Source organism: Heloderma suspectum, chromosome 2 (assembly GCF_057233095.1).
Source record: "Heloderma suspectum isolate Gila_16-S chromosome 2, 16-S_ref, whole genome shotgun sequence".
Lineage (NCBI taxonomy): Eukaryota > Metazoa > Chordata > Lepidosauria > Squamata > Helodermatidae > Heloderma > Heloderma suspectum.
In genome coordinates, this window is record NC_139459.1 from 41,758,648 (window position 1) to 41,902,826 (window position 144,179).

General features: G+C 45.5%; 1 long non-coding RNA gene across 1 annotated transcript; it reads right to left on the minus strand.

Moving 5' to 3' along the window:
- Positions 1-30,599: 30,599 nt before the first annotated feature.
- LOC146352128 (uncharacterized) lies at positions 30,600-68,099 on the minus strand. Its single transcript, XR_014787341.1, has 3 exons — positions 67,855-68,099; positions 66,255-66,363; positions 30,600-32,237 (listed from the first exon to the last, which is right to left on the minus strand). It is a non-coding gene; the product is annotated as an uncharacterized LOC146352128 (long non-coding RNA).
- Between the last annotated feature and the right edge of the window lie 76,080 nt (positions 68,100-144,179).

Below are 144,179 nucleotides of genomic sequence, written 5' to 3' on the forward strand. Positions count from 1 at the left end.
CAGCTGGAGAGAGGGGAGAGGAGCAGTGTGTGCCGCACCTGTGGCACCCATGGTCACACTGGACTTCTGGGACTACTTGCCATCTCTTCTCTTGCAGGAGACACATGCAACACACCAGAAGTCCAGTATGACAAAGTTTTTGCCACCAGGGAGGCCTCCCCATGAATAGTGCAGGATCTTGCAATACTAACTGGTGAAACTTTCAGGGGGAGAATGACATTTCCATGAGGTCATATTTGCCCAGAGGGTGCAGCTAAGTGAGGAGACGGGAGAGGGTCTCTTTGACTATAGGGGCACTTTTGTGGAGTTATCTCACGAGGGAGGGTCAGCTGATGCCAAAACTCTTACCTTTTCATGGTCAGGTGAAAACCTTTTTATTCCCCCAGGCCTTTAAAACTGTGTTTATGCTAACATGTTTTAATCATTGTTTTAAGATAATGATATATGTTTATGATATTATTTCATTGTTTATAGGTACTTTTGTAAACTGCCCTGGAAATACTGTTGAAGGGCAGTATAGAAACTAATACATAAATAAATAAATGTGCTGTTTTCCATTTTGTTCTAAGTATATTGAATGGATGCACCATGTACTCTATCTAGTTAAGACACAGGGTTGGATCCCACATTGCCTTCCATCATTGGGAGTGTCCCTTGAGCAGAGTCCCATTCATAGGACACTCCCGCCGACAGAAGGGGGAGAGGAGACATTTACCGATTTTCCCCTTGCGCCAGTGGGGGGGGGCAGGGGAGGAGGAGGCTGCAGGGGAAATCAGCAAGAACCGCATCCCGTGTTCTGCCAGTGGGATCCTTTGCTGGATTGCAAGCCTATCCATGAACAGAAGGAGCCTTTGGTTTGCGAAAGGGAACTCAGGACCCAAGCCAATACGCCTGTTTAGCCTTCTATCATTATAATTCTTGAAAACACAATTCAGTATACAGTCAGGACCATTTGTACCGAATGTACAAAATCTGGGATGAAAAATCTACCTGGTGAAGAGTATAAGCTGGAATTCTAGAAAATTCTAGAAAACGCCAATAAAAAGTGGCTGCTGTGTAGTCATGTTATGCAATGCAGATCATCTGAACAGTCTGAAGCAGCTACAGGTGGTGGGAAGTGCTGGAAATTGTCCCAGCAAGAGGATCTTACAGTCTTAACAGCCACAACATGATAATGAGGTTGCCCTCAAACTATGGAATGCTCTCCATCAAGAATGAAGACTGGCCCCCACTCTCTTGGGTTTTAGAAAGGGTGTGAAGATGCACCTCTGCAATTTAGCCTTTAAAATGTGTAGTCTTTAATGTTTTTATAATTACTGTTGTAAGGTGTTATTGTTTTAATTGGTTGTACATTGCCTTGATGGCTTTTTAGCAGATAAGACTGTATATAAACGCAAATTAAAAAAAATGGCTGCATCATCCAGGCTGCTCCTTAAATATGAGTGAACTGTCTCATTTGGAAGCACTCTAAAAGTACACACACACATCTAGAAGGCTCAACTCAGCTGCCTGCATTTTGAACTCTCCTTGGGGGTGTGGCTATGGGGATTGTCATGATGAGTGCCTGCCTAATATTAGGGAGCATTATTAAAGAGGAGGACTTCATTTTTCTCACTGTCTCCATACCATGCATAATTTTTTAAATGGTTATCATGTTTGCCACCCTTCACCTTTTTTCTAAACTAAAACAGCCCCAAACGTTGTCACCTTTCCTCATAGGGGAGTTGCTCCAGCCCCCTGATCATTTTCATAGAATCATAGAATGGGTTGGAAGGGGCCTACAAGGCCATCGAGTCCAACCCCCTGCTCAGTGCAGGAATCCAAGTCAGAGCATCCCTGACAGATGGCTGTCCAGCCTCGTCTTGAATGCCTCCAGTGTGGGAGAGCCCACTACCTCCCTAGGTAACTGGTTCCATTGTCGTATTACTATTTTTGATTGCCCTTTTCTCCACCTTTCCCATTAGAAGCACCATTAGGTCCTTGACACCATTATAAGGAACAGCATTATCAACTGGTGTCTCCAAGCCTTTGGGAAACGTGCCAAGGGTATGGGCACGAAGAGGGGGATGTTGCACCATTGAGGAGCCACAACTGAAAAGGCCCTGTCTGTCTCAGCCACCCACCCTGATCCAGAAGATGTGTGGTGGGGAAGGGAAAACACTCTGAGCAGAGAAGATCTGAATTATTAAGAGTTATCTTAATAATCAGGAAGGTCCAGTTTGGCCCATGTTTGCAGCTTTGACTTCTGGGTTTCTCTAACATCAGCAATGGCTAAACAGGACTTATCAAATTAAGGGAGTAATCCTATGGCTGCTAGTCAGTGGCTAGACGGCCATAGGATATCTGGTTTTCTGGGAACTGACCTTGGAGACCTCTGGTTTCCTGGAGAACCAACCTTGCCCCCGTTCCACGCTGCCTCGCAGGACAGTGTGGGACAGCCCTGTCCTCCGCGTTCGCAAGAGGAGTGCAGAACAGCCAAAACAGGGCATTCCAGGGGGCATTCCAGGGCAGGGAGGGTGGAAATGCCAGGATGAGAAGTCCTATGTGTCATCCGGCAGCCTCCTTCCCCGCTCTACCTTCCTGCAGCTAGACAGCTGAAATCGGCTGTCTAGCTGAAAATGCAGGGCAGGAGAAGCACGGAGGGAACAATTCCCTCCATGGTTCTCCTTCCCTGCACTGGATAGGCAGTTGTCTCCAAGTCTGGAGGCAGCTGCCTATCTGCATAGGGTTGCGCCCTAAGTCACTGTTGTCCTATAAAAAGGAAGCTGCAGCTACAATCCCCAACACACTAACCTGGGCATAAGACCCAGTGAACTCAGTGGGACTTACTTCTGAGTAGACTCAAATTTGGCAGCTCTGCCAGGGCTCTGAGAGCTCAGGACAGCACAAATGCGCTTCCTGTGTATGATCCACTTTTGCTGCTCTGACTTCTGCTGGGTTTGTGTGTGTGACATCACAGTACTGGCTCAGCCAGGGGCAACCACAGAAGGAAATGATTCTGGTGGGAGTGAGGGACAGGCAAGCCCTGTTCATTGTAAGTACACATCCCTGGCCTGACTCTCTGCAGTCTTGCATTGTTGACGCCCAGCCATTCCACTACATGATGGTGCTAAAGAGAAAACCGCCTTTGATAGACAGATGTTCTTGGGCCCCACTGAAACACGACCTGTATGAACGACTCGACTAAGAGCTTTTCTACATGAGGCTGTTAATTGCTCTGTCTACTTACGGTTTCATTGCAGAATTTAGATTCTAGTTCTACATGAAGAATGTTTCCTTTATTGCTTTTCTACTACATTAACGTCTAGGTGGAGCTGTGCTGTAGCAGAATAGTAGAAACAACCCGTTCAGAAATAATACCCCATTTCCCCATTTTACCCCCCCCCCCAAGAAAGTGCTTTGAAAAAACAGATGCAGAAAAGAAGGACCACAATGTTGTCTAAAGAACCGGTTAACAGCAATGAGTATGGAATCACGAGCACTCAATAAAGGCCTTGTGTAGAAAAGCTTGAAGCACCTGCAACTAAAACAACTGCATTATTCCTTCCCTGTTTCCCACTGCCTAACCTTCCTCCATAGATTCCCCTGTAACAAATGTTATTTGTTTATTACATTTCTATACTGTCCATTAACTGAAGCTCTCTGGGCAGTTCAGAAAACAAACTTAAAACCATGAAATAGAATAACATAATATAAAATCCATAAGTCTGAAACAAAATAAAACTAGAGTAGGAAGCAAGATGAATGCCTGAAGTAATGTAAATATCTAAAAATGCACTAACATGTTTTTGTATTATTATTATTTTAACCGAAGGCCTAAAAAGCCTGGGAAAATAAAAAGGTCTTCACCTGACATAGAAAAGACTACAATGTAGGTGCTGGATGAGCCTTTTTGGAAAGGGCATTCCACAACAGGGTATTACAATTTTAGATGGTAGCAGCATTGGGGCAAGGGCCCATCCTCTTGTCCTCTGTGAAGCACTATGCACACTGATGGGGCAAAATTAATTAAATAATATGAACAAACCCAAATATGTCACATACATACAAAACAACACATGTTTATTATTATTTTATTTATTATTACATTTATATCCTGCCTTTTTTCCTCTTTCAAGGAACCCAAGGCATTTTATATAGTCCCCCTCCTCTCCATTTTATTCTCACAATAACCCTGTGGGGTAGGTTAGGCTGAGAGTCAGTGACTGGCCCAAAGTCATCCAGTGAGCTTCATGGCCAAGTGGGAAATAGAACCCAGATCTCCCAAATCCCAGTCCAACACCCCAACCACTACACCACCTTGACTCTCTCTTCTTGGAATGGGAATGGGATGCTATCTTGTCCATTGCAGAAAGAAGCAAAATGGCATGGGCTACTCTGAAATTGGAATGAGTTCAGAGAGGGGCAACAAAGATGCTCAAGGACAAGAAACTCAGTCCTACAAGGAAAAATTGAATTGGGCATGTTCAGCCTTGAGAAGACTGAGGTGGGATATGACAGCACTTCTCAAGTACCTTACAGGTTGTCACACAAAAGTGGGACACAACCTGTTCGCTATCAGTCAAGGTTGTAGGTCACTAAATAATGGGTTTAAGTTACAGAAAGGCAGATTTAGGTTGAACATCAGAAAAAACATCCTAATGGCCAAAGCAGTCAGACACTGGAACGGAAGGCCTGCGAAGATAGTGGGCTGTCCATCCCTGGAGGTCTTCAAGCAGAGATTGGACATCCATCTGTCAGGGATGCTTTAAACTGGATTCCTGCACTGAACAGGGCATTGGACTCGATGGCCTAAATGCCCCCTTCCAACTCTGATTCTATGATTCTAACTATTTCTAAGATGAGAATTAAGCAACTTTGTTCTTTATTTCCACATAAAATCAGTATAGCGCTGATTCAGCTACAGTTACTCATGGCTACATCCCAATGAAAACAATAGGATTTAAATAAATCCTAACTAAACTGCCCCATTGGTTTCAGCTGAACATGTTACAATTGCCATTGGTTGGACTGGAGCTGATCTATCTGGTAGAAGGCCACTGATTTCAGTTTTAAGAACTGGAAAGCTTGGAAGTCATTAACAATCACATTTTAAGAATTTTAATATTTTAATGATGGAAATTTAATCAGTGCATATTTTAGGTGGAAGATTATCACTACTTTATGTAGTTTATGCTACATATAACTTATTATAGTTATTGCAAATGGTAATGTAAGAAGTTATATGCTTTTGTTTCTTTTCTAGTGGATTCTTTTTGCTTTTGTACTAAATATATTTTAGTCTTATGAATTAAAGATGTAACCATATTTAGGTCAGATCCATTGAAATCAACTGTTAAAGAAGGGTATGCACTACATAAACCTCACTGCATTTTTAGACTCTTTTGTGGGGCCCAGCTATGGGGCTGTCATAATGAGTTCCTGCAATTCACAATTTACAACTACAACACTCACAAAAACTGAGCAGAGCTCACACATGTACATCCCCCACCCCCCAAGATCACAGGTAATGTCTTCAGAAAAGACATTAGTGTTAAATATACATTTGTGGGACATGGGATCAAATCCCTTCTTGGCTTTGAAGCTCATTTGGTGTATCTGAGTCTCAGGTTCAACAAAGGTGGGGAGCATTCAAAGACAGAAACCTGTGGATGTTGGCATGTGGAACTTTCAACATAATCCACTTACTTTGTTCATGTTTGCCTTCCAGGGAACTGTGAAGCACCCACACTGCTCTTGAGGTGACCCCTGCAAGTGATGAAGAGAACGACAGGGCTTAATCAAGGTGAGAACAGTTCCCCTTCTTCCCCTCCCTGGGTCCCCCTCTTCCTGTCCCATTTTGGCTACTGGCCTGCAGAAGATCATGCATTAGCACAAAAGGGCTGGGACATTCCACAGAACTCTTGGTCTCTTCATGAGCCACAGGTTCCTAAGAAGATGGTGCCATGGGAACCTGTACATCTTGAGTGTGTTGATCCTCAGCCGCTGGGTTGGGATAGAACTGGCTCCTGAGTTCTTGAAGAGCCCATCTGGAGCCATATTGATGTACAAGTGCAACCCTTGTCTCCCAGACAGACCAAGTAAAGCACACAGACCAACGTGGATGCCAGGTGGAGGAGATGTGTTGGCAGATGGATGGAGGCAATATAGCAGAGCAAAGCAGGTCGCTTAGGGGATGCGGTGAGAAGGCAGGTTCACTCACAAAAGCAGGTGGACTTGCTAAGTGGAATGCAAGTTTGAGACCTGAAGATGGCAGGTTCTCCATGGCCAGAAGCTGGCTGATGTCAGGCTGACTAAACCATTTGGGAGAAGGAGCTGCTGGCTATCGAGGTAGTCTTTGAAACCTGGCATCATTATTTCAAGGGAGCCTGATACCCCATGACAGTTTGGGCTGATCATTGCAATCTTAAGCACTTTCAAAAAGCTAAAGAGCTCAACTGGCACCCTCTCTGGTGGTCTCTGTTTTTTTAGTCAGATGGGATCAACTTTCAGATTGTGTACATTGCACCCCGCCCAATTGCCGAGCTGATGCTGTTTCCCAGAAACCCAAGTATTTGCAGAAAACCAAGGACATACCTCAGGTATGCCTCTTGTATCCACAGAATTTTGCAGCTGCAGCAGTCCAGGACTCTGACTTGCTAAACTTGTCCACCAACAGAAACACTAAGATGCTTACACCCAAGCACAGATTCAAGCACTGGCAGAAGACAACAATCCTCCTGTTTGCAATGTTGTATCTGATGGACTTCTGTATATGCATTCTTGCTTGTATATCCCTGGTTGTCTCACTCATTTCCAGACTTTTGCCTATGTTATGGCAGCCTCCCGGTGGGCCGCTAAAGACTCCTTAAAACACTCCATCAAATAACTAGGGATTTCTGGTGGCCATGCATGAGGGAAGGCACATAACGTTATGTTACTTCCTGTGAAATGTGTGCCTGTGTGAAGGATCACTCTGGGCAACCAGAGGGCCTATTTCATCCCTTGCCTACTCCAGATGGACCCTGGAAAACCATAACCCTTGGACATGATTCCAGAGCTACCTCTGTCCCTGTAATTACAAGGTCACCCTAGTGGTAGTTGATGCCTTTCCCCAAATGGCTCATTTTGAACCATTCACATGCTCATCTATTCCAGGTAGGGATGGTGGAGAAATCTGCCACGGACTCCAATGAGGCCAGATCCTTTAGAATCTGGTCCCCTGAAGTCCATGACGGAACAGACTACCCCCCCTGGATGGACCCTACCTGGTCATCAGCAGGTCCAGTCCGTCTAGCTGCCCTCCGCCGCTGCTTCTCTTCAGACGCAAATGGCATCTGGCATAGTGGACGCCATTTGCATCCCTGCCTTTTGCCGTGATAGGCTACATAAAGATTTATGTAGCCTATCATGGCAAAGGCAGGGGATGCAAATGGTGTCCACTACGCCGGATGCCATTTTCATCCGAAGACTGGCTGCGGCCAAAAGTCAGGGAGCAGCAGCCGGCCCCAGCCGGCAGCTCCGCTGACTTGCCACAGAGTAGAGCCGGCCGGGGAGGATTCCGGGGGGAGGGACGGATCACCTCCCCCCCACTGCGGACGCCCCCATCCAGAATGAGGTAAGGGATTCATACATCTCTAATACCAGGGGGGTAAGTGCAACTTTACTTCCAATGTATATTCTAACTACAAGTTCTCCTGGACCAGCTCATCTCTGACTGAGGACTCCAAGGTTTGGGCAAATTTTGGAAAGCGCTATTTCAGGCATTGGATGTAGGAGTATACCTCTACTCTGTTCAAAATCAAATTCTGGAACAGTATCTGCTTTGGTATACAGCCTATCAACAACATAACTGGGCCTCACTGTTACCCTTGGCTGAGTTTGCCCAATGACAAAGTTCATGCATCTAGGCAATACAGCTCATTCTTCCCAAATTATGGTTTCCTGTCCTGGTACTTCCCTAATCCCTGCTGCCCACATAGTGCTGTACTAGCAGCTGACTAATTCCTAGAAGACTTGTGTGTTGCATGGAAGGACCTTAGAGAAGTATTGGGACAAGCAAAAAGTTGAATAAGGCCAGGGCTGATAAGGAGTGATGACAAAGACAGCCTCCAAAATAGGAGATAAAGTTTGGCTGCCCACCAAGTACCTCAAAACTGTGTACCCCTGTTGAAAGCTGCATTATTGATTCCTGGGACTTTTTTCCATAAAAAAGTCAACTCCAATATCAAGTTGATTGGAAAGGTTATGGCCCAGAAGAGTGTTTGTGAGAGCCCACCATCCATGTCCAGGCACTTCAACTCATGAATCCTATGGCTTTCCATCTCTGCCTTCCAAGCTCCATGAAAATTCATCCAGTGTTCCATTAGTCCCCTTCCCAGATGACTGAGACCCACATCTGTATCAATCACCCCCATCCCTAATACAAATAGGTGGAGAAGAGGAGTTTGAGGTGCAGGATATTCTGGACATCTGTGTAATGAGGGGGAGACTCAAGTATCAAGTCGATTGGAAAGGTTATGGCTCAGAAGAGTGTTTGTGAGAGCTCACCATCCATGTCCAGGCACTTCAAATCATCCAGAAATTTCACAAATGATACCTGTCAAAGTGTGGACCAAGTCAGCTGAGGAGAGGCAAGCCTGGGGAGGGGGATGGTGTCATATCTCCTACTTTTAGGGCTCTACAGTACCCTGAGGACAATTCAGATTCAGACAATTTGCAGGTAATCCCACTTCAGGGGAAGTCCTCAGCATCCTTCTATAGCTGCAGTTTCCCCTGTTCCTCATCCACCAGGAGATGAGACTACAGAAATTGACACCAGCCCTTAAAAAACTGCAGTCAATAACCAGCTTGGATGGAACCACTGAAACACCAAGCTTTGCCGGCTTCTTGAGGCCTCAACTGCCTGCAGTCCTTTGCTGGAACAAGAGCACCTTAGAAACTTCCAGTCAGCCCATCATGCACAGCACTCTCCAAGGCCTACCTTGCCTGAAGTCTTCTCTCCAGCCTTGCCTTCAGCCTTGTCTGATGTGGATATTGCCTTTTATGACCCAGAACAAAAGTGAGCACTGTGCAGACCTCTTCCTTTGGGCCTCACACTGATCCAGGAAACCCTATTCCTAAAGCTTTTAGGGGAAGGATTCAAAGCAAATGCCCCTCCTCTGATCCAGTTCATGGGAACATCTCCATCGTCCCCCCTCAACTCTGTCCCAATGTGGCACAAAGAAAGGTGCTTGTACTTGGAATTTGGTGAGCCTGGAATGGGAGATGGAGTGCTGAGGTCAAGTGAGTATTGAAAAAGGATACCTCATATCAAACTCGAAGCCCCACCCCTTATTCAAATGTGACACGTGTTTTAGCCCTACAACTGCCAGAAGTCCCACGCCGTCCCTGGAAGTCCCACCTCTGGAAGTCCTGCCCCAGATGGAGGCATCATCTTATGGGGGTCATGTGACTCCTCTATGAATTCTTCAGTTTAGCCCCCTCCATACCTGTGGAAGACTGGAAGCAGGTGGATACAAGGGTTCAGGCTAAGGTAGGAATGGTCGACATAGCAGTCAGAGGACAAAACAGAGTCAGGCAGTCACGTACATTACACAGTCCAGAAGCAGAGTCACGAAGGAGTCCAAGGGTAGGGATGTCGCAAACGCCTGATTTAGTATGGAAGGCCAGCAAAATCCCCTGTGCCTCCCAGACTCTGCTTGCCAAGCTCCAGGGCATTGATGGACCCAGGCAGCTGATGAGAGCCCTGGAGCTTGGCAAGCTGCCAGGAACAGCCCGGACTTGTTGCTAGGGATGCACGAAAGTCACTTACCTGGTCTCGCAGCTTGCTTTGCGGTGGGGGGGAGGCGCTTCGCTGCTCCCCCCAAAGTTCAGGCCGGGGGGGGGGAGGCTTCCCGCCTCGCCCCGGCCAAAATTCAGGCCGGGGAGAAGCGCCCTGCCTCCCCGGCCGCGAACTTCAAAAGAAAAAAACACACACAAAAACGCCCCTGTGATAGGCTACGTAACGATTAACGTAGCCTATCACGGCTAGATCTGCAAAGTCAGCCGTGATAGGCTACGTTAATCGTCACGTTGCCTATCACGGGTGACTTTGAAAAAAAAAAAAAAGTGCGTACACAAATGGCGGCCCCCATAGGGAGCCGCCATTTGCGTTCCTTATTTGGTCCCTGTAGTCTACGTAAAGATTTACGTAGACTACGGCGAAAATAAGGGCAACGCTATTTGCGTTGTCCTTATTTTCGCCGTAGTCTACGTAAATCTTTACGTAGACTACAGGGACCAAATAAGGAATGCGAATGGTGGCTCCCTATGGGGGCCGCCATTAGCCGTATGCGCTTTTTTTTTAAAAAAAGTCACCCGTGATAGGCTACGTGACGATTAACGTAGCCTATCATGGCTGACTTTGCAAATCTAGCCATGATGGGCTACGTTAATCGTTACGTAGCCTATCACAGGGGCGTTTTTTTTTTTTTACTTTTCTTGTAATGGCGGTGGCGGCGGCAGCCGGTCAAAAGACCGGCTGCCACCCCCACCCCTGACAAAGACCTGCTGAACCGCCTCTGGGACCCGCCGCTGGGGAGGGACATTCGTGAAAGGTAAGTCCCATCCGGGGGGGGCAGGGGGGGGCGGAGAATTTCTCCTCGAACAACCTTCGGAGGACCAAATGCTTTGGCACTCAGCCCCCCGAAGTTTCGGGGAGAAATTCTCCCCCATCCCTACTTGTTGCCACCTGCACCCCAATGGCAAGAGCAACTGGGGTGTGCGTGGTGCCTCCTCCTCCTCCTGCCCAGTTGACTGTCAAGGAAGGGATCACTGGACAGGGGTCATGTGACTCCTCTATGAACTCATCATGCCCCCATGGACCAACAGAATGAGGGTCTAGACCCCTGCCATATATGTGGGGGAATGGAAGTGACCACGTAGGGGTCATTTCTAGGGCTGTGCACAGACCCCATGCTTTGCTTCTGATGCCACTTTAGACCCTCCAAATCAGCCCCACTTCAACTCGGACTGATTTGGACCCCCTCCACTTCGACTTGGTTCTGGATCCGAAGTGAGATTCGGATATCTGGATCACTCGATTTGGGCATTTCCCCGTTGATTTGCATGAGAAAACACAAATGGCCATAACTTTTCAGTTTTCATGATAAATACATGAAACGTGGGGTCTTCTTTGTCAACTTGGTGGGGATCCCACCTGCTGAATTTCAGGCAGTTTGGCCTAGTACATTTTGTGCTAGGTGCAGCTGAAATTTGACTTTTTCCCCACAAAAACTCTCAAAGCAAAGAGCTATCCCTCTCAGCCCCATGCCGCCTCTAGAGGTGTACGAAACCCCGCTTACCTGGCTCCGCTGGGGTCCACAGGTGAGGGGAGGCAATCCGTTCCTCCCCCCGGAATCCTGCCCGGCCGGCTCCACTCCGTGGCCAGTCTGCGGAGCCGCCAGCCGGGCCAACCCGCAGTGGGGCCTCCAGCCGCTGCCAGGCTGATGCGGATGCAAATGGCGTCCTGCGTAGGGGACACCATTTGCGTTCCTATGCCAGCCCATGATAGGCTACATATATATTTACGTAGCCTATCACGGCTAAAGCAGGGACGCAAATGGCCTGGGTGATTCACAGTGCTTTTTGCTTATAAGTCTAGGTGCACACAGAGGATTGTGGCCGAGGTGGAGGGACTGGTGAGCAGGACAGAGCTTGGGGGGTGGGCACATCCAGGGAACCCGCATGGGATGGGTTCTCACATCCCTAAGTAACACCAGCAGAATGATCTCTGTCTCTGAAATGCAGTGTTTTTCTCCAGTCTCTCCCCCCACCACACACACACACACTACTGTCACTGATTGGAGATTGCTCAGTTACGTTCAGCCCTGATTTGGCAACTAGAGTTTCCATTCGCCAAAGCTCCCTCCTCCTCCTCCTCCCTTCCCTCTCCCTCCTCCTCAACCCCTCACTGAACTTTCTCAAGTTGATACTTTTGGCTCCAGGCTATCTGGGTTGCTCAGAACGAATCACCATGTCGGACAAGGCGGTTCATATACAAGCTGCTTTGCTTCGGTGTGCCTTGTTGCTATTCTGCTCCACCTTGTATCACACGGAGGAACCTCCGAAGCAGGTTCCACTTCGACTCATTATTCGGGCTTCAGACCAAGACAGGGCACAGCCCTAGTAATTTCCAACCCCATGCCTAGAAGACCTACCCTGGAAGGAAAGATCACCTGATGAGGTCATGTGACCTGTCTACAAACTCATCATGCCACCTCTTCCTATTCAGCCATGATTACAGGGATCACATGATCCCATCAGGTGAACCCTTCATCCAGGGCACGACATCTGGACCCGGAACTTCAAGGGATGGGGTTGGAAATGATCCAATGTCTGCCACCTTGCATCTCGGATCTTGCCCTGTGATTGATGCTCTGTTCTACTGACCCTTCGATAGGCATGGACAGACCCATCTCCATCTGGGGCACAGGGGACCTTGGGGAGCTCTCCTCCCCATTTGCATGGCCTGGACCAGCTCAGCAGCCTCCCTGCTTGCCCCACCCACCCGCCAAGCCACGCGAGCCACCCCTCCTCTCCATGCCAAGGACTCCAGCAGTCAACCTTTGTGCTATATGTGCAGAAGGGCTGACTGCTGGAGTCCTTGGCAAGGTGCCAAGTGCTCTTGCTCTGGCATCTTCACAAACAGGAGATGTCTGGCGGCCAGGGTGCTGGCCAAGGCCTTGGCCTGCCTCTGCCAGCTGTCATGGAAACCCTTGACAACTGGCACAGGCAGGAAGGGCCTCAGTGTCATCCCAGCACTCTCGCCCTAGGAACTGAGGGTTTTGTGATCGGCCATGCCCACCATGGCAGCCATTTTATGAATAGACAAAGTGCCCTTGTGGCAGCAATTTTGTGAGAGAGCTCATGACACTCAAAGTCCCAAATGTGCCCACTGACCCAAAAGGATTGGGGACCACTGGCTATTGCTATGGCTTTTTCTTGGTCTTTTCTCAGCCTCCTCAGGACTGTCTTTTCTGTCACTCTCTCCCTTGTCTATTTCCTCAGGACATTTCTTCACCATCTCGGTCTCCCATTTTCTCCTCAGAACCTCCCTTCCTCCTGTAGCCTTTCAGGGTCAAAAAGGGATCAAACTCTAGATATTTTCCCCTGAGGGCTACATATTGCTAAGGGTTACGGAAATTTTGTCCAGGCTGTATTATACTGTTCGGGTCTCTGAATAATTTGGTGCACCCAGACCAGATTTAGATCTGATATCTCTTAACATCTACCAAGATTTCAATGGCCTGGAAATGGCACAATCTTCCATAATACTAAATGAATGTTTGCAGAAAACTTGGTTTAGGTAGCATTTAAGGGCAAAAGTGACTGGTTTTATGTCTCTACAAGAGGCCAAATTACAGCATTCATTATCCAAAAATACTTTGGGGCATGGGCAGTGTAATGGAAGGCCACCTGGGCATGGCCCCTGTATCTTCTGAGCTGTGCCCCAGATCTTTAGAACTGCCCCTATTGCTATCATGAGCCTTAATACAAGCCTGCTTCTTCCCTTTGAACTCAGTAGCTTTGCAGTGGCTAGGAGACCTCAGGACTCACTCCCTTAGCAGGCTAATAGGGAGTGTAGCACCAAGGCACCAGCCCTTGAAACTGGAGGGAAGGCTGCCACCTTTCCTTCCACAGTCTGCTCATTAAGCAAGCCACGACAACCGATTACATGGTATAAGAACTGCTCTACCTGCTATGAACCATGAACAACCAATTAGTATCTGGCTCCATTCATTCAGCAGGGCGCCCTTTGCATCTGGTTTCTGTGTAGGGTGCGATGATAGTGATTTAGGGGTAGAGGAACTTTCTATACTTCTGTTGTCATGGTCAGTGAGCACTCTTCCCCCTGTGTGGGTGAATCCCACCGCATCTCATCTCCACTACTATCTCCCTCCAATCAGAGATCAGAGATAAAATTGCAAGTGAGTCCCAGTGCCCAGGCCACCCCACATCTCCACTGCAGTAGCAGGGGGTGGAGGTGGCCTGGGCTTTCTCTGTGGTGGGAGGAGGCACAGTTCTGTGTCTCCTTCCAGCACAAAGAAAAGAAGAAAAGAGGGTGATGCCAGAGGATGGGGCCACACCCCTAATGTATGTTAATGGGCACAGCCATGCTCCCTAATGTCATCTAGCCTGCTGGGTGTAGGGTGCTGTGCAATCTAGCCCCCCACTCCAAAACAGTTCTGCACCACTGCCATAGTCTGGTGGGTGTAACTTTGGCCTTTGCTTGTCCAGTTATAATGGATACTTTTCAATCTGTACAACCTGAGGATGTGGACAAGTTCCTTGGAGAGGTGAGGCCTACCATTTGTGTGATGTACGCTTGCCCTTCCTGGCTTATGAAAGCAGCTGGGTGGGCTGGGGGAACTGGCTGAGGAGGTAAGGGCAGTGGTGAATGCCTTTTTATTAGGGATGTACGAAAGTCACTTACCTTTTTGATGGGGTGATTCGCGGTGGGGGGAAGGCGCTCTGCACCTTCCCCCGAAATCCTAACCCAGCCGGCTCTGCTCCATGGGAACTCTGTGGAGCCACCGGCCGGGTGCATTTGCAGGCACGTGTGGAGCCTGCAGACGCAAGTGGCGGCAGCCACGGCGGCTGCCATTTGCGTTCCTGTTTTTTGGCTGTAGCCTATCTTTACGTAGCCTATATTTACATAGCCTATCATGGCAAAAAAACAGGGGCACAAATGGTGTAGCGGCCGCCATTTGTGCCCCTGTCTTTCGCTGTGATAGGTTACATAAATATTTATGTAGCCTATCAAGGCCTCTGCAGGGATGCAAAATGGTGTAACTGTGTTAGCCGTGATAGGCTACGTAAGTATTTACGTATTCAAGTATTTACGTAGCCTATCATGGCAAAAATAGGGAAGCGAATGGCAGCTGCAGATGTGGCCGCCATTCGCAAAGCAGCACGAATGGCACCAGGTAAGTGTCCCGTTTTGCACGCCTTTCGCGGGGTGGGGGGTGGGGGGCTTCGTTCCGCCACAGATTTTGGGTGGCTGAATGCACTGGCATTTGGCCTCACCGAGATCCATGGTGGAATTCTCTGACATCCCTACTTTTTATGGCAAGGTGTGATTCTGTCTTGCCTAAAAGAGGCAGAGGTAAGAACTTTGTGTTGTTGTTGTTGTTGTTTAAAAAAATGTCTCGATCTGGAGGCCTGGTCTACTCAGATTCTTAAATTACCAAGATGAAACAAGACCACTTGTGTAAAAGAATGACATAGGGTTTATTGAATGTATGGTGGTAATATGGATCCAGAATATAAACAATAAAGGAAAGTTAGCTCACATACTCCCCCTTCAATTGATAGACCAAGGTCCTCACAATCGGTGTTACTCTGGTTCCCTTAAAGCAACAGAGAGTCGTTCCACACTGGCCATTAAAAACTCTGGGCAGGTGAGCACTCTTCCTCCCTCCAGAGCAAGAACAAAGAGCAAAGCCAGTGAGTGGGATTGTATAAGTGTCTCTCCCTAGTTCAGGAGCTGACAGGCTGACACACACACTTCTCCCCGTTCAGGAGAACTGGGGGCTTTCCTTCCCACAGGGAGCAAAACTTATGTCATCTCACAGGATGATATCATACAGCTGGCCAAAACAGCTTCAAGGTGAAGCTGTGAATTACCAGCCTGTGTGAGAGGCCTTCCTAATTAACTAAAAAGCTGCTGGTTAGGCCAAATTACACAGATCTCTATGCACTCAACATGCGGCATAGGACAGAACTGTGGGAACTCATTTCTTATTTTATTTTATTTTATTAGGCAACCAAGTACTGGTTATAGCCAAAGAACCAACAACAAGCAACCAAACAATACAATGCAAAAATATTGATACTAAAACTTTCTATCACACAGTTAAAATTCAATGTACAATATACAAATATTTAGTACCTTACAAGAATATGTAAATGCAGAGACTGCAATTCTTAGACAAAAAAAATTACCCTCTTGGGCAACTGTGGGAATTCACTAGACTCCTTCCCTTGCTTCCAGTGTCAAACCCACTACACTCCCTGAATCCCATTGTAATTTCTGGCCAGTGTCCAATATTCCGTTCTTGGACAAGGTGCTGAAATGTGTGGTCACTTCTCAGCTCCAGGAATTTCTAGATGAGGCAATTATCTAGATCCATTTCAATCTGGCTTCAGGCCTGGTTATGGAAGAGATTGCTTTGGTCACCTTGGTGGATGATCAGCACTGGGAACTGGATAGGGGGAGTGTGTCCCTGTTGGTTCTGCTGGATCTCTTAGCATCCTTCAATATCAGTGACAATGGTATCTATCAGAGGGGTCTGTCTGAGATGGACTGGGAGGCACTGTTATATGGTGGCTGTAGTCCTACCTGGAGGGGTGATCTCAGAAGGTGGTGCTGGGGGATTCCTGTTCATTGGCCTGTAGTGTTTCTCAGTTCCATCTTATTCTACATGCTATTTAATATATACATGAAAATGCTAGGAGAGGTTGTCCAGAGTTTGGGGGTTTGGTGCAACCAGTATACTGACGACACCCAACTCTATCTCTCCTTTCCATCTAAATCAAAGGAAGACCTCCCAAATTGGTGTCTGATGTTGTTAATGGACTGGATGAGGGTGAACAAACTGGAGCTTAATCTAGACAAGACAGAGGTGCTCCTGGTTAGACAAAAGGCAGATCCAGGAATAGGGGCTCAACTGGATGGGGTTACACTCTCCCTGGGGACTCAGGCTTGCAGTTTGGATGTACTCCTAGATTCAGCCCTGAACTTGGATGACCAGTTTTTGGCAGTGGCCAGGGGTCTGTTTGCACAGCTGAGGCACTGTGCCTATACGTATGTCTGATCCAGTCACAGTCACACATGCCTTAGTTACATCTCATTTGGACTACTATAAAACGCTGGTTATGACCTATAAAGCCCTATACAGCTTGTTGTTGTTGTTCAGTCGTTCAGTTGTGTCTGACTCTTCGTGACCCCATGGACCATGGCACGTCAGGCCTTCCTGTCCTGCGCTCTCTCCCGGAGCGTGCTCAAGTCCATATTCATTGCATCAGTGATGCTATCTAGCCATCTCATCCTCTGCTGTCCCCTTCTCCTTTTGCCTTCAGTCTTTCCCAGCATCAGGGTCTTTTCCAGAGAGTTTTCTCTTCGCATTAGTTGGCCAAAATATTTGAGCTTCAGCTTCAGTATCTGTCCTTCCAATGAGCACTCAGGGTTGATTTCCTTTAGGATTGACTGATTTGACCTCCTTGCAGTCCAGGGGACTCGTAAGAGTCTTCTCCAGCACCACAGTTCGAAAGCATCAATTCTTCGGCGCTCAGCCTTCCTTATAGTCCAGCTCTCACAGCCATACGTTACTACTGGGAAAACCATAGCTTTGATTATATGGAGCTTTGTCAGCAAGGTGATGTCTCTTCTTCTTACTATGCTGTCTAGGTTTGCTATAGCTTTCCTCCCAAGGAGCAAGCATCTTTTAATTTCATGGCTACACTCACCGTCTGTGGTGATCTTGGAGTCCAAGAAAATAAAATCTGTCACTGCTTCCATTTCTTCCCCTTCCATATGCCAGGAAGTGATGGGGCCAGATGCCATGATCTTCGTTTTTTGAATGTTGAGTTTCAAACCAGCTTTTGCACTCTCCACTTTCACCCTCAACAAGAGGCTCTTGAGATCCTCTTCATTTTCTGCCATTAGGGTGGTATCATCTGCGTATCTGAGGTTGTTGATAATTCTCCTGGCGATCTTAATTCCAACCTGTGATTCATCCAACCCAGTGTTTCTCATGATGTACTCTGCATATAAGTTAAATAAGCAGGGTGACAATATGCAGCCTTGTCGTACTCCTTTCCCAATTTTGAACCACTCGGTTGTTCCATGTCTGGTTCTTACTGTTGCTTCTTGACCCCCGTAAAGGTTTCTCAGGAGACAGGTGAGGTGGTCTGGTACCCCCATCTCTTTCAGAATTTGCCACAGTTTGTTGTGATCCACACAATCAAAGGCTTTAGGGTAGTCAATGAAGCAGAAAGAGACGTTTTTCTGGAATTCTCTTGCTTTCTCCATGATCCAGCGAAAGTTGGTGATTTGATCTCGAGTTCCTCTGCCTCTTCGAAACCCTGCTTGTACTTCCGGTAGTTCTCGGTTAGCATACTGCTGAAGCCTAGCTTGTAGGATTTGGATCATAACCTTGCTGGCATGTGAAATGAGTGCAATTGTGGGGTAGTTTGAACACTCTTTGGCATTGCCCTTCTTTGGAATTGGAATGTAAACTGACCTTTTCAGTCTTGTGGCCACTGTTGAGTATTCCAAATTTGTTGGCATATTGAGTGCAGCACTTTAACAGCATTATCTTTTAAGATTTTAAATAGCTCAGCTGGAATACTGTCATCTCCGCTAGCTTTGTTGTTAGTAATGCTTCCTAAGGCCCACTTGACTTCACTCTCGAAGATGTCCGGCTCAAGTTCAGTGACTGCACTATCATGGCTATCAGGGACATTCAGATCTTTCCTGTATGGTTGTTCTGTGTATTCTTTCCACCTCTTCTTAATCTCATCTGCTTCTGTTAGGTCCCTGCCTTCTTTGTCCTTTATCATGCCTGTCTTTGCACAAAACGTTCCCTTGAGAGCTCCGATTTTCTTGAAGAGATCTCTAGTCTTTCCCATTCTGTTGTTTTCCTCGATTTCTTGGCATTGTTCATGTAAGAAGGCCTTCTTGTCTCTCCTTGCTATTCTCTGGAACTCTGCATTCAGTTGGGTATATCTTCCCCTTTCTCCCTTGCTTTTTGCTTCCCTTCTTTCCTCAGCTACTTGTAAAGCCTCATCAGACAGCCACTTTGCTTATTTGCATTTCTTTTTCTTTGGGATGGATTGAGTTGCTGCCTCCTGAACAATGTTACGGACCTCCGTCCATAGTTCCTCAGGCACTGTGTCTATCAGGTCTAATCCCTGAAATCTATTCCTCACCTCCACTGTATATTCATAAGGGATATGATTGAGGTCATACCTGAATGGTTTAGTGGTTTTCCCTACGTTCTTCAATTTAAGCCGAAATGTTGCAATAAAAAGCTCATGATCTGAGCCACAGTCAGCTCCAGGACTTGTTTTTACTGACTGTATAGAGCTTCTCCATCTTTGGCTGCAAAGGACATCATCGATCTGATTTCGATATTAGGGTTGGAGGAGAATTTCTCGCCGAAACTTCGGGGGGCCGAGCGCCAACGTGTTCGGCCCCCCGAACAAGTTTCGGGGAGAAATCCTCCGAACCCCCCCCGCCCCCCCCGGGACGGGACTTACCTTTGCCGAATGTCCCTCCCGGCGGCGGGTCCGGCCGGCGGTTCGGCGGGTGTTCGAGCGGGGCGGGAGCAGCAGCCGGTCTTTTGACCGGCTGCCGCCGCCGCCATTGCAATAAAAGAAAACAAAAAACAAAAACGCCCTCTGATAGGCTACGTGACGATTAACGTAGCCTATCACGGCTAGATTTGCAAAGTCAGCCGTGATAGGCTACGTCAATCGTCACGTAGCCTATCACGGGTGACTTAAAAAAAAAAAAAAAAAGTGTGTACGGATAATGGCGGCCCCCATAGGAAACCTCCATTCCCGTTCCTTATTTGGTCGCTGTAGTCTACGTAAATGTTTACGTAGACTATGGCGAAAAAAAGGGCAACGCTGTTTGCGTTGCCCTTATTTTCGCCATAGTCTACGTAAACATTTACGTAGACTACAGCGACTAAATAAGGAACGCGAATGGCGGCTCCCTATGGGGGCCGCCATTAGCGTACGTGCTTTTTTTTTTTTTAAGTCACCCGTGATAGGCTATGTGACGATTGACGTAGCCTATCACGGCTGACTTTGCAGATCTAGCCGTGATAGGCTACGTGAATCGTCACGTAGCCTATCAGGGGGCGTTTTTTTTTTAACTTTCGCGTTCGCGGCCGGGTGAGGCGGGAAGCCTCCTCCCCGGTCTGAATTTCGGCCGGGGCGAGGCGGGAAGCCTCCCCCCGGCCTGAATTTCAGCCGGGACGAGGCAGGAAGCCTCCCCCCCGGCCTGAACTTCGCGGGGGGAGCAGCGAAGCACCTCCCCCCCACCACGAACGTCCTTCGAGGACAGGTAAGGGACTTTCGTCCACCCCTATTCAATATTGACCATCTGGTGATGTCCATGTGTAGAGTCGCCTCTTGTGCAATTGGAAAAGAGTGTTTGCTATGATCAGCGTGTTCTCTTGGTAAAACTCTATTAGCCTTTGCCCTGCTTCATTTTGTACGCCAAGGCCATGCTTGCCTGTTATACCAGTGATTTCTTGACTTCCTACTTTAGCATTCCAATCCCCTATGACGAAGATTACATCTTTTTTTGGTGTTAGTTCTAGAAGGTGTTGTAGGTCTTCATAGAACCGATCAACCTCAGCTTCTTTGGCCTCAGTGGTTCGGGCATAGACTTGAATTACTGTGATGTGGAATGGTTTGCCTTGGATTCGTTCTGAGATCGTTCTATCATTTTTAAGATTGTACCCCAGTACTGCTTTTCCCACCCTTTTGTTGACTATGAGGGCTACTCCATTTCTTCTAAGGGATTCTTGCCCACAGTCGTAGATATGATGGTCACCTGAATTAAATTCGCCCATGCCTGTCCATTTGAGTTCGCTAATTCCCAAGATGTCGATGTTCAATCTTGCCATCTCATGTTTGACCACCTCCAGCTTACCTTGATTCATTGATCTTACATTCCAGGTTCCTAAACAATATTGTTCTTTGCAGCGTCGGATTTTCTTTTCACCACCAGACACATCCACAGCTGAGTGTCCTTTCGGCTTTGGCCCAGCCGCTTCACTCTTTCTGGCGCTACTTGGAAATTCCCTCTGCTCTTCTTCCCCAGTAGTATATTGGACACCTTCCGACCTGAGGGGGTCATCTTCCGGCGTCATCTCTTTTAGCCTTGTGATACGTTCCATGGGGTTTTCTTGGCAAGAATACTGGAGTGGGTTGCCATTTCCTTCTCCAGTGGACCACATTTTGTCAGAACTCTCCACCATGACCTGTCCATCTTGGGTGGCCCTGCACGGCATAGCTTATGGCTTCACTGAGTTACGCAAGCCCCTTCACCACAACAAGGCAGTGATCCAAGGAGGGGCCTATATAGCTTAGGACCAGGCTATCTGAAAGTCTACCTCCTCCCATATGAGCCTGTCTGGGTCTTAAAATCTTCGGGAAAGGCCCTTCTTCTGAGACCACCACCTTCAGAGACACATTTGGTGGCGATGCAAAAAAGGGCCTTCTCAGTGGCTGCTCCCAAGTTGTGGAACACCCTGTTGAGGGAGGCTCGGCTGGCTTTTTTCACACTATCTTTCTGCTGGCAGGCAAATACATTTTTATTCAAGCAGGTCTTTGGTGTATAAGCTGGTCTGTTGGGTTAGGTGCTGTTTTTGTTTTAATGTTGTGATTATTATTATTATTTATTACATTTCTAATCTGCCCAATAACTAATGTTCTCCAGGCACATTACAAACAGTTAAGAAACAAAAATGCCACAGAACAGTTAAAATATAAAATACAATAAAAATGTTTAAAAGAATAAAAGACAATATAATGCAAAACAATAAACAGCACAGGAATGGATAGAACAGCCATAAAAATCTAGAAGTAGGTCTCTAAAATGCCTGGAAAAAATAGAGAAATTTGCCTGGTGCTGAAAAGATAACAAAGTAGATGCCAGGTGAACCTCTTTGGGGAGTTTATTCCAGAAGTGGGGTGCCACCACTGAGAAGGCCCTCTCTCCTGTAGCCGTCTGGTTTCTTTCAGTGGGTCACCCAGAAGAAGGCCTCTGAAGATGACCTAAGAGTTCAAGTAGGTACCTGTGGGAAGAGATGTTCCTTTAAATACTCTGTTCCCAAGCTGTTTAGGACATTAAAAGTCAACACCAACACTTTGAATTGGGCTCAGAAATGGATTGGAAGCCAGTGCAGCTGCTGAAGCACTGGCATCACATGATCACATTTGCCAGTCCCAGTCAGTAACCTAGCAGCTCTATTTTGAACTAAGTTTCTGAACCATCTTCCAACATAGCCCCATGTACAGGACAATGCGGAAATCCAACCAGGAGGCTACCAGAGCATGCATAACTGTCACGAGGTTATCTCTGTCCAGATAGTGTTGCAGCTACTATATCAACCTAAGCTGATACAAGGTGTTCCTGGCCACCAAGGCTACCTGGGCCTAAGTGCCAGCAGAATGCCTGATCTTTCAGGGGGAGTACAACCTACTCCAGGGTGGTTGAATGCCACTCAACCAGGCAGACGAACCACCTGCTAACAGTACCTCCATCTTGTCTGGATTGAGCTTCAGTTTGTTGGCCCTCATCCAGTCCATTACCCTGCTCAGGCAACAGTTTCAGGACATTATTGTGTTCTTAATGTATATCTTTTATTATTGTTTTATTCAAGTTTTATTTTTAGTTCCTATGATTGTAAGCCACCTGGAGTGGCATTTTCTTGGTGGAAAGGCAAGGTACAAATCAAATCAAATCAAATCAAATCAATAATATGAAGTGAATATATTGGTCTTGTGTATTAAATGAGCTTCGCTTTCAGGCATATTCACCACTATGAGGTGCTTTTGTAGTATGCAGTCCTGTCCTGAAGCCAGCCAGTTATCAAACAAAATATTTGTGTGCATTTGGACTTCAGACAAAGTGACTCACAAAAAACATCCCATGCGTGGAAAAAATAAACATGGGAGACAGCCTTCAGTTAGACAGATTGGTCTTGGTGCCTGCCTTTGGTTTTCTGCTTTGAAAGGTTTCCTGAAAGGGGAGCCCTGGGTGGCAACACAAAAATATAGCACATACTGTAATATATTTAAATGGAAGGTGTGTGAATTGCTCACATCAGCACATTCTGTGTTTATCATTGTCGTGCCCACAGCAGAGCTGTTGTTAAGGTTGAGTTGACTCTTCCATTTAAAAGTCTGATGTGCAGCATGTATTATCTAAAGCATTTCAAACTGTCAGGCAGAAACTTGGAAAACAACTTAGAAACTTTCTGGAAAGGGGTATACTTTTAAAGTGACAAAGGAGTACAATGATGAACTGCATCAACACCTGGGTTGGCCTATAATTTACTCTTTGCTGATTTCTAGTTTTGTTGAAACACACAAAGATGCACATACACAAATTCACAGACAACACTTTCTTACTGGTGTTAAACATTTTGGGTTGGATACAGGATTGTTGTACCATCAAATCTCCTCCAGAGAGTCCCATGACCCTCCGGAGCAGATGTGGAAGGCGCATGGGGGTGGGGGTGATGCAGGGGGTAGGAGAGGATGTGGAGGCAGGTCCCGTTTCATCAGTGGTATCCTTCAGCTGGTGGAACAAAGATGCTGGATCCAAACCTTTGAACTGAAGCATAAAAGGACCTCATCCATTTTTCACTTCCTATTTGAGAAGTGCAGAACAAGTAAGGCTTGGAGCCCTATGTACACTTATTTGGGAGTAAGACCCACTGAACTCAATGGGGCTCGCTCCTGAGTCAAGTTGTGCAGAATTACACTGAATTGTGGTATGGAAATCTTAATGGACAGTTTCCAATGGTCTTGCAAAGAATGGATACCAGGAATGAATCTGGAGAGGAGTAGGGTAAGGTATATTACCTTTCCAAATATTGCAGTGGTTCTTGGAGTACTGCAGCAGTCTGCTCTAAAATGCATACTGTAAAAATAGGACCAGTGAAGAAAGGAAACAGCCTTTTCTTTCTGTATTTCTTCATTAGCTGCTTAGATGAGTACAAAAGGACCTTGGATGCCTGGCCTGCTATTAAATACTGTCCTTAATTGCTGCACAGGGCATGAAGTTCATCCAAACAATTCTGCCAAAATCAGTTGATGGATGGCATTCTTTAAAGCGGTGCAAACTGAATGGATGGAGATAAATGGCCATAATCCAACAGAAATTTGAACACCCATGACCCCACTGATATAAATAGGCTTAAGCACATCTCTGTGTTAAATTGTAGCCAGTCACTTTCTTTTCTAGGCACCATGTGTGAACTATGTCAAAAGAAAATAAATTGGGGTGGCAGTGGTTTGTATGTGCACACCGCCTAAAAATATACTCAGTAAAGTACTTTTTGCAAGATAAACATGCTGATGAGTGGTTCAATATATCTCACTTAGTTTTCAGTCAACCATCTTTGAAATGGCTCACAGCATACAATTAATAAGTTCATATCTCATCTATCTGAACCTTATTTTGCATGCTTTTTTATTTAAAAAGCCTAGCATTTATTTCTGGTTCTTTCATCTTAAATATTCCCAATCCTCAATGTAACTGTTATGGTGCTCCTTAGGTAGTTATTAATTTACATTTTTGAAAGTGAGTGCTCAGCATTTGCTACTGTGTTACTAAGTGACAGAAATGCGATCAATGTATAAAATAGCTTCACATCACTTGAGGCTCTGAAATGTCAGAGAACTGAATTGGGTCAAGGGTTTGTACCCTTAAAAATCTGAGGTGTGAAAGTTCATGCACTAACTTTGCTCTGTGGAAAATTGTTCTTGTTTAGAAAATGTATATTTTGCCCTTTCCAGGGCGCTTTACAGAAATGCAAAACAGTAAAAATAAAACAATAAAACCAAAGCTTAGACACAATGGGCAGGAAGGAATATAAAGGGTAGGGCTGTCCACTGCTTAGGAGCAGAATCTGAAATCCGAGGTGGATCAGGGTGATTTGGACTGCTTTGGTTCAACTCCAATGCGGGTCAGGACTGCTCTGAAGTAGGGATGTACGAAAGTTCCGCCACGGATCTCAGGGAGGTCGAATGCCAGCGCATTCGGCCCCCCGAAATCGGTGGCGGAATGGGCCCCCGCTCCCCTCCTGCCCGGGACGGGACTTACCTTAGGCAGATCTTCCTGGTGGCGGCGGTGGCGGCAGCGGCAGCGGCGGCGGCTCCGGCCACGGTTCGGCGGCGGTGGCTGCGGTGGCTGGTCTTCCGATCGGCTGCCGCCGCCGCCATTTCCAGGTAAAAAACCCCCAAAACCAAAAAAAGTGATAGCCTACGTAAAGATTTACATAGCCTATCATGGCTAGATTAAAAAAAAAACACAACGCGCATATACAAAGTATATGCGTAGTGTGTATGCTATTTGCGTTCCCCTTATTTTCACCGTCTTAGTCTACGTAAATGTTTACGTAGACTAAGACGCGCCAAAATAAGGAACGCAAATTTGCGTACGCACGTTTTTTGTTTTTTGTTTAAATCAGCCGTGATCGGCTATGTAAACATTTACGTAGCCTATCACGGTGTTTTTTAAAAATCTAGCCGTGATAGGCTACGTAAATGTTTACGTAGCCTATCACGGCTGATTAAAATACCAAAACAAAACACGTGTACGCAAATGGCGGCGCCCATGGGCGCCGCCATTTGCGTTCCTTATTTTGGCACATCTTAGTCTACGTAAACATTTACGTAGGCTAAGACGGTGAAAATAAGCGGAACGTGAATAGCATAGCGTCTACGCTATTTGCGTTCCCCTTATTTTCGCCGTCTTAGTCTATGTAAATGTTTATGTAGACTAAGACGTGCCAAAATAAGGAACGCAAATGGCGGTGCCCATGGGCGCCGCCATTTGCGTAAGTGCGTTTTGTTTTGTGTTTTTTTAATCAGCCATGATAGGTTATGTAAACATTTACGTAGCCTATCAGGGCTGACTGCAGGGACGCAAACGGCGGCGGCTACAGCCGCCGCCATTTGCGTCCCTGCTAGCCAGCGGCCGGATGTCTGGCTGTTGGCGGAGCCGGCTGGCGGCTCCACAGAATCGATGTGGAGCGGAGCCGGCCGGCCAGGATTCCAGGGGGGAGGAACGGAACGCCTCCCCCCCAGCATCAGCATAATCCGCGGAAAGGTAAGATCATTCTGCTTTGGATTACCACTGTGAGAGTTAGTAGCTAGGATGAGAGTTCCATTGGAGTTGTCTTAGTGCAGCTTCGCTTGTTCTTCTTCCTTCCCACCCAGCCCTTCTCAATTCAATTCCAATCCTTATTAGTCCTCTCTCTCTCTCTCTCTCTCTCTCTCACACACACACACACACACACACTTTATTTGCCTTGTTCTTTGGCTCCTCCCCCACCCGCCCTTCTCAATTCCTGTTTCTTCCCTTCCTGTTTTTCAGCTCTTCATCTCTATTCTTATAAAAAACAAAACACAAAAAAACTAAAAACCGGTTTCTCTTCTGTCAGGCTTTATTGATAGTTTTAGTTACTCCCCTTCCCCCCCCCCTTAGCTTGTAGGTACTTTTTCTTTCCTTATCCGCTTTTCTTTTGCTCATGTGCGTGTGTATGCATTGTGCTCAGCCAAATACTATGTGGCCAAATACTGTGGGGCAAAGCACTACACACATGACAATATAATCTATACCGTGGGGCAAAGCACTACACACAAAATATACTGTGGGGCAAAGCACAATATGACACACCTTAGGGGTCTTCACAAGGGCAGAAGTGGGTGAGGTGCTGGTTAGGCAGGGCCATTTTGTTTCCTCCTAGCATGGATGTGCCTGCCTGGCAGGGCTGATTTCGGTTTGTTACCTGCTTGAGTCAGGACATCTGCTTGTTATATCATTATTATTTATTCTCATCACCATCAGTATTATTATCATCACCATCATCATCATTATGGTTATACTCCATCTGCACTTGGAATGTGGCACCTCAGCTTTGAAGTGAACTGAAGGGATGCCCTGTCTTTGCCTGCCTGGCAGGGCCAAATTGTTTCCTCCTAGCACGGATGTGCCTGTCTGGCAGGGCTGATTTGCTTCCTGCTTGAGTCAGGACATTTATTAATCATTGTCATATCATTAGTTACTGGTAACCTCTGCCACCCGTGCTGTACTACACCGTCCCTCCACTGCCAGGAGGACTGTGCCAACCTTGAACATGCCCACCTGAGTGGTGGCTGGCTGGCACTGCTGGTGGCTATGACTGAGCTCCCTGTAAGATGGCCCTCTTTTTTCTTTTCTTTTTTTAAAGAAACACTGGGGAAACTTTCACTTGTGGCAAAACCCTGTCACTTCAATGTTTGGGCTATTAGAAGAAAGGCATACAAGGGGGACGGTTTATAAAATTATATGGAGTAGTGAAAGTGCAATATAAATATAAGCTTCTATGAGTGCAGTGTAACTTCCCTGGTAGTGTGTATTCAGCCACAGAGAGGTTTAACCTTAATGAGAAGAGCCTGAGGTCATCCAGTGTGAAGTTGAATAGGAAAGTGCTAGGGGAGAGAGGTTATTTTGCTCTTCAAAAAACCTGCACCTGAGATTAGGGATAGTGACCTCTCTTAATCATCACCTTAAACACCTGATTATCCCCTGTGTTGCTTGACATTGTATATTACCTTTGGTTTGCGTTTCTAGAAAAGGAAACTTTATGCATGGCTAGCAGAAAAGCTGCCTGACCTTACTGTCTGAAATTTGGCAGGTTCGATCACCTCCATAGGAGCTGCCAGGTCCCCAAATTTCATGTACTTATGTGGAAGCACAAAAAAATTATAGCTCTTTGCTTTGGCAGATTTTCTTGAAAAAAGCTAATTTTACCTGTGGCTACCACAAAAACTACTGGGCCAAACTGTCTAAATTTGGCAGGTTTAACACCTCCACAGGGGCTGCCAGGTCTCCAAATGTCATGTATTTATCATAAACACTAAAAAAGTTATGGTCGTTTCTGTTTTCCAATGCAAGTCAATGGGAGAAAGTTAAATCCAAAAAATTAAGTTAAATTTGGATGTCCATTCGGATCCAGATCCAAAGCAAGTCAGAGAAGGTCCAAATTGGTCTGAAGCAGGTCAGGGCCAATTCAGAAGCTCCAAATTGGCCTCTAAAGCAGGTTGTACGGTCCGCGCACAGCCCTAATAAAGAGCTTCCTGTTCCAGTTCAGCCTTGCTCAACCAATACAGTCTTCCTGAGCTCTGTTGTGTTCCCATAACCTTGGTTCTTCTTTTGTCCTGAATTCCAGTTTGCTACTCAGTCCTACTTCATGGTAGGACTTCCAGTTCTCACTTGCTCTTTGGGAAGGGCTGTAGCTCAGTGGTAGAACACCTGCTTTGCATGCAGAATGTCCCAGGTTCAAGTCCCAGCATCTCCAGGCTGTGCTGGAAACACTCCTTTCTGAAGAGCCATTGCCAGTCAGTGGGCCAGTTCGCATGTCACAAGCCACCATAGCTTAATTCACCCAGGGGGCTCTAAGATGTGTGCTGGCTGCCATTTTGAATATGCAAGCCATGGCGGGGGCATGCCACAGCTTGTTGTGTCATGCAAAGCTGGGTGTGTGGGTTATTTGATGGTTAAATAACCCACAATGCCCAGGTTCGCATGACACAACAAGTCACGGTGTACCCCTGCCATGGCCTGCAAAATGGCGGCTGGCACGCATCTCGGAGCCCCATGGGTGAATTAACCCACAGTGGCTTATCATGATATGAAAACTGGGTCAGTGTCAACAATACTGGACTAGATGCACCAATGGTCTGACTCAGTATAAGGCAGCTTCCTATGCTCCTGACCTCTGGCTTGCTCCTTGGTCCTCTCTCTGGTTTGCTTCTTAATCCTGGCTCTTGATTTGCCCTTTGGTGCTAACGTGGTTTTTTGGTCCTGCCTGCTGGCTTGCCCATGGTTCCTGGTTCCCGGCTCCTGGCTCACCTCAGACTGCTGCCCGTGGCCCAGCCCTGACAGCATGCGAGCAAAAGGCACAATGGACAGTACACAGAAAGAAATGAGAAAAAAATATTTCCCACTGGTCCAAGTACATCAGCACATGAATTGGGAAAGAAAACAAAGAAACCAGCATGAACTTTTCCCCAAACCATAAGTAGCAATACCCAGTCATGGGTGAAATATGAGAGTTTAGCAAAAGACTCAATCCACAGAGAATGCATTGCCTTTCCCATCTCCTTCCCAGTGCTACCTAGCACCAAAGCTGTACTTTATCAGAAATAGACGTTTTACTTGTCCTTTATCCATAGGATAGAGACCTGCATGGCTAGTGAGATGGGCTCCCTCCTGCCTCCCCCCACCCCCCAATCCCCATCCTTTTGCAAGCAAAGATAATGAGTTTGAGCTTTTCCCCTCCTTACCTTACTTTTTGGAGAAGAGTGGAAACATTTTTTTTGTGTGTGTAAACATACCTTGTAAACATACCTTCGAATGGGGGTGAGGAGGGGAGATGTTTGGCTATCCTTAACCCTAACATTCTTTGTGCAATACAAATATAATGAAATAGATGTCTTCTGCATCTGATATTTATTTATTTATTTATTGCATTTATACCCTGCCTTTTTTCCTCTTGCAAGGAACCCAAGGCGGCTTACATTATCCTCCTCCTCCTCTCCATTTTATCCTCACAACAACAACCCTGTGAGGTGGGTTGGGCTGAGAGTCTGTGACTGGCCCAAGGTCACCCAGTGAGCTTCCATGACCAAGTGGGGACTAGAACCCAGATCTCCCAGCTCCTAGTCCAACACCCTTGCCGTTGATATGCAGTTTGGGTACAATCCATCAGGAATTCTCCTGCCCTGGTGAATTGTGCTCCTTGGTACTGACATCAGTGGGGTTGGCTTAGGAACAGGATGGTCAGAAATATAGCTAAGTGACATATAATATTTCTGAAAAAAGCAGAAGGTACTGTGAAGGATTTATTTGCTCAATATGAGAATTAATACTGTTTAATTATGATAATGAGGAGAAAATTATACTCCGCACTGCTCGATATGCCAGCTAAGAACTTGAAACTAAAATGAGAATATATGGGTGTGATGAATTACAGTTAAAGTCAAAGTAGGTATGACAGAAAGCTACATTATCTAAATGAAAGATTTGCGCTTTTGTAAATTGATTTATAAACCCATCCTGGTTTTAATTAAATTTTAGACAGCAAAAGTGAAATATCTTCACCTTACTTTCTTCAGTACAGTCTGGATTCTGTACTTCATTATCTTCCCACTTGCTCAAAGCGATGAGAATGACAAGACAAGGTAACTTTTATTACCACCAAGAGAATGACACAGGTAATAATAGTCAGGCAGTAAAAGTGCAAATGCAATGAAGGTCCATGGAACTGTAGCATATAACTAGTGGAAATGAAGTGGATAGATGTTTCAACCACATTTCGGTATGTCACTGCACTTTTTCCTGTGCACACAAAATAAGTGTGTATATCTGGTTGTTCATCAACATTGATGATCAACTGTAATTGTATGTCTGTCACATATCTCGAAATATATTCCTTTTTGTACCAAAGAGGGGAGGTCACCCTATCACAACTCTATCCTGATAAAGGCTGTGGGGATTCGTTTCAGTTTTGCCAGATTTGTTCAGCTTATCTGTACTGCCGATTGCATTTTTTGTAAGGACTGGGGAATCAAGGAATTCAGTCTTTGTAAATTTTGATATGAATTGACCTGACCCTCATCTCCCAAACTAATGTTCTCCTGGATTGATGACAATTATCTACCAGCTTTCACACACCCTGAATGTTTGGATGCAATTCTCAGCTCCAAAAAATGTATCAAAATGTGTATTTTCAGAATATCTATATCTATATAGTTTGAGAGAAAATACATCTTAAAATACATATTGAAATGTTTATTGAAATGCATATTTTTGTGCGGATCCTTTTAAAAATTGCAGATCAATTTTGAAAACAGAACAGACTTATGAGTGGACACATCTGAAAATGACAAACTGGAAATAGATTGATTCATCCAACCCTATTTAGGACTGCAACACACATTACTTTTTGCAGACATAGAAGAACTGCTGCTGCAAAAAATAATTTTCTTTCAGAGTCCCACTTTACAATTATCCCTCTGGGCTGTTCTGAGCGATTTAATAGGCAAAGTTGTCACGATATCTTGAGTACAATGCCTTTTAATTAATTAGTGGTTATGTTCTTGTCTTATGAGTATTCATTCCCTACCAAAGACCTGTGTACATGACACAATAGCAGTGGTCCATAGCGATGCTCCAAGCCCCAAGACAGCCAGCTACACTACACTGGAAAAAGAGAGGGCCCATCCTCACCTTCTTCTTTCACTTGCTGGTTGTCAGGACTTGAGCTGGCTTCCAGTCTTGAATTGGTGACCTAAAAGACGTTGCCACCTTTTGTCTCTAGCCAAAGAAGAGAACTGCAGAGAGACCAGCCAAAGATGCTCCCTTGCACCAATTAGGGTGGCCACATGTCTTCTTTTACAGTCTTCTGTTTACAGAGTCCTCTGTTTGAAGGGCTAACAGAAGACTGTGCTCTGTTCAAAAGAGTCCTCTATTTGAAGGGCTGTTCTCCTCAATTCCAGTTTAAGGATAAGCCCTGCTCAGACATTCCTTCACTGGTTAGGCTAAACACATGAAGAGAAGAAGTGCACTAGCTCCGCTCCCTTCCTCACATATTTGTCTCCCCCTACATGTGGAGGGTGATGTTCTGAAAAGGAGAGTGTCCTCTACCCATGGGGGTTCTCCCGGTAATCTGGAGCCCTGAAAATCAATGGGTCATACAAGGGAGAAGAGTGGCATCATTCTAAAAACAAACAGTGGGTAGAATCCAACTAAAGTCTCACTTAGAGTAGACCCATTGAAATGATTGGGACTTAACTTAGTCAAGGCTAATTCAAGTCTCATTCATTTCCATGGGTCTAGTCTAAGTAGGTGAATTCTACCCAAAGAACCCTCCCCAAGCCAGCCACATTAGTCTGGGGATTATCAAAGGAAAGTGAATTTTGTGTCAGCAACTTCAAATGAACAAAGTCATGTTATGTCATGCATTGTAACACTGAGTGGGATGGCTGAAATCTGTTAATTTGATACTCCTAAGTAAATTGACAGCAGATTTTCAGGGTGAAATTTGGCTTGCTATTGCATTGTTGGTAAAGTACCTTAATTTTGCATTAATGGATCCATCCTTCAAAGCAAATTAAAATATTTTTTAGCAATTATTGCTCCCACAAACTGGGGTGGGTGGGCATGGGTTGCATGCAGTATGGTCCCAGGTGCTCTCTGGCTCATTGCTGCATACATAAATGCACAATTTTAAAGAAATAATCAAAGAGTAATGTCTCTGTTGACCTATTGAAAATAGGTCTCAGAAGGGAAATGGAGTTTTACATAAGAAGGACTGTTACAATTAGCAGAAGCTCTGTATGGGAGGGACTTCATCTTTTGAACTTCTTTTCCGCTCTGGAAAGGAGTCAGCATAAGTTTGTGGTGAACTCTCATTCTGGAAAGAAAAGAAAAAAACAACACTCCATTTTAAATTGCTCTTCATTAGTTGGCAACTTTGCTCTGTATTAATGGAATAAAACTCTGAAAGAGCCAGAGTTTGCCGACCTTCAGTGCATGCTATATGGCTTACTTATTCATTTAGAATAATGACATTCTGCATCTACTCAAGTTAACTAGGAAAACTACCTTTTGATTTCAGTGGAGCTATACTGTCAGCTTCAGTCCTTTGGAATTGGGGAAAACACACTGAAACTCAGTGATATTGGATACATAGATTATGATTTTCTGCTGGTTTATTACCTAGTAGAAGGTAATCTGTTCAAATGCTCTTGTTGAGTTATGAGCAATGGATATAAGAGGTAAAATCCCATGCTTAATTTCTAGACAAAGAGATGACTGGATCTGTCTAGGTACCACATCCTCTGAAGGTGGAACTAGTTACAGCAAGAGAGACAAAACTGTTTCCACTCTGAGTCTCTTTCTTTCTTTCTTTCTTTCTTTCTTTCTTTCTTCTTCCTTGTACCATCTAGTAGAATTCCACCTGTGACATGGTATCATCAAACTGTGAATGTCCTAACTGACATTAGCTGATAACATGAGGTAAGGATGGGGAACCACACACCACAAAAACATTAGTTCTAGCTTCCATTGCAATCATATGGCAGTATGCAATACCATCACAGTACTAGCATCAGTGATGTTACATTAGCGTAATGCTAGCCCAATGTGATTAGCGCTTGCTAAGCAAAGGGAAAAAGTGGCAATTTACTGCCAAAATCCAATGGCAAATCACTTCCTCCCCCTTTGCCTAGCAAGTGCTAATGACTTTGTGCTGGCATTGGTTTACATTAGCACAACATCCTTAGTGCTAGCACTGTGAAAGCACTGGACACTGCCCAAAGACTCCTAGAGGTTACATTTTGTTGGGCCATCTTATCCAAATCTTTACCACAAATCTTTACCTTCTGTCCAGCACCCTTGTCCCAAAATGACTGAAAATAGTTCTTTTATGCCTTTCACAACTCATTCACAATTCACAATGAATTTCACAATTCATTCATTACAATAGTTATTTGTGCAAAAGGCAATGTGGGTTGTACCAGGGCTTCAGTTGTGCCAGGGCTCAGCCACAGCATCTGTTTTCATTTCTAGAACTGACCTTTGGAACATATAATGTAAGAACAGATAAAAGTATCCCCAATACAGGGCAGAGTACATTTCCATCATTATTAGTAATTGTCAGTATTCCCAATATACCACAGATCTGGGGAAAGTACTTGCATATCAGTATAGAACTGAATGCTGGATGGAGCTGCCTGCTACTGCTCCCTGTCTGTGGACCTGGAAAGGAGTTGCATAGTTTGAAAATATTTGACTGTTTTAAAGTAATATCCTGCCACATAATGAATTTGGATACTTATATCTTACAACTTGTCAACTCTGTTAGATATCTGTTCATGTGACGGGCACCAGCTCTGATGGACTTTCAACACCTGTTAAAAATATACCTGTTTAACCAGGTATTTGCTGGTTTTTAGTACTTCATTTTGTAGATTTTCTCTTTTAATTTTGCTTGTGTTTAACTTAATCGTTTTAATGAATTCTGTATACCACCCTAAGAATTTGTAGTGAAGGGTGGTATATAAATATTTACATTAATTAAAATACATTATTTATATAAGGAGTCATTCTTTGTATCACTGCCAGACCATGGGTGTTTAGGTCACTTTTCTCCCTCTCTACCTTAGTTGGCTTCTGCTGGAAGCATAATGACAAGTCACATAGAATCAGGGCCAGCTCAAGACATTTGGCTTCTGAGACAGACAAGATGGCGTCTCTCCCATTCCATGTACAAAAGCCAATTGGACTGGCAGTTTAATCTTTCTTCAACACTGGCAGTAGGTCAGCATCCTCCACCACACCTGAAGGTTGTAGGCTAGCTTGGGGGGCACAGGGCAGGCTGCGTGGCCACAGCTCTGTCCTCCAGAACCTTGTTGCTGCCTCCCAGTTTCTGCCACCGGAAGCGACTGCCTCACTCTGCTTAATCGTAGGGCCAGTCCTGCAGAGAGTTTATTCTCATGGGGTGGCCATTTGTCCTCTTTTACAGAGGACAATTCTCTGTCTGAAGAGATGTCCAGTAGTCCAAGTCCAGGTTAAATATAAAGAAACATCAGAAGGAAGAGCTGGGCCATCAACCACACCTGGGCAGCAGACTGAGCAAGGCACACAGATCATCTGGTCACAGTGTTCCACACTATGGTGAGATGTAATGTATTTCTATTTAAAGTATAATAATTATTTCTGAATTTGCATCTATATATATAAATTAGCATATGCAAATTTTAAACAAATCAGCATCCTCTTTTGGGGTAATGCATTTCCTGTTTGGGGGCTATTCATAAGTGGCCACCCTAGTCCTCCACAAGGGAACTCTTGTCATCTTATGGTATTAATTGAACCTGGGATTTCCCTTATATTATATAAGATATAATGACATTAAAGAACTGGAGGATTTGGGAGTAGGGACAGATATCGATGTGTGTGTGTGTGTGTGTCTATGTGTATGTATGTCTATATCTACTGCTTTTCCCTTGCATTAAAAAAATGTTGGTGGTGGTTTGGTGGTTATAGCAAGAGGAAGTTATGCTTTTGTAATGGAAGTGATGGTTGTTTTTTCAATCTATAGCAAAGAGAGAGAGAGGAAAAGAAAACAAAACAACAAAAGTAGTGAGTCATAGCTGGCACAGCTCCTGCCAAGCATTATACTGCAAAATATTTACACAAGTGTTAATGTTTCTTAAGTCCAAAATATTCTCCACTAGGTTATAGTTGTTCATAAAATCTAGCAAGTGGTCTCAGTACTGTCAGCTCCTGAAGAGACCATCAATGGCCAGAGAGTCAATCCAGAGAAACCCCCTACCTCTCAGATGTTGCTTAAAGACCTGTGTGTACCCTTTAGGGAGAGTAAACTTGCAAACGTCCAATGAAAAGAGTGGTTTATTTTTTGTGTCTTCTTTGCTGTATCTTAAAAAAAAACAAAACTTAAATCCTGTATACAGTAATACAGATTAATCAAAAAGTGCAAACTTTCCTTTACTTTGTGTGATTATATCTGGTTTTGCATTGGTAATAAATTTTAAGCCACCTTCAGTGCAAAGGTGGAAAGACAGTGTTGAGAAAGGCCTGAGATGTACTGGTCACATTAGCCTAGCTTCCCTGTTAGTTAGCAACTTACCTGCTATGTTTCAAGAATCCTTCATGCACACAGACTGGAATTCAATTCCACCCCACCCCACCCCACCCCCTACCTGACCCTATGGTTCTGTTGACCAGAAGAAGATTAGGAATCTCTCTCTCTCCCCCACCCCACCCCCAATTCTCACATTTTATTTTCACCTTCCTGGGCTGTTGGAATGTGCCAGTGGCCCATGTCTGTGTGTAGATGTGTTGGACATGCTATGTCCAAAGTGCCAAAACTCTTCCCCTAGAGGCAGGCCCAAGCCCACATGGTCACACTTGATTGGAGGATCTCCCTCTCCTGTCAGCCATCTCCCCTGATTCCACAGGGTTAAACATTGCCAATTGTTCTCTATGATTTTTTTTCATCTACTGAACATCATGGGTGAACTTTGTTCCCCACAAGTAACACTGAGATTCCTCTTTAAGATTGTCTAGCTTGGGTTACTTAGAGAATAAATTTTTATTTCTTTTTACTCTAGGTAGCTGTCTCTCCCCCACAACCCCGCCCCCCGGCCTCCTTTACAGTATAGTTCCATCCCTGATCTTAATAAAGCTTCTTAATTTGAAACTTGGAGTTTATACTTTTGACATTCCAGTCTTTTCTCTGCATTCCGAATCACATTTTTATGCTACATGCTCTGAGCAAAGGGGAGATAAGTGGGAACAGGCTGAACTCACTGGTGACAATAGGGGAAAGTCTAGCCTATTGCTAGGGTGGCCAGTTATGCATCAGCAAAAAAGGGGAAATATATACCAAAAAAGAGATTTGCATACAATGTATATGTGCTGATTTATATTTATTCATTTATAACTTTTTTACCCAATCTTCATTTGAAAAAGGCTCTCGGTGGAGCTAAATGCATAGATGCAAATTTGGAAATAATAACTAATTTAAATAGAAATACAGTATATCTCACCATGCATAGTGGGAAGACTGTGATCAGGTGACGTGTATACCTGCTTAGTCTTCTCTCCAGGTGCTAACTGCTGATGTGCAACTTCAAGGCCCTTGTGCTCCCTTCTTAGGGTTTTAAAAAATCTTTAAACTGGGCTTGGACTGGGCAGACTTTTAAGGAGAGGACTGTTTCAAATAGAGGACTGTCCTCTGTAAAGTAGGACACATGCCCACCATAGGTATTGTAGGATGGCCTTATCTTCAAGGATACTGAGCACCTCCACAGACACCAGATCTAGTAGAAAAACAGAATGTTGCAAATATAAAGACAAGGATGCAGAGTGGTGTTGGACCTCTTCTGTGCCTTGCCATGGAATGAAGATTTCTGACAGGATGCTGAGAAAATTCCATCTGAAGAGCCACTCTACTTTTCCCCACTCATCTTTTCAAAATGCTTCTAAGGAATGTGTCAGAAAATGTCTGAAGGGAATTACATAGGGAAGTAATAGTGTGGCAGGATGAGGACAAATATTTCTTTAAAAAAAATGGATGAAAAGAAAGAAGCAGGCTGCTTTTTCTTTGTGAATCCTATCACCAATGTGTGCATCTTGCTCCATTTATATTTTTACATATAGTTTTACATATAATTACATATAATGAACAATAATTTAGGGCGCAATCCTATGGCCACTAGTCAGCAGCTAGATGGCCATAGGATAGGTTGGTTCCCGGGAACTGACCTCCATCTCCTCCCACACTGCCTCGTAGGCAGTGCGGAACGGCCTCACACTCTGTGCTCGGAAGAGGAGCGCGGAATGGCAAAAATGGGGTGTTCCTGCGGGCATGCTGGGGCAGGGAGGCGGAAGTGTCATTCCAACGTTTCCTATGCATCAGCTGGCATCTGTCCCCACCGCTCTGTCTTCCTGCAGCTAGATGGCCGAAATTGGCTGTCTTGCCGCGAATGCAGTGCAGCTGAAGTGCGGAGGGGATGATACCCTCTGTGCTTCTCCTTCCCTGCATTGGATAGGTGGTCGCCTCCAAGTTCGGAGGCGGCCACCTATTCCGATAGGATTGCGCCCTTAGAGTCTTGACAAGCTAGATGGTTGGCCCAAGCCGTTTTACTGCCTAAGGAGGAACAGTAAATGGCACACTCACACAAACCCTTGTCACGGCGCATTGTACAAACGAGTGGTCAAATAAATTATTTTGGCACGGGAGGCAGAAAATCCCAGAAGTGCCTCTCCCTCTCCTTGGCAGAAGAAGTACAATAATAATAAATTACATTACTGACATTTGGTGCCTTTCCATGGCACCCGAGATCAGCTTCCTGTTATGGCTGCCTCACTCTGCTTAATGGTAGAGCCAGCCTTTATTCTTGGAGGCAGCCCAGCTGCCTCGTTCAGTTTCAGTGGTGAAAAATTAGATCCACCTCTGGCCTGGGGAAGAGGAAGCCATTTAATTTAAAAACACAAAATTTGAACCTCTTGGGATGGAAGGGGCTTGTTAAAAAAGTCTACTGAAAGAAATAAAGCTTCCCCAGTTTTTTGTTTTAAAGCCACTGATTCTGGGGCAGAGCATCAAAACAGATATTGCTTTAACTTCATATCTACCAGCTACATATTTTTCATGTTTACTCTACAGTAGGCACAGGGGACCCAATCCAGATTGGGACTCCAGCATGGGGTTTAGGGGGGCTTTTAAGTTTTGGATGGGGGGGCACATACCTACTCTGGAATACAGATGAAAAAAAGGTGCAGCTGCCAGATACAGGTTGAAACTGTACTGTCTGTTTTGGCCTAGAGGCTTTGGATCTTTAGTTCTCACTGTGGTAAATCTGTATCTGGGCCATACCACTTCAGACTGTAGGTGAGGCAGGTGTCATATATAATTGAATGTTCCTCCATAGAAAAAACAAATGAAGACAAATCCCTGCACATAGAAAACTATCTATATAATTTAGGCTAGAATCTCTCCCTTTCTATGTGAAGGGATGTTTTAATGGAAGAGGATACACACATAGGCTCCTGACGCCTGTTAGCTCCTGCCATGATATGGAGCCATCATCATGCAGGGAGTAATAGGTCACTCTTTACAAAATGGCTTCTGAATTTCATCCATTTCTGCATATCTAAGGCTAGATACTATTGTTCCAACGTTCAATTACCCCGAGAAGAAAGAGACGTGCCAAGAACTGCCAATTATTCTGGAGCTCTTTGCCTGGCTTTAAATCGGTCATTTTAACTGTGGGCGACCTGTTACACTCATATGTGTGAGCAGGCTGGCTAGGCCCATTGAAAATTCTGAAGGCTCCCTCACCTACAGCTAAAGGGAATGGGGGGATGTTCACAATCAGGCACTGAGAGCAGGAGAAGCCGCTTGCACTGGTCCTCTCTCTCCCCAGTGGCTCATTTTAGTTATTATTTATTTATTAAATTTATTAATCGCCCATCTGGCTGGTCACCGAGCCACTCTGGGCGATGTACAACAATAAAAACAGTTTAAAACAATAAAATTCTACATTGAAAACATCATATTTCTAAAATTACCCTAACCCACCCCAAATGCCTGCCTGAACAACCACGTTCTTAATGCGTGGCGGAAGATCATTAAAGAGGGGGCATGGCAGAGTTCCCTAGGGAGGGAGTTCCACAGGGTGGGGGCCACCACAGAGAAGGCCCTCCCCCTTGTCCTCATTTGTCCTTCTCCCCACCCACAACTCATAGGGAAAATGAGAAGAAATAGACAATGGACAGAAGAAGGTGGGCAGTAGCTCCTACTTCCCCCTGTTACAAAGGAAGAATGTAATGTGTATTGTTGACAAGGATTCATTGCATTTTATAGGAGTGTTATTCATTATAATCTGAGTGTGCTAATGGTAAGTGCAGGGTCATTGTTTCTGTATATGGTAACTTTAAGTGCAAGATGTGTTCTTAGATCAGGGGCAAGGGATCTTGCCACAGACGGGTTGGTTAGTTCTTGGAAATGAGAAGCTTCTTAACTCAGGAGGCTAGGGACCTTTACAAGGGCACTTCAGATGTTAGTGTAAGCCTGGCTGTGTTGGGGAAAGGCTGTCTTGAGTTGAAGTTGAGTGCAGGAGCTACGACTAGGTCTGAAGTAGGGATATCGGAAAAATCCACAATGGATTCAAATCAGTTTGGATTTCTATGAAAATGATCTACGGATTCTGCAGCAGATTGTTTTTTTCTGAGCTGAGTGGATTCCACAGATTTGTGGATCAGTTTTTACTGGGGGGGGGTGTTGCAAAAATTCACACTTGTGCGAATGTGCATTTGTGCAAATGTCCAAAATTCTTGTACATCCCTTTTTTTTTTAATATCTGATTCCGTCAATGAAAGGAGGATGGAACAAAAGAAGCCTGACAATCCATGAAACACAGACATAATGGAATTAACAAAATCTGTACATCCCTAGTCTGAAGCTCCTGTTTGAGTCAAGCTGCATAGATGTTTAGATAAGGAACTAGGAATAATGTTAGAATAATATTAATACTGAGATTTTAACACAGATGAGCACAGAGATCCTGGGAGAATGAGAAGCCTACCAAACATGATTACCTATGCTTTGTCAACAAAGCATGCCAGATAGGTAAATATAAGATCTCAATGCCGACTGTTCTGTTGGACGAGAGGAATAAGAACTTAAACCTTAAGTTTAATAAGAATATGCTACTCACTATTTCTGTTATGCTTGTAATCATCCTAATTGTGCTGTATATGGCGATGTATATTGCTAGTTTCATAATTGCAAAGTTTTGTTATTCTCTAATACTGTTTGAGCAACACATATATATTTTATGGTAACACATTGTGTTATCTGGCTTGAGAGATACTTCAGGGACCACAACCCATAAAATATAACAATTCTTGAAGTCCAGAACACTCAGCTGGAATTTATAAATCTGTTCCTGAGTGTGGGCCTATTCATATAGCCGCAGTTTCTCTCTTGGCCAGGTGAGTCACAGACACACCTGTTCAGATAAGGGAAATAAGCTAGTCGGATGGAGTGGGAATGATTCATTATGAATATGATCAGAATTCTTAACAGGCAAAAAGGTGAGATGCTCTAACATGGTGAACATAATGTAAATGCTCAGTTAAGTAGTGTTTCAGGAATGGTCCACATATGTTCCAAAGGTCCCTTCAATGCACCTAATTTTCGCTGTCTTCCTCTCCCTACTTCCAGCAGCCAAAGAAAATGGCAACATGACCCTAGCCTAAGGTTAGGAAAAATAAATTGTCATAGGTATTATGCACTTCTATGCTAGGAACATAACAATCTATAGATTATTAAAAAAAGACAAGGGGAAAAATACCAGTGTGTGCACCACATTGCAACACACGGGCTGGGGCGAGAACCTTATGAAATTAGCACTTGGCATGGTTCTACATGTTATCTATAGAAGGCAGTTTATAGAAATAAGTGCAATGTCTATAACTGGAATTTATGTACCGCATGGCTGATCTTTCTCCCTCCTGTAGGAGTAAGTCACTAAGAAATAGAATAAAAGAGGTAGGACCTGCAACTCAATGATGGGAGTGTCCTGTTCAGTGCTCCAACCAGCCATGCCTTTTTCCAGGATACTCCATTCCATTTTCCCTCCCCCATTTCGTTAATCTCCCTCAACAGAACTCAACGTTATCTCTCAGGGCATGGTCTGAAGGCACATCAGGCAGCCACTTTGCTGTACTTAAGCAGGTCTGGGGCTGGTCATTGCTTGGAGGGGAGACCACTTGGGAATCACATGTAGCCGCCTTGAGTTCCACATGGAAGAAGGGTGGGAGATAAATGTAATAAATAAATAAATAAATAAATAAATAAATAAATAAATAAGACTACTGTTCATTCTCAGTCATAATTTGGGCTGGGGGTTTCTTGTGTGTGTGTGTGTGTGGGGGGGGAGGCATACCCCCACAGGTTTTTTCCTAAAAAAAAATTGTACTTCCGCAAGCCTTCATATTCCCTGCACATGCTGTTATGTTCCTCCCATTTCTCAGTGGACATGTTTTTGGCTATAACCCAGTTGACTTTGCAATTACTATATACAATTGAGAGGTCATACGTAACTCAGTGGCGGAGCACCTGCTTTGCATACAGAAGGTCCCAGGTTCAATCCCTGTCATCTTCTCCCTTCTCACCACCGTTGTCACCAGCTGCTATTGCTCCTCAATGTCTGTGTCATCATTGGTATTATTATTATTATTATTATTATTATATCCCGTCTTTTTCCCAATACTGGGACACAAGGCGGCTTTACAGTATTAAAACTTGTACGATTAAAACCAATAAATAGAAGTATAAATAGAAGTATACAAAAGAGAGCCAGTGAACAAGGAGGCAGTGGCATGTACTGCTCACAAGCATCATGTCTTGGCCAGGGTGAGAGGCAGGTGAGCAAGCAGGTTGCAAAGGTGAAGAGGTGAGGCAACTCCCAGGGATGTAGGCAGTGGGTGTGGGTTAGTCAGTCAGTCAGCCTGTTGGGATGTGGGCCCTTGGCAGGTGCCCAACCTTGCCTACAGTTGATGCCAGCCCTGCTTTCTTCCAAAAGCATATTTGGTCTGCATTTATGTTTATTCATTTCAGAAGGCAGTTGCTAAGGAAAGGAACAAGGAATTCATAAGCCACTCAGGCTAAATCAGAAAACCAAGACCAATAGGACAGCTCATTTTACACATAATATACCTAGACACTGGGGAGAATTGGAGAAAAGGATTCTGCAATAGCACTGCTAGAAGAAATGTCAGAAGTATCTTCTTAGCTCTTCTGAAGGTGCCAGAAAAAGAAATTACGGTTGTCAACTTTGAGCATCTCTACACTAGCCTAAAATTCTGCATTTAAAATGGGGCTTTCTGCTTCCATTTTAAACGCAGGATCAAGACTCCCTTTTTCACCCACTCCCTCCCCCCCTCTTCTCCCCTCCTTCTCCCTGTATCGGAGTCTTCCACATCTTTCAGTGATCTTGCTTCTCTTCTTGCCGCTTTTCCTCTTTTCATGGAGGGAACTCTAGTGGAACACAACGGGGTAATTTGATAGCTCATTATCTGTGATCTATTTAAAAATGGAACAAAGGGCATTTAGTGCAAGCAATGCCCTGGAGGCTCGGAGCATCATCTAAAGAGCCTGCAAACTTCCGTGAAGGAGCAATCTCAATAGCAGGATAAAAGCTCCATGTGAAGGAGCCCTTTGCCACCTCATTTTGCTGTCACCACACTTATCTACTTTCTAATGGGAGATAAGAGGCTTGAGCTCCTGGTTTCTTTGGGACTCTTACTACGAGTACCTTTGAAAACTAGCTCTATCTCTGGGACCAGAAGACACCAGGGATCTCATGATTATCCTTTTCAGTCTTCTCAGGGGTCCCAGGGGGCAACCTTTCAGATCCCAAGCAGCTGCTTTTCAGTTTCTTCTCAGCAGTGTCTGAAAAAGGATTTTTTTTTTTTTTGGCCAATTCCCTATTCAAGTCACAGGGCTATGGAGAACCTCAATATATTCCTTCAGCCTGCTTAGCTGTGTCAATGATAGCAAAAGAATTTATCCTTTGGCTTCATATTAGATAAGCCTTTAAATGTGTAAGGTGAATTTAACAATGCAAGATGATTGCTTTGGCTCTTATTGCCTGAAACCTATAGCACAGTGTCATTGATCTGGATCACCAAAGGAACCAACAAAAATCTTTGCAGACAAATAAATGCTGGTAAATGTGAGTCTCCTGCTAGCAGTGTGCAGCATGCTTCTGAAGACCTTTCTGTTATCCTATTTCTCCACTGAGGAGGATCTCAGTCAAAGAGGAGCCCAAAAAATATCCCAACAGTTTAAACAGTGCCACCACCAAGTATTTTTGAGGCAGCTAGAATGCCTTGTCTAAAACAACCTCTATATTTAGGAGTGGTTCAAAACTCTCAAAAAGACCCAAAGGATCCCCCAAATCATGGTGAGTCCAATGACTGTACTGGACTGAATCATTCTCATAATGATTCCTATTTAGGAATAGTTCATTTCAAACCCCAAACAGTGTCCTGAAGTGGCTATTTGCCCAGATGGAGAAAGCATATAGGGAAAAGGGCTAAACACCCCCTTTCCCAGCACCATGGTCACAATCCAAATCTCTCCTTCCATGGCAACTTGTAAAATAATTTTAAAGTTAGATTCAATCAGGGATCTCCATCCTATCTAGCATTGCCCTTAGACAGAGTGTAAGAGGTATGCTTGTCATCATCATCATCTCTAGACCAGAGTAAGGTAAAGTGGTACCAGACCAAGGTACCACTTTACATTGTGCTTGTTCTTGGCACCTGAACCCACTCATTACTGAGTCTGTGTAAGGAGATCCATTCTATTATCCCGGGGAAGTCTTAGTGATTTCAATGTTCAGCTAGCTGCATGGAGGCAACATCTGAAATCAGGACATTCACTTACATATCCATAGTCAGGCACAGCAAACCTCAAGCAGGGAATTGATCTGTTCAGCTGTTTTAAAGCATCTTTTCATGGCTGGTTATAATGTTCTGCCCGCACAAGCATTTAAGTCATTTCAGTGAGGAATCATTCCTAATTCTCCGCAAGCTGCAAACAATTTATCCCCAAGGGATCAAGACCAAGCACTGAAGATGAGGCGTGTCAACTCGCCACTGAGTAATTTCTCAGTGCTTATAGAATAAGAATATTCCCACACTGGATCACTTGCAATTTCATTTTGTAATGTGGTTCACTACCAGGCTTTTGTGTGAGTTAGGCTTTCCAGCCATGAATAAAGAAAAGACAAAGATAATCTGAAATGAGCCTTTTCCCACTGCAGAAGGGACATTGGTCATGACATTGCCATCAATCCAGCCTCCCATCTGTGTGCAGCCAAGCAGGTGGTCCTACTTTGCACGCTGCCAGATTCATATGAACGTGTATGGGAGTATATTTGGGGCTAATTTGCATGTGTTCTGCCCTTCTTTCCCATTATACATTCCAGGAAGGCTAACACATGTTGAATTTTGGAACTGTTACAGTTCTTTCATTTCCAGACTGTGTTATCTGTTGCATTTGTATTGTATCTCTTCCTTCCTGTAAGAAGGCCGGGCTGCTGTATATGGGATTATCCCATTGTATCCTAACAATAAGCCTGCAGCTCAGGTTAGGCTAAAAGCTGCTAACCAAGGGCTAAACTACAAGATTATCCTAACTTTCTTTTTTCATTCAGGTAAGTGTGCAGGGACTTGATTAAGATTGGGACCAGCACACATGGATAGGAGGCTAAAAAGAGGGGTGGGGGGACCTCCATTGATGGCAGTGGAGGTTATTTTTCTCCTTTTAGCCACTGCATGAAATGTGTGTGTGTGTGTGTGTTTGATTTTAAGGGGTGAAAGCGGCTGGGTGGGAAGATTTAAACCTCCGCTACCCACACAAGCTGGTCCTGATCTGGACCAGGGGCCCAGAAGCTTACTTGAAGGTAAAAATAAAGTTAGGGTCACCTGTATGCTACTATTTAATGTAGTGTGTAGTTTCAGCCTGACCCAAGTCATCCAATGAGGCTCCTGGGCTGGCTGGGAGTTGATCACAAGTCTCATTGGTGTAAGTTCAGTCATCTACTCACTATATCACACTGCCTTTCTATCAAGACACACTAGTTTATCTGCAATCCATATTCCGATCTTCATTTCAAGTGTAAGGTTTCTCAGTGTTGGATTCTATGGATTTGCAGTAGGGGGATTCAGCAGATATATTCAAGATGAGGAGAGGGCTGATGCAAGACATTGTTGTCTTGCAACCTTGTGATGCAAGACAACAATTCATTCCATTTCTCAGCAAGAGGGCCTCACTTGGACCCCCTGTACTGCTGTAACATCAGACACTAAGACTGTTGTTAACAAAGCACTTATATAGCACCAAAGGCATGACATCAGCAGGGGGAAAAGGTGAAGCCACAATAACCTTCTGTGTTATATCTAAAGATCTATTAGAGCAGACATAAGGACACCAATATACATGTGCAGAAGACATGGAAGTTGCAGTACAGCCCCACTAGTAGACTGTACTACTTTAGAAAGCAGGCGGGGGACATTCCAGTTTGGCTGTTGATTCTTTGGAGGCCACAATCCTTTTTTTCTAACTCTTCTTATATACCGCTAAGTTGAGGACAGGCAGTGCTTTGGTTTCCCCAAGAATAGAGGCATGGCTGGCTAGCATAAGCCTAGGAAAAGACTGTTTGCAACTTACGGTGGCTGAGATCATAGTGCTTATGTCCAGGTAAAAGCAAGTGGTGGGTCCTTGCTCCTGGTAGTTTCAGAGAGCAGCAGGGTTGATCAGGGCCTGGCGTACCAGAAGAGCGTATGACATAGGGCCTTCTGTTTTGAAGGCATCCTCTCTTTGAAGGGCTGTCCAGTCCAAGTCTGGTTTAAAGATAAAGAGCCATCAGAAGGAAGAGCTGGGCCTAGAGATGCCCATCATCAACAGCGCCTGGACAGCACACTGAGCATGGCATGCAGCTCACCTGGTCACAGTCTTCCCCACTATGGTGTGATGTACTGTATTTCTATTTAATTCATAATAATTATTTATAAATTTGCATCTATCCATATAAATCCGCATATGCAAGTTTTATGCAAATTATGTCATTTTTTTATCCTCCATTTTAGTGATGCATGTCCTCTTTTTGAGTGATTCACAAGTATCCACCACAATGTGGCAGCAGTTTGTCTTCATATAACTCTGGTTTCTGATAGCATCATGCTGTGATTGTGTATGTGATGACTGCTGCTTAATCGAACTGCTCGTTTATGTGGACTCCACACATAGGTGGAGAAGGAGTACTAAACTTCTGGAGTTGTGCTATAACCTGACAATGTTACTTTGTCCATTGTGAGATGAAATAAATACGATTTGGTGCCTACTGTCCTGTGCGTTGATTTGATAACCTCTCAGAGATTGGGTCAGTGTCAGAACAACACTGGCTGAGGATAATGTGAGCTTAGTCCAACACTTCTGCAGGGTTCGGGAAGACTTCTGTAGAATTTGTGTGAAGCCACCACACTTGGCGAGCCACTAAACCGCGTGTTGCAGTTTAGCAGTGGTGTAATGGAGCTAGGACTCACTAGTTCCCCTCTACTGAAGTACTAGTTCCCCTCTACTCAGCACTGGTTAGGCCTCATCTAGAGTACTGTGTCCAGGGCGCCACACTTTAAGAAGGATGAAGACAAACTGGAGAAGGTTCAGAGGAGGGCAATGAAGATGACCAGGGGACTGGAAACCAAGCCCTATGAGGAGAGACTGAAAGAACTGGCCATGTTTAGCCTTGAGAAGAGAAGACTGAGGGGAGATATGATTGCGCTGTTCAAGTATGTGAAAGGCTGTCACAGAGAGGAAGGCCAGGATCTCTTCTCGATCATCCCGGAGTGCAGGACATGGAATCATGGGCTCAAGTTACAGGAAGCCAGATTCTGGCTGAACATCAGGAAAAATGTCTTGACTGTTAAAGCAATACGACAATGGAACCCATTACCTAGGGAGATGATGGGCTCTCCCACACTGGAGGCATTCAAGATGAAGCTGGACAGTCAGCTGTCGGGGATGCTCTGACTTGGATTCCTGCACTGAGCAGGGGGCTGGACTTGATGGTCTTATAGGACCCTTCCAACCCATATCCAATCATATTCTATGATTCTATGACACAGCACTGGCACGTTTTGATTAGCAGTGATGCTGACTTCATCTGCACCCCCCCCCCCATCACCACCACCACACATACAAAATTTCCTATTCCCTCCTAGCTTAGTTCCAGTCCTTAAAGTAGCTGGGGGGGGGGGGATTATTTTTCCTAGCAACGATATATTTCTCCCTGTTGTAATGTGAAGTATTTTGAGGTGGCTTGGTGTTGAATGAGCAATTAAAACCCATTAGCACTCCAAAAGAGCTGTGCCTGGTGGAGATGAAAACTGCTTGTTGGTCTGGTCTGGATCGACAGCACTGCCTGGATTTTTTGACTCTTTGGGGTGTGTGCCTATGAGGACTACCGTAATGGGCATTCACACTTCAAAATGTACTGCTGTACCCCTGCACATTTGTATTCTTGGGGCCTAGATTAACCCTACCCACCCAGGCTGGGCAGGAAGGACCATAACAGGGCTTTCTGCTCCAGTTAAGCCTTGTTTGCTCAATAAGGTCTTCCTGAGTTATTGTGTGTTCCTGTATCCTTCAGCTGTTCTTTGGTCCTGAATTCTGGCTTACTCCTCTATTCTGCTTCCTGGCATGTCCTGACTTCCGAATTGCTTCTCAACCCTGCCTCATGGTTTGTCCTTCGATTGTGATGACATGGTTTGTTCCACGGCTCCTGTTTCCTCATTCGCATTTCAATGCTGCTCACAGGGGCTGGAGCAACTCCCCTATGTGGAAAAGCTGTAATGTTTGGGGCTCTTTAGCATATAAAAAAGTCAAGTAAGTTCTCTGTGTGTATGTGTGTGGGGGGACACACAACAGAAGTATATAAAATTGTGCATGGTGTGGAGAAAGGGGAGAGGGAAACATTTTCTCCCTCTCTCATAATATTAGAACCTGAGCTTATCCAAATAAAACTGCCAATATCATACTACCCTTATACAAACTAGGGCTGTGCACCGCTATAGCCTGAGGCCTGAACCCTGAGTTGAAGCGGGCCACTCTGGGCCATTTGGGGCCCTTTCTGAGGGGAAGCAGAGGGGGCACAAACTGCCCCGAACCGCACCAGAACCTCCAGCAACTTACCTGAGGTGACTCACAGGAGTCGCCGCTATTGCCGCCGCCACTGCCGCTGCCACCACTGCCATTTCTGCTATCACCGCCGCTGCTGCCATCATCGCCTCCCACCACCGCCAGCTCCTGAGCCCTGTATGCACGTTGGCTCTTTGGGGCAGGAGTTGCCATTTTAAAAATGGTGACTGCCTTCAATAAGAGCCAGCGTGCTTCCAGGGCTCAGGAGCTGGCGGCGGCAGGAGGCAATGACGTCAGTGGTGACAGTGGAGGCTGCGACAGTGGCAGAGGAGGAGGAGGAGGTGGTCGTGGCGGCCCAGTTAAGGAGCTGGGGGTTTGTGTGGGGGTGTCGGGGGACACGAAGTGGGATTTTGACATCCGAATCCTCCTTGGGTTTGGGGCCAAGTCGGGTTGCGGGGCAGCAACTCAGGCTGAGCCGAATTGGGCCCACCTCTGAGGCCACAAAGCGGCTTCCGAGTCAGATCAGGGAGCGGGTTGTCCCTGCACAGCCCTACTACAAGCTTAAGGTGCAAGCACACTTGGAATACTGTGTACACTTCTGGTCACCACACCTAAAAAAGGATATTGTCAGGCTTGTTTAGGATAGAAAAAAGGTGAGTGAGGGGAGACATGATAAAGGTGTACAAAATTATGCATGGTATGGAGAAAGTTCCATACCATGAAGATTCCCCTTCATGGATCACTGCCTTGTTGTGGCGAAGGGGCTTGCGTAACTCAGTGAAGCCATAAGTTATGCCGTGCAGGGCCACCCAAGATGGACAGGTCATGGTGGAGAGTTCTGACAAAATGTGGTCCACTGGAGAAGGAAATGGCAACCCACTCCAGTATTCTTGCCAAGAAAACCCCATGGAACGTATCACAAGGCTAAAAGATACGACGCCGGAAGATGAGCCCCTCAGGTTGGAAGGTGTCCAATATACTACTGGGGAAGAAGAGCAGAGGGGATTTCCAAGTAGCGTCAGAAAGAGTGATGCGGCTACACCAAAGCCGAAAGGACACTCAGCTGTGGATGTGTCTGGTGGTGAAAAGAAAGTCCGATGCTGTGAAGAACAATATTGTTTAGGATAGGGATGGCAGAGAATTCTGCCACGGATTCCAGTGAGGCCGGATTCTTTAGAATCCAGCCCCCTGGAATCCGTGGCAGAATGGCCTCCTGCCCCCCCGCCCCCCTGTGGAATCCCCCCGGGACGGAACTTACCTGGGGCTAATGCAGTGGATTTGGCGGCGGCGGCAGCAGAGGTTCTGGCGGCGGCGGCTCCAGCGGCTGGTCTCCTGGCCGGCCGCGGCTAGGCTGCTGCGATCGCCATTTGTGTCCAGCCAGGCTGCCGTGATAGGCTACGTAAGTACACTATTTCCACTATGCTATTTGCGTTCCCCTTTTTTTCACCATAATAGCCTATGTAAATATTTATGTAGGCTAGAATGGCGAAAAATAGGAAACGCAAATGGCGGCCGCTGTACCCGCCGCCATTTGCGTACACTGGTTTTTGTGTGTGTGGGGGGGTTAGCCGTGATAGGCTATGTAAATACTTACGTAGCCTATCACGGCAGCCTGGCTGGACAGAAATGGCGGCTGCTACAGCGGCCGCCATTTGCATCCGCAGCAGCCCGTCCATGGCTGGAAATCTGGCTGCGGACGGCCCTGGCTTGCTGCTCCACAGAGCCGCCACGAAGCGGAGCTGAGCCGGCCGGGCAGGATTCCGGGGGGAGGACTGGATCGCCTCCCCCCTGTTGAGGATTCCAGGGGGAGGGACGGAGCGCCTCCGCCCCCACCGTGAATCAATCCGCAAAAAGGTAAGTGGGTTTCATACATCTCAGGAACCCGGAATGTAAGATCAATGAATCAAGGTAAGCTGGAGGTGGTCAAACATGAGATGGCAAGATTGAATATCGACATCTTGGGAATAAGCGAACTAAAATGGACAAGCATGGGCGAATTTAATTTAGGTGACCATTATATCTACTACTGTGGGCAAGAATCCCTTAGAAGAAATGGAGTAGCACTCATAGTCAACAAAAGGGTGGGAAAAGCAGTACTGGGGTACGATCTCAAAAATGATAATGATCTCAGTACAAATCCAACACAAACCATTCAACTTCACAGTAATTCAAGTCTATGCCCCAACCACTGATGCTGAAGAAGCTGAGGTTGATCGGTTCTATGAAGACCTACAACACCTTCTAGAACTAACACCAAAAAAAGATGTCCTCTTCATCATAGGGGATTGGAATGCCAAAGTAGGAAGTCAAGAAATAACTGGGATAACAGGCAAGCATGGCCTTGGCATACAAAATGAAGCAGGACAAAGGCTAATAGAGTTTTGCCAAGAGAACACGCTGATCATAGCAAACAATCTTTTTCAACAGCACAAGAGGCGACTCTACACATGGACATCACCAGAAGCTCAATATCGAAATCAGATTGATTATGTACTTTGTCCGACTCTTTGTGACCCCATGGACCATAGCACGCCAGGCCTTCCTGTCCTGCCCTCTCTCCCGGAGTGTGCTCAAGTCCATATTCATTGCATCAGTGAACGACTGAACAACAACAACAAAAAATGGAGAAAGTGGATACGGAGACAGTTTTCTCCATCTCTCATAATACTAGAACCTGGGATCATCCCATGAAGCTGAGTGGTGGGAGATTCAGGACATAAAAGGAAGTTCTTCTTCATACAGTGCATAGTTAAACTATTGAATTCACTTCCACAAGATGTAGTGATGGCCACCAGTTTGGATGGCATTAAAAGGGGATCGGAGAAATTCCTCAAGGAGAAGGCTATCAGTGGCTACTAGTCCTGATGGCTATATGCTCCCCCCAGTATCAGAGGCAGTGTACTGTGCTTATGAACACCACTTCCTGGGGAACATGGATGGGAGGGTGCTAGATAGGGGTGCACGAAAGCCACTTACCTGGTCTCGCAGCTTTTTGCGGTGGGGGGGAGGCGCTTCGCTGCTCTCCCCCCGAAGTTCAGGCCGGGGGAGAAGGCTTCCCGCCTCGCCCAGCCGAAATTCAGGCTGGGGAGGAGGCGCCTCGCTTCGCCCGGCCGCGAAATAAAAAGTAAAAAAAAACACACGCCCCCGTGATAGGCTACGTGACGATTAACGTAGCCTATCACAGCTAGATTTGCAAAGTCAGCCGTGATAGGCTACGTAAATCGTCACGTAGCCTATCACGGGTGACTTAAAAAAAAAAAAAAGTGCATACGCAAATGGCGGCCCCCATAGGGAGCCGCCATTCGCGTTCCTTATTTGGTTGCTGTAGTCTATGTAAATCTTTATGTAGACTACGGTGACCAAATAAGGAACATGAATGGCGGCTCCCTATGGGGGCCGCCATTAGCCGTACGTGCTTTTTTTTTTTAAGTCACCCATGATAGGCTACGTGACGATTTACGTAGCCTATCTCGGCTGACTTTGCAAATCTAGCCGTGATAGGCTACGTTAATCGTCATGTAGCCTATCACGGGGGCGTTTTTTGTTTTTTTTTTTACTTTTATTGGAATGGCGGTGGCGGCAGCCGGTCAAAAGATCGGCTGCCGCCCCCGCCCTTGACGAAGACCCGACGAACCGCTGCCGGGACCCGCCGCCGGGAGGGACATTCGGGAAAGGTAAGTCCCGTCCCGGGGGGGCGTGCGGGGTGCGGGGGGGTGCGGAGAATTTCTCCCCGAAACTTCTTCGGGGGGCCGAACACGTTGGCGCTTGGCCCCCTGAAGTTTCGGGGAGAAATTATCCGCCAACCCTAGTGCTAGAGCAACTCCCTTGTGAGGAAAGGTTACAATTATGGGACTGTTTAGCTTAGAAAAAAGACAAGTGAGGAGAGACATGATAGCAGTGTACAAAATTATGCATGGTGTGGAGAAAGTGGATAAGGAGACATTTTTCTCCATCTCTCATAGTACTAGAACCTGGGGTCATCCTATGAAGCTGATTGGTGATTCAGGACAGATCGAACCAGGTACTTCTTCACACAGCATATAAACTATGGAATTGGCTACCACAGGATGTAGCAATGGTCACAAATTTCGATGGCTTTAAAAGGGGATTAGACAAATACATGGAGGAAAAGGCAACTTGACCTGATTAGGGATGTTACAAACATTCGTTTCCTGCTTCACGTTCGATGATCGTCTTGCAGTTCGGCCTCCCAAACTGGAGTTAGTCAACCCTCCCTCTCACTCAGTGGTGTTCGGCTGCAGCCAAGCAATCCCCCAAAGCCTCGGGCACTATGGCAATCCTGTTTGCATGTTTTCTCCGGTCCTCGCCAAGCAGCTGCTCGGCAAACGGCTCTGGCAGCTATCCCTTCTTTTTTTGTGCATTTGCCCCTCCTCAATGTGCACATCTGGATATATGCAGAATTTCTGTGCAGGAAAAAAAAAAGGCGCGGTTCCCAGGGTCCTTCTGATTTTGTGCATTTACTTGATTCCATATGTGCGCATTTTCTGGGCAAAAAAAAATTTGCGCAGCTGCCAATGAATTTGAGACATGCCAGAGCCACAGAAAGATCCAGGTGTTGTGGGGGGTGGGGAGATGTCGAGGAGGGGAAAAGAAAAAGCTGAGAGCAAGCAAGACCCTTCCTACCTGAATGATGGTCATTTCATTCAGATTGAAATGGGCCATTGTCCTCAATTTCTACATAGCAATTACAAAGTACCATTCCTTAACTAGGGATGTACGAATTGTGTACCTTTGGTACCGCTTGACTTCTGCAGTTTGCGGCCAGTGCACCATTCTGCCATTCACAAGCCCCCGGAATTCTCCTCTTTTTTTTCCGCTCCGAAAATTACGAAGATAAATCCATACCAACAACCGTAATTCCAGTGCCCAACCATCTCCGTGAGTCTTCATAACTTCTGTAAGAATCACTATTTTTCATAAATATTTACGTATTTTTTCCCCTGCCCTGACATGCAGTAATTACTTTCAGCCAAAACACTTCCTCTTCCTTGTAGGGGCTTCCCAAAAGAAGGCTGTCTTAGGTGTGCCTGAGTAATAAACTATTTGTTTAAAGCAACACTGTTTCAAAGAAAGAAATTTTTTTTAAAATGATCATGCTGGTCCTGGAGCCCTGCACAAGGTATTATGCTCCCTGATAAGCTTTCTATTTCCATATCCAGTGTTGTTGTTGACGTTGTGAGGCTAAAATGGAGAGGAGAGCCAACTCTGTGCATGTCTACTCAGAAGTAAGTCTTATTGAGTTCAATGTGACTTACTCCTACACATGTCAGCACCCCACTTGCCCCCAGCTCAGCTTTGTATTTCTACATCCAGCTCATTATCAAGCCTCCTGTTAGTTATCTCAGAAGACCCTTGGGTGAATGGGGGGGGGGTTTCCAGGGAAACAGCTGGACTGGGGGAGAAGCTCCCCCACACACACACAATGGAAGAATATAGTTTTTCATATTCCCTGGTATGTTTATTCCTCATTTTGTCCATTCCCTGAGCATGTGCAGAGTGTAGGGATGTACGAAATTGGCCTTACTTGGCTCCGCCGGGTTCCGCTTGGGGGGGGGGGAGGCGCTCCGTCCCTCCCCCCGGAATCCCCCCCCTGGAATTCTGGCTGGCCGGCTCCGTTCCGCAGGGATTCTGCAGAGCCGCAAGCCGGCTCAGCCAGCAGCCGGACATCCGGCTGCTGGCTAGCAGGGACACAAATGGCGGCAGCCATAGCTGCCGCCATTTGCATCCCTGTAGTCAGCTGTGATAGGCTACATAAATCTTTACGTAGCCTATCACGTCTGACATTAAAAAGCAAAACAAAACGTGCGTACGCAAATGGCGGCGGCTACGGCCGCCGCCATTTGCGTTCCTTAGTTTGGCCCGTCTTAATCTATGTAAATATTTACATAGACTAAGATGGCGAAAATAAGGGGAACGCAAATAGCGTAGCAGATGCTATTTGCGTTCCCCCTTATTTTCTCTGTCTTAGTCTACATAAATATTTACATAGACTAAGGCGGGCCAAAATAAGGAACGCAAATGGCAGCGGCCATAGCTGCCACCATTTGCGTATGTGCGTTTGTTTTTTTAAAGTCAGACGTGATTGGCTACGTAAAGATTTACGTAGCCTATCATGTTGTTTTTTGTTTTGTTTTTTTAAAACCTAGCCATGATAGGCTATGTAAATCTTTACGTAGGCTATCACGTCTTTTTTTTTTTTTCTTCCCAAGACTGGAAATGGTGGTGGCGGCAACCGGTCGGAAGACAAGCTGCCGGAGCCGCTGCCGCCGGAACCGCTGCCGCCACCGCCACCACCCGGAAGATCCGCCCCAGGTAAGTCTCATCCCGGGGGGGATCCACGGGGGAGCGGGGGGTGGCAGGCCATTCCGCCATGGAGTTCAGGGGGCCGAATGCACTGGCATTCGGCCTCACCGAGATCCGTGGCGGAATTCTCTGCCATCCCTAGCAGAGTGTGCTTTTTATTCAAACAAAGAGAAGCTTGCTAATCTTTCCTCTCATGCTGCATTTGTACAAGTGTAACTGCTTCAGAAAGAACTTTCTATTATACTGTCCCTTTTTCATGAGCTTCATAACAGCAGTGTGGTGTAGTGGTTAGACAACCAGTGTAGCCTGGTGGTTAGAGTGTTGGACTGGGACTTGGGAGATGGGGGGTTGAGTCCCCACTTGGCTATGGAAGCTCACTGGGTGACTCTGAGCCAGTCTGAACCACACACATTGTTTGTGTGTTCTTTCTGAAGCAGTCACACTTGTACAAATGCAGCATGAGGGGAAAGATTAGCAAGCTTCTCTTTCTTTGAATAAAAAGCACACTCTGCACATGCTCAAGGAATGGACAAAATGAGGAATAAACATACCAGGGAATATGAAGAACTATATTCTTCCATTATGTGTGCGTGTGTTTGTGTGTGTGTGTGGAGCTTCTCCCTCAATCCAGCTGTTTCCCTGAACCCCCCCCCCCATTCACCCAAGGGTCTTCTGAGATAACTAACAGGAGGTTTGATAATGAGCTGGATGTGGAAATTCAAAGCTGAGTTGCGGGCAAGTGGGGTGCTGACATGTGTAGGAGTAAGTCACATTGAACTCAGTAAGGCTTACTTCTGAGTAGACATGCACAGAGTTGATTTGCCTCTCCATTTTAGCCTCACAACATCAACAACAACACTGGATGTGGAAATATAAAGCTTAGCAGGGAGAATAATACCTCGTGCAGGACTCCACGACCGGCATGGTCATTTTAAAAGATTTTTTCTTTCTTTAAAACAGCTTAAACAAAGAGTGCATCGCTCAGGCACACCTAAGACAGCCTTCTTTTGGGAAGCCCCTAGGAAGAGGAAGTGTTTTGGCTGAAAGTAAATGGAGACGGAGGATTCCAATTCAAAAAGAATATCCACAAACAAGATGGTACGCGCAATTCATTTTTTAAAAAAACTTACGTATTTATTATCGGAATATACTACACTGCGTTTTTATTTACAAAAATTTCACAACTCTTTGCAGACGGTGAAAAAAAAGCTGCATGACTGCTGGCTCCACAGGACCTCGAAGAGCCGTTCCGCAGAGGATTCCGTGGCACGGACTGAAGGGAATTCAATCCCATTTCAGTCCGTGGCGGAATTCTCTGACATCCCTATCCTTAACACTTGCAAGTTGATAGCCACCGAGCCAGAAGACGTGTGCTATTATGGGGCAAATCTCTCCCAGAACTTAGAATTTTACTCCAACATTTGAGACAATATGTTCACAAGCAGAAAATACAGAAAGAAAAAGATAGTTCCTCCATTCATAAATTAATATATGGGTGCATATCTTTGGGCAGTGCTTTTCAATAGGGAAATAAATTTACTGTGTGCTTTTTGGTTGTAATGTTTGTGAATGGCAGCCCAGAGAGCTTCAGCTATTGGGCAGAATAGAAATGAAATACCTAAATAAATAAATAATAAAAAGGGCAGTGTGGTCTCGGTCTCTTGGTTGTGGTGGCATTTTATGTGTTTGTGTTTCGGCTTGGCCGGGGTGACCACTGGGCTGTGTGAGCAAACCAAAAGGACAGCCCAAGAAATATGCCCATAATGGTGATACCACTGTCACACTAACGGGAATTATATACTATATATATCTGGAGAAATGGGAAGTTCCCTTTCCAGCTGCAGCAGGCATGGTGCTAGGCTAGGCTTTGCAGCAGGAGCCAGTGCCTCCTTCCCAGTCATGCAGACTGGAAATGCACACAAACCTCATTTTCTGCAATTAAGCTTCTTGCATTTCTGTGTGTCTGTCGCAGTGTGGAAGCCATCAGAACCCCCGTCCCCCCGCAAAAAATAAGGGTCCCAATGTCTCATAGGAAACAGCTGGAAGACCTTCATGAGTAGGAGGAATTGCCGGGCAGGGCTGGAGTTTCTTGTGGCCCACTGAATGTGTAGTGCATTTTTAAAAGCTCTCCTTTTTTTTCCTCATTTCTCATTATGATTTAACTGGAACTGTACATATCAGAGTTATTTATTTATTTATTTATTTATTACATTTATATCCCACCTTTTTTCCTCCTTAAGGAACCCAAGGCGGCTTACATTATCCTCCTCCTCCATTTTATTTTTACAACAACAACCCTGTGAGGTAGGTTGGGCTGAGAGTCTGCGACTGGCCCAAAGTCACCCAGTGAGCTTCTGTGGCTGAGTAGAGACTAGAACCTGGGACTCCTGACTCCTAGTCCAACACTCTAGTCACTACACCACACTGGCTCTCCAAGTGATTGAAAGGAGCATGGACATGGTGGAGGAGGCTATGCCAGGTGAACCCAGATGAATCAGTTCTTGGTGCTGCTGCTGCCCCAGGCAACCAGAGAGATGATCGAGGCCAACTGCACCCTGAGTTTGAAAAGGGACAAAATGAGCCCATAGAGTTATTAGAGGCCAGGAGACCTCCTGCCCTTAACAGGGTCATCTCTCTCTCTCTCTGCATCAACATCATTTCTTCCAGAGATCAGCTTTTAATTTCAGCAAGCCTCCTCCTAGCAGAAGCCAATGTGGCTTCACAAAAAGCTTAGAGATTACCTGAAAACAAAAAAAGTACACATATATAGGGAAGTCAGAGAATTTCGCCACGAATCTCGGGGAGGCCGAATGCCAGTGCATTCGGCCCCCCAAAATCGGTGGCAAAATGGTCTGCCCCCCCACACCCCCGGGACGGGACTTACCTTGGGCAAATCTCCCTGGTGGCGGTGGTTTGGCGGCAGCAGCTGCGGCGGCCGGTCTTCCAACCGGCTGCCGCCGCCGCCATTTCCAGTAAAAAAAAAAAAGTGATAGGCTACATAAAGATTTACGTAGCCTATCATGGCTAGATTTTTAAAAAATACCGTGATAGGCTACGTAAATGTTTATGTAGCCTATCACGGCTGAGTAAACAAACAAACAAACAAACTGCGCGTACGCAAATGGCGGCGCCCATGGGTGCTGCCATTTGCGTTCCTTATTTTGGCACATCTAGTCTATGTAAACATTTACGTAGACTAGACATGCCAAAATAAGGAACGCAAATGGCGGCGTCCATGGGCGCCACCATTTGCGTACGAGCGTTGTTTTTGTTACTCAGCCGTGATAGGCTACATAAACATTTACATAGCCTATCATGGCTGACTGCAGGGATGCAAATGGCGGCGGCTATGACCGCTGCCACTTGCAAACCGAGCCGGCCAGGATTCGTGGCGGGAGGGACGGGGCGCCTCCCCCTCGGCCAGAATTTTGGGAGGAGGGATGGGGCGCCTCCCCCCCACCTCGAATCACATTTAGTCAAAAGGTAAGTGACTTTTGTACATCCCTACACATATAGGAAGTGGAAGGAAGGCCAAGAAACAAAGGGAGAGTACAGGCAGGTAGCCCAGAATTGCAGGGATGGCGTCAGGAAGGCTAAAGCTGAGAACAAGCCGAGGTTTTAGTTTTTGTGAACGGCGGCCCAGACATTTTCGGCTATTGGGTGGAATAGAAATGAAATACATAAATAAATAAATAAATAAATAAATAAATAACAGGGCAGGGTGGTCTTGGTCTCTTGGTTGTGGTGGCATTTTGTGTGTTTGTGTTTCGGCTTGGCCGGGGCTGTGAGAGAACCAAAAGGACAGTCCAAGAAATGCCAGGAGCAGACCGACATACCTACATAATTCTTTCCTCCAGTGCCTCCCTCCCAGTCATGCAGACTAGAAATGCACACAAACCTCATTTTACGTATTTCTGCTTCCTGCATTTCTGTCGGTCGTGGTGAAATGCGCACAAACCTCATTTTACGTATTTCTGCTTCTTGCATTTCTATGTGTCTGTTGCAGTGTGAAAGCCATTAGAACCCCATCCCCCCAAACAAGGGTCCAGATGTCTCATAGGAAACAGCTGGAAGACCTTCATGAGTAGAAAGAATCAGTCCCCTGCCCCCACAGCCAGGCATGAATGAATATCTGGATGTGAGTGTGACTGATGGTAGTCATAGAGATTCAGTTATCCCCAGGCAATCAGCAAAAGAGAATGAATGTGGTACTCAATCACCTGCCCTGGCCCCTCCTTTATCATGGAAATGCATTCTTGAAACAAGGGAGAGAGGTGATTTTGCTTATTGCCCTCAGTTAGCAGATGAACAGTACTGCTGATTTCTGAGCGAGTGGGTCTTCCCACATTCTGCCAAATGAACCAAAAAACCTGTACTGATTGAGAGAAGTGGTCAAACTGTTAGTTCAGAATTGCAAGGATGGCGTCAGGAAGGCTAAAGCTGAGAATGAGCTGAGGTTAGTGAGGGATGCTAAAAGCAACAAATAAGCTTCCTTCAGCTACGGGAATAGTAAAAGGCAGAGGAAAGAAATGGTGGTTCAGCTATTAAATAAGGATGGCAAAATTATAACAGATGATGACAAAGAAAAGGCGGAAGTGCCCAATTCCTACTTTGGCTCAGTCTTCTCCCAAGGGTCTATGACCCCCCTGGCAAAGGCGAAGTACAGGATGAAGGGGCAGGACTGCAGCATCGTCCTGCAGATAGGCATATCAATAGGCATATGGTCAAGGAACACCTAATGACTCTGAATGAGTTCAAGGGCCAGATGAATTGCACCCTAGAGTAATAAAGGGACTGGCAGAAGAACTTTCAGAACCACTATCTATTATCTTTGAGAAATCCTGGAGGACAGGGGAATGCTGATCAAATCTGCAGATGACACAAAACTGAGCAGGATAGCTAATACTTTGGAAGACAGAAAACAACAGAATGAAATTTAATAGGGAGAAAAAGCCAAGTTCTGTAGCCTGAAGCCTACACACACACACACACACACACAGAAGGAAAAGTAGGGGTGGGTGGAGAGGAAGCAACAGTTTGTAAGAGCCTCCTCCCAACAAACAAAAGCAATATACTTTCTTGGATGAAGCCATCTTGTGCAGACAGGAGCTAGTGCACATTGCAATCCACACATCTTCTGGATCAAAAGTATTCTGTTTTTAGACACAGCAGCGCCAGCATGCACCTAAATCACTCCCACTCCCCCCTGCCCTTTCCACAGCCAGGCATGTGAATGAATATCTGAATGACTGTAGTAGATAGACATTCAGTTATATCCCCAGGCAGTCAGCTAAAGAGAATGAATGAGGTACTCAGCCACCTGTCCCGGCCCCTCCTTTATCATGGAAATGGATTCTTAAAACAAGGGAGAGGTGATTTTGCTTATTGCCCTCAGTTAGCAGATGAACAGTATTGATGATTTTTGAGCAAGTGGGTCTTCCCACATTCTACCTAACGAACCTCCTCCTTTCCATTTTATCCCCCCAACAACAACCCTGTGAGGTCGGTTGGGCTGAGAGTCTGTGACTGGCCCTAAGTCACCCAATGAGCTTTATTCCAAAAATTCCCATATCTGCTAATCTGTGATAGCACTGAACTGAACTGACCGCTGACCACCCGCCCAGCATATAATTGTCAAATTGTCAACCCAGGCTCCTTGTCAAATGTCAATGCATTAGCAAAACAAAGAAGAGGAGAGGTGGCAGAATCAATGAGTGAGTCATAGAGATGACTCATCATGCTAATAGCTTACAGAATGAAAAATGGTCAGATTCATTCATTACATGGAAAGATCATTGTTCAGTTGGGAAACACAGGGACCTGCCTCACATCATCCGTCCTATAGGGGAAAAAAATTAGCACATCACAGCAACAACCCAACACTCCTCATGTCCCCTCCTCTCCAAAATCACTGCAATGGCAAATGGATGATTGAGCAATACTGTATACAAATGCACAGATGTAGCTGAAAGTGCACATTTCAGAGATTTAAAAGTGCGTAAATTCAAGGCTTTGTGTGCCAACATCCCCTTTTTTGCGCATATTAATCACTGAGGCAAAAAATCGGCGAAGGCGCGATCAGTTCGTGGAGTGATCGACAGTAATTGTCGATTGCTTGAGTGATTTGATAAACAGGAGGAGAGGTGAGCAGTGGGAAGTTCTCACATCCCTAGGCCTGATGGCTATATATGTTACCTCCAATATCAGAGGTGGTATACTCCATTATGCAGTGTTGCGGACAGAAGTTCGCAACATTGTTCAGGAGGTGGCAACAAAAAACATCCCAAAGAAAAAGAAAACCAAGAAGGCAAGATGGCTGTCTGCTGAGACACTGGAAGCAACCCAAGAAAGAAGGAAAGCAAAAGGCAACAGTGATAGGGGGAGATATGCCCCATTAAATGCAAAATTCCGGAGGTTAGCCAGAAGAGATAAGGAATTATTTTTAAACAAGCAATGCGCAGAAGCGGAAGAAGATAATAGAATAGAAAGGACAAGAGACCTCTTCCAGAAAATTAGGAACATTGGAGGTAAATTCCAGCCAAAAATGGGTATGATCAAAAACAAAGATGGCAAGGACCTAACAGAAGCAGAGGAGATCAAGAAAAGGTGGCAAGCATATACGGAAGATCTGTATAGGAAGGATAATAATATTGGGGATAGATTGGACGGTGTGGTCAGTGAGTTAGAGCCAGACATCCTGAAGAGTGAGGTTGAATGGGCCTTAAGAAGCATTGCTAATAACAAGGCAGCAGGAGATGACAGTATCCCAGCTGAACTGTTTAAAATCTTGCAAGATGATGCTGTCAAGGTGATGCATGCCATATGCCAGCAAATTTGGAAAACACAAGAATGGCCAACAGATTGGAAAAAAATCAACTTATAACCCCATACCAAAAAAGGGAAGCACCAAAGAATGTTCAAACTATCGAACAGTGGCACTTATGATGCCAGTAAGGTAATGCTCAAGACCTTGCAAGGTAGACTCCAGCAATTCATGGAACAAGAATTGCCGGATGTACAAGCTGGGTTTAGAAAAGGCAGAGGAACTAGAGACCAAATTGCCAGTATCCGCTGGATAATGGAGAAAGCCAGGAAGTTTCAGAAAAACATCTATTTCTGTTTTATTGACTATTCTAAAGCCTTCAACTGTGTGGATCATCACAAATTGTGGCAAGTTCTTGGTGGGATGGGGATACCAAGACATCTTGTCTGCCTCCTGAGGAATCTGTATAATGACCAAGTAGCAACGGTAAGAACAGACCATGGAACAACGGACTGGTTTAAGATTGGGAAAGGAGTACGGCAGGGTTGTATACTCTCACCCTACCTATTCAACCTGTATGCAGAACACATCATGCGATGTGCTGGGCTTGATGAAGCCAAGGCTGGAGTTCAAATCACTGAAAGAAACATTAACTATCTCAGATATGCAGATGATACCACTTTGATGGCTGAAAGCAAGGAACAGCTGAGGAACCTTATGACGAAGGTGAAAGAAGACAGTGCAAAAGCTGGGTTGCAGTTAAACCTCAAAAAAACCAAGATTATGGCAACCAGCTTGATTGATAACTGGCAAATAGAGGGAGAAAACGTGGAGGCAGTGACAGACTTTGTCTTTCTAGGCGCAAAGATTACTGCAGACGCTGACTGCAACCAGGAAATCAAAAGACGTTTACTTCTTGAGAGGAGAGCAATGACAAATCTTGATAAAATAGTGAAGAGCAGAGACATCACACTGACAACAAAGGTCTGCATAGTTCAAGCAATGGTATTCCCTGTAGTAACCTATGGCTGCAAGAGCTGGATCATAAGGAAGGCTGAGCGAAGGAAGAGAGATGCTTTTGAACTGTGGTGCTGGAGGAAAATTCTGAGAGTGCCTTGGACTGCAAGAAGTTCAAACCAGTCCATACTCCAGGAAATCAAGCCAGACTGCTCACTTGAGAGAATGATCTTAAAGGCAAAACTGAAGTACTTTGGCCACATAATGAGAAGATATCTTCTCCAGGATCCCCTGGAGAAGATGCTGATGCTAGGGAAAGTAGAAGGCAAAAGGAAGAGAGGCTGACCAAGGGCAAGGTGGATGGATGATATTCTGGAGGTGACGGGCTCGACCTTGGGGGAGCTGGGGGTGGCGACGGCCGACAGGAAGCTCTGGTGTGGGCTGGTCCATGAAGTCACGAAGAGTTGGAAGCGACTGACCGAATAAACAACATACCTCTGTATACCGGTGTTTTGGGAACAGGAGCAGGACAGAATTGTTGGACACGTCCTGCTTGTGTGCTTCCCATAGGCATCTGATTGGCTACTGTGGGAACAGAAACGTGGACTAGTAGACAGGCCATTGGTCTGATCCAGCAGGGCTCTTCTTATGTTCTTATACTTTGTATGTCTGATAAAATTGATTTAAATACAAGGAATCAATAATCCACATGTAAATATGTTGAAAAATGGGCAAGCTATTAAGGATAGAAACTAATGGGAATTCTGTTCAGAAAAGTGTAAGGATCAGGATGACCTTAACACATCAATTGTGTTTTTCCTAGATGGACCTACTCTTTCCCCCCTACTTTTTCTTTATGATAGTGAAAAAGCAACATCCCCTTCATAGATCACTTCCTTGTTGTGGCGAAGGGGCTTGCGTAACTCAGTGAAGCCATAAGCTATGCCGTGCAGGGCCACCCAAGACGGACAGGTCATGGCAGAGAGTTCTGACAAAATGTGGTCCACCGGAGAAGGAAATGGCAACCCACTCCAGTATTCTTGCCAAGAAAACCCCATGGAACGTAACACAAGGCTAAAAGAGATGACGCCAGAAGATGAGCCCCTCAGGTCAGAAGGTGTCCAATATACTACTGGGGAAGAGCAGAGGGTATTTCCAAGTAGTGCCAGAAAGAGTGAAGTGGCTGGGCCAAAGCCGAAAGGACACTCAGCTGTGGATGTGTCTGGTGGTGAAAAGAAAATCCGATGCTGTAAAGAACAATATTATTTAGGAACCTGGAATGTCAGATCAATGAATCAAGGTAAGCTGGAGGGGGTCAAACATGAGATGGCAAGATTGAACATTGACATCTTGGGAATCAGTGAACTAAAATGGACAGGCATGGGCAAATTTAATTCAGGTGACCATCATATCTACTATTGTGGGCAAGAACCCCTTAGAAGAAATGGAGTAGCACTCATAGTCAACAAAAGGGTGGGAAAAGCAGTTCTGGGGTATAATCTCAAAAATGATAATGATCTCAGTACAAATCCAAGGCAAACCATTCAACATCACAGTAATTCAAGTCTATGCCCCAACCACTGATGCCAAAGAAGATGAGGTTGATCAGTTCTATGAAGACCTACAACACCTTCTAGAACTAATGCCAAAAAAAGATGTCCTCTTCATCATAGGGGATTGGAATGCTAAAGAAGGAAGTCAAGAAATCATTGGGATAACAGGCAGGCATGGCCTTGGTGTACAAAATGAAGCAGGACAAAAGCTAATAGAGTTTTGCCAAGAGAACACGCTGATCATAGCAAACACTCTTTTCCAACAGCACAAGAGATGACTCTACACATGGACATCACCAGATGGTCAATATCGAAATCAGATTGATTATGTCCTTTGCAGCCAAAGATGGAGAAGCTCTATACAGTCAGTAAAAACAAGACCTGGAGCTGGCTGTGGCTCAGATCATGAGCTTCTTGTTGCAAAATTTCGGCTGAAATTGAAGAACGTAGGGAAAACCACTAAACCATTCCTGTATGACCTAAATCATATCCCTTATGAATATACAGTGGAGGTGAGGAATAGATTTCAGGGATTAGACCTGATAGACAGAGTGCCTGAGGAACTATGGATGGAGGTCCGTAACATTGTTCAGGAGGCAGCAACGAAATCCATCCCAAAGAAAAAGAAATGCAAGAAAGCCAAGTGGCTGTCTGATGAGGCTTTACAAGTAGCTCATGAAAGAAGGGAAGCGAAAAGCAAGGGAGAAAGGGGAAGATATAGCCAACTGAATGCAGAGTTCCAGAGAATAGCAAGGAGAGACAAGAAAGCCTTCTTAAATGAACAATGCAAAGAAATCGAGGAAAACAACAGAATGGGAAAGACTAGAGATCTCTTCAAGAAAATCAGAGATCTCAAGGGAACATTTTGTGCAAAGATGGGCATGATAAAAGACAAAGAAGGCAGGGACCTAACAGATGCAGATGAGATTAAGAAGAGGTTATTTAAAATCCTAAAAGATGATGCTGTTAAAGTGCTGCATTCAATATGCCAACAAATTTGGAACACTCAACAATGGCCACAAGACTGGAAAAGGTCAGTTTACATTCCAATTCCAAAGAAGGGCAATGCCAAAGAGTGTTCAAACTACCCCACAATTGCGCTCATTTCACATGCCAGCAAGGTGATGCTCAAAATCCTACAAGCTAGGCTTCAGCAGTATGTGAACTGAGAACTAGCGGAAGTACAAGCTGGGTTTCGAAGAGGCAGAGGAACTAGAGATCAAATCGCCAACATTCGCTGCATCATGGAGAAAGCAAGAGAATTCCAGAAAAATGTCTATTTCTGCTTCATTGACTATGCTAAAGCCTTTGATTGTGTGGATCACAACAAACTCTGGCAAATTCTTAAAGTGATGGGAGTACCAGACCACCTTACCTGTCTCCTGAGAAACCTGTAGAGGGTCAAGAAGCAACAGTAAGAACCAGACATGGAACAACCGAGTGGTTCAAAATTGGGAAAGGAGTACGACAAGGCTGCATATTGTCACCCTGCTTATTTAACTTATATGCAGAGTACATCATGAGAAATGCCGGGTTGGATGAATCAGAGGTCGGAATTAATATTGCTGGGAGAATTATCAACAACCTCCGATATGCAGAAGATACCACCCTAATGGCAGAAAGTGAAGAGGATCTCAAGAGCCTCTTGTTGAGGGTGAAAGAGGAGAGTGCAAAAGCTGGTTTGAAACTCAACATTAAAAAAACGAAGATCATGGCCTCTGGCCCTATCACTTCCTGGCATATAGAAGGGCAAGAAATGGAAGCAGTGACAGATTTTACTTTCTTGGGCTCCAAGATCACCGCAGACGGTGACTGTAGCCATGAAATTAAAAGACGCTTGCTCCTTGGGAGGAAAGCTATGGCAAACCTAGACAGCATAGTAAGAAGCAGAGACATCACCTTGCTGACAAAGGTCCGTCTAATCAAAGCTATGGTTTTCCCAGTAGTAATGTATGGCTGTGAGAGCTGGACTATAAGGAAGGCTGAGCACTGAAGAATTGATGCTTTTGAACTGTGGTGCTGGAGAAGACTCTTACGAGTCCCCTGGACTGCAAGGAGGTCCAATCAGTCAATCCTAAAGGAAATCAACCCTGAGTGCTCATTGGAAGGACAGATACTGAAGCTGAAGCTCCAATATTTTGGCCACCTAATGCGAAGAGAAAACTCTCTGGAAAAGACCCTGATGCTGGGAAAGACTGAAGGCAAAAGGAGAAGGGGACGGCAGAGGATGAGATGGCTAGATAGCATCACGGATGCAATGAATATGAACTTGAGCACGCTCCGGGAGAGAGCTCAGGACAGGAAGGCCTGGCGTGCTATGGTCCATGGGGTCACGAAGAGTCGGACACGACTGAACGACTGAACAACAACAAAAGCAACATATTCAGAGCAGGAACCTTCCTTGTTATGTGCAAAGAACATGGAAGTATGTATTTACTAAGTATACTTAAAGTTACAGGCAATATTTCCCAGTGACAGCTACTGAAGCTATGAATGTGTTGCTTGCCCTTTAAGACAGGTGATGGAATCTTTATTTTATGAAAAACGTATCTCAACTTAAACATTGCACAGTGGAGAATCAGTTTTGCTTACCCATGCAAGGAGACAGATGTCCCGTTCCATATATTATACTGATTCATTGCAAAGGCAACTCTCATTCAGTATCTACTGCACACAACAGTTGTTTAAAATTTCTCATACTCTGAAAAGAAATAGAAATCAATATCAGCAATGAATGAATGCTATTGGCTAAGGCACTATAGTGCAATTTCTATAAGAAGATAATTGAGAAAGAAGAGCAGCGTATCTTTGAAAGCATGTTTAACTGCTAGCATATTTCAAATGATGTCAAATTGCAACAAATGTAGAAATAATGAAGATCTCCTCCCTCTGTTTCCAGAGCGGTTGCAGGAAAAGGAGCTGCTGCTGGTACTGCCCACTAAGGGCCAAAATAGACAGTACTTTACGTCTGTGTCTAGTAGCTATGTCTTTTTTTCAATTTTACTCTTGAGTAGCTCCAGGCCACCTGATTTGGATTGGGACCCTAGCGTGGGTAGCAGAGGAGCTTTAAAGATCCAGAGGGCTGCCCCTGCACCTACTCTAGAGTAAAAATGTTCAAAAGACATAGTTCAGGAGTGAGGAGCTAATTTTGGGCCGGTGGGTGGGGTGGATGATTCCCCCCCCATCCCTCCACAGTCCATATGATGTCAGGTGGCCATGGCCACACCCACCCAACATCATTTGCTCCCCGGCCCAAGCGCCAGGTGGATCTTCCATGTAGGGCTTGGGTCAGGGACCACGCTTCACTAGACACAGACTTTCCAGGTTATGGAGGCTGAGCTGGACTAGCCCCCACTAGTCCCCTCCAGTGGGGAGCAGTGGGGACTAGGTCAGCTCTACCCTGTCTTTGCATGCCTCACCTCCTTCCTGCAATGGGCAGAGGTGGCAGAGAATGTGAACAGAAGTGTCTCAGTCCCCTTTGCTTCTCCAACAGAAGAGCAAAGTGGACTCAACCGCTTTACCCACCTGCCTCCTTCCCTCATTGTGGGAAGCATGCAGGGCAAGCTAAACAGAAGGGGGCTCACCTGGGTGTGGTAAGAGCAGCTGCTTGCCCCAGCATGGGGCAGGCCCAGTGCCCACCACTCCTCATCCCCCTGCTGCTACCTCTGGCACATGCCAGCAGAAAAATCCCCACTGTTATCTCTAGGGATATTGGAGGACTCCGTCTGGGGAGTGGAGCTTGCCAAGCTTTCACCAGCTCAGCTCCCCCAGACTTCGGCTCATTTCCCAGGAGCTTCTCCTGAAGAAGAGACTTTGTCTCAGAACGCATAGAGCAGATCATTTTAGGGATTAGCACAATGAATAAAGAATTATCCTAGGCCATACTCAGTGGTGCTTGGGGATCTTTTCCCTCCTGGTATTTTTTGTGCATAGTGCCTTCACTCTCAGTTTTCCCATTTTTGGCCCAGGAGCTAGCCCGACTCAATCTGGACGCCAGTCAATGAGATCAGCCTCATTAGGCCTTCTGTCTGTCCCATCGGCCAGGACAGCTAGGCTGGTGAGGAGTAGGGAGAGGGCCTTTTCTGTGGTGTCCCCCACTCTGTGGAATTCCCTCCCTAGTGACCTCCACCATGCCCTCTCTTTGATGAGCTTCCGCCAGACTTTAAAACTTAGGGATGTACGAATCCCTTACCTGGCTCCATGCAGGAGCATCTGCGGTGGGGGGGAGGCACTCCGTCCCTCCCCCCGGAATCCTCGATGGGGGGGAGGCACTCCGTCCCTCCCCCGGAATCCTGCCTGGCTGGCTCTGCTCCGCGTCCAAGCTGTGGAGCCGCCAGCCGGCTCCGGCCACTTGCAGCCGGACATCCGGCCACTGGGCAGCCCTGCAGGGACACAAATGGCGGCTGTTGTAGCTGCCGCCATTTGCATTCCTGTATTGAGCCATGATAGGCTACGTAAATATTTACGTAGCCTATCTCAGCAGGGGGGAAAAAACCCCAGCGTACGCAAATGGCGTCCCTGCGTTAGCTGCGATAGGCTACGTAAGTATTTACATAGCCTATCACGGCTATGAAGAGGAGGAAGCGAATGGTGGCCGCAGAACAGCTGCCATTCGCAAAGCAGCGCGGACGGGAGCAGGTAAGTGCTCCGTTTCATGTGCTTTTTGTGGGGTGGGGGTGGCGGGGACTTCATCCCGCGCACCTTTCATGGGTTGGGGGGCGGAGCTTCGTTCCGCGACGGATTTCGGGCCCCCGAATGCACTGGCATTCGGCCTCTCCGAGATCCGTCATGGAATTCTCTGACATCCCTATTAAAACTCTGGCTGTTCAGGTGGGCATTTGGGGTGGGTTAGGGTTTAGAGCACTGGAGAAGACTCTTACAAGTCCCCTGGACTGCAAGGATGTCAAATCAATCAACCCTAAAGGAAATCAACCCTGACTGCTCATTGGAAGGACAGATACTGAAGCTGAAGCTCAAATATTTTGGCCACCTAATGAGAAGAGAAAAGTCCCTGGAAAAGACCCTGATGCTGCGAAAGATTGAAGGCAAAAGGAGAAGGGGACAGCAGAGGATGAGATGGCTAGATAGCATCACCGATGCAATGAACATGAACTTGAGCACACTCCGGGAGAGAGCGGAGGACAGGAAGGCCTGGCGTGCTATGGTCTCTGGGGTCACGAAGAGTCGGACACGACTTAACAACTGAACAACAAAGGGTTTAGAGCAGTGTTGTTTTGTTATGTTGTTTTATTCCAATCATTATGTAAATTCATTGTATTTCATGTTGTTATTAGTACTGTACGCCACCTAGAATGGCCGGGTAGCTGGCCAGATGGGTGGCTAATAAATCAAAGAAATAAACAAATACAATCTGCATCGAGTCATAGCAGCTCATGGATTTTATGGGTTTTTAAAAATCGTGTAAATAGAAATGTGCCCAAATTGTGGCCATAATTTGCATGATTTACACAAATTTCTATTATGAAAAAAAAAAAAAACCTGAAAAAAGTTCCCAGATTTTAGGAAAAACCTGCGACTTGACTCACAAATGCAAGCCTAGCCAGGGCTGCTGAGGAAATCTGGTGAGGCCCCAGAGGGTTGGATTTCCCAGCAACTGACACCCCTATTTGCCTACAATCTCAGTTTAGAGATAGCAGCAGGGGGATGCCCTCCGAGGCAATTCTTCCAGGGAGCAGGGCTTGGAGCCTAAGCCCCACCCCTGGATGAATCCCAAGAGGCTGTGAGGGCCAGATTGGGTTGTCCCACAGGCCAGAGGTCCCACACCACTGATGTAGTTGCTAGACACAGATGTAAAGCAATGTCTGCATTGGCCCTAAGATGAGAGAATGTTCATTGGACTATAATGTCTTTTACACCTTGCAATCTTTGAAAAAAAAAAAAAAGCCTTTTGGGGAAAAGAAACGCTGTCAGATTTATTGGCTCATCTAGTCCAGCGCTGTCTACTGCTGTCCGCTGTGACTGATGGCAGCTCTCCAGGGCAATTAGCAGGGGTCAGCAACCAGATATCCTTTTAACCATAGTAGGGGTGTATGATTCAGCAAAACTCGAGCTCACCAAAGTTCTCTGAATTCCATCTCAAAGCTCATTCTGACTTGAGTCCATATCAGATTGCAAGCTTTGTTTTTTTACTTTCTGCATGAAAATCCGTGCATCTTTTTGTGCATATTTTTCCAAATGTACGCATCAATTGTGCGCATCTCTGAAATGTACACATTCTTCTCCCATTGATTAAAGCATATTTGTGGAATTTATTTGAAAGTATGCATTTTCTCATGCACATTTTTCAAATGTGCGCATGCTGTAGAATGCTTTGGGGGGGGGTGTCTGCGAATTGCATTGCAAGCCTGGAAAAGTATGGATTTCAACCGCAAATCATGTCAGAGTCTGTTTTCAGTCCGGAAGGTGCAAACTGGGTAAATCTTGATCAAAAATAAACTGAAACTAATTTCTCATACATCCTTAAACCAGAGGCACCAGGATTTGAGCCTAGGAGGGACCTTCTGCCTACAAAGCATGTGCTGTACTTTTCAGCTATGGCTCCTTTCTTATTGTCCATATCTGAATGACAGGCAAGAATCATGCCTCAATCAAATAATGCTCTCATCCATTTAAAAGTGAATGCAGTGGAGGGCTGTGGCCAAAGTCAAAGGGTTATTGCCTTGGTTTTATGAGTGAAAACCAGACTAGACATGATGGGGGCATTGGTTATATGTCTGATCCCTTCACATATGAAATGGATCTTACTGTAACAATGAAAAGATTGAGCAGAAGAAGGGACTATTGGACCCTTCCCCCTCCTATACTTTGAGCACCTCTACACAAGCCTAAAATCCTGCATTTAAAATGGGGCTTCTGCTTCTGTTTCAAATGCAGGATCACAACGGACTCCCTTTACATGCGTTACCATTCCCCCTCCTTCTCCCCCTTCCATTACCTTTCATTGATCTCGCTCCTTTTCTTGCCGCTTTCCCTGTTTCACAGAGGGAAGACAAGTGGGGTAATTTAATAGTTCATTAACTCCAATCTTTTAAACAATGGGTTAAGGGTCATGTAGTGCAGGAGACTCCCTGGAGGTTCATGACAGCATCTAAGGGGCCCGCCAACTTCCATGAGTGAGCAATCTCAACAGCAGGATAAAAGCTCCATGTGAAGAAGCCCTTTATCTCCCAGCAAGAGAGAAAAATGCTGCTCAAGATTTCAGTCAGACCCAACCAGACCACTAATGGAGCTATCCAAGGTGCTGAATTCTGTCCCCGAAATTGGTTCAGCACCTTGGACAGCTCCTTTGGAGTTCTGACTGAAACCCAGACCAGCTTCACCGAACCAATGACATTGGAACCACCAGTCTCCACTGGGCTGGAGAAAGTGGCTGGGAGGAAGAATGGGGTGGGGTGGGGTGGGGGGAAATGGTTAGCATCCCTCTTCCACATATTCCTTTTAAAATATGTTATTAAATAGAAATGTTGGTGTAATATAAATCATATTTCAAAAGTAGGCTCTGGATGTTAATTGCACAGTATATCCATAGCACACTTTTTAAAATAGTTGTTGGGGTTTGGAGCATTGTGATCTTCTGCATTTCCCCCCAGACTGTATCGCTTTCAGTGCAAACAAACTCAAGCTTGCTTAGAAGATTTAATGGTACAGTTCAGCGGGTCTGTAGTCCCTTCAGCTAATTTAAGTACATTAGGCAAACTGTACAGCTCGTGCAGTCTTGGCCTCTGAGTCCCAGGATACAGTTTGTTCTTTAGGCATTTCCTATCCACTGAACTGCTGGATTCTGATTGTCCCAAGGGGAAAGGCAACCAAAATTCAATTAAAATATGGGAAACAACAGATGGTGAAATTCAATGCACAGATAGCTGGAATAGTGCACATCCCATGGCCCAAAATCACAGCGAGGCAGGCTGTCTTTGAAGCTAGTTTGTGGCTAAGGCTGAACATGAACTATTGAAGCTATTTTAGCTTCACTGTTGTCACCTTTTAAAAAGAAAGTGATTTGGGACTTCCTCCATGATAGCAGTGCTGGATATCTGGGACCTGGACTATGGAATGAATCCCAGGCACATGAGAGGTTTTATTTATTTATACATACAAACATTTACATGTAAATGTAAAAATAAAGAAATGGATGGATGATCTCTAAGAGATTATTGGCATCAGTGGAAGCTTTTTGTCTTTTCTTAACCCCCTGCATGAGGCAGGGGTGTTATTTATTATTACATTTACATCCTGCCTTTTTTCATCTTTCAAGGAACCCAAGGCGGCTCACATGATCCTCCTACTCTCCACTTTATCCTCACAACATTTCTGTGAGCTAGGCTAGGCTGAGAGTCAGTGTGATGGGCCCAAAGTCACTCAGTGAACTTCATGAGGACTAGAACCCAGGTTTCCCAAGTCCTAGTTCAATCCTCTAACCACAACACCATATTGGCTCTCAATGGTTGTGGTTTGAACAAGAAGTAATTATTTTCCCCATCCTTATGGAATGCCCATGTGTAGGATGTATGTCCAGGTCCTGCTCTGTCTATTTTTAAATGGGCCTTAAAGAATTGGATATATCCATTTAAGTAAATAAATAACTCATAATATGTGAAGCCTAATTTAATACATGCTTACTCATGCCACTAAGTTCAGTGAGGATTTCTTCCAGGCAAATATGCATTGCCAGTGATCTTCACTGCCTGGCTGGAGGCCGTATCTGGCCTCTTCTCCTCATCCCCCTCCACTTCATCCAAGCAAGGACTCATCCGTCAGTCACCAAGTCATCAGGCAGGCAAATTCTGACAGGCTCACTTGGTCCTTAGATTGGGATGGATCTTTTTCTCATCACCGAGAGAGTGCTCTGCAATACTCCTTGCTAGAAAGTCCCCCAGCACAGGTCTACAATGCTCTCTTTCTCACCTGCACATTTAATTTCCCCTCCTATTTCTAGTGCCTATGCAGGGCACCACTGCAGCTATCCTATCACATTTGTCCATGCCTCTTGGGCTGCTCCCATACCACAGCTAATTGGGCTGACTGGTTTTGCATCCCCCGCCCCCATACACACCTACATCTGCACAGCCACCTTACAGCTGATGAGTGGCATGTCTCTTGACTCCCAGCCCCTGAAGCCTTCCTCCCCTAGCCCAGATCACAGCAACCGGCCTACCACTAAAGAAGACAACAAGGCAAAGCTAAAGAGCCCCTGCTGAGACTAAGAGCATCTCTACACCAGCATAAAATACTGCATTTAAAATGGGGCTTTCTGCTTCCGTTTTAATACAGGATCACAATGGACTCCCTTTACATGCACTTCCTTCCCCACTCCTTTCACCCCTTATCTGAGTCTTTGATACGTTTCATTATACAGCCACTAGATGGCACTGTGGTCTAGCTCCTCTTCTTGCTGCTTTTCCTCTTTTCAGGAGAGAACTCAAGCACAACTCAAACACTGTAATTTGATAGCTCATTATCTCTAGGGATGGATGAAAGTCCCTTACCTGATCCCGAAGCTTGCTTCGCGGTGGGGGGGAGGCACTCCATCCTTTCCCCTGAAATTCTGGCCGGGGGGGAGGCGCCCCGTCCCTCCCCGCTGAAATTCTGGCCGGGGGGGAGGTGCCCTGTCCCTCCCCGCCGAAATTCTGGCCGGGGGGGAGGCGCCCCATCCCTCTGGCTGCGAAACCTGGTCTTCTGCCGGGACGCAAATGGCGGCAGCTGTAGCTGCCGCCATTTGCGTCCCTGCAGTCAGCCGTGATAGGCTACGTAAATCTTTACGTAGCCTATCACGGCTGACTTTAAAAAAAAGCGTGTACGCAAATGGTGGCACCCATGGGCGTCACCATTTGCGTTCCTTATTTTGGCACTTGTAGTCTATGTAAACATTTACATAGACTACGTCAAAAATAAGGGCAATGCTATTTGCGTTGCCCTTATTTTCGCCGTAGTCTACGTAAATGTTACGTAGACTACACGTTTGTTTGTTTTACTTGGAAATGGTGGTGGTGGCAGCCGGTCGGAAGACCGGCCGCTGCCGCTGCCGCCGCCGCTGCACCGCTGCCACACCACCGCCGGAGCCGCCGCCACCAGAGACATTCGAGCAAGGCGTACGTGCGTTTTTGTTTTTTTTTTAACTCAGCCGTGAGAGGCTACATAAACATTTACGTAGCCTATCATGGTATTTTTTAAAAATCTAGCCATGATAGGCTACATAAATCTTTACGTAGCCTATCACTTTTTTTTTTTTAAACTTGGAAATGGCGGTGGCAGCCGGTCGGAAGACCAGCTGCCGCAGCCGCTGCCGCAGCTGCCGCCACCAGGGAGATTCGCCCAAGGTAACTCCCGTCCCGGGGGGGCGGGGGGGCAGACCATTTTGCCACCGATTTCGGGGGCTGAATGCGCTGGCATTTGGCCTCCCCGAGATTCGTGGCAAAATTCTCTGACATCTCTACTTGCCACGTGACTTTGTGCCAGAACACCTCTGCACTGAGCATTGCTGATTGACTGGGGTGAGGCAGAGGAGAGCCAGGCTCTGCTGGAGCCTTATTTGAAAAAGGGGCAGCCAGCTAAGCCTAAACCCATCAATCCAACAGCACCAGAAACCAGAGGTGCTGGAGCCCTGAGCCGGAACCTGATAGTTTTTAAGGCCTTCATCTGGGGGCCCTAGAATGAGACATCCAGAGCTGGTATCCCCAGAACCTGAACCCCCTGAGGAACTGGTCCCATTCACACCATGGACCTACACCCCTATGTTGGCTGGTCAACACTGGCGAGGAACTTGGAGGAAATCCATAGAGAAGAGGAGGCTTGCTAAGCTCTAGGACAGAGGTCTGCCTCTTTAAGGGCATCCACTTAAGGAAGGGGCAGAGCCTGAGTGGGGTGATCTGGACTTCACTGTATAGAAGGCTTCAGTTGGGTCCCAGACTTTGCTAAAACGAATGGCTCGTTAGGAGTTTGCCTTGCTCTATGGCTGGTGTGTGGGTCATCAGGACCAGGATAGGACACGTAGAGGGCAATCCTAATGGACTGCTGTTCTTTAGATATGTTTGTTTGTTTGTTTGTTTATGTATATACTGCCCAGTAGCTGAAGCTCTCTGGGTGGTTCACAAAAAAGAGATTGGAACCCTTTGCCCATCCAAAGCCCTGCCAGCAAGAACCAGGCAGGGTGGGTGAATGCTGGAGGTGTTTCACCTGTCCCACCTTAAGAAGCATTTTCAGCTACATGGGCCTTTGACTTAACAATAAGCTCACTTACCTTGATGTGAGTGGGATGGAAAACAGAGAGGCTTATAGATCCAGTGGATGGATCCACATTTCTCTCCTCCCACAGTCGCTCCTTCTTTCTTCCCTCCCTGAGCCTCTTCCAAGGTTGCTGTTGCTGGGAAGGGGAGGGGGTCAAAAGTTCCCAGCTGAGATTTCTTTCCCCTAGACTAATAGCTCTGTCTATGGCTTCAAGAATCTGCCATATTGTATGGCTCCTTAAACCATATTCAATGGCTCCTCAGAGGAAGATTTATATAAAGCTAAACCATTATATCATGACTCTAAACCCTTCTGACCATTGACACTAAATTAAATTACTCAAGACTTTAATGAAAGTAAGGGAAAGTGTTTATATTCATGTTTCTATGCAAGGTTTTTGCTTGAAAATGTATATGTTGAGTAACCTAAATAATTGGGGCATAGATTACCTTATTTATCTGGTTGCTGTCTGTTCGCTCATACCCTTAATTTGTTTTTGTTTTTAAGTGCTTAGTATTAGGATAGTAATGCTTAGTCAATTAATTAGATAGATGCATCAATTAAAATATTTGAGTAAAATGATGTTCCTGACTAAATTGGTCAGCAGACTTTTTAAAATGTTTAGTTTATTTTTAATATAGATACTTGTAAAAACTATAGATGGCAAGTGCTATCTTAAAAGTGGGAGATAACAGAGAATGCTCTTCTAAGATTTTGCCGGCTGGACTATTTTTCCTCATATGTAAATGTAATCATTTGATTCATTGTCTAAAACCCATACAATTAATAGATTTAAGGCTGCAAATTGATAAACATATACCTGAGAGAAAATCCTACTGAATCCCACTTACTTTTGACTGAACAAGTTTAGGATTACAGTTTAAGATTTCTTTGTGTGACAGCCCTAATTATTATCCAGATATTTTGAATGTCCTCCAGACAGTTCTGGCAAATGATGCTGTTTTGCAGTTACTGTTATTTGCATTTTATGGAAAATCAGCTAACAGATAATTTGTGAGGGGTGGGGTGTTAATTAATCCAGACAAGTTAACCCATATTAAGTTTCCTAAAGTAAGCCATCTTATTATACATCAAAAACACTTTCATCCAGTTTTTACTTATCTTTACTGACGAGAGAGTTAAACATGTCTCTTAAAAGACCCCCATAATCCACGATAAGAGTGTCTTCTTAGGCAGATTAGACATATTAAATCCATATGCCTCATTTATATGGATTAGCCAAAATTTGCTTCATCTTAAAAAAAAAAATCAGTTTTGCCATAATTTATAGGAAGGTGGGCAAAAGAACAAGGAAGTAGTGAAGTTATACTAATGAGTTGGAATCCATATCATCTGTCACCAAGAGTAAACCAGACAGACAGTAATCAAAAAGGGCAATCAAACTTGCACTGTCATCAAAAGAAATCTCTTCAGATAGTTTTAACCTTTGCAAATACAGAAATGTGTCATTTAAGCAGCCACAGAAATCCTCATCAAATAATTGGTTTTTAAAGCAGCATTAACCCACCTCTAGGAACACCTGCCAAGCTTTTTGCATTGATTAGCAGCATCTAAGGTTCATTCATGAAAAGCAGGAGAAACTGGAGAATTAACACAGAAAGTTTCAAAATTGCCTCTCTGAGGCAGTTCTTTTCAAGTTTTGCTGACTGGGTTGGTAATTAAAAAAAATGACTTTCTAATAAAAATTTAGAACTTCTTGACAATAATCCAGCTTTCATAGTGTCCAATTTATTTATTTGCAAGTGAATAATAAAGTAAGGAGAAGGCATACTTTACTTTAGTTAATAAACATCACTGGATACAAAGCAGCCATTGTCGGCATTTCCTGACATTCCAAATAGGCAGAAGTCATTTATTTGTACAAGTTATCAGCAGGAGCTATGGTTTTAGGTAACACCGAAAACACACAGGGTTGGATCCACAGTTTTTGTGCTATGAACATGAGGAGCTTCTATTCATGGAAAAGGAGTTCTGCTCATGGAAGGTCCCATGAAGAGCCAAAGCTTGGATGCAATAGAGTGGCCCTAAGACCCTATGGCTCAAAACAGGATGCTTAACTTTCTTTCCTAGATCCTCCTTCCAAGGTTGGTCTGGCTTTTAGGTGGCCAGGTGTTCTACTTTATAGATGACAGTCCTCTATTTTGGAGAGCTGGTGGGGGGAAGTCCTCTATTTGAAGGTGTCATCTGTTATTTGAAGAGGTGTCCAATCCAAGTCTGGTTTAAAGTCAAAGAACCATAAGAAGGGAGATCAGGGACCTTGAAGGTGCCCACCAACAGTTAGCTCCTGAGCAACAGATTGAACAGTGTCGCCAGGTCACAGTCTTCTCCACTATAGGGAGATGTATTATATTTCTATTTAAATGATAGTTATTATTTATAAATTTGCATATCTATCTCTATATCTGTTTCTATAGCTATCTATCTATCTATCTATCTATCTATCTATCTATCTATCTATATTTGCAAGTGGTGCCCTCTTATTTAGATGATGCATTTCCTCTTTCTTTCTTTCTTTTGGCAATGCGCAGGTGGTCACCCTATGTAACTAGCTTCAGCTCAAGCCAAAACAAAGCTGTGGGGCCCATTCTTCCTAGTAAGAGGAGAAATAGAGAGATGGCATAAATCAGTGCTAAGAAACATGGGGAAGCACATATGTCAGACAGACATCTTTGCTTTGCAATCTGTGGGCAATGCACATCCAGAATAAGTACATATTTTTCTGTAAAAAGTTTTCTGCCTTCTCTCTCTCTCTCAATCTCTCCCCCCCACACACACACACTTCTCTTCAAAAACCAATTGTACATTTCAGACCTCTGGGGATAATACAGGCACATTTGGATTTAAAATTTATTGGTTAAATTAAATAGCAGATTTTGAGCTTTGGGCAGCAATACTATTCTAAGAGCTATAATTTCATTCGTTTTATTAAGTACTTGGGTGGGCTTGCTGTGGCAGATACAACCCACACTGGAATCCTTTTTCTACCCATTCCAGGAAGGCCCTTTAGCTCTTCTCAAGGGGCTAACATTTTAATATGTCACCCTGCAACTGAGTGAAACACAATGCGATGTTATTGTGTTGCTAAATAGAATAATAATAATAGTAATAAAGTCAAATAAAAGTCTCCTGTAGCTATAAAATTTCATTTCAAACCCAGCTAAGCATGTTAAGAGAAGCCAACGTAATTTCCTATAGGGAAGCTGCAAAAACGGTTCTGCAAGTTCCTGACCTGCTTTGTCATTTACAAAACTGGCATCCTATGATGACACAGGGTGCATTCCTTTGGCGAACTGTGCACAGACCTCAGAAACCTGGAAGCCTGTCAAATGACAGCAGGGGTGGTTCCACTTTCTTGGTCTGGGGGCCTGACATTTTGCGAATAAAAGCGAAGTTCACAAAGTTGTTCTCTCCTTGGTGGGTGCTCTGATCTTGTGGCGCAAAACCGCTGCAACACAAATGATGTGCCCCCCTTGCGCATGCTGAGCCATTTCCCATAACGATACTCCGCTTTTTCTACTGCATTTTACAAATGCGGCATATGCATGAAACGTATTGCCCTGCTTTTAAGTACCATGTCTAGCTGCCTACACTTGAGGACACTTCCAGCTTCATCACCACACAGCCCACTGTTTACAGTTAAAATCTATTCCCCTTGGTGTGGCTGGGAGCTTGAAAGCAGCAGGTAAACAAGGCGTTTGGAGCAGACTGGAACATAATGTGAGGGTCTATGTCATCTTAATTGTTCCTTCTCTCTGCAAGATGATTCTTGCTGACAGAAGGCTCTAGGCATTTCCCTCTCTTTCAGCAGAGCATGAAGAAATGGTGGGTGACCTGTTTGCCTCCACTGTCAGTGGGAGAAGGGCTGTACACAGGAAAGAAGAAGGCCAATGTAAATGGGGAAACACCTTGATAGAGATCCTCTAGCATGGTCTAGAGGTGTGGGTCAGATAAAGGGCCAGTGACCTCCTTTTATGAAAGACAGGAGGTATAGGAAGGTTTTTATTTTTTGAAAAAATATTATTCATAGTATAATTTATTTGGGTAATATAGAGTGATGAATGATGATAGTTTTATGACACGTTGCACACTTTTTTAAAAAATCACCCTTATTGTGATAGATGATGACACAGATTTCTCTCCAGTCTAGAAAACACCTGGCTCATGTTTCTTTCATACTAATACTAAATAAAGTGGAGAGGAGGAGGACCATGTAAGCAGCCTTGGGTTCCTTGCAAGAGGAAAAAAGGTGGTATATAAATGTGGTGGTGGTGGTGGTGATGATGATGGTGATGGTGATGTCATAAGCCTGAGAAAGGGAAAGATTTGACTTCGCATCCAGCCTGTGCTAGCTGGCTGAAATCAAGCACAGCAGAGGCAGATAAGGGTGGGGCTGGGAAAGCAGAAAAGCCTAAAGAGCAGGAAAGAAAGCAGCTTGATAAACCCTAGAGAACGTGGAGTAAGGGGAGATAAGGAAGAGGACTGATAGAATGAAGACAGCAAGGACATCTCAAGAGAACGAATGGACTCAACTGCTCACCAATCAACTGTTTTGTAGGGGAAGGGGGTACTGTCAGTCCTCAATCCTCCCCTATGATTAGTTGGGGCTCCTCGGTCTCAGAACTGAGATCTGGTGCAGTTCCAAGTCCTGTCTTCTGGCATAAGAGAAGGCTGAGAGCACTCCAAGGTGTTGAAGTCTTGAGGGGGGATCTTTCATCCTCCTCTTCCTCTTCTATTTAAAATAATGCAACTTAAATCCTGTGAGAACCATCTAAAACCAAAAGAACAGCAGTCAACTTCAAATCATTCTCCAAAAGCAGGTTTCTTGTTATATTATTATGTATGTTCTTTTTGTTGCCATTATTTTGTAAACTTTATTAAAATAACATGTCATGTAAAAAATGAAAATAAAATAGCTGTGGCCTGTTTCATAGAATCATAAAATCATAGAATAGTAGGGTTGGAAGGGTCCTACAAGGCCATCTAGTCCAACCCCCTGCTCAATGCAGGTAGTTCATGGTTTCTGGAAGGCCATGTCCTTATCAACTGAAACCAATTGTCTGGGTTTAATGCCCTGAATTAACAAAATTGCACTATTATTCAGGGTTACTTCTGAGTAAACAGATTATATAAAATGTTCTGTCACTATAACTTTCTGCTATCCCCAAGAGCTGATTCACATGGGTTTGTACAGCACTTGACAAATCTCAGTCAAGCAGGTGAACTGTCTCCACTGAAAATTATTGTGCATCATTCACAGTGGATAATATGGAAGTTGTTTCTGTGGTAACTGAACTGTGATGCCTAGTTTCAAAATACAAGTCATAAGCTGATGGTTTGGCCAATAACGGTAGATAAACAGGGTAACTCACATGTCTTAAAGTTTTGGAACATTATATTTTCAGAAATGGCAAACATCATACATTACACATCAAACTATATACACATCAAACATTACACACCAGCATTGGTTTTATTAAAAATATGGGAAGACCAAAATTCAAAAGTGACATCTAAGGAAGAAATCATGTTCATGCCGATGGCAGCTCATACGGTAATTGTCCAAAGTTGGAAAACTGTACAACTTTTAACTCTGAAGTCTTCTATTGTGATAAATAGCCGCAGGTGGGGGGGAGACTTCAACTTACATTAGCTAAAGGCAAAGTTAAAATTTCTGATTCTGTACAATGTGGCATGATTTTATTTCATATACAAACCAGGAACCTATGCAGCAATATTTGTCAAAGCCTTTCCTCAGATTGTGGAAAAGAGACTAAATTTGCTATTATGCAGAATCATAAAGAAAATCTCCAGGCAGCCAATGGATTCCACCTACTGTTTCACCTATGAAGTAAAGTGGGGGTGGGATATTTTAAACATATCACTTTATCTCAACAACTAGATTTAAACTTGGTGTAATTTTGTTTCTCTGTTTGTCTTTGTATTTGGAAAATGAATAAAGGCATAATCCTATGCATGTTCAGTCAGGAAAAAAAAGGCCTACAAGCTGAGACATTCTAAGAGGTGTAGATTTTTTTTCTGTCTAGATATGCATAAGATTGTGCCCAAAATCTAGGGATGGACGAAAGTCCCTTACCTGATCCCGAAGCTTGCTTCACGGTGGGGGGGAAGTGCTCCGTCCCTCCCCCCAAAATTCTGGCCAGGGGAGAGGCACCCCGTCCCTCCCCCCCGAAATTCTGGCTGGGGGGGAGGCGCCCTGTCCCTCTGGCCACAAAACCTCCTCTCCTGCTGGGATGCAAATGGCGGCGGCCGTAGCCGCCGCCGTTTGCGTCCCTGCAGTCAGCTGCGATAGGCTACGTAAATGTTTACGTAGCCTATCACAGCTGATTTAAAAAAAACAAAAACGCATGTACGCAAATGGCGGCGCCTATGGGCGCCGCCATTTGCATTCCTTATTTTGGCATGTGTAGTCTACGTAAACATTTAAGTAGACTATGGTGAAAAAAAGGGGAACGCTATTTGCGTTCCCCTTATTTTCACCATAGTCTACGTAAATGTTTACGTAGACTACACATGCCAAAATAAGGAATGCAAATGGCGGCGCCCATGGGCGCCGCCATTTGCGTACGTGCGTTTTTGTTTTTTTTAAATCAGCTGTGATAGGCTACGTAAACATTTATGTACCCTATGACGGCTGACTGCAGGGATGCAAACGGCAGTGGCTATGGCCGCTGCCATTTGCGTCCCTGCTAGCCACCGGCCGGCGGCTCCGCAGAATCGCTGTGGAGTGGAGCTGGTCAGCCAGGATTCCGGGGGGGAGGTATGGAGTGCCTCCCCCCCGGCCAGGATTCCGGGGGGAGGGATGGAACGCCTCCCCCCCCAGCATCAGCATAATCCGCGGAAAGGTAAGTACCTTTCGTACATCCCTACTCACTACCACCTCACTGGATGTTTTAGCATCATATGACCCCTCTATGAGTTAGTCCTGATGACCCCAACTATTTATTTATGTAGATTATCTTTATCCTGCTCCACAGCCATAAAGGCTTACAGAAGGACTTAAAAGAATCAGTAACAGAAGGCCATCCCTGCCCATAGGCTTAAAATCTAAAATATGCAATATACAAGGGAAAAAAGAATAGGGAGGGAAGAGGGAAACGATTAAGTCTTTCAGTAGGATTGGTGGAATGGTCCTGCTTCCCACCCTCATCTCCCTCAGCACCTCGAGCTAGAAGCTTTAGAGAAAGTGTCTCTGAGAGTTCAGGGATCTCACCCATGAGATATGGGTCCACATAATCCATTTTGAGTCATTCTGACCATCCATTTTTTAAAAGACAGACCTTGTGTCCATTTTTGTCCAATAGAAAAGCTCCATGGCTATACATATGGTCTGATACCAAGAAAGAGGGTACCAGGGAGAGTCTCCAAAGAAAAAGGCAACTGGTGAATCAGTCTGGAAGGTTTGTTGGGCCTTCATTAAGTTTTGCCACACCTCTGATAACCAGAATTTTAACAAGGAAATTGTGTATTCTGGGATATATATATATATATATATATATATATATGTGGTCCCAAGCCAACAGCCAGAGCAATTAAAGCATATCTCTGTTATAGAGGGAAAAAATCAGGAAAACCCCCCAAACGTGTGCTGGATTCTGAAATGAAGGCCATTCTTCAAAGGAGTGACATATAAAAAAGCCAAACACTCTGTGGCTATACTTCAGAAATGTTTAATTCATATGAAGCTAGGCCAGAAGGATAAAGGGAAATAACAGTTCTGTTACCAGGGTCTGGGCAGTCAGATGCCTTTGCCTCTATGAATTCTGATGTGGTATTTCTGGAAGTATTGAACTGTCTATCTATTGAATATAATAATCATATTTGTTATTGCTAATGCAGCAAACCAAAAATATTGGTTCTTGGAATAGCTTCGGGAAGCCCTTTGTGTAGATGAGGTCCCCTGTTGGGATACCAGTGTGCTAGACTTAGTGAAGAATATTAATCAAATTTACATCCTGCCTAATGGATGCTTACCTAAGCACTTGCCTGTGAACTGGCTAGTGATGGATCAATTCATTTCCGCTTAGGGATGCTAGAGAAATTCTAGATGAACTAAAATGAGCTCAGATTTCTAAATCTGACCTGCAGAATCTGGTGCAGAGTGACCTCCTCAGGCTGCACAGAGCCCGTGGACTTTTGGATGATTTTTTTAGGGATGTCAGAGAATTCTGCCACAGATCTCAGTAGGGATGTACGAAAGTGACTTACCTTTCATGGATTATGTTGATGGTGGGGGGGGAGGAGTTCTGTCCCTCCCCCCCGGAATCCTCGACGGGGGGGAGGTGATCCGTTCCTCCCCCCCAGAACCCTCGATGGCCGGCTGTGCTCCGCAGCAGCTCCACGGAGCAGCTGGCCAGGCCCAGCCCAGCCCAGAGCCATCCGCAGATGGATTTCCAGCCGCGGAGGGCTCTGAGGAAAAAACAAACAAACCACGTACAAAAATGGCGGCAGCTACGGCCACCGCCATTTGCGTTCCTTATTTTTGGCCGTCTGAATCTACGTAAATATTTACGTAGACTATGATGGCAAAAATAAAGGGGAATGCAAATAGCATAGTGGGTGCTATTTGCGTCCCTTTTTGATTCACTGTTTTAGCCTACGTAAAGATTTACGTAGGCTAAAACGGTCAATCAAAGCTGGACGCAAATAGCGCCCACTATGCTATTTGCATTCCCCTTTATTTTCGCTGTCATAGTCTACGTAAATATTTACGTAGACTAAGACGGCCAAAAATAAGGAACGCAAATGGCGGCGGCCGTAGCTGTCTCCATTTGCATAAGCAGTTTTTTTTTTTTAATCCACCCAGCCATGATAGGCTACTTAAAGATTCACGTAGCCTATCACGTGGTTTTGGTTTTTTTAAAAACCCAGCCATGATAGGCTACATAAATCTTTATGTAGCCTATCACGTCTTTTCTTTTCTTTTTTAACAAGACTGGAAATGGCGGCGGCGGCAGTGGCCGGTCGGAAGACCAGCTGCCGCCGTCGTCGCAGCCACCGCCGGAGCTGCCGCCGCCCAGAAGATCCACCCCAAGTAAGTCTCGTCCCGGGGGGGGGATCTGCGGGGGTGGCGGGGGGGGTGGCAGGCGTTCCCGCCACAGAATTCGGGGGGCCGAATGCACTGGCGTTTGGCCTCACCGAGATCCGTGGCCGAATTCTCTGCCATCCCTAGATCTTAGTGAGGCCAAAATCTGTGGCAGAATGAAGCCCCCCACCCAACCACCCCACAAAAGGCACATGAAACGGATCACTTACCTGGTGCCGTTCGCGCTGCTTTGCGAATGGCGGCCGCATCTGCGGCTGCCATTCGCTTCCTCATTTAGGCCGTGATAGGCTACATAAATACTTACATATTTATCTATCATGATTACCTATCACAGCTAACGCAGGGATGCCATTTACATCCCTGCGGAGGCTGTGATAGGCTACGTGAGTATTTACGTAGCCTATCATGGCAAAAAAAAGGAACACAAATGGTGGCTGCCGTAGCCGCCGCCATTTGCGTTCCTGTTTTTTTGCCGTGATAGGCTATGTAAATATTTACATAGCCTATCACGGTAAAAAAAACAGGGACGCAAATGGCATAGCAGCCGCCATTTGCCCCCCTGTCTTTCGCCGTGATAGGCTACGTAAATGTTTACATAGCCATAATGGCCAAAAACAGAAACGCAAATGGCGGCCGCCATAGCCGCACCATTTGCGTCCGCAGGCTCCACACGCCTGCGAATGCACCCAGCCAGCGGCTCCGCGGAGTTGCCACAGAGCACAGCCAGCCGAGTTAGGATTTCGGTGGGAGGTGCAGAGCACCTCCCCCCCACCGCAAATCACCCCTGCAAAAAGGTAAGTTACTTTCGTACATCCTTAGATTTTTTTACATTCCCCAAATGTATGCGTATTTATTCGTAGGAAAATACACAAGTTTCCATTGAGGAAAAGTTGAACTGAATGGGGGGGGGGGGAGCTAAATGTTACGTACTAACATAAATTATGTAAATTCTTACAAAACCTCTTACAGAATTATTTGCATATTTTTCCACATGACAAAAACACACACACAGCTGTCTGTGAGTGGACGATGGAACAAAAGGCACCTAACAATCAGCAAAACATAGGGTGGATTTTACACAGTCTGTACATCCATTCGTGTGGTCCTTGTCACTTTCACCTATGTTTATTCATAAGTCCATTACTTCACATTTTCACATGAATCGACATCATTTTTGAAAAATCTTGATGAAAACTATTTACAGATGAATTTTAAAAATACTTTCTCACTCAATATGCATTTCTAAACATATTTTATTTAAAATTCCACATTTCTAAACATATTTTGTTCTAAAATATGCATTTAGAGTTTTTTGTTTTTCAGCTGAAAACTGCATAGGTAAAGTTGGAGAAATGTAAAATCTGAAGAATAACTACTTTCTGGTCAGCACATTAGTCCAGGAGGTGCAGATCAGGTCAGTTTATAATGGAATTCTCAAATACCAAATTCCTTAAACATCCCTAGACCATGTCACAGTTTCACTCATGTTGGTAATAATACACGCGCTACATGGGGCTGTCTCTGGAAATATGTCTGGACTCTCAGTTGGTGCCATGAGGCTGCTGATGGGATCCCAAGTTTAGGATCATGTGACATCTTTTTTCTGCCATCTTCATTGGCTCCTGATATGTTTTCGGGGCCAATTCAATGTACTGGTGGTGGTAAAATTAAAAGCCCTCAGTGTTTCGAGACCAGGATACCTGAAGGATCACCCTCAACCATTAGAAGCAGGGAGTCTGCTTTATTTGTGTGGGTACCTCTTGTGATTTAGAACCCTACATGCTGTTGTTGCAAAGTGGAGGCTAGGATGTCAGAGAAATCTGGTTAGGTGGTAAAGCTCAGTGGGTTTTTGTCAGCTCAGCTCCCCAGACTCCAGCTTGCCTGACATGACACCCGCTGAGTTGGGCAAGCTCGTGGTTTTGTGCTTTTTTTATTTGTGGAAATTATGATGTGTGCAAAATTGCGGGTATGAATATTTATGGAAACCCCAATTTGTGCAAAATCACAGCTGTAAGTAGTGCAATTTGCACAAAATTGCAGGTGTGAATGGTCTTGATTTCTGTAAGTATTTATACCTGCAATTTTGCGCAAATCACAGCTCGTGAATTAAAAAAGGTGAGAAACTTCCCACGTTTCGGGAACTGACCTGCCACTCAGCTTACAAATGCTCACTGAGTCGAGGGCACGTCGGGGATCCATCCAGCCAAAACCAAACAGGATTTCCCTGTGATGAGATGACCATCCCTAGTGGAGGCTCAGAGTGACTCAAAATGAAAGATCAGGAACTAGGGATATGCAAACCCACCCCTGCTCAGTATCGGCAGGCGCCCACTGAAGCTCCGCCCCTGCTTGAGCCCCCCCGGACCTGCACTTGAGCCCCCTGGACCCACACATGAGCCCCCTGGACCTATGCTCAAGCCCCCACGAGCTCGGTGAGCCAACTGCACTCACTCTGGGTCCTGTCCGTGAGTGCCCACCATTTTGCCAAGCTTATTTTTACAGAAAAAGGGAGGTAATTAAAAAATGTGCATATTGAAATATGTGCACATTCGGGCTGGGAAAGCTTGATCTATTATTATTATTATTATTATTATTATTATTATTATTATTATTATATTCCACCTTTTCCCTAATACTGGGACTCAAGGTGGCTTTACAGCATTAAAACTTATACAATTAAAACCTATAAATAGAAATATAAATACAACTGTACAAAAGTTAAAAATATAATTGAACCATCAATATTAAAATTGTAAAAATATTAAAACATTAAAAGACAACCACCACAACAAAAATAGTATCCATACTTCACATTTTCACAGGTCCAGACTAATTATCCCCGAAGGCCTGCTGGAACAAAAAAAGTTTTTACATACCTACAAAAGCATATCAAGGAGGGTGCCACTCTTGCTTCCCTGGGAAGGGAGTTCCAGAGCCTTGGGGCAGCCACCGAGAAGGCCCTCTCCCACGTTCCCACCAGGCGTGCCTGTGATGATGGCAGGATGGCGAGAAGGGCTTCTCCTGAAGATCTCTGGGCACGAGTAGGCTCATAGGGGAGAATACTGTCTTTCAGATAACCTGGACCTGAGCCATACAGGGCTTTATAAGACATGACCAGCACTTTGAATTGTGCCCGGAAACAGACTGGGAGCCAGTGAAGCTGTTTTATCAGGGGAGAGGTATGCTCCCTGTAGCCAGCCCCAGTCAACAGTCTGGCAGCAGCTCTTTGAACCAGCTGAAGTTTCCGAACACTCTTCTGAGGCAGCCCCATGTGGAGTGCGTTACAGTGATCCAAATGGAATGTAACTAAGGCATGTGTCACTGTGGCCAAGTCAGACATCTCAAGGAATGGGCACAGCTGGCGCACTAGCTTTACTGTGCAAATGCACTCCTGGCCACTGCTGAAACCTGGGCATCCAGGCTCAGGGCTGAATCGAGAAGTAAGCTGCGAACCTGTGTCTTCAGGGGGAGTGTTACCACACCCAGCACAAGCTGAATCCCTATTCCCTGATATACCTTTCGACTGACCAGGAGCACCTCTGTCTTGTCTGGATTAAGCTTCAATTTGTTTGCCCTCATCCTGTCCATTACTGCTGACAGACACCGGTTCAGCACCCCAACAGCTTCCTTGGAATTAGATGGAAAGGAAAAGTAGAGTTGGGTGTCATCAGCGTACTGGTGACACCGAACCCCAAAACTCCGGACAACCTCCCCCAGTGGTTTCATGTATATGTTAAATATCATGGGGGACAAAAAAGAACCCTAAGGGACCCCACAAGCCAATGGCCAGTGAGTCAAATAGGTGTCCCCCAGCACCATCTTCTGAGTCCGACCCTCCAAGAAGGAAAGGAGCCACTGTAAAACAATGTCTCCAAGTCCCATCCCAGCGAGGCGGCCCAGAAGGATACCATGGTTGATGGTATGGAAAGCTGCTGAGAGGTCCAGCAGAACCAACAGGGACACATTCCCCCTGTCTAGTTCCTGGTGTAGGTCATCCACCAAAGCTGTTTCTGTCCCATAACCAGGTCTGAAGCCAGATTGAAATGGATCTAGATAATCTGTCTCATCCGGGAATCCCTGGAGTTGGGAGGCCACTACGCGCTCCAATATCTTGCCCAGAAATGGCATATTGGAGACTGGCCGATAATTATCCAATATGATGGGGTTCAGGAAGGGCTTTTTTTAACAAAGGTCTCACCACTGCCTCCTTCAAGCAGGCTGGAACTCTGCCTTGCCTAAGGGAGGCATTAACCACCCTCCTTACCCACTCGGCCAGTCCACCTCTGGCTGCTTTTATGAGCCAGGAAGGGCAAGGATCTAGAACACACATGGTGGTTCTCACCTCTCCAAGGATCCTGTCCACATCCTCAGGCTGTACAAATTGAAAAGTATCCAACAACACTGGACAAGCAGGGGCCAAAGTTACATCCAAAGTTACAAAGTTACAAAGTTACATACAAAGTTACATCAAAGTTACATCTGTATCAACTATAGTGTCCAAGTCAGAGTAGATCCGAGTGATTTTGTCTGCAAAGTGCTGAGCAAATTGTTCACAGTGGGCTGTTGAGCGATTTAAATTATCTTCTTGCGGGCTAGTGTGTAAAAGACCCCTAACCACTCAAAAGAGCTCCACTGGATGGCTCTTTGCAGAAGCAATAGTAGTAGAAAAAAATATTTTCTTTGCTGCCCATATTGCCACAGACTTGGCCTTCAAATAGGCTCTAGCCCTTGTTCAATCAGATTCACTCCAAATTTTCTGCCAACATCGCTCTATTCGTCTTCTCACTCGTTTCATCACTGTCAGCTCCCTAGAAAACCAGGGTGCTGGTGTGGCTCCACTTTGTGATAGGGATGGCGGAGAATTTCTCCCCAAATCTCCGGGAGGCCGAATGCCAACGCATTTGGCCCCCCGAAATTGTTGGTGAAATTCTCTGCCCCCCCGCCCCGCCCCCGGGATGGGACTTACCTCCTGCGAATGTCCCTCCAGGCGGTGGGTCCCAGCGGCATTTCGGCAGTGTTTCGGCGGGGGCGGGGGCAGCGGCAGGCCTTCCGACCGGCTGCTGCTGCCGCCGCCATTACAAAATAAAGTAAAAAAGCAAAAAAACCCGTGATAGGCTACGTAACAATTAACGTAGCCTATTACGGCTAGATTTCCAAAGTCAGCCGTGATAGGCTACGTAAATCGTTACATAGCCTATCACGGGTGACTTTGAAAAAAAAAAAAGCGCGTACGCAAATGGCGGCGCCCATGGGCACTGCCATTTGCATTCCTTATTTGGTCCCGGTAGTCTACGTAAAGATTTACGTAGACTACGGTGAAAATAAGGGCAACGCAAATAGCGTTGCCCTTATTTTCACCGTAGTCTACGTAAATCTTTACGTAAACTACCGGGACCAAATAAGGAACGCAAATGGCGGCGCCCATGGGCGCCGCCATTTGCGTACGCGCTTTTTTTTTTTCAAAGTCACCCAGGATAGGCTATGTAACGATTTACGTAGCCTATCACGGCTGACTTTGGAAATCTAGCTGTGATAGGCTGCGTAAATCGTTACGTAGCCTATCACGGGTGTTGTTTTTGTTTTTGTTTTCACTTTGTATTTCGTGGCCGGGGAGATGGGGCGCTTCTCCCCGGCCTGAATTTCGGCTGGGCAAGGCGGGGTGCCTTCCCCCTGGCCTGAATTTCGGCTGGGCGAGGCGGGGCACCTCCCCTCCCGGCCTGAACTTCGGGGGGAGAACCGAAGCGCCTCCCCCCCACCGCGAAGCAAGCTGCGGGACCAAGTAAGTCCCTTTCGTACATCCCTACTTTGTGAGAGAGTATGTTCAGGAGCGATTGTGTCCATGGCCCTGGTCATTTCTCTGTTCCAGAGATCGGCTAGGGCTTCGACAGAATCGCCTGCCGAGGCAACAGCAAAGTCCCCAAGAGCTGTCAGAAAACCATTCGGATCCATCAGCCTCCTGGGGCGGACCATCTTAATCGGCCCTTCACCCACCCCTGCAGAGGTTCTGAGTGCCAGCAAGTCTAAACCCCACCAGGTAGTGATCTGTCCATGACAACGGAACTATAGAGAGTTCCTCCACTCTCAGATCACTATCACCTGATCCAGCACAGAAAACGAGGTCCAGAGTGTGCCCAGCAGCATGGGTGGGGCCAGATACCTTCTGGGACAGACCCAAGGTTGTCATGGTGGACATGAAGTTGTGAGCCACTCCCGACAGTGCAGCCTCGACATGGATGTTGAAATCCCCCAGCACAACAAGCTGAGGGGTCTCCAACACCAACCCCGAGACTACCCCAGCTAGCTTAGGAAGGGAGACTGTTGAGCAGCGGGGTGGACGGTACACCAACAGAATCCCTATTCTGTCCAGGCACCCATCTTCAAATACACACACTCGAAACCAGCGGACTGCGGGACAGGGCACTTGGTGAGGGGGATCAAATCCTGATAGACCACTGCCACTCCAGCTCCCTGCCCCCCAGGTCTTGCCTGCTGCTGGACCGAGAACCCTGGAGGGCAGAGCTGAGAGAGATTAACTCCCCCAGCTTCATCCAGCCAGGTCTCTGTAATTCAAGCCAGGTCAGTGCACTCATCCAGGATCAAGTCCTGGATAGCAGTTGTTTTACCATTCACCGACCTGGCATTCAGCAGCAGCAGTTTCAACCCAGGGGGTCTGTTGCCAGGGCCATCCAGGTTATTTGAATTGGGGGACAGTTTAGGGACAGTCAGCACCCTATTGTTACACACTCTGCCTTTAGAGTGTGACTGTCTCCCCCCTCTGTATCTCCCTCTGCCCTGTAGAACCATAATGGCTGTTCCCTGGCTCCCAACACCTCCCCCCTTCATTAAGAAAACACATACCTAATGACGGGAGTCCAGCAGGCCACACTGAGGCAAACAGTCCCAAGGGAACGATCCCTGCTTCCTTGCCTGAACTCACTCAGCCACTTCGGGCCACACATGTGGAATTGCAAAGCTAATTTTAGAATCAACCATCTCCCCCCTATCCTAAAATAGCGATCAATTCATGGAACCAGCTCAGTAAATGAGAATACTGTTGTTAATATACACTTTGAGAATTGTGTTAAGGCTTTGAAGGACAGTATCCATTAAAATATTGTTGCTTACGAGATAATTTAGAAACTCATGCTGAGAAAAGCCATTCGCTTTTGCATTTTAAAAATCATTTGGGGGCTTAATCTTATTTTCATTTCAGCCAAACGATGAGCTTGAATGCTCTATAAGATTTCAGACAGTCTTTCAGTCAGTGTACTTCAGACCAGGATTTATACATTTGAGACAAATATTTTCACAGTCATATTCATGTGGAGCAAAGATTAAATTGGAATGTGGCTGGATTTTTTTTTTTTTGCGGGGGGGGCAGATGTGTGGTCTTTAATGATGCTCCAGAGTGTTCTGTTGATAACCCCCCCCCAATAAATGCTGCCCGCTTGTGACTGCATAGCTGCCAATGGGCACAAACGAGGGCTGTGCACCGCCTTGTTACGAAGCCCGAATATCGAGGCGAAGTGGGCTGTTTTGGAGCAAAAGCCTCATGATATGAGGTGGTCCAGAGCAGTTCTAAGAAACCCTGAGGCTGAGGAGTGCCCCCCCATGCAGCTCCTCCTCCGCCTCTTTTATTCAGAGCTCTACTAAATGCCTCAGCAGTCCAGATGGCTGTCTCCAAAATGTATCAACTTCTCTATGCTCATGTGGAGGGGCATGAGGAGAAGGAGGAGGGAGGGAGGGAGGGAGGGAGGGAGGGAGGGAGGGAGGTGGAAGGCGAGTGAAGGAGGGGGATGGAGTGTGCTTTGGCAAATAGGAACCCTCAGCCAGAACCGATGCCAGCAGCCTCCAATCAGAGAGAGTGGTGGAGGAAGAGGGTACATATAATTCAGCCAAAGGGCTGCGTTCAGACATTGCACTAGCTGTGTCTTTGAGAGAGAGGGCTGGTGTGGGTAGATGATCATTGGTGCATGTGTGCGCGCATGTACATGCATTCCTAGGAATTGTTCCTTCAATTTATTCCATTTTAGGCTTCCAGAATTTAAATTAAAAGGAAACAGCTTGGTTGTACTGGGAGTGTTCCCTTCCCTTGCTCCTTGATCATCTGTCCCCATTGGACGGTGTCTTTTGCAGCACCTCGTCCAGGCGCTTTCTCCTATATCTCAAGTACCTCCAACTTGTTTGTTATTTGTATTTGATTAGATTCATCTCTCCATATTTTTTCAAACTAACATAGCTTTTCTTTGCAAGTTGCTGCTATACTCCCCCTCCCCCGCCATTGCTGTGTTATTTTGTTTATCTTGATTTTGGACTCCGGAAAAGGCTGCGTTTGTTGTGTAACGTCGACCCTCACTCCTGCTTTCTCCATTCTATTTCCTTGTTGTTTTTGTCTGTCAACTCTGTCTCTTTTAGATTTTTACAAATCCACTCGTATTTCAATTTTTAAAAACAAACATTGATTTCTGGGCATGTTCCTCCCCCCACCCCAAGTCATATTCAAGCATTTAGTTTTTTCTTGCTTTCTAAATTCTTAAAGAAAGGCATATTATAGCAGCCTATGTGTGTGTAGTGTTTGTCCCCCCCGCCCCCGTGCCGAAGTGAGCCATCTGTGTCTTCTCTGTGTTGATCCTCCCAAAACAGAAATTAAAAAGGGGCTGTTTTTTTTTTTTTTTTGAGGCTTTGATTTGGCTGTTATCTAATTGCCTGCAATATCATCCTGTATTTCTTGAAGTTATCCTACCTTCTACAAAAGAACATGAAATATAAAACAATACATTAAAGATACCCATCGTTTGCTTAGGTAGTTCTGCTTTTCTTTAGCTCTCTTGTGTCTGTGTCCGTGTGTGTGCGTGTGTGCACTAGGTTGTGGTTCCACCAACACTATGCGTCCAAATTTCAAGGCAGTGTTGAAAAAGCATGAGACACATTTACATTAATTACCTTCTTATTTCAATAACAGTCCACTGTGTGGCAAAGCAATTCAGCGCAATGCGAAGCATCTTTGGGGTGTTGGAAGGGGCAGAGGTGGGGAGAAGTTACATGCTGAGTGTAGTGTATAGGTAGGTTCGTGTCGGGAGAGGCACTCCATCAGGTACTGCGGTCCCAAGCCATGTAAGGCTTCATAGGTTAAAAGCAACACTTTGAATCAGGCTCGGAAACATATAGGCAGCCAATGCATATATATAGCATATAGCAGGCCCACTGGCCAGAGTAGGTCTTATGTGTGCGGACCTTCTGGTCCCTGTTATCAATCTGGCTGCTGCATTTTGCATGAGCTGCAGCTTCTGAACTGTCTTCAAAGGCAGCCCCATGTAGAGTGCAGTGCAGTAATCTAACTTGGAGATTACCAGAGCATAGTCAACTGAAGCCAGGTTATCCTTGTCCAGATAGGGGCGTAGCTGGGCCACCAACCAAAGTTGGTAGAAGGTACCCCGTGCCACTGACGCCACCTGAGCCTGAAGTGAAAAGGATGGGTCAAGGAGAACCCCCAAGCTACAAACCTGCTCCTGCAGGGGGAGTGCAACCCCATCCAGAACAGGTTGTGCACCCTCCATCCGGTGAGAAGAACCACCCACCAGCAGCATCTCAGTCTTGTCTGGACTGAGTTTCAGTTTATGAGCCCTCCTCCAGTCCATTGACTCAGCCAAGCACCTTGTCAATGTCCTCGAGCTGTACCAACTGAAACTCATACAGGAGAAGAGGACAAGGCTGTGTGCACTGGATACCTCACCAGATTCACCTGCTATCACACTGGAGTCTAAGTCCTGGCAGATGCAAGAGGTTTTATCCTGGAAGTGCCTAGCAAATGCATTACAGCAGGCCTTGAAAGAAGGCCCTGAAAACATACTATTTTACTTTGGCCTTCCCCCGATATGCTGTTTTTATTGCTTTTTAAGACCCTATCAGTTTTTATTATGCCCTGAAAGGGGGCCAAGAAATATTTTAAATAAATAAATAAATCCATTTTCTACCCATGATACTTGGTTCTAGTATTATGATTTATGAGAGATGAAGAAAAACCTCTCCCTACCAGGTTCCTGCACACCCTGCATAATTTTATACACATCTATCATATCTCCCCCTTACTTGCCCCTTTTCTAAGCTAAAATGGCCCAAATGTGGTAATCTTTCCTCATAGGGAAGTTGGTTCAGCACCTTGACGGTTTTGGTTGCCAGGGATTTCAATGGAGACACATTACTCTTAGGGATGCTTCCTCAGTATAAACACAGGTGGTTGCAAACTTGAATCAGACATCCACAACCAGAGACACTCTGCATAGCATATTGATTTGAATGACGGTAACACCCCCTGAGACCAGCGAAGGAGCCACCCTCACCTACCTCATTTATGCAGCATTATACGTGCCATGAATGCTCTCAAAGTTAAAGCAAATGTTACTGTTTCTAGCTATTTAAATGGTGTCTTGTCTCAAGACACATTCAGGATAATGAACAAGGAATCATCATTAGCAACCTAATAGCGAAAGTGCCCTTTGCAGTTATATCCAAGGTCAAGAAGATTTAATTACATTGCTAGCAGTAACATAACCTTTCCATTATTGTTATTTAACAATCATATTTTAGACAACCGCTTAGATGCGTATCAGAGAGAGCCATTGATTAGATCTGTTTATATGCCCCATTATAGTTCTGGGCAGCTATGTTGAATTCAATGATTTATTTAATCACTTTAGGAATAACTTTTTTTTTTTTAATTTTAGGACATAGCTTAACATTAGGGGTGTGCGAAACACATTCACCCATCCGGTTGGGGTGTCCACTTGGGGGGGGGAAGGCGTTCCGTCCCTCCCCCTGGAATCCTTTCCAGCCGCCTCCGCTCTGCGGCGAGTCCGCAGAGCTGCTGGCCGGGCCCATCCGCAGCCAGACTTCCATCTGCTGCCGGTCTGCGGCTGCAAATGGCATCCGGCATAGCAGACGCCATTTGCGTCCCTGCTTTATCCGTAATAGGCTACGTAAATCTTTACGTAGCCTATCACGGCAAAGAGCAGGGACACAAATGGCATCCACTACGCTGGACGCCATTTGCATCTGCAGACCGGGGCAACGGACGGCAGCGGACAGACCCGGACCAGCCGGCGGCAGGTAGGGTCCGTCCCGGGAAAATGTTGCGGGGTGGTGGGGGCGTAGTCCGTTCCACCACGGACTCTGGGGGCCGGATTCTAAAGAATTCAGCCTCATTGGAGTCCATGGCAGATTTCTCCGCTATCCCGACTTAACATAAGAAGGCAGTTTGTCTCAGGTAGCAGATTTTGAGGTAACATTAAGGGGTACCAAAGTGTCACTATTTAGCTTACTATAAGTTTTTACCACTGCCAGTAAAAATGTGAACTTTGCATTGCCCATCTCAGGCACCATGCCTTGGACCATCTCTGTTTCAATACTTTAGTGTGCAACCCTATGCATGTTTAGACAGAAAAAGACCTACAACTGCCAGCATGTCCCAGCCAGCCATGGAGTCCTACACCTTTTCTTCTGTCTAAACATGTACACAATTCTGCCTTTAGAGTCTAAACACTGGAGTTATGATGAGATGTGGCAAAGAATTCCCAGTTTTGATGTTTGGAGGTGTTTCCCTCCCCCCCATCCCTAAACCAGTGAACACTTGGCAAATATTCTGGCAACAATACTTTGGACACTAGGAAGATACACTTGTTGTTTTTCATTTCTTGACATCTGTAATGTGTAAGACTAAGATCAGTCTGAATGTATACTCCTTTTCCTACCCGGTGGGGGAAATTCCAGACAGGCAAAGGTCTGAAGTTACCAGACCTCAATGAGGAGTCTTCTCTCTCTCCTATCCTATTTTTTTCCTCTTAAATAAAACACTCACTTGCAACTCACCCCTACTGTCAATAGGCATCAGCAGGGAAACTTATTGATTATGTTCTCCTAGTAACTCAGGGTAGAACTAGATGATACAATAATTTCATGATTGCATTTCTGTATCATCTATCTATCTATCTATCTATCTATCTATCTATCTATCTATCTATCTATCTATATTTAAAAAGAACACCCACTATGTGTGGAAGGGGGAGGGCTAAGTAGACAAGACCAGTGACATGGGGAAAAGGATTTATCTGTGCTATGGTCCTAATGAAAATCCCCCCACCCCCGCTGCTTTTCCCTGGGTTGGAAGCATCTCATCTCAGATTGGGACAAGGATTTGGTTCCAGGACCTGTGTTGCATGAAAGACAGAGCTCTGGTCATGGAAGGTCCCTCTGCCCAATTTTGGGGTATCTCCCTGCCCCCCACAGCACAGCTCATCCTATTCAATGGGGTCTCCAGACACTCTGTATAGCATGTTCAGGGGGCTATAGAGGCCGCCATGGGAAGGAGAAGGCAGGGAAGTCCCATTCTGCCAGCACAGTTGATTCAGCATAAATCTGGATCCAGCCCAACCATTATGGGTTAGTATTCTGAACCAGATATTTCACTATGCTCAGCCTCTATATATTTGCTACACTAAGCTTCCAGAGACCGCTTGTTAAACAGATGGATCAACTGCAAACTATATTACTGGTGTTGAGCAACAGATTAATGCACAAGCATAGATACTGGATTTATCTGCTGCCCAGCAGATTTATATATCTGATATGCTATGGTGCCTCCAAAATTGCTATAAAGCTGGGGTGTTAAAATTAAAATATTTTTAAACTCATATGTTATTGAGCTTAAATCTCATAGTCTAAAGAAAGAGAATGAACTATCCTTAAGTGATCTGCTTTTCTTCTCACCATATTCTTAATCTTCTCCAGACTGAGAAATACTGCTGAAATGCAGGTATTGTCCATCAAACATATACAGAGAGAGTGGACATAGCATTGGATCTAGACTTAGTCATACTTACAGTAGACTAGTTTGAAATAATTAGGCCTGAAATTAGTCATGATGACTACAGTGACTACACTGTTCCTACAGTGGCCAACCAGATGCCTATGGGGGAAGCCCACAAATAGGACATGAGTGCAACAGCATCCTCCCACCACTGTTTCCCAGCAATGGGTATACAGATGCACACTGCCTCTAATACTGTACATAGTATATACACATCATGACTAGTAGCCATTCATAGGCTTATCCTCCATGAAATTATCAGAAGTCCCATTGATTTCAGTGGGTCTACTCCAAGTATGAGGAAGTCTAGACCCAACCCAATATCCACAAAATATTCTTTTAAGATATTTCAGGGGGTGGATTTTCTTCCTCTGTTGCCCTTGTTGTTGTTGTTGTTGTTCAGTCATGTCCGACTCTTCGTGACCCCATGGACCATAGCACGCCAGGCCTTCCTGTCCTGAGCTCTCTCCCGGAGCGTGCTCAAGTTCATATTCATTGCATCAGTGATGCTATCTAGCCATCTCATCCTCTGCCGTCCCCTTCTCCTTTTGCCTTCAGTCTTTCCCAGCATCAGGGTCTTTTCCAGGGAGTTTTCTCTTCGCATTAGGTGGCCAAAATATTGGAGCTTCAGCTTCAGTATCTGTCCTTCCAAGGAGCACTCAGGGTTGATTTCCTCTAGGATTGACTGATTTGACCTCCTTGCAGTCCAGGGGACTCGTAAGAGTCTTCTCCAGCACCACAGTTCGAAAGCATCAATTCTTCGGCGCTCAGCCTTCCTTATAGTCCAGCTCTCACAGCCATACATTACTACTGGGAAAACCATAGCTTTGATTAGACGGACCTTTGTCGGCAAGGTGATGTCTCTGCTTCTTACTATGCTGTCTAGGTTTGCCATAGCTTTCCTCCAAAGGAGCAAGCGTCTTTTAATTTCATGGCTACAGTCACCATCTGCGGTGATCTTGGAGCCCAAGAAAGTAAAATCTGTCACTGCTTCCATTTCTTCCCCTTCTATATGCCAGGAAGTGATAGGGCCAGATGCCATGATCTTCGTTTTTTTAATGTTGAGTTTCAAACCAGCTTTTGCACTCTCCTCTTTCACCCTCAACAAGAGGCTCTTGAGATCCTCTTCACTTTCTGCCATTAGGGTGGTATCTTCTGCATATCGGAGGTTGTTGATAATTCTCCCGGCAATCTTAATTCCGACCTCTGATTCATCCAACCCGGCATTTCTCATGATGTACTCTGCATATAAGTTAAATAAGCAGGGTGACAATATGCAGCCTTGTTGTACTCCTTTCCCAATTTTGAACCACTCGGTTGTTCCATGTCTGGTTCTTACTGTTGCTTCTTGACCCTCTACAGGTTTCTCAGGAGACAGGTAAGGTGGACTGGTACTCCCATCACTTTAAGAATTTGCCAGAGTTTGTTGTGATCCACACAATCAAAGGCTTTAGCGTAGTCAATGAAGCAGAAAGAGACGTTTTTCTGGAATTCTCTTGCTTTCTCCATGATCCAGCAAATGTTGGCGATTTGATCTCTAGTTCCTCTGCCTCTTCGAAACCCTGCTTGTACTTCCGGTAGTTCTCGGTTCGCATACTGCTGAAGCCTAGCTTGTAGGATTTTGAGCATCACCTTGCTGGCATGTGAAATGAGTGCAATTGTACGGTAGTCTGAACACTCTTTGGCGTTGCCCTTCTTTGGAATTGGAATGTAAACTGACCTTTTCCAGTCTTGTGGCCACTGTTGATTGTTCCAGATTTGTTGGCATATTGAATGCAGCACTTTCACAGCATCATCTTTTAGGATTTTAAATAGGTCAGCTGGAATACTGTCATCTCCGCTAGCTTTGTTGTTACTAATGCTTCCTAAGGCCCACTTGACTTCATTCTCGAGGATGTCCGGCTCAAGTTCAGTGACCGCACTATCATGGCTATCAGGGACATTCAGATCTTTCCTGTATAGTTCTTCTGTGTATTCTTTCCACCTCTTCTTAATCTCATCTGCTTCTGTTAGGTCCCTGCCTTCTTTGTCCTTTATCATGCCCGTCTTTGCACAAAACATTCCCTTGAGATCTCCAATTTTCTTGAAGAGATCTCTAGTCTTTCCCATTCTGTTGTTTTCCTCGATTTCTTTGCATTGTTCATTTAAGAAGGCCTTCTTGTCTCTCCTTGCTATTCTCTAGAACTCTGCATTCAGTTGGGTCTATCTTCCCCTTTCTCCCTTGCTTTTCGCTTCCCTTCTTTCATGAGCTACTTGTAAAGCCTCATCAGACAGCCACTTGGCTTTCTTGCATTTCTTTTTCTTTGGGATGGATTGAGTTGCTGCCTCCTGAACAATGTTACGGACCTCCGTCCATAGTTCCTCAGGCACTCTGTCTATCAGGTCTAACCCTGAAATCTATTCCTCACCTCCACTGTATATTCATCAGGGATATGATTTAGGTCATACCTGAACGGTTTAGTGGTTTTCCCGACGTACTTCAATTTAAGCCGAAATTTTGCAAGAAGCAGCTCATGATCTGAGCCACAGTCAGCTCCAGGTCTTGTTTTTACTGACTGTATGGAGCTTCTCCATCTTTGGCTGCAAAGGACATCATCAATCTGATTTTGATATTGACCATCTGGTGATGTCCATGTGTAGAGTCGCCTCTTGTGCTGTAGGAAAAGAGCGTTTGCTATGATCAGCATTTTCTCTTGGCAAAACTCTATTAGCTTTTGTCCTGCTTCATTTTGTACACCAAGGCCATGCCTGCCTGTTATACCAGTGATTTCTTGACTTCCTACTTTAGCATTCCAATCCCCTATGATGAAGAGGACATCTTTTTTTGGTGTTAGTTCTAGAAGGTGTTGTAGGTCTTCATAGAACTGATCAACCTCAGCTTCTTTGGCATCAGTGGTTGGGGCATAGACTTGAATTACTGTGATGTTGAATGGTTTGCCTTGGATTCGTACTGAGATCATTCTATCATTTTTAAGATTGTACCCCAGTACTGCTTTTCCCACCCTTTTGTTGAGTATGAGTGCTACTCCATTTCTTCTAAGGGATTCTTGCCCACAATAGTAGATATGATGGTCACCTGAATTAAATTCGCCCATGCCTGTCCATTTGAGTTTGCTGATTCCCAAGATGTCGATGTTCAATCTTGCCATCTCATGTTTGACCACCTCCAGCTTACCTTGATTCATTGATCTGACATTCCAGGTTCCTAAACAATATTGTTCTGTACAGCATCGGATTTTCTTTTCACCACCAGACACATCCACAGCTGAGTGTCCTTTCGGGTTTGGCCCAGCCGCTTCACTCTTTCTGGCGCTACTTGGAAATTCCCTCTGCTCTTCCCCAGTAGCATATTGGACACCTTCCGACCTGAGGGGCTCATCTTCCGGTGTCATATCTTTTAGCCTTGTGATACGTTCCATGGGGTTTTCTTGGCAAGAATACTGGAGTGGGTTGCCATTTCCTTCTCCAGTGGACCACATTTTGTCAGAACTCTCTGCCATGACCTGTCTGTCTTGGGTGGCCCGGCACGGCATAGCTTATGGCTTCACTGAGTTACGCAAGCCCCTTCGCCACAACAAGGCTTTGGTCTTCTAATCTGATGATATTGGGCTTTGTGTTTGTCTCTTAAGAATCATGTTAAAGGGAAACTTAGACATTGTGAAGGTAAAGGTCAGAAGTTCAGTCAAGAATATGACGCGCCTTAGACAAAATTCAAGCAGCATTCATCAAACCATTATGTCTTGCTGTCTTAATCCACGAAAAAATATACTTGTTAGTGTCCAATTATACAGTAACTGACATATAGGACAAGCTCTATATTTTGTCTTCACTTTCAGAAGAACTTAGCTAGGCAAATTCTCTGACAGCAATTATAAAAACACAATACCAGCACATTGTTCACATGGCAATTTCTCAGGAGGCTGAGCAGAATTTAGCTCCTTTATTTGTTGTTTTGTGATCCTGTCTTCATGCTGGATATTTTACAAGACAGTTCCACACACTTTCTTTACTGGAAGCATGCTGACCTTAGATTTACTGCCTTTAAAAAAAGAAATTCAAGTTGATCCATTTCCAAAAGTGAATCAAAAACTTCTGGCAGTTATGTCTCTCCCACCTCTCAGAAATCTACTTATTGTCATCATGCTTGAATGAAGAAGCATTATGTTTTCTTGTGATATGTCCAGTCACTTGACAGTTTAAACTTCTCAAACTTTTCACACCTAATCATTTGCAAACTATCTTCATGCACGCAAATGAATACCTATGCAGCATTAAGGAATTTTTCAGTGGTGACCACATGATTATGGATCTCTCTCCCAAGGTAGATTCACCAAGGCCCCATTACATGGCACCACTTTCACACACACCCCCATCACAACTGTGCAGCAATGTGGCTTCAAATCAGCACCCCCTGCGATACACTAGCGATGTACTGCATGCGTCCCTAACAGCCGTTCCCCCCTTTTTTTGCCATTATACTGAAATGCGCAGCTGTGCAGTCCTGTGAGTGTGGGGGTGTGACACTTCAGTGGCTGTTTTGTATTTGAGGGGCTCTGCTGTGTCTTTCTGACCCTGTTTTAGGCAAAAAGTGGGTGTTTTGTGCTCCTTCATTTCCACACCATCAGCTTGTCAGTTCCCCAGTCTGAGACTCGTGCGATAGTTCTCACTCACAAGTGTGAGCGGTACGTGCCTGGCCATTGCTCCGAAATGGTGGTCACAGCAATGTTGTTCCTCCCCCAATTCCCCCCCCCCAGCCCTTGGGTACTGAGTCCAAAAGCAACCGTTGCGAAGATATGAAGCTGCAAAAATGTGCAAAAGTGTGAGTAAATAACTGAAAACCTGTGCCTCTGTAACTGTGCAGCTGCAAAGGAATGGGGGGAGTAAAGAAGCATCATAGAGTGATGCAGTCACACATGCCTACAACACACCCAATGCAAAATGCGAAGTCAGTTTGGGGAAGGCACAGATGGCTCACAAGCACGGGGAAACCATAGCAAACGAAAAACATCACAGCAAAATGACTCCTTGGAACTCCACATTTTCCAGGCGAAAACCACAGATGGCTGCGAAGTGGCAACTACATCATCTATCATGAGGGACCTTGACTCGCACCCGCCCCAGAGTAAAAGCCCAGCGTAGATGGGCCCTAAGCCTCCTCCCTTCCTGTTTTTAGATGTGGTCTAACTAAGTTCTTGTTTCAGACTTCTTTTATAGGTGATTGTTGCTGTTGTTTTACTATACTTCTGTTTTAAGTCACTGTCACTCTTATTGTATGGTTCGTTTGTGTGAATTATCACTTTAAAATTATATTTATGCAATTTAACCATATTGGGTTGTATCCAACCCTGACTGTCTGCCAGCAGAACAGAAACCCCTGGCAGAATGATTTCCCCCTCCCCCTGAAACCCCTATGCTCCTCCAAATATGCTTTGCAGGGTTGGGGACCCTCCAGAGCAGGTTTGTAATGTGCATGGTGGGGCTTCAGGGAGGAGGAGACCAACAGGGAAGTCCCAGTACACAAGTGGAAAAGTACTTGCGGAACTTAGGATTTAACCCAATATATGCTGCTTTGTGAGGCACCTTTGCCTTGAAAACGATAGGCATAAATAACTAGGGCGCAATCCTATCTCCCCTAGACAGTGTCTGGGGGACATAGGATCTTTCACCTTCCTGGATCCGAGCCCAGAGACAGGGATCTGAGCCCATCGTCAGGAAACTGTGCTGCCTGCACCTTCCCCCACAGAGACAACTGTGCCATTGGCCTCTCTGCGCCTGTAAAATGGAGTGTGGAGACAGGGAGAAGGGGAAGTTCCCAGGGTAAGAGAGGGGAGGGGAGGGGATCGGGGTGGCAGCCCTACAATCTTTCCTTTGGCCACCCCAGCCTCCTCCTCTCCCCTCCCCGAAACTCCACTAGATGGGCAAAATCACTTGTCTAGCTAAAATGCAGCACAGGAGGCATGAGGTGCCTCCCTCTCTGCATAGGATACTTGTAAGCCTCCCACTTGGGGGCTTATGAGTACCCAGGGTGCAACCCATAGGATTGCGCCCTAAATACATAAAACAAAGACTACAATATCTGTGATGAAAGAATGGCAGGTCAAATGGTACTGACTGAAGTTTGAACAAGGAGGTCAATTTCCTGCTAAAATTTGCTGCCAGGGCTGTGGGGAAAAATACTCATTCAGAATATTCAAAATGTGGAATACCTTTATTTCTCACAACTTTTGAAAATAATGTTCTGTAATAGAAATAGTAGAGGAGAGATGTCTTTAAGGTTTGGAGCACTGGAGCACTGGAAAATGTTTTTAACGCACAAATGCCTGCCTATTTTCTCTAATTCTATGCACTTACAGAATTCTATTACAACAGATTACCTCTCAATCAAGTCTTCGTATGCCACCCAAAAAGAACCACTGTCCTTCAATTAACTTTAATTCATTGCAAGAACATTAACTGCTGATGCATTGAGTTCTGACAGTGGAGTAATGTAATATTCCCAAACTGACAGACACTTTGTATGAATTCTTGTTAATTTCAATGGCGTTTTTTTGTTTTAACATGAATTCTGTTTCCTTGAAGCTGGGGCTGTTTTGCCGATTGTAAATGTAAAAAGGCACAAACAAGCTGCAGGTAAGACCTTTTAAGTCCTATTGATGTTGCTGAAAAGGTTTAAAACATTCTTAGCTCTCTTCCACTTAGATCAGCTGGATTTTTTTTTTTAAATGCTTAACTTCGGCAGAATCACATCAAAGGGGTATTTATTTTCCATTGGGGGGAGGGGAGTTTAAGGTGCAAACCTGTACTGAAGATATGACAGCTGAGGGTTTTTAGAAGGGATGGGCAACTTGTGGCCCTCCAGATGTTTCAGCCTACAATTCCCATTGGCTCTAGCCAGCATAATCAAAGGTGAAGGAACATGGGAGTTGTAGGCCAAAACATCTGAAGGGCCACAAGTTGCTCTACCTGGTTTATAGGATTTGGTGGAAGCCCCACTACACCAGTGGAATACAAGTTCTGCTGCCATGATATAAAATATTCTAGGGATGGCGGAGAAATCCGCCACAGACTCCAATGAGGCTGGATTCTTTAGAATCTGGCCCCCCGGAGTCCTAATGGCGGAACAGACTACTCCCCACCCCGCCACCCCCCAAAATCCTCCCTGGACAGACCCTACCTGCTGCCGGCCAGTCCGGGTCCGTCTGCTGCTGCCGTCCGTCCACTGCCCTGGATTCCGGACACAAATGGTGTCCGGCATAGCAGATGCCATTTGCGTCCCTGCTCTTTTCGGTGATAAGCTACGTAAATATTTACATAGCCTATCATGAAAAGAGCAGGGACGCAAATGGCATCCCCTACACCAGACGCCATTTGGGGCCGCAGCCCGGCAGCGGACAGGCCTGGCTGGAGGCTCCGCAGACTCGCTGCTGAGTGGATCCGGCTGGGGAGGATTCCGGGGGGAGGGACAGATCGCCTCCCCGCCCCTGCGGACGCCCAGACCGGAATGGTAAGTGGGTTTCGTACACCCCTAAAATATTCTGGCGGACCACTCCAGATATACTGGTGGAACACTGTGCCAGAAAGGCTATTCCAGTCGTGAGGATATGCCAGTGAAGCAGCTAAAACAGAGTGGAATTATGGGTGGGACATTGGTGACAAAGGGGAAGAGCACATTTACATTGTATCCTATACCCCTTCAGTTGATGGCCATGTCCTTGTTGCAAAAATGAACAGTTAAAAAATCCCTCCCATTTGCTTCACTGTTGACAACTGCCCTGCCCACATTGCCATGCAAGAGCATACAATATGATGTAAGTTAGTGCCCAATCACAGCACGCCACCTCCACAATATAAACCTCACACCATAAGGCTGTGTGAGGGACAGGCAGGAATACCATAATTCAGATGACAGGGAACACGGCATTGGTCTGTATCTCTCTGTCCCCATGGCATGTTCAGTTAGAGCTCACAGGGGTGGATTTTGCTGAGGTCCTTGCACAAAGAGACTTACTGTGGGTGAAGTGGCCCCAGAGAGCACCAGTCCCACCACTGCATTGTGGTGATGGCAGCAAATACTGTGTGAAGCTTAACAGTCTGCAAACAGTGTCTGCTGTAGCAGTGAAGTTGTGGTGCCACTCCATGGCAGGCAGTGGCAGCAGCTGAGGGAGTTGAAGTAGTGATGGTGGGGACAACAGCAGTGGGCAGCCCTGTGGGTGGCAGATGGAAGGCCTGATCCACTGCCCCTCCCAACCTGCCTCCTGAGCCATGTGGATCATCGTGGATCATGACAAAGCCAGCCATGCTTCTCTGCCTAAAGCCCAGCAGGTACCTCAACTTGTGTTTTGTTTTTGTTTTTTTAATTGTAGCAGTGGCTTATTGTTTTTGGAGGTAGCTTCATGATGTGCTCTACAGGCAGAATTTATTTGTTGGTTTGAATTTAGTGTACTTCACCTGGAAAGCTGTCAAGAACTAGGAGTGCACCATAGCCTGTGAGACTGGAGAAGCTTTGTACCTAGCATGTCACCCTGAATCTCTGCAGCAGGCTGGAAACATCAAGCTCTGTTTTCCCACCATTTCCCAAAGTAGCATGCTAAGAAATCTTCCATCATTTAAGGCAAAGCAGATTGAGTTAGTTAAGGCAGAAAACTGACAGTGGGTGAATGTTGCTATCAGGCTACAGTTTCTATTATTGCTACCTGATGCTAAATGTGTCTGGGAGATTTTACATACAGCCAATAGTCCAGTCTTTAATTAGGCAGAGTGCGGCAGCCACATCAGGCAGTGGAAGCAGGGGATGGGGAGCAATGGCAAGGTGCTGGAAGACAGAGCTGTGTCTGCCATGTGGCCTGCCCTACACTGATTCCCTCAGGTATGGCAGAAGTTGCTGTCCCATTCCCAGTGTTGAAGAAAGATTCAATTGCCAGTCTGGTCAGCTTTTGTATATGGAATGTGTGTATGTGGGATCTTGTCCTTCACCTCAGGCAATGAAGTATCTTGGGCTAGCCCTGATCACTGTACAGGTGTACAGGGTCAGTGTACAGATGTAAGAAACAGGTTCAGTGCACAGTGTACAGCATCAGTGTACAGCATCAGCATTCAAGATGTACATAGTCAATGTACAAGTGTAAGGTGTAAGGGTCAGTGTACAGGTGTACATGGTCAGTGTACTTTGCACAGGGCCAGTGAACAGGCATAAGGGTCAGTATACAGTAGGGATGTACGAAAGTGACTTACCTTTAACAAAATTTGATTCGAGGTGGGGGGGAGGCGCTCCATCCCTCCCCCCGAAATTCTGGCCAGGGGGGGAGGCACTCCGTCCCTCCCCCCCCGAATCCTGGCTGGCCGGGTGCGCAAATGGCGGCGGCCGTAGCCACCGCCGTTTGCATCCCTGCAGTCAGCCGTGATAGACTACGTAAATGTTTACATAGCCTATCACGGCTGATTTAAAATAAAATAAAAATGTGCGTACGCAAATGGTGGCGCCCATGGGCACCACCATTTGCGTTCCTTATTTTGACACGTCTTAGTTTACGTAAACATTTACGTAGACTACAGTGAAAATAAGGGGAACGCAAATAGTGTAGGGTCTACGCTATTTGCGTTCTCCTTATTTTCGCAGTCTTAGTCTACGTAAATGTTTACGTAGACTAAGACATGTCAAAATAAGGAACGCAAATGGCGGCACCCATGGGCGCCGCCATTTGCATACGTAGACTTTACGTAGACTACGGAGAAAATAAGGGCAATGCAAATAGCGTTGCCCTTATTTTCGCCGTAGTCTACGTAAATCTTTATGTAGACTACAGCGACCAAATAAGGAACAGGAATGGCGGCTCCCTATGGGGGCCGCCATTATCCGTACGCTTTTTTTTTAAGTCAGCCGTGATAGGCTACGTGACGATTAACGTAGCCTATCACGGCTGACTTTGCAGATCTAGCCATGATAGGCTACGTTAATCGTCACGTAGCCTATCACGGGGGCATTTTTTTTTCTTTTATTGGAATGGTGGGGGCGGCAGCCGGTCGAAAGACCGGCTGCCGCTCCCGCCCCGGATGAACACCCGCCGAACCGCCGGCCGGACCCGCCGCCGGGAGGGACATTCGGCAAAGGTAAGTCCCGTCCCGGGGGGGGGTGCGGGGTGCGGGGGGTGCAGAGAATTTCTCCCTGAAACTTGTTCGGGGGGCTGAACACATTGGCGCTCGGCCCCCCGAAGTTTCGGGGAGAAATTCTCCACCATCCCTACTGAGGTCCCCACAGCGTACAAGACATTACCCTAGGACTGGCAAGTATTCTCTAGACTGGTAGTGCACATATTTCCCCTTGGAGTGAGAACAAAGAGCAAAGCCAGCAGGCCAGATTTTATAAGTGTCTCTCCCTAGTGCAGGAGCTGACAGGGTGGCACACACACTTCTCCTTCTTCAGAAGAAGAGGGGCTTTCCTTCCCATGGGAAGCAAAACTTATCTCACAGGATGAAATCATACAGCTGGCCAAAACAGCTTCAAGGTGAAGCTGTAAATTACTGGCCTGTGTGGGAGACCTTCCTAATTAACTATAAAGCTGCCAGCTCAGCCAAACATGTCCCTATGCATTCAAACAACATATAAGACACTGTGTCCATTCAAACCTGACTCCTTGCCAATTCTTCCGGTGTCAAACTCACAACAGTACTGTAGCAGAGTTCTACTGTTTTGACACAACCTTTAGCACCAAGTAGGAAACTTTAATCTTGTGTTACCAAACAAAAGAAACATTTGCAAAAGAAATAAGATTCAAGATAGCATTCTCCATAGCAGAAAATGTACATTCTCTTTGCAATTTACCCTGCTACGTGGAACACATACTGTGATGAATCAGAGCTGCTATGAGTAGGGATGGGGGAGAAATCCACCACAGACCCCAATGAGTCCCTGTTCATGTGATAGGCTATGCAAATATTTGCGTAGCCTATCACATCTAAAGACAGGGAGTCAGGGACGTGAATGGCGTAGTGGACTCCATTTGCGGCTGTAAAGCTGGTAATTAGCCTAAATGCAGCAGTAAATGGCTGCATTTAGGCTAATCTACCAGCTTTACGGCCGCAAATGGTGCCCACTATGCCATTTGCATCTGGAGCCTGACTTACAGCAATACAGCACAGCAATGCCCGCCGGCCGTATCGACATTCACCAGCGAAGCGGAGCTGGCAGCCGGCTCCGCAGGATCAAGGTGGAGCGGAGCCAGCTTGGGCGGATTACAGGGGGGAGGAGTGGATCGCCTCCCCCCCTGTAGACCCCCCCACACCTGGAACAGGATAAGTGATCTGCCCCCCCCCCCCAGCTATGAGAGGCTTCTTAACATTTTATTGTTGCATGATCATGATGTCTTGATGTTGCATTTAATTCCTTTCATTAAAAAAAAAACCTCTTGGGGTATTTTTCCTTGGGGTATTTTCAATGTTTCACAATACTAACTTGATGGAATTCTTGCCACAATAATATACATTTTAATAAATCCTTTCATTCCCCCTCCCCACAGAAGAAAAGAACTGTCCCCCCAACTTTTTTTTAATTGAAATCCATCATGACAACTTTATTAAAGGGTTGCATATATATGCCCATAATTAATAAATAACAAATACTTAAATGTAATATATATTAATATATAGATTTTAAATACTTATGAAATACTTATGAAATATTTAGTACATCTTTCTCCCCCCTCCTCCTGATCTTTCTAAAATCCACTATTTTAGATGGCTGCCACCTTCTTTCTAAAATGAAAAAAGGCTTATTTGATGGCTTAATGCAAGGGTGAAATTAACTTCAGACCACCAGTCTTATTCCCCATGCACTAGAATTAAAGTGTATTGAAAAGCAGCTACAGATACATAGAGGTAAGGCAAATGGCAATGTCAGTCTCATTGCAAATTCCCTAGCAAGTATGACAGTTAATACTGTGGCTGCTCTTGCTGAAATCCAACAGATTGCAGTAGCTGATTACATTGTTCCCAAGAGGACAATCTGTACCCTCTTTGGTATATTTACAGGGGAAGGCAGTGATGCTCAAGAATTGGTCAGTGACCCAACTGCCATGTGCCAGGTTGCTTTGTATAGCTACAGAGCCATTGGTTGTGCACAATGTGGCACTGCTCCTTGGTGCTTTGCTTTTGTGCAACAAGATCTAGTACTGAAAAATCAAGTCGTGGTAGAAATTACAACTTAGGAGGCTGTGTGTGTGTTGAGAAATTCTGTGTGCTTAAGGTTTCATCAAAATGTGGTAGACTCTAATTTATATCGGCCACAAACCAACACAAGTTGTAGCCAATAGCGATACTTATTAAATTAAATGTCCTTAAACACATGGTAGCCACTTTAATTTTAAACTGAAATTAAAACCTACAAGAATTCAAATGTATGGGCTGAATCTTGTGAAATAACATTTACAGTACAATACGGTGCATATTTACAAAGTCCAACTATACTCTCTAGTAAGTGATTTTAGGATTGCAGCCTGAGAGATTCTCTCTCTCCCTCTCTCCTAATTCTAATATTTGATCATCCCATGAAATTGATCGGACAGAGACAGTGCTCCTACCTTTGATCTGGGATTCTATGCTCCACCCCCCTCCCCCTTGCAGCCAGTGTGGAAAGAATTGCACTGGCTCCCTCTCCAAGATCAGGAACTCAACCTCAGAAAGTGGGTAAAGGGGGTGTTCTCGTGGATGGGACCAGAGAAGCTGGGATAGGAGCTATCCCACAGCCTCTCCAGTCTCCTTCCCTCTCCCTCAAAGGCATCCCAGCTAGATGGGCAAAAAAGCCCATCTAGCAAAAATACAGAGGAGGAGGAGTGGGGAGGCACCAACTGCCACCATCGCTCCTCCTTCTCCGCACTGGATGCTTGTAAGCCTCTGAGTTTAGAGGCTTATGAGCCTTGAGGGCAGAAGTCACAGGATTATGTCCTTAATCTATGTAATTCACAGCTACAAGTTGCAGTAACATCACCTTGCTTAGACGCCAATGAGAATAAACAAATTAATGGAATATAGTTCTAGCAATGGTTATTAGTCAATAATGTACATGCAGGATCTCTATGTTCAGAGGCAATATGTCACCAAACATCAATTGCCAACCTAACAGCAGTAGAACAGGACTACTGCCTCAAGTCTTGCTTGTGGGCTTCCTGAAGGCAACTGATTGCCCACTGCGGGGTGCAGGATACTGGACTAAATTGGGGATGAGGGGGAAATTCAGTCACTTTGCACTGATATGTGAACCAAAACGCCATTTTCCTTCAAAATTAGCATTTCTCCAAATTTGGGAATGGAGTTTTCCATTGAAAAAATATGAGTAGGGGAAAGTGAACACAAAAATACATATATTAGTGAAAGCAATATTAAAAAAAAGGCTTGTATTAGGAAAATTACATGCAAAAATTGTGTTAGGCAAAATTGCATATACAAAAATGCATGTATTAGGAGTAATGCACACAAAATGCATATACATTTTTAAAAGTTTTTAAAAGCTTACAAAATCTCAAAGTTTGGGATGAACCAAATTGAAGATTGGAAAAATTCTCCATGTTTGGGTTGAACCAAAGTTAAATTGAAAAAATAAGAAACCAAAATTGACAGATTCGCCCACCCCTAGACTAGAGGGACCTTTGGTCTGATCAGCATGGCTCTTCTTATGTTCTTATGCTCTTATTTGTTAAGTCCTTTCCATATCAAAAAGTGAAGTCCTTTCAAAGCCAAGGACCCCACTAGGGCTGAGATGCATAAGCTAGTAAAGCAGAACAATTCCTGTGCTCGAAATCACCACTTGATGAACTGATTTGGCCTCTCTACATAGAGACTTAAGAAAAAGGATCCATATGGCTGAGTACAAGAGAAGCCAACATTCACTATGAAATGAACTGGGGATCATATCCACCATAATCAAGAATATAGTCCCATGTCTTCTGCCCTCTTGGCCCAACAGAGTGAAGAAAAATATTTCTTTTTGATCTAATATAAGCTATACATTTCCATTACCAAGTTAAAATAGACCAAAGACAGTCATGAACTTGAAAATGAAACCTCTTGCTATATTCACTTCAATATCACTGCAGTGACCAAGTTTTCTGGCACTCTGGAAAATCCTACACCCTCCTGTTGGCATCCACAGAGGCAAGGGTGCATTCTGCTACAATGAAAGCAATTCTCCTTGGGCAATTCAAAAAATACAGCAGGAACACACTTCAGATACGCCACAGGGGAGTCATGTGTATCTGTTCACCATGGGCAATGGAATCAGTGAGCTAGTTTGTGAACCAACACAGCTCATGACTATAACTAATATGCATATGTCATGACAGTCTTTTTCTTTTAAATGCATTTATATTTAAATGTGTGTTCCTAAATTGGCAAAAACAGTGCAAAACAAAATGCATTCAGACCTCCTGCTGCTCTGTTTTTACTATCCCATGCCACATTTAAAATTAAGTGAAAAGCCACTAAAAGATACAGATAACATTTCAGATATTCCCTTCTGTGGGGCTTTAATTTTACGAACACTGAGGTTTGCAAATCACCATCTCTCTGCCTACTTTTTTTCTTGATATCTTTATACCCTTGTATCTTAGGGAAAATTCTCAGATGTGTCCCTTCTTGCTTAATCTTGATATGAACAGGGAATTTTCTTGCTACACAGCTCATATTTCTGCTTCAAAATTGCCTATATACATATCAAATAAGACTGTTGCCAACATTAAAGCCCTAATCCCAAGTGGTCACAATGATACCTCTTTTAAAGGCTCTTGTTCTTGTTTTACCCCAGGCAGTTGTTAACTTAGCCAATTTAATCTCTGATTACACTCTCTCCATCTGCCAATTGTGAAGGCTGCAATTTTGGCAGTAAAGGGATGGAATCTATCTTCCAGCAGCTAGGCATAGATAGCAGGTGCATACATCTTCAGATTACTGTATTTCTCCCTTAAGTTTGTGAAACCCAGGCAGAAATGAGAAAGTAAACCAATGAGTAGAAGCTTTCTGGATACTCAACCAATAATTTATAATACATTGTGTGAGTGGGTCCCTCAGAAGGGGCACATTAACCCCTCCATAATTACAGGAGTCCACAAGTAAGAGCAGTAAGCTTTTCACTGTAAGTCTGTTTCACTAGTTACTGCACTGAGGACTTGTAAGCATTGTTGTTGTTGTTCAGTTGTTCAGTCGTGTCCAACTCTTCATGACCCCATGGACCAGAGCACGCCAGGCCTTCCTGTCCTCCGCTCTCTCCCGGCGTGTGCTCAAGTCCATATTCATTGCATCAGTGATGCTATCTAGCCATCTCATCCTCTGCCATCCCCTTCTCCTTTTGCCTTCAGTCTTTCCCAGCATCAGGGTCTTTTCCAGGGAGTTTTCTCTTCGCATTAGGTGGCCAAAATATTTCAGCTTCAGCTTCAGTATCTGTCCTTCCAATGAGCACTCAGGGTTGATTTCCTTTAGGATGGACTGATTTGACCTCCTTGCAGTCCAGGGCACTCGTAAGAGTCTTCTCCAGCACCACAATTCGAAAGCATCAATTCTGCGGCGCTCAGCCTTCCTTATAGTCCAGCTCTCACAGCCATACATTACTATTGGGAAAACGATAGCTTTGATTAGATGGACCTTTGTCGGCAAGCTGATGTCTCTGCTTCTTACTATGCTGTCTAGGTTTGCCATAGCTTTCCTCCCAAGGAGCAAGCGTCTTTTAATTTCATGGCTACAGTCACCAACTGCAGTGATCTTGGAGCCCAAGAAAGTAAAATCGGTCACTGCTTCCATTTCTTCCCCTTCTATATGCCAGGAAGTGATGGGGCCAGAGGCCATGATCTTCGTTTTTTTAATGTTGAGTTTCAAACCAGCTTTTGCACTCTCCTCTTTCACCCTCAACAAGAGGCTCTTGAGATCCTCTTCACTTTCTGCCATTAGGGTGGTATCATCTGCATATCGGAGGTTGTTGATAATTCTCCCAGCAATCTTAATTCCGACCTCTGATTCATCCAACCCGGCGTTTCTCATGATGTACTCTGCATATAAGTTAAATAAGCAGGGTGACAATATACAGCCTTGTCGTACTCCTTTCCCAATTTTGAACCAATTGGTTGTTCCATGTCTGGTTCTTACTGTTGCTTCTTGACCCTTGTACAGGTTTCTCAGGAGACAGGTAAGGTGGTCTGGTACTCCCATCACTTTAAGAATTTGCCACAGTTTGTTGTGATCCACACAATCAAAGGCTTTAGCATAGTCAATGAAGCAGAAATAGATGTTTTTCTGGAATTCTCTTGCTTTCTCCATGATGCAGCGAATGTTGGCGATTTGATCTCTAGTTCCTCTGCCTCTTCGAAACCCAGCTTGTACTTCCGGTAGTTCTCGGTTTGCATACTGCTGAAGCCTAGCTTGTAGGATTTTGAGCATCACCTTGCTGGCATGTGAAATGACTGAGCGCAATTGTGTGGTAGTTTGAACACTCTTTGGCGTTGCCCTTCTTTGGAATTGGAATGTAAACTGACCTTTTCCAGTCTTGCGGCCACTGTTGAGTGTTCCAAATTTGTTGGCATATTGAATGCAGCACTTTCACAGCATCATCTTTTAGGATTTTAAATAGCTCAGCTGGAATGCTGTCATCTCCGCTAGCTTTGTTGTTACTAATGCTTCCTAAGGCCCACTTAACTTCACTCTCGAGGATGTCCGACTCAAGTTCAGTGACCGCACTGTCATGGCTATCAGGGACATTCAGATCTTTCCTGTATAGTTCTCCTGTGTATTCTTTCCACCTCTTCTTAATCTCATCTGCTTCTGTTAGGGCCCTGCCTTCTTTGTCCTTTATCATGCTCGTCTTTGCACAAAACGTTCCCTTGAGATCTCCGATTTTCTTGAAGAGATCTCTAGTCTTTCCCATTCTGTTGTTTTCCTCGATTTCTTTGCATTGTTCATTTAAGAAGGCCTTCTTGTCTCTCCTTGCTATTCTCTAGAACTCTGCATTCAGTTGGATATATCTTCCCCTTTCTCCCTTGCTTTTCGCTTCCCTTCTTTCCTCAGCTACTTGTAAAGCCTCATCAGACAGCCACTTGGCTTTCTTGCATTTCTTTTTCTTTGGGATGGATTGAGTTGCTGCCTCCTGAACAATGTTACAGACCTCCATCCATAGTTCCTCAGGCACTCTGTCTATCAGGTGTAATCCCTGAAATCTATTCCTCACCTCCACTGTATATTCATAAGGGATATGATTGAGGTCATACCTGAATGGTTTAGTGGTTTTCCCTACGTTTTTCATATAGACTTACAACTCTGGGTAAGGAATTGTGCCTCCCTGGCTTTGAAGTATGAACACATTCAACTCTCCCCTTTAGTTATAATGGGGTCTACACTTGATGGTTTTCCTTCAGTGGATGCTGTCCATTTCTAGGAAAGCAGCTCTCCAGACCAAGCAGCAGGTTGGACTTTTCAAGTGCCCCCAGGAGAGAAGCTAAGCCCAGGTTTTGATATGCCTGAGGTCTTCCTGCAGCTGCCAACTGGTAAATTCCAAGTCTCCCAGTGAAGGAAGGCCTGGGGGGCAGGGGGCTTGCAAGTGAGGCATGGCTGCAGTATCTTCCTTGGCAGTGACTGTCTTTCTGCCCTCTTGGGAGCAACTTTCACCAGCCTGTCTTCACTTATTTTGCTCTCACTGCCATCCTGTTCCTGCTCCCTTCCAGAGCTTCAGAGCAGCACCTTGATGAGTCCCAGCTGCCAAGGTGTCATTGTTCTCCTACAGCTGTGATGTGCTTCCCTTATCAGCTCAAGCCATCACCAGACAGTGCTCCATTTTAATTTCTTAACTCAGACCCAGTTGCTTGCTGCCTCTCTGCCTGGGTGTTTTCAGCAAGAGAAGGAGGATGACTTGATCCCATGAGTCCCAGTGAGCTGTTACATGTGTGTGTGTGTGTGTGTGTGTGTAGAGAGAGAGAGAGAGAGAGAGAGAGAGAGAGAAGTTTTATGCTTCTGTTGTTGAATATTTATTTATTACATTTCTATCCCCATCCCCCAGTCTCATGATGGAGGACATGGTTTTCTCCCCTCCGCCACCAAATTTTATCTTCACAACAACCCTGTGAAGTATGATAGGCTGAGAGACAAAGGCCCTGTTCACACACGAAAGCGGGAAGGGTGGTTAGGGTAACTATAGAGCAGGGAGGGGTAGGCTAACCATGATGCACATGTCTGTTACACGACCTGGAACTGCACAGCGTGCTGTGGTTTACTTACCCATCCGCACTCCATAGTTACTGTGTTGTCCTCTCATGTGCACGCCAGCTGCTGCAGTCATTGCTATGCAACGGTGACCGTAGAGTCTGGACACACTGCCTACAGTGTCCTCAGAAGTGGTGGACACTCTAGGCTGCTGTCTCAATTGTCACTGTGTTTTCGTGTGGACTGGCCATTTTTAACAATGGAGATCCCACCACATAACACAGTAAGCTACCCTGGGCCACATTAACCCCACTGCAGAGTGGTGGTTAGCCAGGGTGGCCCCGCGCCACAAAAAGAACAGGTTGGTCACCATTCCCACCTTTCTGTGGACTCTGCTCATGACAAGCTATGCTTTAATACAAGGGTGCTGAATCTCTTTCCAGTGGTGGGTGGGGCTGAAGGCAAAGGGGTGGGACCACCACCCAACCCACCACCCATATAGTTTAGCTTAAAGCTGTCACTGCCAGAAACAAAGCCTTAGGAGGGGGCATTTCAACCTTTTGGAAAGAGAGAAAAACTGCACAGCAGCTGGGAAACCACCAAATGATTGGTGGTTGTGAGAAAGAGGGTGGGGCCAGAGGAAGGGGGATTGGCCATCTGGGCAATCCCAGAGGGCCAGACTGAGACCTGGGCTGAGGTTCTACACCCTGCTTTAGTACACGATTCTCGCACTTCCTCTTCTTTCTCATGTGATTTTGTTGTGAGTTTAAAGTCGGAGAGTAACAGTTTCCCCCCCTTTAGCGCAGTAGAGGCTTGAACCACTAGTGACCCCCCAAGCCATGAATGGAGATCAGCCACGGTTCAATCAATGTTCCCTTCTTGCTGCCTACCAGTTCCTTATATAACTCAGATGAGTCTTTGTTTGTACGCGACAGGCATTTGCTACATTGCTGTGCTAATATCCTTTCAGGCACGTTGTGATCTATATTAGAATACTGCCAAGCCACAGAACTGCATGGCACTTACTGATAAACATATCTACTGAACTATTGTGATGCACTCAGGACACCACTAAATGAGGAGTTGTATGATGCTTTAAATCACTTGCATTTGCCCTGCAGTCAAAAGGTTTAATTTAAAAAACATGCAAGTTAGCTAAACCTTAGCTCAGGATTTACACTGGGGAGGGGAGGTTTAATTTCCAAATAGACAGATTTCTATCAAACTAATGGTTTTCATAAGCCTTGTCAACTGTAATGGATTAGTTTATTAGCCAATGGATATATTTATTAGCCCTTGGAGATATGTTGGAAGGAGGAAGTAATTGGGAAGGAGGTGATGGAGGTGCCCATTATGGGTGGTGGGGGGATATGGTGTGTGTGTGTGTGTGGGGGGGGGGAATAAACAGGCCAGCTAAGGAATTGTGGGAGCAGACAGTTAGTGTCTATTCCTAGATCTGATTTTCCTCCCAAATGGGTGGAGATTGGTTGCCCTATCAGCATGACCTCAGCTCTGCTAGTGCTATTAATTAATGCCAGGTCTGTTCACAATAAGATTTCTATCATCCATGACCTGATTATGGATGAGAAAGCTGCCTGGCATGCACTACCGAGATCTGCATAGGATAGTTAGGTGGGGTATGTTTATCCTAGGGATGTACGAAAGTCATTTACCTTTTCGCAGGGGTGCTTCGCGGTGGGGGGGAGGCGCTTCGCTTCTCCCCCCGAAGTTCAGGCGGGGGGGAGCCGTCCCGCCTCGCCCGGCCAAAATTCAGGCCAGGGGGGAGGCTTCCCACCTCGCCCGGCCGAAATTCAGGCCGGGGAGAAGCGCCCCATTTCCCCGGCCGCGAAACAAAGTGTAAAACAACAACAAGAACAACAACAAAACCCCGTGATAGGCTACGTAACGATTAACGTAGCCTATCACGGCTAGATTTCCAAAGTCAGCCATGATAGGCTACATTAATCATTACGTAGCCTATCACGGGTGACTTTGAAAAAAAAAAAGCGCGTACGCAAATGGCGGCGGCCTATGGGCGCCGCCATTTGCGTTCCTTATTTGGTCCCGGTAGTCTACGTAAAGATTTACGTAGACTACGGCGTAGTCTAGGTAAATCTTTACGTAGACTACTGGGACCAAATAAGGAACGCAAATGGCGGCGCCCTATGGGCGCCACCATTTGCGTACGCACTTTTTTTTTTTTTCAAAGTCACCCGTGATAGGCTATGTAACGATTAACGTAGCCTATCACGGCTGACTTTGGAAATCTAGCCGTGATAGGCTACGTTAATCGTTACGTAGCCTATCACGGGGTTTGGGGTTTTTTTTTACACTTTGTAATGGCAGCGGCGGCAGCCGGTCAGAAGACCGGCTGCCGCCCCCGCCCCCGATGAAAGGCTGACGAACCGCCGCCGGGACCCGCCGCTGGGAGGGACATTCGCCAAAGGTAAGTCCCATCCGGGGGGGGGGTGGAGAATTTCACCGCCGATTTCGGGGGGCCAAATGCGTTGGCGCTTGGCCCCCCAAAGATTCGGGGAGAAATTCTCCGCCATCCCTAGTTTATCCCAGCTTTGCACACCTGGATATTTGGTACAGCAGCAGCCTAAACTTCAGGGTCAGGGAGAGGGATTTGCAATAATCTATAAGAGTTCCATCTCTAGACTCCCTGTCTGGGTGAGTCCTAATCTGCACCTGGTGTTTGGCTCTTGAGACAGGTTAGGGATTCTGTTGGTGTACTGCTCACCCCACCCCACCGCTCAACAGTTTCCCTGCCTGAGCAGGGTCTCAGACGGTCTCAGACTTGGAGTTTAGGACACCCAACCTGTTGGTCCTGGATGACTTCAACTTCCATGCTGAGTCTATCTCTGGGGCAGCCACCATGACAACCAAGGGGCTGTCCCAAGATGTCATCAACCCAATGTTTGTGGCAGGACATACTTGTGATTTGCTCTTCACTACTGGGCAGGAGGATGGTGATCTGGAAGTGGGGGACCTAACACTGAACCCATTGTCATGGTCAGATCATGCTCTATTAAGATTGAGACTTCTGGCTCCATTCTCCCTCTGAAAGGGGACCTATTAGAATGGCCCACTCCTGGAGAATGATGGAACCTGATGGATTTCCAAGGGCTTGAGGGGATGTTCCTGCTGATATGGCTGGCACTCCTGTTGGACCCTTGATCTCCCAGTGGGATTCAGAGGTGACCAGGGTGGTTGACACAATTAGTCCTGAGTGCCTTTTTCCTTCTGGCTGAGCCCGTTCACCACCATAGTATACTGTGGAGCTGAAGGCTATGAAGTAAAGGGGCAGCCTGAATGCAGATGGAGGAAGACCTGAGTCGAATCTGACTGAACACAGATTAGATCCCTTTATTGAGCATATTCCACCATCATTGCATCCTCTCAGTGTCACTCCATAGAGCCTTTTCAGGTGATTCATGGCCTTGTACAAGTTGATAAGAAGAAATATCTTACTGAACCCTCACCTGCTTGTTGTGATTAATTTGCAGTACACTTTGAGGATAAAGTCACTCAGATCCTCCATGACCTGGACTCAACAGGTGATGCAAACCAGATGGTGAAGGTGTCCAGTGTGCCATCTTGTCCAGTTTTATGGGGTGAGTTTCAGTTGTTGAGGCCTAATGATGTGGACAGAGTGCTTGGATCTGCCCATCTGACCACCTGTGACCACCTGTGTGCTTGGGTTGTGCAAACTCACCCCCGTCCGGGTTCTCCAGACGCCCACCCAGCCCCTGCCCCTGCCCCTGCTCACTGGTCCACGGACCACACTCAAGCTCCTCCCACACTCAGCAAGCAGACTGCACTCACTCCACAGGCCTTGTCGAGCTCCATGGTCACAATTTTTTTCAAAGAAGAAAATGGCAATCGCAAAAATGTGCATATCTTTGTATGCGCAAAAATGCACATTTTGTGAATGCGCATATTCTCATGTGTGAAATACTCATTTTTGTGCATATTTGTGTGTGTGGAAAAAGGTGTATTTGCATGTGCGCAAATATGCGCATTTTGGTGATCACCATTTTATTTCTCAAAAAATGGCTACCGCGAAACTCCAAGATGCACCGGGGTGAGTGCAGGATATTTGCCAAAGATGGGCAAGGGGGCAGGGGCTCAGCAAGTGGGGCTCAGGGGTAACGGCAGGGGTGGTTCTGCAGATTCCCGGACTGAATCGGGTGCCTGCCTCATCCCTACTGTGTGCTGAACCTCTGCCATTCTTGTAGGGATGTCAGAGAATTCCGCCACGGACTGAAATGGGATCGAATTCCCTTCAGTTCATGCCATGGAATCCATGCCACGGAATCCATGCCATGGAATCCATGGAACGGCACCACGAGGTCCTGCAGAGCCAGCAGTCACGCAGCTTTTTTTTGGTCATCCGCACAGAGTCGCGAAATTTTTGTAAATAAAAACACAAGGTAGTATATTCCAATAATAAATACGTAAGGTTTTTTTTTTAATGAGTTGTGTTCACCGCCTTGTTTGTGGGTGTTCTTCAATTGAAATCCTCTGTCTCCATTTACTTTCAGCCAAAACACTTCTTCCTCCTTGGGGCTTCCCAAAACAAGGCTGCCCTAGGTGTGCCTGAGCGATGCACTCTTTGTTTAAAGCAATGCTGTTTGAAAGAAAGAAAGAAAGAAAAAACCTTTTAAAATGACCGTGCTGGTCTGGAGCCCTGCACCAGGTATTATGCTCCCTGATAAGCTTTCTATTTCCACATCCAGAGTTGTTGTTGACATTGTGAATGGAGAGGAGAACCAACTGTGCATGTCTACTCAGAAGTAAGTCTTACTGAGTTCAATGCAACTTACTCCTACACATGTCAGCACCCCACTTGCCCCCAGCTAGGGATGTACGAAAGGCACTTACCTTTCGCGATTCTGTTTATGGTTGGGGGGGAGGCGTTCCGTCCCTCCCCCCGGAATCCTGGCCAGCCGGCCGTGCTCTGCAGCGATTCTGCGGAGCCGCCGGCCGGCTCCGCCAGCAGCCGGACATCCGGCCACTGGCTAGCAGGGACGCAAATGGCGGCGGCCATAGCCGCCACCGTTTGTGTCCCTGCAGTCAGCCGTGATAGGCTACGCAAATGTTTACGTAAAAACATTAAGATCAGACTTAAAAACAACAACAACGCGTGTACACAAATGGCGGCGGCCAGGGCCACAACCATTTGCGTTCCTTATTTTGGAACGTCTTAGTCTACGTAAACATTTATGTAGACTAATACGGCGAAAATAAGGGGAACTCAAATAGCGTAGCATCTAAAAAAAAAAGCGCGTACGCAAATAGCGTTGCCCTTATTTTCGCCGTAGTCTACGTAAAGATTTACGTAGACTACAGCGACCAAATAAGGAACGCGAATGGCGGCTCCCTATGGGGGCCACCATTTGCGTACGCGCTTTTTTTTTTTTTTTTAAGTCACCCGTGATAGGCTTGTTGTTGTTCAGTCGTTCAGTTGTGTCCGACTCTTCGTGACCCCATGGACCATAGCACGCCAGGCCTTCCTGTCCTGCGTTCTCTCCCGGAGCGTGCTCAAGTCCATATTCATTGCATCCGTGATGCTATCTAGCCATCTCATCCTCTGCCGTCCCCTTCTCCTTTTGCCTTCAGTCTTTCCCAGCATCAGGGTCTTTTCCAGGGAGTTTTCTCTTCGCATTAGGTGGCCAAAATATTGGAGCTTCAGCTTCATTATCTGTCCTTCCAATGAGCAGTCAGGGTTGATTTCCTTTAGGATGGACTGATTTGACCTCCTTGCAGTCCAGGGCACTCGTAAGAGTCTTCTCCAGCACCACAGTTCGAAAGCATCAATTCTCAGCCTTCCTTATAGTCCAGCTCTCACAGCCATACATTACTACTGGGAAAACCATAGCTTTGATTAGACGGACCTTTGTCGGCAAGGTGATGTCTCTGCTTCTTACTATGCTGTCTAGGTTGGCCATAGCTTTCCTCCCAAGGAGCAAGCGTCTTTTAATTTCATGGCTACAGTCACCGTCTGCGGTGATCTTGGAGCCTAAGAAAGTAAAATCTGTCACTGCTTCCATTTCTTCCCCTTCTATATGCCAGGAAGTGATAGGGCCAGATGCCATGATCTTCGTTTTTTTAATGTGGAGTTTCAAACCAGCTTTTGCACTCTCCTCTTTCACCCTCAACAAGAGGCTCTTGAGATCCTCTTCGCTTTCTGCCATTAGGGTGGTATCGTCTGCATATCGGAGGTTGTTGATAATTCTCCCGGCAATCTTAATTCCGACCTCTGATTCATCCAACCCGGCATTTCTCATGATGTACTCTGCATATAAGTTAAATAAGCAGGGTGACAATATGCAGCCTTGTCGTACTCCTTTCCCAATTTTGAACCAATCGGTTGTTCCATCTCTGGTTCTTACTGTTGCTTCTTGACCCTCGTACAGGTTTCTCAGGAGACAGGTAAGGTGGTCTGGTACTCCCATCACTTTCAGAATTTGCCACAGTTTGTTGTGATCCACACAATCAAAGGCTTTAGCGTAGTCAATGAAGCAGAAATAGACGTTTTTCTGGAATTCTCTTGCTTTCTCCATGATCATAGAATCATAGAATAGTAGGGTTGGAAGGGGCCTACAAGGCCATCGAGTCCAACCCCCTGCTCAATGCAGGAATCCAAGTCAGAGCATCCCTGACAAATGGCTGTCCAGCCTCGTCTTGAAGGCCTCCAGTGTGGGAGAGCCCACCACCTCCCCAGGTAATTGGTTCCATTGCCGTATTGCTCTGACACTCAGGAAGTTTTTCCTGATGTTCAGCCGGAATCTGGCTTCCTGTAACTTGAGCCCATTATTCCGTGTCCTGCACTCTGGGATGATCAAGAAGAGATCCTGGCCTTCTTCTCTGTGACAACCTTTCAAGTACTTGAAGAGTGCTATCATATCTCCCCTCAGTCTTCTCTTCTCAAGGCTAAACATGCCCAGTTCTTTCAGTCTCTCTTCATAGGGCTTTGTTTCCAGTCCCCTGATCATCTTTGTTGCCCTCCTTTGAACCCTCTCCAGCTTGTCTGCATCCTTCTTAAAGTGTGGTGCCCAGAACTGGACACAGTACTCCAGATGAGGCCTAACCAGTGCTGAGTAGAGGGGAACTAGTACTTCCCGGGATTTGGAAGCGATGCTTCTATTAATGCAGCCCAAAATAGCATTTGCCTTTTTTGCAGCCACATCACATTGTTGGCTCATATTCAGCTTGTGATCGACGACAATTCCAAGATCCTTCTCGCTTGTAGTGTGGTTGAGCCACGTATCCCCCATCTTGTAACTGTGCATTTGGTTTCTTTTTCCTAGGTGCAGAACTTGGCATTTGTCCCTATTAAATGCCATTCTGTTGTTTTCTGCCCAGCACTCCAGTCTATCCAGATCACTTTGAATTTTGTTTCTGTCTTCCAAAGTATTAGCTATCCCTCCCAATTTTGTGTCATCTGCAAATTTGATCAGCATTCCCTGCACCTCCTCCTCCAAGTCATTAATAAAAATGTTGAAGAGCACTGGGCCCAGGACTGAGCCCTGCGGTACCCCACTCGTTACCTCTCCCCAGCTTGAGAAGGTCCCATTGATAAGCACTCTTTGAGTCCGATTCTGTAGCCAACTGTGGATCCACATGATCGTTGTTTCATCTAGCCCACTTCGAGCAAGTTTGCTCATCAGGATATCATGGGGCACTTTGTCGAAAGCTTTGCTGAAGTCGAGGTATATGATGTCTACAGCATTCCCACGGTCTACAAGGGAGGTGACTTGATCAAAAAATGAGATCAGATTTGTCTGGCAGGACTTGTTTTTGACAAATCCATGTTGGCTTCGAGTAATCACGGCATTGTTGTCAAGGTGCTTCCAGATGGATTGCTTTATGATCTGCTCCAGAATTTTCCCAGGGATTGATGTCAGACTGACTGGTCTGTAGTTCCCAGGTTCCTCCTTTTTACCCTTTTTGAAGATAGGGACAACGTTAGCCCTCCTCCAGTCATCTGGCACTTCCCCGGTCCTCCATGATTTCTCAAAGAGAATAGACAGCGGTTCTGAGAGTTCTTCTGCCAGTTCCTTTATTACTCTAGGATGCAGTTCATCTGGCCCTGGAGATTTGAACTCATTCAAAGTAATGAGGTGTTCCTTGACCATATGCCTGTCGATCTCAAGCTGCAATCCTGCCCCTTCAGCCTGTACTTCGCCTTTGCCAGGGGGGTCATAGACCCTCTTTTGGGAGAAGACTGAGCCAAAGTAGGAATTGAGCACCTCTGCCTTTTCTTTGTCATCTGTTATCATTTTGCCATCCTTATTTAATAGCTGAACAACCATTTCTTTCCTCTGCCTTTTACTATGCACGTAGCTGAAGAAAGCCTTTTTGTTGTTTTTAGCATCCCTCGCTAACCTCACCTCGTTCTCCGCTTTAGCCTTCCTGACGCCATCCCTGCAATTCTGTGCTACCTGCCTGTACTCTTCCTTTGTTACTTGGCCTTCTTTCCACTTCCTATATGTGTCCTTTTTTGTTTTCAGGTCATCCCTAAGCTTTTTGTGAAGCCACATTGGCTTCTTCTGTTGTCTTCCACCTTTTCTTCTTGTTGGAATTGTTTGTGATTGTGCCTTGAGAATTTCCTTTTTTAAAAGTTCCCACCCATCTTGGACTCCTTTTCTCGCTAGCATTGTTTGCGATGGGACCTTACTGATCATTGTTCTGAGTTTATTAAAATCAGCTTTCCTAAAATCCAGGGTACGCGTTTGAGTACACTCGGCTTTTGCTTCCCTTAGAACCAAGAACTCAAGTACAACATGGTCGCTTTCCCCCAGAGTTCCTGTAACTGCTACTTTATCCACTAAGTCATCTCTGTTGGTTAGGATCAAGTCAAGGATAGCCGATCCTCTAGTTCCTTCCTCTACTTTCTGTAGGAGGAAGTTATCCGCCACACAAGTCAGGAATTTCCTGGAGGGGCCATGTTTTGCAGAATTTGTCTCCCAACAAATATCGGGGAAATTGAAGTCCCCCATTACTACTACATCATGCTTCCTTAAAACATTGGCTATTTGCTTTTCAAAAGTTTCATCCTTGGCTTCTCCTTGACTGGGTGGCCGGTAGTAGACTCCGACCACCAGGTTCCTTTTATTCTTTGCTCCATTTATTTCAACCCAGATGCTCTCGATGGGGCTACCAAGCTCCTCCTCCTGTATTTCTGTGCAGAGATATGTATTTTTCACATACAGTGCAACCCCGCCTCCCTTTCTGTTCCTCCTGTTCTTTTTGAACAAGTTATATCCTTCAACTGCTGTATTCCAGTCATGAGAGTCATCCCACCAAGTCTCAGTTATACCTATCAAGTCATAATTTCCCTCCTGTATTAAGAGTTCAAGTTCGTTCTGTTTGTTTCCCATACTCTGGGCATTAGTATATAGACATCGAAGACCATGTGCTTCATAGTCTGGCTTTCTTCCTACATGTGTCTGAAGACTATTATTGGGCGCTATCAGCGCTGTTCTCTCCATTGCAGTGCATGCGCCTACGTCCATTGTTACCCCCAACATTACATCTCCCTTCCCCGTAGGATTCAGTTTAAAGCCCTCCTGATGAAGTTCTTCATGCTGTGGCCAAACACATTCTTCCCAGCCTTTGTGAGGTGCAACCCATCCCTAGCCAACAGCCCATCTTCCAGGAAGTATAGCCCGTGGTCCCAGAATCCAAATCTCTCTCGTCGGCACCACCTTCGTAGCCAGTCATTCACCCAGAGTATTTTTCGTTCCCTTTCTATCCCTCTTCTAACTACTGGAAGGATGGATGAGAAAACTATCTGGGCCCCAAAGTTCTTGAGTTTCCTTCCCAAAGCTTCAAAGTCTGACGTGATCTCTTCGTAGCTCCGCTTGGCGGTATCATTTGTTCCCACATGGATGAGAAGAAAGGGATACCTGTCAGTGGGCTTTATGAGTGCAGGCAACCTTTCAGTCACGTCTCTAATCTGTCCTCCCGGGAGACAACATACCTGGCGAGTCCACGGGTCTTCGCGACATACTTGGGTCTCGATCCCATGCAGCAAGGAGTCTCCCACTACTACCACTCTTCTCTTCTTCTTCTTGTAGGCCTGGGTTTCATCACCTCTGTTTGACTGACCTTTAGCCTCTTGCTCACTCTCATGCAGGTTCCCCTGTGATTCTTCCTCTGCAGGCTGTCCTCCAGTCTCATCTGCAAGTACCTGGAATCGGTTCCACAGCTCCACCGCTTCCACTGGTGCAGAGTGGCGTCTAGTTCTTCTTCTCCTAACTGTCACCGTTTTCCAAGGAGTATCCTCTACTCCATTTTTCTTCTCCTCAGCATTTCCCACTTCTGCCTCATCTTGCTGTTGCTCTTCAAGCTTCTGGTCTGCCCTTTGCTGCTGTAGTTCCCCCATTCTGTCCAAGAACTCTTCGTGTTCTCTTATTCCCCGGAGGGTTGACAGTCGCCGCTCCAGTCCACTTACTTTTTCCTCCAGCAGCGTGATCAACTTGCACTTGTTGCAGGTGTAGGCCATGTTGTTCTCAGGCAAGAAAACAAACATGGCACACACCTTGCAGGTCACCACCACTGGAGAGTCTTGTCCTTCCATAGCCCCTTTTCCCTTTTTGTGTCTAGCTTTGTGATTGTTCTAGACTAGCCTGTGCCTGCTCCTCTACTCAGTAGAAGTTAAAAGCAGAGTCCCACTGGTGTGGAAGTGTGTGTTACAAGACAATTAAATGGGAAAAAGTTAGTTAAAAAAAAAATGTTAAGGGCCTCCCCCTTGACCTCCCCTGCCGAACTCCCCTGGCCAACTCCTGTTTGCTCCCCCTGTTCGCTCGCTCTGCTCGCTCGCTCTCTGGGAGCTTGCCTGCTTCTGTAGTCCCTGGACCAGCTTGAGCAGCTTGCTCTGCTCTGCTCTGCTCAGCTGGGAGGCGGGAAACAGACTGAAGCTTCCCGCCCAGTCAGCTGCTGGGAGTACTCAGGCCACACCCCTCCAATTCAGTTGGAGCTCTCAGAAGCTCCTGGTGAGCTCACAGCCAGTCAGAAGGATAAAGGGCAGCGTCTAAAATCCTAAAAGATGATGCTGTTAAAGTGCTGCATTCAATATGCCAACAAATCTGGAACACTCAACAGTGGCCACAAGACTGGAAAAGGTCAGTTTACATTCCAATTCCAAAGAAGGGCAATGCCAAAGAGTGTTCAAACTACCGCACAATTGCGCTCATTTCACATGCCAGCAAGGTGATGCTCAAGGTGAAGTCACCCAGTGAGATAACTAACAGGTTTGATAATGACCTGGATATGGAAATACAAAGCTGAGCTGGGGGCAAGTGGGGTGCTGACATGTGTAGGAGTAAGTCGCATTGAACTCAATAAGACTTACTTCTGAGTAGATATGCACAGAGTTGGTTCTCCTCTCTGCTCAGCTTTGTATTTCCACATCCAGTTCATTATCAAACCTCCTGTTAGTAGGGGTGTACGAATCCCTTACCTGGTTCTGCAGTGCGGGATCCGCGGTGGTGGGGAGGTGCTCCGTCCCTCCCCCCAGAATCCTCCCTGGCCAGCTCCACTCCACAGCGGCTCCACGGAGCCACCGGCCAGGGCCATCTTCAGCCGGAGTTCCGGCTGTGGCCGGACTTCTGCGGCCGCAAATGGCGGCCATTGTAGTGGCTGCCATTTGCGTCCTGCCAGGCTGCTGTGATAGGCTACATAAGTATTTATGTAGCCTATCATGGCATACAGCAGGGATGCAAATGGTGGCCGCTACGACGGCCACCATTTGCAGCCACAGCAGCCGGCTGAGAGACCAGCCACCGCCGCTGGAGCCGCCGCCAGAGCCGCTACCACCGGAGCATCCACCCCAGGTAAGCTTCGTCCCAAAGAGACAAAGTGGGAGGAGCTTGTTTTGTCTTTCAAACAAAGAGAAGGTTGCTGATCTTTCCCTTCATGCTGCATTTGTACAAGTGAAGTGTGACTGCTTCAGAAAGAACTTTCCATTATACTGTCTCTTTTTCTTCATGAGTTTCATAACAGAAGTATGATGTAGCGGTTAGAGTGCAGCCCAAAGTCACCCAGTGAGATAACTAACAGGTTTGAAAATGAGCTGGATGTGGAAATACAAAGCTGAGCTGGGGGCAAATGGGGTGCTGACATGTGTAGGAGTAAGTCGCATTGAACTCAGTAAGACTTACTTCTGAGTAGACATGCACAGAGTTGGTTCTTCTCTCCATTCACAACGTCAACAACAACGCTGGATGTGGAAATAGAAAGCTTATCAGGGAGCATAATACCTGGTGCAGGGCTCCAGACCAGCACGGTCATTTTAAAAGGTTTTTTCTTTCTTTCTTTCTTTCAAACAGCATTGCTTTAAACAAAGAGTGCATCGTTCAGGCACATCTAGGGCAGCCTTGTTTTGGGAAGCCCCGAGGAGGAGGAAGTGTTTTGGCTGAAAGTAAATGGAGACAGAGGATTTCAGTTGAAAAAGAACACCCACAAAGAAGGCGGTGAACACAATTCATTAAAAAAAAAAAACCTTACGTATTTATTATTGGAATATACTACCTTGCATTTTTATTTACAAAAATTTCGTGACTCTGTGCGGATGACCAAAAAAAAGCCGCATGACTGCTGGCTCCACAGGACCTCATGGTGCCGTTCCTCAGAGGATTCCATGGCACAGACTGAAGGCATTTCTGCAGAGGATTTCCATGGCATTCCTTATTTTTTGCCGTTTTAATCTACGTAAATATTTACGTAGGCTAAAACAGCGAATAAAAAAGGAACCCAAATAGCGCGCACTACGCTATTTGCGTTCCCCTTTTTTTCGCCATAATAGTCTACGTAAATATTTACGTAGACTAAAACAGCGAAAAATAAGGCATGCAAATGGCGGCAGCCATAGCCGCCAACATTTGCATACACCGTTTGTTTGTTTTTTGCCCAGCCGTGATAGGCTACATAAAGACTTACGTAGCCTATCACGGCTACCTGGCTGGATGCACATGGCGGCCACTATGGTGGCCGCCATTTGCGTCCGCACCAGCCAATCCATGGCTGGAAATCTGGCTGCGGATGGCCCTGGCCGGCTGCTCCGCGGAGCCGCCACGGAGCAGAGCCGGCCAGGCAGGGTTCCGAGGGGGGAGGACCAGATCGCCTCCCCCCCTGTCGAGGATTCTGGGGGGAAGGATGGAGCACCTCCCCCCCCCCACGAACACAATCCACGAAAAGGTAAGTGACTTTCGTACATGGTACATCCCTACCCAGAAATGGGGTGGAGAATTTTGAGAGGCCATTTGCACACAGTTCTAGTCAATATCACAATTCTATTATTCAAATGAATACCAGCAGCAAGGTGTCTGGTAGCAAAAATGCATTTTCGAGCATATTAATGTTAAAAGAAAGAAAAAAGAAGTTAAGAAGTTTGACTTTAGTTGCTGCAATATTCGTCAGCTGTCTCAATACAAGAAATTAAATTTTTGTGGGTCTTCCTTTTGAATATAACTAGATAATAGAGGTTCAAAAAGCTATGCTTCTTGAAGACTGACAAATGAGTTTTTCCATCAAAATAAGTGGTAATGTATGGTTATATATGGTAAACCTGATATTTTTAAAGCCATTACTATCTGAAAAGCAAAATCTGACATTTAGATAAAGCCAGTGTGGCAGATGCAGTTGGGGAGAGCCTTGAGCTGTGGCATTTTTCAGGAACCTACCATTTTAATAGAGTATCAACACAAAATATTTAATCTGGGCGGTATTTAGACCACTTGTTTCCTTTCAAATTTCTTCAGATCATTGTGATTCAAGCTCATGCTTTGTAAAGATCAGCTAAAGCCTAGGCTGGCCAGGAGTCCTCTTTTACAGAGGACGGTCCTCTGTTTGAATGGCTGTCATAGGACTGTCTTCTATTTTGAAGGTGTCCTCGATTTGAAGGGCTGTCCAGTCCAAGTCCAAATTAAAAGACCCATCATCGGAAGGAAGATTTGGGCCTTGAAGTTGCCCATCAGCAGCACCTGGCCACAGTCTTACTCACTATGGCTGTATTTCTATTTAAATTATAATAATTGTTTTTAAATGTACATATCTGTACATATAAATTAGAATGTGCCAATGTTATGTAAATCACTCCTCTTTTGTCCTCTTTTTTTGGTGATGCATTTCTTCTTTTTTGATGATTTATATAGGTAGCCACCCTAGCCTGTTAGCTGGAGAGCTTGAAGTGGGATCTGTCCTCCTGTACAATATGTGACCCATTTAGGTCAACCCACCAGACCTCAGTAACTCTCTGATTTTTCTTGCCTTCCTGGGGGACTGTCAACTCATAATATGCAACTCTGGGGGGAGGGGTGCATTCAATTTTATGGAGCACAGATTGTACATTAGAGCAGCCTTTCCCAAACTGGTGACCTCCAAATGTGTTGGACTGCAACTCCCATAATTCCAAACTAGCATGGCATGGGAGTTGTAGTCCAACACATCTGGAAGGCACCAGGTTGGGGAAAGCTTCATGGATTGAAGTCATAAAAAGTCAAACTAGAAATAACAGGATTCAGCCACGTGTGTTTTAAGCAGCCACCAAAAAGTTCCTCTCATGAGTTCCCACCAAATGTGCTTCAGCTGTTGGTGGGACAGAAAGAAAGGCCTTTCCCAAAGATCTTAACACCTGGTTAGGCCTGTATGGGAGAATATCATTCTTATATTGACCGTATATTACATATATTACATAGCCTAGATGGTGGATTCAAAGGTTTGTATTCTTGCTAACATGGAGATTTCAATTTAGAAATAAACAATAACCGTTTAAGGAGTTGTAACAGAGTCACACACTAGCAAGGCAGAAACAGGCTGGGAGGTGCCCTGCAACTTCTTTACACAAGAGTAGTGCCACCCCCACTCTGCCCTATCTAAACTACTCAAGCACAGCTCCCTGTTTATATATCATGCCATTTCACCCCCAGCACTCACTCAGCAAATCATCTCACATATGAAAGTACACCATACCTCCTGTCACTCATGCCACTCTCACTCCAGATCTACTCACCAGTAAACACAGAGTCATAACATTAATACACATATATACACCCAGATTCATAACATATATACATGTGACATCACATTCTCCAAAATGGAATTCGACCCTGGGGATGAAAGAGGTTCAACACTTCTGCAATAATGTTTTGTGTTTCTTGCCACATTCAAAGATTCCTAAACACAGCTAGTCATTTTAACGAGTCATTTTGCAGAGAGGCCTGTGATTCCGCTGGTAAAAATACTGTATTAATGTATGTTGTTGCAGGCTCCACTCTATGGGGACATTTACTGAATCAAAACGTTTCCTGTCACACTGTGAGCTTCTTGACATAGTGTACCCTAAACAACTTCCTTGGTTACCAAGGAAGTTTCTGAATGTGTTCTCTATCAGTCATGTACCATAAAACTTGGTATTTATGTTTACATTTTCCTTCCCGTTTGTAGATTCACAAACAAATGTCATTCAAGGGAGGAAAAAGGGTGACTTAGATCTGAGTTGTCAATCATCCCTGGAAGTGGTGCCTGTCAATAAAAAATAAATCAAACCTTTACTATCGGTAAATGTCACTGAGAGTTCTGTATTGGTGATGGCAAAACAAAAAACCCCCAAAACAAAAACATGTCATCCAACCTTGTTTTTGAGTACTTGCAAGAAGAGACTGAAGGTTACCCTGTTCTGAAAAGATGTTTAATTGAGACTCTTGGGAGTCTTCAATTTGACACATTCATTTTTATCTGTTGCTAGTATAGTGGTAGCACCTTCTGTCACCTGCCTGAAGTCCACTCCACAATCTGAAGGGGAGAAATCTGCTACATCTATAATCCATTAGAGCACTATCTATTCATTCCCTTGAGGTTTGCAGGGTTTGCAGACTTCGGGAATTTTCTGCTAGCAATGGATGAATCTGTCACTTCGGAGCACTTTCAGTTTCACATTTTTTTCCAACCTTAAATTTGTCCTGTCTTCTTTCCGCATCAGTCTGCAATTTTTAAAAAAACGTCTACACAAAAATTTGCATGCATTTTAATGCACGTTTCTCCTAAGATGCACATTTTTGTATGCAAATTTGCCTGATATATGCATTTTTTTGCAAGGAAAAAATGCCCCAATATAACACATTTTGGTAGGTTGTTTTTGCTAATGCATACGTTTTGTGCACATTTTTCCTTCATGTATGCATTTTTGTAAGCATTTTTTAATATAAAAAACAAAGAATTGCATCACAAAATTTGGAAATGAGCAAATACCAAAGGATAGCTGTGTTTCAGTTCACAAATTGGTTTGGGAAGTGTGAATTAGGCAGGTTCATATTAAAATGTGAACCAAATGAATTTCTCCCCCATCCCTGTCTTTTGCATTTTTCCCCTAGGTGCAGTTGGAGTCCTAAAGGGAACCTGTGATGGGGGAAAAGAGGAGGAGGAAATGAATTAGTAGTCAATGTCAGGAGCACTGCTAGGCCTGGGCCCATGGGGCCCTGGCCCTGAATCTATTCCACAGAGACCTGAATGTATTCCATAGAGCTCTGAATGTCCCTTGGTGCCAATGGAAATATTATTTCCTCAGCTTAATTGCCATGCAAGAGGCAATTTTCTAGGGGGACTGTAGCTGATGAGGGAAGAGTTACTCCTCTTCTCACATGTGGCAACACCTCTAGCATCATATATAAGTTGTTGTTCAGTCGTTCAGTCGTGTCCGACTCTTCGTGACCCCATGGACCATAGCACGCCAGGCCTTCCTGTCCTCTGCTTTCTCCCGGAGTGTGCTTAAGTTCATATTCATTGCATTGGTGATGCTATCTAGCCATCTCATCCTCTGCCGTCCCCTTCTCCTTTTGCCTTCAGTCTTTCCCAGCATCAGGGTCTTTTCCAGTGACTTTTCTCTTCACATTAGGTGGCCAAAATATTTGAGCTCCAGCTTCAGTATATATATATCCCTGCATGCCAATTAAGCTTACAAAAAACATCTTTTTCCATTGGTTTGGGATGATCAGTGCAGGATGAAAATTAACTGAAGAATGTATTTTATTTGCAATTATTTGGATGAGAAATTAATTGGCTGGCTTTGCATCCTGTGAAATGTAAATCAATCCTGTAATTATTTCTAAATGTGTAAATATAAACTGGCATATGCAGATTTGATGGGGATTGGTGTTCCATGGGCCTGGTCCCCAAATCTTTTATGCACTAGCAACGCTCCTGGACAATGTAGAACCTCTGTCTGAACAAGGTGGGGAAAACTGATTGCCAGTTGTCTGACAGGGCTAGCATGTAGACCCCCACCTGCTGCTTCGTTATACACGGATTGGGCCCTCGTTGCCTATTTGAACTCCTGTTCATTCTCTCCTCCCCATCCCCCGTTGCGAATATCTATAGTACGAAGCCCAGTGTGAATTTTCACTAGTTTCATCTGAAATTACAATCAAGTCCAGCGAAGATTGCCTTCCAATGGAACACCTGCATCTTCATTAAGGCAACTCGCTGGCAAAGCACAAGCCTGCTCTGGCATACCTGTCAATCCAATGTGAATATACCTCTTATATGGCAATAAGGAGATTCTGTTGCAATGTGTACCCTAAATGCCAGGAGACGGATGAATGAATTGTGAGTAAATGGAGATGCATCACAGCACTTCAGACAATGCTTTCCTTGATTTTCGCAACTGCTTGAGCACTCCAACAAAAGATTATCCTAACAAAAGCTGCCAGGAGGACTGATGCAATATCGAAGTAGACATAACAGAAACAGATCACTGGTTTCCAGACAAATGAGGGCATCTGCATGGCTGGAGTATATCCATTTCCAAAGCCATTTTTGTAGCAAATGAGTCACTGGGTCTGATCCTCCTTATTCTTTCCGTGTTTTGCTTGGTGGTATATATGAAAGTGAGCCACAACTTAGCAAAGAAATGCACGTCATTCACAGAAAATTCTGCAAAAAATATTTGGTTTCCAATCTAAGAAAACATCTCTGGGGCAATCAGGGCTAAGTGAGCAGAACCCCCCTTTCTTTGTTGTTAACATTCTCTTAGATTTTCTTATTTTGTAATTCAGCACAAACAAGGAACACTGTCCCCATCCTGTTGTCCCTTGTCCCCACACCCTCCCCTTTAGGTTTCGCCCTCCCCATTTCATATCATCCTGTATTTAAAACAGGGATGCAGAACCTCAGCTTGGGGTCCCCATCTGGACCTCCAAGTTCACCAGACGGTTATGCCCCCTCAGCCTGGCCCCACTGCCTTTCCCTGACCACAAATCATTTGGTGGTTTCCAGGCTTTTGTGCAGTTTCCCCCCTATTCTAAAAGGTGGAAATGTGCCTCTCTGAAGGCTGAGTTACTGGCAGCGAGAGCTTTAAACTAGAATATGTTGGTATTTTTGATATTTCGGCCCCACTCCCCTTTTGCGTTCGGCCCCACCCACCCCTGTAATGCGGCCCCCGAGAGCTTCTCTGCAATGAAATTCGGCCCTCAGGCTGAAAGAGGTTCCACACCCCTGATTTAAAGAATAATGTTTTCATGTACATAAGTAAAGTCATGAAGCAAAAACTGGATAAATACACAGTTACATAGAAATAAATAAATAAAGTAAAATAAAATAAACTGGTTTAACATCATCCACACCTCTTTGCGGGCCTGAACTATTTCTGTGGTAGATCACCTTACTCTCCATATAATTTAAGAAAATGTCCCCATATTAATTGGAATTTATTTTCTTTTAGTAACTTGGTGTAATATACCTTTCCATGGCTGGCTAAGGTCAATGGATCGTGAATCCAGTTGTGTATATTTAGGGTTTTATTTGCTTTCCAGAATTGTTGAACAATATGCTTAGCCATTAGTGTGGCCTTACTATGCCATGTATCGTGCCCCTCTGCCAAGACCCATTTTCCTGGAATGTATCCCACTAAGCTGGTATCCTGCTGATCAGCTGTTTGGCAGGGAAGGAGGAACAGAGCACACAGGGCCCAGCCCAACACCCCCTTCCAAACAGCCAATTGGCAGCGTTTTATCCATGTGAAAGGGCAGCATGCATGCTACTCCAGCTGTTAGATTGGGCTAGGAAATCACATAGCAATCATGCTCCCCTCAGGGCCTCGCTCGCATGCATTGTAAAAGGAACGGGCCTGACAATAAAGACATACACACCATTTGCTGATGGGCAGTGTATATTGCATATCACAATAGGCCAGCCTTCCCCAACCTAGCACCCTGCAGATGAGCTGGACTGCGACTCCCATAATTCCCAGCCAGCATAGCCATTTAAAACTGGCTCGCTTGTTCAGCTAGGTCAGGAGTGAAGCCTACAGGCTGGATGAGGCCTGCCAAGCTATTCCTGCTGGCCCACCAGACCCCGCTGCATCTGCCATGCTCGCAGCACTGCCTATCCCTTCCATATCTCCAGTCTCTGGTGATAAGGAAGGGAAATCCTCACTAGTGCAAGCTGCAAGATGGCTGGTTGTAATTAAGTCAACAGACGTTCAAAACACCACACTCTCTCTCTCCTACCCACCTTGCCTGTAGGACTGTAGACACAGTCAATGCAATTGTTCTGTAAAAGGCACTTCAGGCATGACCCAGGCAAAGTTTTTGTAAACTGTCCTGGAAGCCCTGCTGAAGGGCAATATAGTCATCTTCTAAATGTATTTAAAAAGTACTTTGATGTCCTTATTTCAGTGGGAGAGAAGTTGATTTTTCTCACAGAGAGGATAAGGCTATCAATGGAGGCTATCAAATTGATAGTGTGCTATGTCGTGCTTGTGGTTTCCTATGGGCCACTGGTTGGTCACTGTGTAGTCAGAATGCTGAACTAGATGGACCCTTAGTTTGATCCAGCATGGCTCTTCTTACGTTCTTATGATCATCTGGGTATTTCTTTAACTAAAACCTTGCAGTTCTACTAGATATCTAACAGAGCAATCATAAATGGGGTGTGGTGCAGAAAGAAGTGGCAGGTTGTCCGGGTGACAGTTGGGGAATGGCTTTACCAGGATTTTCATGCCAGTGGATCTTTTCTTTTCAAATTGTTCCCCCCTTGAAATCAGTGGGGAGAAATTAGCTATGCTAGCTCCAGGCTGGGGTAGCTCAGGGGCCCAATCCTGGGTGCTCTCAGGACAATAGGGGGGGGGGGCTTGGGAGCCCACTGATGCAAAGCGGCCTTCTTTCTTCCCCATTCCCAGAGCACGCCATTTTGGACCTACTGTTTGTGGATATACTTCAAGGCTGGCCTACCATTAGGCTTAGGCAGGGTAGGCAGTCGCCTCAGGTGGGGGATACGTGGCTCAACAACACTACAAGCGAGAAGGATCTTGGAATTGTTGCTGATCACAAGCTGAATATGAGCCAACAATGTGATATGGCTGCAAAAAAGGCCAATGCCATTTTAGGCTGCATTAATAGAAGCATAGCTTCCAAATCCCGGGAAGTACTAGTTCCCCTCTCCTCAGCACTGGTTAGGCCTCATCTGGAGTACTGTGTCCAGTTCTGGGCACCACACTTTAAGAGGGATGCAGACAAGCTGGAGAGAGTTCAGAGGAGGGCAACAAAGATGATCAGGGGACTGGAAACAAAGCCCTGTGAGGAGAGACTGAAAGAATGCAGCATTGTTTAGCCTTGAGAAGAAAAGACTGAGGGGAGATATGATAGCACTCTTCAAGCACTTGAAAGGTTGTCACAGAGAAGAAGGCCAGGATCTCTTCTCGATCATCCCAGAGTGCAGGACATGGAATCAAGGGCTCAAGTTACAGGAAGCCAGATTCTGGCTGAACATCAGGAAAAACGTCCTGACTGTTAGAGCAATACGACAATGGAACCAATTACCTAGGGAGGTGGTGGGCTCTCCCACACTGGAGGCGTTCAAGACGAGGCTGGACAGCCACCTGTCAGGGATGCTCTGACTTGGATTCCTGCACTGAGCAGGGGGTTGGACTCGATGGTCATGTACGCCCCCTCCAACCCTACTGTTCTATGATTCTATGATGGGAGGCAGCAACAAGGTGTTCAAGGAGAGAACTGTGTGCCATACAGCCTGCTCTGTGCTCCCCAAGTTCAGTGGAGAACATTGTCCCAAGGATAGTGTTGATGGCAGATGCATTTGCCAACCCAGCCAGCTTTTGTACATGGCATGGGAGGGGGAACCATCTTGTCCTTTGCCTCAGGCAGCAAAATGCCTTGTCCCCTGCCCCCTGCTATGGTTATACCCATGGACCATTTCATGGAGTAACTGGGGGCCCCAGGCAGATGCCTGCTTGCCCCATCCTGAACCCCCTCAAGTGGCTGTCAAAGGGGAACAGGATTGCTCCATCAATGGCTTTTCTGTTGAATCGCTTCTTTGCAATGTGGTTCTCTGTTTGGGAAAGCTTGCAACTTTTTTGAATGGAACTTGGGAGTGGGGAGAAAACTTTTGATTCCTTTGGAAAGGGTTTAGCTTAGAAAAAGGCTCATGAACAAATACCCTACAGGCAGCTACAAATGTTTAGTTCAGGAAAGGAGGCTGCCTGTTTCTGTATTGTATATTTGGTGCACAGCTGAGTGGTACCGGAACAGCATGGGAGTAATTAAATGTTACAGTTGTCATTAATGTACTCACTCCAGTATAACCTGAAGGACTAAATGCTCAAATCATATCCCCATAACAGCAAATACTGAAAGGTTTACACATTCATATCATTATGGTCATGATTAGGGGGCGCACCACGTACAGAATGTTTCAAAAGGCAGTTCTTATCACATTGTTATTAAATGATACGGTTGGAGGTGAGAACCTTTTCCAAAGTAGACACCTTGGGAATTCTTCAAACCTGAACTCTAGTTGACATTAGTGGGAGTCGGTTATTGTACACACACCAAGGAGAATATATAACTAGACCTTTGTAAGTATGCTGTTCCACAGTAAACTATTACAAAGCATAAGGTTGACTTTTGGACTTGAAGTAATTGGGACTATGCTACGGTGTGCAGCAATTTTCTGTCATGATTTCCCCATATCCCAAAGAGACCATGAGTAAGTTATTTCTTGACCTAGCCCTGCCCTTCATATTGATCAGTCGAAGGTTTAGTATTTAGAACCAGTTGAAGCAGTAGAATAACCCTGGCTAATTCATCAGTTTCCACAATGAAATAAGACCTGATACCCATCACCCAAAGAGCCAATTTAGTTACACAGTCACTAGCCAGGAATCCCGGTGGAGGAATGGGCACAAACTCATACACCATGGGTCTGAGGTCGTGCATGCTGAGGGCACCATGTGTGACCAGCTGTACACATGTTGATCCAATTAATATGAAATGTCCTTATGTTTTCAAGGAAAAGGATGATGCAAACTGGATTTTCAATCAAGCAGGTGTATAAATTGGCTCCAAGACAAAGTCTCTCTATATAAAGCATTGCTGGTAGATACTCGTCCAACCTTTTCTTTGTTGTCTAAGCTGAAGTATTTTCAGCTGCCTCAGATGAAGAAGCAGAAAGAGACCCTCATGAATTGTTCAGTTATATGAATGCATCTTTAGAACAATAACTGTGGCACTGCATTATTGTTTAAACCCTCACATTATGTATTAGTTAAATATTTGAAATATGTCAGAATTAAATAATCCTTTAAAATATTTTTTATTTGCAACACAACAAAAGAATGCAAAAAAGGGGGGCTATTCATATCATAAAACATCGGTACACAGTAATCATTAACATCTCCCTTGATATAGGGAAAAAGGAAGGGAAAAGAGCTTGGGGGCGGATTTAACACTTACGTTTTCACATATATATGTTAATATAAGCAGTCCATATATCTAAAAAAGCATCCATATGACTTTGACGGTTGTAGGAGATATGCTCAAATATAGCAAAAGCAGTGAGACTTTCAGTGCATTGAGTGAGAGGTGGTGGGTGTTTTCCCTTCCGGGATTGAAGTATAAGTCTCTTTGCAACTGTAAGGGCTCTTGGTATCTGCTTTTGCTGTCCATCTGTTAATTCCAGCAACATCACAGGGATGTAACTTAAAAACGTATGTATGTTACATACATATGTTATGTATGTTATATATGTATGTTATTGGTTATTATCACAGATTTTTCACTAGCATCTAGCTGAGCTACCCAGCTTCTTTTTAACAAGCCTCTGGTGTCCAATATACACAAAATATCATGTTTCGTTGAATTGGTTTCAGTTTTAAATCTACAGAAATAGCAGACATGGAAGCTAAGGCAACCTTCCAGTGATAAACTACCTTGGTATCTTGGTGCCTAGAGATATTTCACAAATGGCTAAACTGAATATAAGTGCATTACTGGTGGAAATATCTCTTGACTTGGAAAGGGATGTACGAATCCCACTTGACTCTAGGGATGTACGAATTCCACTTACCAGTCCACTGCTGGGGTCTGCTGTGGGGGGGAGCCAGTGCTGGGCCACTGCAGCCGCAAATGGTGGCCGTTGTAGCAGCTGCCATTTGCGTGCCTGCATTAGGCCGTGATAGGCTATGTAAGTATTTACGTAGCCTATCATGGCAAAAGGCAGGGACACAAATGGCGTAGCGGCTGCCATTTGCATCCCTGCCTTTTGCCATGATAGGCTACGTAAATACTTACGTAGTCTATCATGGCCTAATGCAGGCACGCAAATGGCGGCCGCTATGACGGCCGCCATTTGCAGCTGCAGTGGCCGGAAGACGACCTGGAGCCACCGCCGCAGCCGCCACCACAGCCACCGCCGTCAGGTAGGTCTGTCCCAGGGGGATTTGGGGGGTGGGGGTGGCGGGTGGGAGTCAATTCCGCCACGGACTCCGGGGGGCTGGATTCTAAAGAATCCAGCCTCACTGGAGTCCGTGGTGGATTTCTCCAATATCCCTAGCTTCCTCAGGCACTTGCCACCGCCAGGGCCATTTAGAAGCTCATACAGCTCCAAGAGCAGGGATGGACAGTGGCAGTAGCTTGGTGAGCACTCAAGGAAGCCAGTTGCTGGTGAGTCCATCCATCCTTAAAATTAACTTTATCGGATAATTCAGTTTTGAAAATAGAAAGATGACCTTTAATGTGGAGGAGTTAGGCTGATAATAGAATGCTTTAGAACAGTTAATAGGTTTGGATGATGAATTTTTACCATTTTCAGGACTACGGATTAGATATCATTTACTGTCTAGTGCTAGCTGGCAGTACATTCAGCGTTATCATTTTTTGGAGTCTATATCTGGGCCATCAGCAATGAATGCTTCACCACTTCCTGCATTGTTAGAGGAATTAATTGGTTCCTTAAGGAAAGGAAGATCTTAAGGAGCGCCTCCAGCAGCACCAGACAGGCCGCTTAACAAGATCAGCCTCGGATGGCCTTCTCTCTGTCCCATCAGCCAGGACAGCTAAACTGGTGGGGACGAGGGAGAGGGCCTTTTCTGTGGTGGCCCCCACTCTGTGGAACTCCCTCCCTAGGGAACTCCGTCATGTCCCCTCTTTAATGAGCTTCCGTCGTGCATTAAAAACGTTGTTGTTCAGGCAGGCATTTGGGGTGGGTTAGGGTATTTTAGAAAATGTTTTTATTGTAGAATTTTATTGTTTTAAACTGTTTTATTGTATGTTGTACATCGCCCAGAGTGGCTGGGTGACCAGCCAGATGGGCGATTAATAAATTTAATAATAAATAAATTAATTAATAAAGCAAGCTAAGCTTACAATAGCTGTTTATAAAAGTCTTTGGCAATGTCTTTAATGAGCCTCCTTAATGAGCTTCCACCACGCACTGAAAACTTGGTTATTCAGGCAGGCATTTGGGGTGGGTTAGGGTATTTTTAAATAATGTTTAATGTGTAATTTTACTGTTTTAAATTGTACTATTGTACATCACTCAGAGTGGCTGGGTGACTGGCCAGATGGGCGATTAAGAAAATAAATAAATAAATAAATGTAGTAAAGTAGATATTCAGAAGGTCAGAGATGAATGGAATGAGGAATTGGAATGGTCTATACAGTCTAATCAAAGGATTAATTCTGAAAAGAAGGCTCACAGTTGAGGAGTGGCTATTTCTAAATTGCTTAAGAAATTCAACCACCCCTGCCAATTAGGATCATGAACAGAATGTAATGACATCACAGCACCACATAGCCAATCAGATTTGGCCATATTACATGAGCAAGAGCAAACAAAACCAGTAGTCATACTCTCAGTCTGAATGAGGGTAGTGGTAGAATGTGTTCTCATTGCTGAGGCAACTGGGCTCCTAACTTACCACAGTTCTCTGTGGCTCTTTCATTACCTGCCCTTGTAGTATAGCTTGGCAAAACAGGGAGCATTGGTCTTGTTGCCTTGCCAATGTAGGGACTTGTTCAGTGTCTTTAGGGATGTACAAATCCCTTACCTTGTTCCGGTCTGGGGTGTCCACGGTGGGGGGGAAGCGATCCGTCCCTCCCCCTGGAATCCTCCCCGTCTGGCTCTGCTCTGCAGCGAGTCCATGGAGCCACTGGCTGGGGCTGCTGCAGCTGGACCTCAATCCGCTACTGGGCTGCGGCCACAAATGGCGGCTGCCGTAGCAGCCGCCATTTGCATCCCTGCGTTAGCCATGATAGGCTACATATATATTTATGCAGCCTATCACAGCAAAGAGCAGGGACGCAAATGGCGTAGCAGATGCTATTTGCGTCCCTGCTCTTTGCCATGATATCATGGCTAAAGTAGCGAGGGAAATGGCGGCTGCAGACCAGGGGCCGCGGATGGACCGGACGGCCGACACATGGTAAGATCCGTCCGGGGGAAGTTTTGAGGGGTGATGGTGGGGGATTGCTGCATTCCGCCATGGACTCCGGGCGGGGGGGCAGATTCTAAAGAATCCGACCTTACTGGAGTCCGTGGCGGAATTCTCTAACATCCCTAAGAGTCTTGCTGTGCTGTGAGGGTGGGCAATGTAACAACTGCAGTACAGCAAGGCAAGACAGAGAATATTGGTCCAGTTACATTTTTGCACTATTTTGAACCTAGGTATGAGAATTTTGTTAATGTCTGCGAATCATGCGGACATGCCATGATCGCAACCCCAAATATGAATGCAAGGAGAGCATGTTCTCCAAAGATGCTCGCAAATTCCCAAACTCATTTTCTTGCTTGAAAAAAAATGTGCATTTTCAAAATTGTGCACTTTTAAAGGTGTGCATATTTGAAAAGGTGTATTGCTACACTTTATATGGGGAAAATGCACAATTCTGATATGCTTTTTTTTTAAAGTGCATTTTTCCCATTTGAAAGAAATGAAAGACGTGCAGCAAATGAACATGGGAAATGAGGCAAGATGAGCGGCAAATTGGTTTTTGGAGAATCTGAACAATCATGCAAATCCCTTGTTTGCCCATCCCTGTTTGAGCCCATCCAATTGCTGAAAGGGGAACCCTCTTAGCAGGGTCATTAAAATGGGCCCCCATTGGCTCTATCCATGGCTATATGAATATCATCTTATGATACTGGGTAAGCTCATCATCTTACCCAACATCATCTTACAGTGGAACATTAAAAGAAGTTCTTTCTGTGATAAAACAGACATTGATCACAGCTACACTTCACATTACAGTTCCAGGACATCTGATGTCTCCTGTGAGTAGTTTTCAGGCCTGCAAAAATGTGCAGGCAAATTGTCTAAAAGAGTAATATAAATTACTGAATACCTCGGTGATCTGTACACAAACCTTTGAACTGCTGAGCCACTTCCCGAGCACTCAGTCCACGAGCCTTCCTAGGAGCCACCTGCCCTTCCTGAAAGATTTCTTGGCACGTGACTTTTAAGAAATCCATCCAGTGACTCACATCCAGAGTCTCTTTAAAACATGGCAAAAGAAACACCTCTCAGATTTAAGGAACAACTCCAAACTGATAGACCTCTTTTAGCTCACGCGGCATGAATAGTGGCTTGGGGCGCTGCAGCTGGAGCTAGAGCCAAGGCCTTGGCAGTGCTGGCACGTTCACCTGAGTGATGTACAAGAACAACAAACTATTAAAAACAGACAGACCATGTGGTCAGAAGATAGCACAGAAAGAGGGCAGCAGAAAGACCGGCCAGGCTTTTAAATGAAGGTGGTTTTTACCCTTATAAAGACAGGAGATGGGCCATAGCTCTGTGGATGAGCACATGCTTTACATCACGGGTGCAGAACCTCAGGACTGGGGAGCCAAATATGGCCCTCCTGGGGTTCCACTCTGGCCCTCTGGGGTTCCTGTGGCCCCGCCCTTCTCCTGACCACCAATCCTTGGGTGGTTTCCTGTCTTTTGTGCAGTTCCCCCCCTGCCGCCCATTCTAAAAGGCTGAAATGCCTCACCTGAGGCTCAGTTCCTGGCACTAGGAGCTCTAAGCAAAAAAATTCTGGTGGTGCATCAGAGGTGGCTGGTGACTACTGGGGCTGAGGGAGCAGAAGGCAGGCCACTGGCAGAGGCAGAGCCAAGGCGCTCACTGAGGTCGGTGCCTAGGGGGTCACCATCGTGCTGGAGAAACAAAGGCAGAGGAGCATAACAGTTGGTCATCCATGAAGCATAGGCGTTTCTGAAGACATCACAGGGTGCAATGCAGAAACAATGCAGAGGAACTTTTAAAGGAATAAAAGTTGGCCATCCATGCAGCATAGCAGTTCTCTAAGGCATAAAGGAAAGCTCTATGCTCAGTCACCAGGCCCCATTAAAAAGAGTTGGTCTTTCTGGCTGGAATAATTAATGGTTTAATATCGGCCATGTAGCATAGGGAGCCATGAGTCACAGCCTCCTTAAAAACATGACATGGTGCAGCAAGTTGAAAGGAATGAAAGTTGGCAAAGCCATGTAGCATAGCATTTTTTCAGAAATGCTACATGCTAAACCACAGAGTAAGGGAGGAGGTTTTATGAAAAGCATAAACCTAGCATGGCAGGGGCACTCATAATAATAATAATAATAATAATAATAATAATAATAATAATAATAAAAGTTACATGGTGCACCAACACAGTGCAAAGACAAAAGAGCTTGGGAAGGCATAAAAGTCGGCCACTGAGGCACACACTTTCTAAAGACATGATATTTGTCAAGCCACATCCAATAATGGTATATTTTTTAAGTGTATTGCAGTGCATTCATGCATGCAAAAAGGAAGAAAGATCCCCAACAAGCATGAATGACTCTGAAAAAAGAAAACGGCCACCAGCCACCACAACAGTCTCTGAACAAAATCCTTACTGTTCCACAAGTGGTTCAGAAAAACAAATAATTCCCACAACCACTATAACTGGCTCAGAATGACCAATTTGGTAAGAATCACTAGGGAGGATCACACAGGCCATAATGGCTTCTTTAAAAACGAGAAACATGAGATCAATTTGGACAAGCCACGTTTACAGCGCAAGCCATATGCATGTTGAACACAACAAGACAGAAATCCTTTGTTTCAGCACAGGGAATCTCTAGAGAAGGAAACGGGCCATAAAAGCTTCTTAGGCTGCAATCCTATACCCACCACTTACCTTGGCTTGAAGTAAGCCCCATTGAACTGAATGGGGATTACATCTTGCACTGTGAAAAAAGCACATGCATGGGATCAGTTTGGAATGGATGCAGACCAAAAGCCTTTATTTAAATAAGGCAGGGCACAATCCTATCGGGATAGGCAGCTGCCTCTGAACTTGGAGGCAATGACCTACCCAACGCAGGGCAGGAGCAGCGCAGAGGGGATCTTCTCCTCTGCACTTCAGCCACCCTGCATTTGCGGCTAGACAGCTGATTTCGGCTGTCTAGCTGCAGGAAGTCGGAGTGGAGGGAGGGAGGCGGAAGCTGGATAACACATAGGAAGCGTCAGAAAGGCACTTCCGCCCTTCCCGCCCTGAGCTGCCCCCAGGAATGCCCCATTTTTGCTGTTCTGTGCTGCTCCTGTGAATGTGGCACATGGGGCCGATTCGCGCTGCCTATGAGGCAGTGTGGGAGGGAGTGGAGGTTGGTTCTCAGGAAACTGACCCCAGAGTGCAGGCTCTGAGGTCAGTTTCCAGGAACTGACCTATCCTATGGCTGTCTAGCTGCTGACTAGTGGCCATAGGATTGTGCCCTAAGACATACATAAAATTAATGACGATTCACAATGATTATCCAGAAATGAATAAATTCTTTTTCAAAAAACCCAACAGATCAGCATAGCATAACAAAACAAAACAAAGCAACCCTCTCCAAACCC